Below are 144,179 nucleotides of genomic sequence, written 5' to 3'. Positions count from 1 at the left end.
ATCTACCTGCCCAGGCCTTCCTACACCTGTGGCCCTCCACCTCCAGGGCATCTATCTGCCCAGGCCTTCCTACACCTGTGGCCCTCCACCTCCAGGTCATCACCCTCTTAACGTGGGAGCCATCACCCCACATTTCTGAGCTTCTACAGATCAGCGATGGCTGAGACAAAACTAGGAGACTCTTACTGCCAGTGGTCTCAAATCGGGCTTGCTGAGGCTGATACACACCTCCTCCTGTGTTCAGGTGCTCTCTTTAGGATGCTCGAGTACCACAGTTCACCTGTCAACCTAAGTGAACTTCCTGTCCCCCTTCACACCTACTACCTGTCGGCTGGCTGGGCCGTTCTAAAGCTACCTATGAAGCACTGTCCCCAGCTTGGGTCCTGAGCAACAGGTGCTGTATTCGTGTTCTCCCAGAAAGGCCCCAGACAGTTCCCAGCCACAAGAACTGCCAGGTCACTTTGGTGTCAGATGGTGTGAGTTCAGGTCCTCCACAAGGCAGCCCTAGAAATGGGGGGTGTAGGGCCCAAAGAGTCAGAGGGCACGATGCTCTGCTTCTTAATCTAAGGGAGAAGAGGAAAAGCGGCCTTAAGAAGCCATTCACACAGGCTCAGCGGGCAGAACGTCCAGGTCACCATGTCCTTTCAGCTGCCATGTGGTGCCGCTAAGAGCCCTAGGTCCCCTTGGAGTGAGTACAGGCCCGGTGAACATGCCCAGCTCTCTCCCTAGCGTGCGGAGGAAAGGGCAGTGAGCCGAGTGCAGGTGGACCTGAGACCACCAGGGTAGCTTCAGCGGAAGGGTCCGATCAGGGGAGGGGCCTGAGAGGGGAGGGGCCAGAGGGGGCTGGAGAGACGAGGGGCCTGTGCGGGGGAGGGGGCCTGGATGGGGAAGGACCTGGATGGGGAGGGACCCAAGTGGGGAGGGGCCTGGATGGGGCGGGGCCTGAGAGGGGTGGGGCTGGAGAGAAGGGGCTTGTGGGGGGAGGGGGCCTGAGTAGGGGAGGGGCCTGGATGGGAGGGGCCAGAGTGGAGGAGGGGCCAGAGTGGAGGAGGGGCCTGAGTAGGGGAGGGACGGGACTCGGGGAGGTTCTCGCAGGGGAGGGTCTGTGAAAGGGGGAGGTCTGAGGGGAGAGGCCTGAGCAGGGGTGGATCTGAGTGGGTCCTGGGGGAGGGATGGGGCAGCTGGGGATAAGCGCGCTCTCTGCGGTAACAGCACTGGATCATGCGCCCTGCTCTGGCGCAGGTGTTTCCACTCCCTGTGAGCAGGTGCAGCCGGCGGGAAAGCGCATCCATTCAAGGGGAAGGGGCTGTGTCAGGAAGGCCCTGCTTTAGAGAAGCCAAAGCCCTTGTGACCCGAGCCCCTCACCCACCAGGCTGCCCTTTGCCAGGTGGGAGCGGCACGCAGAGAGTGAGGCTAAGCCTGGACACACCGAGGGCACCAGTGATGCGTCCGCTATTAAACCGCAAGAACCAGTGAATCTGATGTTGGTGGCACGAACAAGGGTTTATTGGGCCTATTTTCTTCGTTTACCTAAATCTGTGGGCTTTGTAACACACATGAAAATATTTTTCATAAAATTAATTTGTATTTGCGTATTAAAATTTTCTCCTTGTTCCAAAATTTACATCTGCATAATTTCTCTGCTTTTTCCATCTAACTTTCATACAGTTGCCACCAGCTAATTTATAGCATAAAACATGGGATACAATATACATATGTCTTCTGTGGCTGTTAAGTTTTATTCTCGCTGACCTCAGAGTAGCAAATACAGATGTCATTTTAATCCTGCTTGATATGATCTTTATAGGGTATAAACTGTCTCTCCCTTTGGTGTAAAACACCAGCCCAAAGTGAAAGCCAAACCACAAAGCGTTTCACTTTTCACAACACTGGGTTTTTCTTTCCGCAGCTGCAGCTGAGCAGCAATCTGAATGAACATGGTCACATGCTGGGAAAGGAAAACAGGAATATAAAAGTCGGGAAGGAAAGCTTGGTACAGGTGTGTGCCCATAATCAAACCTCTCTAACCTACCAGAAGTCTCTCAAAGCTAAATAAATGATCACATGGACAACAATCCAGTTACACTCAAACTTTTAAGAACTCTACATCCAATGAGGGACATCTGAAATAGTAAATACCAGATTGGCAGCTCTCTCTTCCAAAGGAAAATCATTATATTTACATGTCCTCTTCCCCAAACACCACAAACCAACCCTTTCCTTAGCTTACTGAGTCAAGGTGACAGTAATGATATCAGCGAGTGTTTCAGTCTCATGACTGCTCGCTTGGAATCAAATCTTTCACTAAACAGTGTCTGCTCTCTATCTAGAAATTGAGATTCTACACAGCAGGGTTTAGGACACAACATCTGTGTCCATGTTTATTGACTGACTACTTTTTTACTATACACAAAGCAACTCACTGGGCTAAAATCTAACTTCTTTCACATCCAGTATTCTTTGGGCTTGGAACAAACATCCTCAAATGTCAGAAGTGAGGTTGTCATTACTGTTAATTTACAGTTATTGACATAGTCATTTTATTAAAAATAAGTAAACAAACCCACTGCTGTCAACTCTATTCCAACTCATAGTGACTCTATAGGAAGAGTAGAACTGCCCCATAGGGTTTCCAAGGCTGTACATCGGAATATCAGAAAGACGTTTTCCTGTGTCTTATTGACTATGCAAAGGCATTTGACTGTGTGGTTCATAATAAATTATGGATAACATTACGAAGAATGGGAATTCCAGAACACTTAATCGTACTCATGAGGAACCTGTATATAGACCAAGTGGCAGTCATTTGAACAGAACAAGGAGATACCGCATGGTTTAAAGTCAGGAAAAGTGTGTGTCAGGGTTGTATCCTTTCACTACACTTATGTAATATGTACAATGAGCAAATAATCCAAGAAGTTGAACTATATGAATAAGAATGTGCCATCAGGATTGGAGGAAGACATTAACAACCTTCAATATGCAGGTGACTCAACCTTGTTTGCTGAAAGTGAAGAGAACTTGAAGCACTTACTGATGAAGATCAAAGACCACAGCCTTCAGTATGGATTACACCTCAACATAAAAGAAAACAAAAATCCTCACAACTGGACCAATAAGCAACGTCATGATAAACAGAGAAAAGATTGAAGTTGTCAAGGATTTCATTTTACTTGGATCCAGAATCAACACCCGTGGAAGCAGCAGTCAAGAAATCGAAAGACACATTGCACTGGGCAAATCTGCTGCAAAGGACCTCTTCAAAGTGTTGAAGAGCAAATATGTCACCCTGAAGACTAAGGTGGGCCTGACCCAAGCCATGGTATTTTCAATCACATCATATGCATGTGAAAGCTGGACAATGAATCGTGAAGACCGAAGAAGAGTTGACACCTTTGTATTGTGGTGTTGGCGAAGAATACTGAATACAGCATGGACTGCCAAAAGAACAAACAAATCTGTCTTGGAAGAAGTACAACCAGAATGCTCATTATAAGCAAGGATGAGGAGACTTCATCTCACATACTTTGGACATGTTATCAGGAGGGACCAGTCCCTGGAGAAGGACATCATGCTTGGTAACATATAGGGTCAGCGGAAAAGAGGAAGACCCTCAAGGAGATGGATTTACAAGTAGCTGCAATAATGGGCTCAAGCGTAACAATGATTGTGAGAATGATGCAGGATGGGCAGTGTTTCATTCTGTTGTTCATGGGGTTGCTATGAGTCGGAATGGACTTGATGGCACCTAACAACAACAACAATAAATCTTTACCAAAGCAGACTGCCACATCTTTCTCCTGCAGAGCAACTGTGGGGTTCGAACCGCCAATCTTTTGACTTCAGCTGAACTCTTTAACCACTGTGGCACCAGGGCTTCATCCATTTATTAGGTATGTGTTATATCAAGAGCCCCAACCCCACCTGTCTTGAGTGAAAATAAGCTAGTAGCGCTCACTTCCCATTAAATAGACAGCCCAACCACAGGTGAAAGAAACCAACAGGCACCTCCATGGGGATATGCCTGGTTTCCTGGCAGACAACAGGGTCCCAGAGCCCTCACATTTTGCTGAGTGATTGGGAAGAGCCAAAATATGTCCCCATAAGAAGCCCTTGAATGATGTGACTCAAAACCAAGAGTGGCTTGTGAGACAAAGGTGGGAGCCCAGACACTTCCTTGGGAGACCTGAGAGGTGTGAGGGGCAGATTAGCTCCAGGCCTCCCTCACAAGATGGCCCTGGGCGGGCTTCCATGGGCCCTATGTGGCCCTTGTCTGCCAAGAGGGGGCGCGCTCGGCCCGTCCTGAGCAGGCATGGCTGTGGACGCAGCACCCTCTGGTGGGATGAAGGTGTAACTGCAGCTTGAGTCCCTGAAATCAAAACCTCTTGCTTTGGGAAGATGGAGAGAGAGTTCGTCAGCAACGCAGCGATGAGATACAGAAAGAGTTGACTCGTGGTAAGTAAATAACCAAAGCCAGAAAAGCAAACCTGTTGCCATCGAGTCAACTCCTACTCATGGCGACCCCATGTGTATCAGAGTACAACTGTGCTCCACAGGCTTTTCAACAGCTGATTTTTCAGAAGTAGATTGCCAGGCCTTTCTTCCAAGGTGCCTCTGGGTGCACTCAAACCTCTATCCTTTTGGTTAACGGCCAAGCGCATTACCCTTTTGCACCACCCAGGGACTCCAGTTAAATCACACTACTATGTACATTTCTTCACCCCTTTCCTTGGATTATCCCTGGTGGGGTCACTGTGAATTGAAATCCACTCGACAACAGACAATAACAGTAACAATTTCACCTTATTGGCTAAAGATCTCATTAGTGAGGGTCAGAAAGGGTCATAAACACAAATAAAAGAGTAAAAAGGAATTAACTGAATGTGGAGGAGGAAGAATGGATCATGAGATCACAAAAAAATAACCCTGAAGTCAATTCCTCAATTAATTTTTAAATATTTATTGAGCTTCCATGATGCAAAAAAGCCATAGTCTATTCAACAAACATAAGACACAGTCTCTATTCTCTGGAAGTATTCTTGAGTAGCTTAGGTGTGGGAAATATAGATATAAAAGTATACTTCGTCATTTAAAGTAGTGTTTAAGTTCCAAACAAGTGGTTTAAACCACAATTGCTGTAACAGTTCTAAAGAGCAGGACTTTGTGAGCTGATATGGTCAGCAAGAATGTGAGGGCAGGGAAAAAAGACTGCAAGAGTAGGGAGCTGGGCTCACACTGAGATCCGTAGGTACTGAGGGAGGTGTGGCAGCAAGAATGCCCAGTGCCCATGGGGAGGGCGTAGGCCAGTCTGAGTGGAGTAGACAAGGGGGTCTGGGAAGCAGTGGGAAATAAGACAAGAAAGTCATGGAAGCTCCATAGACATATCCAAACTCTCTGAGGGACCAAATTACTGGGCTGAGGGCTATGGGGACCATGGGCTCAGGGAACATTTAGCTCAATTGGTATAACACAATTTATGAAGAAAATTTTCTACATTCTACTTCGGTGAGTAGCATCTAGGGTCTTAAAGGCTTGTCAGTGGCCATCTAAGAGTCTCCACTGGTCTCACCCCATCTGGAGCAAGGAAGAATGAAGAAAACCAAAGATACAGGGAAAGATTAGTCCAAAGAACTAAAGGACCGTGTCTACCAGAGCCTCCACCAGACTGAGGCCAGTACAGCTAGATGGTACCTGTCTACCACACCAACTGCTCTGACACTCTGACAGGGATCACAATACAGGGTCCCGGACAGAAATGGAGAAAAATGTAGAACAAAATTCTAACTCACAAAAAAAGAAAAAAGACCAGCCTTACTGGTCTGACAGAGACTGTAGAAACCCTGAGAGTATGGCTCCCGGGCACACTTATAGCTCAGTAATGAAGTCACTCTTCAGGTTCACCCTTCAGCCAAAGATTCGACAGGCCCATAAAACAAAACTAGACTAAATGGGCACACCAGCCCAGGAGCAAGGAGGAAACAGCAGGAGGGGACAGGAAAGTTGGTAATGGGGAACCCAAGGTCTAGAAGGGGAGAGTGTTGACATGTCATGGGGTTGACAACCAATGTCACAAAACAATGTGTATTAATTTTTTAATGAGAAATCTGTTTGCTCTGTAAAACTTGATCTAAAGTACAATGAAAAAAAAAAAAAGATTGGCAATAAATGCTTTTTTTCCTCTACCAATGTACATCTTATCTATCAGAGTCCATAGTATACCTCCCTTACATTTCAATTCAGTACAAGTCAGTGAACGTTTATGGAGTAATTGATGGCTAATTCCTTCCCATTGGACTGATGAGTCTCTAGTGAAACAAATAAGGGGTGGGCCCTGTCTAAGGAAGAAGATGAGGATGGGAAATGAAAACATTCTTCTAAAAGAAGGCCAGTTCTTCCCAGGTATGACACAGATCCTCTTTACTGCCAGGAATGATTCTCTTCAGTGATAAACCTACTCTTCATTCTTTGAAGACACAAAAAACTCAATTAATTGGTTGATTCCACTCAGAATACTCAAGACTGTATTTATTTTGCTGAAGATCATTCAAAAAGAGCTGTAGCAGTATATCGACAGGGAACTGCCAGAAATTTAAGCCCGATTCAGGAGAGGACACGGAATAAAGGATATCATTGCTGATGTCAGATGGATCCTGGCTGAAAGCAGAGAATACCAGAAGGATGTTTACCTGTGTGTTATTGACTATGCAAAGGCATTTGACTGTGTGGATCATAACAAATTATGGACAACACTGCAAAGAAGGGGAATTCCAGAACACTCAATTGTGCTCATGAGGAACTGTACATAGATCCAGAGATGGTTGTTCAAACAGAACAAGCAGATACTACATGGTTTAAAGTCAGGAAACGTGTGTGTCAGGGTTGTATCCTTTCACCATACCTATTTAATCTGTGCTGAGCAAATAATCTGAGAAGCTGGGCTATATGAAGAATGATGGGGCATCAGGATTGGAGGAAGACTCATTAACAACTTGTGTTATGCAGATGATACAACCTTACTAGCTGAAAGAGGACTTGAAGCACTTACTAATGAAGATCAAAGACCACAGCCTTCAGTGTGGATTGCACCTCAACATAAAGAAAACAAAAATCCTCACAACTGAGCAATAAGTAACATCATGATAAACAGAGAAAAGATTGAAGTTGTCAAGGATTTCATTTTACTCGGATCCAAAATCAATGCCCATGGAAGCAGCAGTGAAGAAATCAAATGACATATTTCATTGGGCAAATCTGCTGCAAAAGACCTCTTTAAAGTGTAAAAAAGCAAAGATGTCACCTTGAAGACTAAGGTGCACCTGACCCAAGCCATGGTGTTTTCAATCACCTCATATGCACACAAAAGCTGGACAATGAATAAAGAAGACTGAAGAAGATTTGATGCCTTTGAATTATGTTGGTGAAGAATATTGAATACACCATGGACTGCCAAAAGAACAAACAAATCTGTCTTGGAAGAAGTATAACCAGAATGCTCCTTAGAAGCTAGGATAGTGAGACTTCATCTCACGTAATTTAGACATGTTATTAGGAGGGACTCTTCCCTGGAGAAGGACATCATGCTTGGTAAAGCACAGGGTCAGCTAAAAAGAGGGCAACACTTGATGAGATATATTGACACAGTGGCTGCAACAAACTGTGAGGGTGGCACAGGACGAGGCAGCGTTTCATTCTATTGCACATATGGTTGTTATGAGTCGGAACTGACTCAACAGCACCTAACAACAGGGACACACCTTCAAGATCTCTTCATTAGCCCTTCCTGTGGAACACCTTCTTCCAAATTGCCAAAGACTATGGGGCACCTGAAATAAAGATTGTCTGGCTAGAGATTAGCTTCTACAGTGAAAAGAAAATACAAAGATTCAAGTCTGGGATCAAGGCAGGACTTGAACCCAAGGCTCGAGACTACCTTCAAGAACTGGACTCTTCTGAACCCTGTTGCCATTACCTTTCTCTGAAGCTACCTGGGTGTTTTCTTTGTCATCAGGCAGTTCATCAAGGGATCATGTCTTTACATGGAGGAACCTCATTATCAAGTTCAAGCTTTTCTTCTTCGTATTCTTTACTGGCCACAGAAAAGGGAAATGATTTCAACAGCTCCAGGCTCAGTACGAAAATTACAACTAACCAGCAAGAGAGAGAAAGAAGTAGTAGAAGAAACAGCATAATTAAACGTATCTTATATTTAAGATCTGCTGGCTGTACAGAGCTCTCTGCCATTCAGAGGTTTCTAATTCACCCCCAGCAGGAGTGGAAGATAGGTAGCCCTGGTGGTCCAACAGTTAAGTGCTTGGCTGCTAACCAAAAGGTTGGTGGTTAGACTCCATCTAGCAGCTCTGCAGGAGAAAAGACCTGGCAATCTGCTCCCATAAAGATTACAATCTAGAATACCTCCTGGGGCAGTTCTACTCTATCACATTGGGTCTCTATGAGTCAAAATTGACCCGGCGACAACAACAATGAATTGGAATATAGATATACAAGGAGGTGTTTTCTGTGAATGCGATGTTGACTCTAGCATTTTGGTTATTTGTAATACCTACAATAACAAAAAGATTTTGAAAATTGTATTGCTATGTTGTATATTTGAAGAGACAGAAAGAAAGCAAGCAAACTGATAAATTGAGGCCAATCATCTTAAAAAGAGACCCACTGGCAAAACTGAAACGTCTTAAAATGATTTCTGGCTGAGCCCAGGTTTGATACACAATACGATGACTACAATGTGAAACCGTAAGACTGGATCGCTATAGGCTATATCAAGCCTATCATCCAAGACAGCACCATCTGTCCAAGACCAAAACACTGCAAACCCAACATCCTGGCTGGTGGAAGAAGACCAGCCCCTGAGATCTATTTGAAGATAATATTCCAGAGAAGATGTCCCACAATGTCAGCTGGGTTTGGAACTGCTCTATTGGATAGCTGCATGCATTTACTATTTATAGCTTGAGGTTCAGTGGTGCTCCCTACAAGCCATTGGTGAGATGTATCTTCTAGTGGCCACAGAGTCAACAGGTGCAGGACGATGACCTCTGTGCCAGGGGTTCCTTTCTCTGCTGGCTATTGTACAGCCTCATGGATGATAAGTGAGAAACAGCAGAAAGTGTGCAGTATGCTCGTCTCCTTTATGTTGTCTTCAGCCAAGAGGAGAAGCAGACCCTGGAAGCTGAAAGAGGGGTGAGTCAGAGTCCCTGGGCTGGGTCCATCAGTCAGTCACTGCAGAAAAGTCTGTGTTTGTTGTGTCCCTGGCACCCGAACAGTGACCAGCACATGTGACACACCCACCCTCAGGAACGTTTTTAGCTGGTGAGTGCTTTACTAAGATCTGAAGCAAATGAGGAGTGCCCTTGGACCTCTCAACAGTAATTTCTGATGACTCGATTTTGATTTTTTAGGGAATAGCAAGAAACCTGCTTCCCGGTTCGCTCTGGGCAGCTGAAGAGCTGTAGGACACACAGCCAACGTCTTGCTGGGCACCTGAGGTGTTGGGCATGGGATGTGCTAGGTCGCAGAGCAACACTGCTCCTGCCTCCAGGTCAGAGGCAGGTCATCGCTGTCCATCTGGAAGGCTCTGTGGAGATTCACAAAGCTCTGTGATGGAGTGACTCCACGTGGCCCTGTCTGCACAGAGGGGCTTCAGAGAAGCACTGTTAGACCCCAGGCAGAGCTTCAGAGGGAAGGTTAATTGACCATGCATCAATTAACCTTCACCTGCATCTACTGAGGAATCATAAAGGACAGCAGTACTTCTCAAAAACCTCTCATGTCACCGGAGTCCTGGCACACCTGCCGTCCTGCCTCTCTGCCCCTTCCCCGGCCCTACCTCCCACATTTTCCACCCATTTTCCAGAGTCCTCAACGCACCAGAACTGACACGCTGCACAGACGCAGGGACAGCTGCCCAGGGAGGAGTAGGGTGTGGCTGGAGGGCAGAGGGCAGGTGAATACCTGCTGTCCCCATCACAAGCGAGCAGGAAACTGAGCAGGAGGATTTGGACAGGTGAAGAGTGTGTGTTGAGGGGAGGGGCTGGGAGTTTGAATTAGGGCACAGAGACCTGTGGAGAAAAGACAGGGGAGCCTTGCAGGCACCAGGTCTGGCCCTGGGGAGCAGGGCAGGGGCTGGAGGTGACCCCGCTGCACTGGAAAGGTGCTAAGGGTTCTGAGCAGGGGCTTATGGCTCTGACTTGACACTTTGAGAAGACAGTGCTGGCTCTTGTGTGGGGAACGGATGAAATGGAGTGAGGGTGGAAGCAAGGAGGGTAGCAGTCCAGGTGGGGTAAGGTCGCAGGACGCTTTGCTCTCCGAGGCTGGGTTGGCATGGAATCCACAGTTAGAAGCACTACCACTGCGCTTGTTAGTGAATTGGTTGTGAAGGGAGGCCACGGAGGCATCGGGATAAACCTGCATGGGGGTGGATGCCCTCGGCTCTCTCTCCTCATGGCACCCCCATGCACAACAGAGAGAAGCCTGCCGGGTCCTGCGCCATCTTCAGCATCGTTGGTGTGTTCCAGTCCTTTGTTGCAGCCACTGTGTATTCTGAGTGCCTTCCAACCTAGGGGCTCATCTTCCAGCACTGTATAGGACAGTGTTCTGTTGTGACTCACGGGGTTTTTTTTTTCTAAGTTTTATTATTTTTGTTGTTGAGAATATACACAGCAAAAAATACACCAATTCAACAGCTTCTACATGTACAATTGAGTGACATTGATTACATTCTTCGAGTTGTACAACCATTCTCACCCTCCTTTTCTGAATTGTTCCTTTTCATTAACATAAACTTGCTGCCCCCCAAGGTTCCTATCTAATCTTTTGAGTTGCTGTTGTCAATTTGAGCCCATATACAAAACAAAAACCAAACCCATTGCCATTGAGTCAATTCTGACTCATAGTGACCCTATAGGACAGAGTAGAGCTGCCCCATAGGAGCGCCTGGTGGATTCGAACTGCTGACCTTTTGGTTAGTATCCATAGCTCTTAACCACTACACCACCAGGGTTTCCTTGAGCCCATGTAGATAGTTCTTAGAAGAGCATGATGCTCAAATTGGGCCTTTTTTACTAGTTAAGCTAAACTATTATTCAGTTTTAAGATGAGTTCAGGGGTTAAGGATTCAAAGATTATCTCCAGGCAGACCCATAGGGTTTTCATTGGTTAATTTTTGGAAGTAGATCACCAGGCTTTTCTTCCTAGTCTGTCTTAGCCTGGAAGCTTCGTGGAAACCTGCTCACCATGGGTGACCCTGCTGGTACAGAAATACTGGTGGCAAAGCTTCCAACATCACAGCAACACACAAGCTACCACAGCAGGGGAAGCTGACAGGTGGGTCCTGGAAGCACAAAGTAGGCTTTGAAAATGAGTAAGGTAACATCCAGGAATGTTATCAGTCATGTTCATTACCTCTATTGTTGTTCCTTCCTGCCGTTTGTTCTTTCTCTGGCCATTCTCTTCTTTCTCTGAGAACTACCCCCACGGCCTCCCTTGGTCATGGCTGCCTGGTACCTGTATGGACCCATGTGCCCCATCTCTCCTTTTCCCCTTGATGATTTTAGGCACTAGCTCCCCAAGTCCTCCTCCCTTGGGTGCCTACCATTGGTGGGTGGTGTCACCTGCTCTCCCAACCATGTACTCTGGGATGCTTCCTGCTCCTGCTTCAGGAGCAGCCCCACCGGACCGTCCTGCCAGCCGAGGCATTTAATTAACTAATTACAACCTACTGACATGAACACACATCGCGTGGTGCTCAGAGGGTAGGCTTTCTCTTCCAATCTGTTTGTTCTGAGCCCTGTGCCAGCTGATAGGCTCTCCCGAGGGGATGGGGCGGTAATTGGTCCCTTCAACACCAAGTTCTCCGGCTAATCCATCAGGGCGGAGACCGAGTGTCACCATCTGTCAGTGTCTGCATTGTGCCCGCCTGCCTTTACACTCCTGGCTGCAGAAGGAGACAGCAGGCGACCTGGGGGTTCAGATGGAAGGTTGGGAGAGTGTCTTTTTGTGATGTCACCCACGCCCCAGCCCAGGAGGTAACCATCAGGAGGCAGTGGGAAGACCGCTTCTTCTAGTCACACACATGAGAATCAGCCCACTTCTTTCCACTGTCGATTACAGCGCTGCATCACACAGCTACTGACAGGCTGGTAAGGAGTCAGAAACATCACAGCCGCCTGCTCTGGTTCCAGATGAATGCTGGCTCGTAATCATAACAGAAGACACGAAAATGGCCGTGACATCATTTCTGTCAGCAACTTGAGAGACCACGGGCCTGGACCCCCTCAGGGTGTGCCTGCAGGTGGGGACCAGGGGAATGCGGTGCCTTCCAGCTGGAGTGGGCAGCTGGGAGGTAACAAACACAGCATCTAGGGCCCCGTCTCTAAGGATTCTGGTGCAGTACCTCTGGAATGGGGCCTGGGATCTGAATTTCTCATCGGCACCAAGGGATCCCAAAGCAGAGTTAGAGGACCACCAAGAGTTAGTAAAACACACTATATGCATTTCTTATTGCTCCTTAGAAGGAGGATGGCCAGACTTCGATTTGCTTGCTTTGGACACGTCATCAGGAAAGACCAATCACTAGAAAAGGGCCTGATATTTGGTAAAGTAGAGGATCAGCAAAAACGAGGGAAACCCTCAATGCAATGGACAGACACAGTAGCCACAAAAATGGACTCAAATATACCAACGATCATGAAGATGGCACAGGACTGGGCACCATTTCATTCTATTATACACGGGCCACCATGTGTCAGAGCTGACTCAGTGGCAACCGACAACAACAGAGCTGCTGTAACAAGAGACCACAAACTCAGGGACGTAAAGCCACACAGATTCACTGTCGTGTAGCTCTAGAGATCAGAAGTCTGAAGTGGGTCTCGCTGGGCAAAATCAAGGTGTTAGGAGGGCTCGATCCTTCCGGAGACTCCAGGGGAGGATCTGTTTCCTTGCCTTTTCATCTTCTAGAGGCTCCCACGTTCCTTGGCTTGTAGCTCTTTCCTCCATCTTCAAAGCCGCTATGGTGGGTCGAGCCTTCCTCACAGAGCCTCACTCCGCCTCCCTCTTCTGCACCCCACCGCGTTTAAGGACCTTGTGATTGCATCGGGCCTGCTGGTAATCCAGGGTAACATCCCTATTTTAAGGTCAGCTGGTGAGCAATCTTAATTCCATCTATCTTAATTCTTTTTTGCCATGTAATATATTATCAGGGCCTGGGGTTTAAAACATGAATGTCTTTGAGGGGCCTTTATCCTGCCTATCACATGCCCTAAGAGGACACTTCAGGTGACGGAGGTGAATGCTCTTAAAGTTGCAAAGGAAAACATTGCCTCAGTGGCGGGCAAGAATGACAGCGTCTGTCTCTGTGTGACTGATCCAAGAAATCTGTGCCTTGCACGAAGTAGTATTCCATAACATTTATTGTGTTGGAAGAATCACGACGGTCTGCAATGAGGGTAAACACTTTTTAGGTAAGTGTATGATTTATAACGAGTCAGGACATGCGTTTTTAGCTTAAATACAGTAGGCTCTTTCCAATTCATGTTATTTTCTTAATTTACGTATAGTAAATAAACCTTTTTTTTTTTGGTATAAAGTTGTATGAGTTCAGCACATGATAGATTTAGATTCACATGACCACCATGACAATTAGGATATGAATAGTTCCATTACCTCAAAAAACTCCTTCATGTTAGTCTTTGTAGTCCCATTCTCCCCACCCTGATGCCCTGGCAACCCCTGATACGTTGTCTGTCCCTACAGTTTTGCCCTTTCCAGAACGGCATATAAATTGAGTCATACAGTATGTAGCCTTTTGAGACTGTCCTCTTTCACTCATCATAATGGCTTTGAGGCTTACCAAGTTGTTGTGCATCTCAATGGTTCTTTTTTTTATATTACTATTTTATTATTTTTTATTCTGCAACCAGGATGCTCTTTAGAAGTGAGGATGATGAGACTCACTTACTTTGGGCACGTCATCAGGAAAGACTAGTCACTAGAAAAGGATACCATGTTGGTAATGTAGAGGGCTGACAAAAATGAGGGAAACTCTCTTTCAGATGGATTGACACAACAGCCACAACAATAAACTCAAACATGCCAATAATTATGGAAATGGCACAGGACTGGGCAGTGTTTCCTTCTGGTGTACAGGAGGGCGTCGCGAGTTGGAGCCAACTCGTCGGCAACCAGCAACAACAATATACCATTCTATGAATATACCAGTTTGCTTATTCATTCACCTATTAAAGAATATTGGGGTTATTTCCAGTTTTTAAGGTTATGAATAAAGCTGCTATAAACATTGGTGGACAAGCTTCTGTAGTAACACGTGTTTTCCTTTCTTTAGGGTGTATACCAGGAACCCTGGTTACGCGGTAGTTAAAGTACTCAGCTGCTAACCAAAAAGTTGATGGTTCAAACTCTCCAGTCGCTCCATGGGAGAAAGATGGGACAATCTGCTTCTGCAAAGCATCCTTGGAAACCTTATGCACCAATTCTACTCTATCCTGCAGGGTCGCTGTGAGTCGTAATTGACTCAACGGTAATGGGTTTGGTTTGGTTTTCTTAAGGTGTGGAATTAAAGTGCAATAAGTGTATGCTTAATTTTATAAGAAACTACCAAACTGTTTCTACAGTAGCTGTACCATTTTGAATTGTCACCAGCAATCAGCTTTTTTTTGTTTTCAGTCATTTGTTAGATGTGTGGTGATACCTCACTGTAGTTGTAATGATCATTTCTCTAATGGTTAGCGATGTTAAGCATCATTTCATGTGCTTAGTTTCATCCTTTTATCTTCTTTGGTGAAGTGTCTGCTCCAATGTCCTGCTCACTTTTTAAGTTGGGTTGTTTATCTTATTAGTGTTTAGACCATTTATGTTAATTTAATTATTTATATGTTTAGATTTAAGTCTACTCTTTTATTACTTGTTTTCTGTTTGACCTTCCTCCAGAGCCAACAGAGAGAAAGCTTTCTCCTGGAGCTGATGCCCTGAATATGAACTTCTAGCCTATTAAAAAAAAAAAACTATTAGGCTGTGAGAAAATAAATTTCTCTTTGTTAAAGCCATCCACTTGTATTTCTGTTATAGCAGCACTAGGTAATTAAGACACTCAGATACTTAATTTTTTGTTGCTCTTTCTTCATTCCTGAAGTTCCATATTACCTTCTGATATAATTTCCAATTTTTCCACGTGAAGAATATCCTTTAGCATTTCTTTTAGCACAAGTCTGTTGGAGATAAATCTCTTACCTTTTCTCCACTAAGAATGTCTGTATCTTACATTCATTGCTGAAAGATATGTTTGCTGGTTATAGAATTCTATGTTGACAGTTACCTTCTTTGAGTACTTTAAAACTGTTGTACCACCATGGTTTCTGGTGAGAAATCCACATTTTGGTTTCAGTAATCATTCCCCTATATGTAATGTTTTGTTTTTCTCTAGCTACTTTCAAGAATTTTTTCTTTGTTTTTAGTTTTAGTTTTGATTTTGATGTGCTTGGGTGTGGATTTCTTTGAGTTTATTGTGTTTGGGGATTGCTTTATAAATTTCACAAGTAGTTTACCCATAATTTCTTAAATGAATTGTGGTAATTTTTAATTGGGTAAAGGGAACCCTAGAGTCTTTAAGGGCTCAATATTTTCCCCTAAAGTAGCTGATCAGCAGTTCAAGAGTAATTTGCAATCCTTAAACATATGCATGCCCATTAGATATAAAAAGAAAGAAGATACGTTACTCTTTTTCCTTTTAAGGTAGAAGAAAAAAGTGGCAATCTAAGTTTTATTCCTGGCTTTTCCATATTACTTTTGCACTCTAAAATAGGGTTAATAGTAGAGCAAAAGGCCTTGTGTGATAATTAGAGGTAAGATAGTTATTGAGGGCCAATAAAGTGCCAGATAATGTATTGGGTGGGTACCTTTGCTAATCATAATAATAGCTAATATTTACTAAGCAATTGTTATATGTTGAGTACTAGAATTTTTACCTGCCTTCTCGTGTCATCATCATAACAACCCTGTAAGAAAAGTATTATTAACCTCAATTTACAGGTGAAGAAGTTGAAGCATAAGCAACATACCCAAGGGAACACAACCAATAAATCTGGAAAGCCCCATGTTCTTAAACCCTAAAACAGTGCCTATTACATTCTGAGAAAGCACAGTGCTGAGCAGGTTTAGAGCATTTGAAAGAATCACAATTTGAAATGCAAGTTCAAAAGAAATTCTCTTACATAGCGATAGCCCCACGTATTGTAATTAGGAAATATTGCTGCGTAAAATCCACCACCCACCCCAGTCTCCTCACCTCCACATGCATTTCTGCAGCTGCTGGCTAGCCCCTGATGTGTTGGTTTCACATCCCCTGGCTGGAAAATCTCTTTGCAAGTAGGCACAATTTGAGAGCTTTGGCTCCATGACCGTCTCCATTTCATTGACCTTGAATTATTGAAGCAAAACCATGCAGCCTCTAGCTGCCATGTTGGGCTTCCATCAAAATACTTTCCACTCTCCAGAAGAATGGAATCAGGGTGAGAGGATGAGGGAAAGAGGAGAGGCACCTTTTTCATTCTGTGACTACAGACAGTACCCTACCATTTGGGTAGTAAAAAGAAAAGCCATGCTTTCTGAGAATGTCCTAATACAACCATAGCTTTGGAACACCAGTCCTTTCAGCCAGCGTTTGTGGTGTGCACCCAGCCAGGAGAAGAAATCACTCCAGCTATTTGAACAGAATTTAACATAAAGAATTGTTAATATAAAGAATCGTTAGATAGAAGGTTGCTAACTGAGTGGTGCAAATGGTTAACACACTGGGCTGCTAACAGACAGGTTGGCAGTTCGATTCCTCTCAGAGGTGTCTCAAATCAAAATGACAAAGGAATAGAAAGAGGAAATCACTGACCCTGGTCTCCCCTTTTCTCTCCCTTTTCCTCTTGTATGGTGATCATGGCCACAGATAAGCCGACACACTCTGAGTAGAAGCAGTTTTAGAATTTCCATGTGTAATTAACATTTATGCCCTTCTCAACTTGTCTTTGACCAAAAAAAAAAAGGACTTAACTCAAAAGGTGTAAATTCCTCATAGAAATTGTGTTCAAGTTGCGCTGCACCAAGGCTCTGGACCAGGAGCCTGGAAGGAAGCTGCAGGCAGATGGAGACAAGAGGCAGGGACATCACCATGCAGACAGACTTCAGAGAGTGTAAGAGGGAAACCAAAGAGCAAGGAGAACCTGAGGCTAGGCTTGCGAACCAGCACTTCGGCTCAGGAAGAAAACCTCCTTCCAGTGGTACATGCAGTTTCCTCTGAACACCACAGGCCACATCAAGGGGACTGACACAAGCAAAGTCCCGAGAGCACAGTGCAGAGGAGCGTACTGGAGGAAGAGATGGTGTGACCGTGTCCCTCCTCCAGGCCATGAGTGTCTAGTCAGTCCATCAAGAGACTGATATTCTATTTATTTCTTGAAAATGTCTGACCCAATGACCCCTGGATCATCCTTGGTAGCCTTGTCTCCTGTTTGTTCATTCATGTGGTACATGGGGATGGTCAGACACAGCCGAACCCACAGCAACGGCAGGTGACACCTCACAGGAATGGAGGGGCGGTGAGCAATGCACAAAGGGAAACGGAAGCAGTGACAAAAGAAGTGTAGATAAGTGTTGAATTTTCCTAAACAAACCTGATCTCCTTTTTGCTCTTGGCAAAATAATAATAAAAACAGCAACAACAGCAATAAATTTGTTTCATTCCAAAAATGAGTCAGAATTCCTTAGGTGATTACTCAGAGCTGTGTTGGCATAGCGTGTAGGTTGCTGGCTCCTCAGACCAGCACTGGATCTAAGAAATTGCATCGAGTTTCTCGGAAAATAAGCGATCAATTTCCTGATTATATTCAAAGAAAAACAAGTTCTAAAAATTCCACTGAAAGAGTAATTACTTGGGGATTTGCAAAACACCTTTCTTCCAAAAAGCTGAAGGCCTCTTCAAACTACTGTCTTTGTTTTCATCACAGAGAAATCCAGGGGGGCTTCTTCTCTCTGGTAGAAGCCAGGTCTCTGGGTGAGCAAGCCAACTGCACTCAGCCATCACTCAGCACTTGACACTCTGGGTTTATTAATTGTCGAGATAAGCTCCAGGAAGCATTGTCACCACACACGAGTCTGTCAGCATCTCCAGAACCATGGATGGCCCACCCTACTGCCTTGTCTGACCAAACAACCTCATCACTTATTTCTAGGAGCAGAAATATGGCTTAGAGAGCTGTTCAACATTATCTTAAAAAGGTGGTGATTCAAGAAAGAAACCAACATCTTTAACCTAACATCCTCATGCCAGTTGGCCCAAATAAACACCACAGCCCATGGACATCACTAACTCATGGTGACCCCGTGTGTTACAGGTGACCCCGTGTGTTACAGGTGACCCCGTGTGTTACAGAGTAGAGCTGCCCCACAAGGTTTTGTTGGCCGTAATCTTTACAGGAGCAGATTACCAGGCCTTTCTTCCGTGGTGCCACTGGGTGTGTTTGAACCACTGACCTTTAGGTTAGTAGTCAAGTACAAACCATTTACACCACCCAGGGGTCTTAGTAAACACTATAGAAATTTTAATTTATGGTGAAACCAATTATTTAATATTTTTTCATGGGAAACCCACTGAGGGTTGCATTGTTTCAACATTTCCTACTTAAAGCTTTTTTCCATCACGTATGTCCCGTGCTGTCTCAGACTTCTTTAAGTTGATAGAATCCTATTATTTCATTATATCCCCATAGGTAATGCTTTCTTTGATTTGATTCATGTTCCATGTAAAGTACCATATTCATACAACAGCAACTTAGTTAACAAGTTCTGACAGCCAGCAGCTCTTCTTCCCTGCTGCTGGCCAGGGCTGAGTTCTGATCCCTGAGTGTGCTTGGTGCCACACATCCTGACAACCGCCAGCAGTATGCACTCAGCTTTACAGCCCACAGTATTCACGTTCACAGGCCACAGTACTCACCCTCACAGACCACAGTACTCACGCTCACAGACCACAGTACTCACATTTACAGGCCTCAGTACTCACGCTCACAGACCACAGTACTCACGTTTACAGGCCTCAGTACTCACGTTTACAGGCCTCAGCACTCACGCTCACAGACCACAGTACTCACGTTTACAGGCCTCAGCACTCACGCTCACAGATCACAGTACTCACGTTTACAGGCCTCAGTACTCACGCTCACAGGCCGCAGTAATCACGTTCACAGGACGCAGTACTCAAGTTCACAGGTCACAGTACACAGGTTCACAGGCTGCAGTACGCACATTTACAGGCCACAGTACTCAGGTTTACAGGCTGCGGTACCACTTCTATAGGCCGCAGTGCTCAGGTTTACAGGCCACAGTACTCACGTTCACAGGCCAAAGTACTCATGTCCACAGGTTGCAGTACAGAGGTTCACAGGCTGCAGTACTCAGGTTCACAGACTGTAGTACTCAGGTTCACAGGCTGCAGTACTCACTTTTACAGGCTGTAGTGCTCAGGTTTACAGGCCAAAGTACTCACATTCACAGGCCAAAGTACTCATGTTCACAGGTCACAGTACTCAGGTTCACAGGCTACAGTACTCACGTTTACAGGCTACAGTACTCACGTTTATAGGCCACAGGACTCAGGTTTATAGTCCACATTACTCATGTTTCCAGGCTGTAGTTCACATGTTTACAGGCCACAGTACTGGCTATGGCAACAGTGCCTAAGTTTTATGTTTTACAAACCTCATAATACCTTTTATTCGGTCTAAGTGATTATCTGGCAACACACAACCCAAAAGATTCCTCAGATAAAGAGCCCTACTATTTAAAGTACTTTCCCTGAGATGGAGGGGTGAGGCATTGTTTTTGTTGTTAGGTGCTGTCAAGATGGTTCTGGCTCATAGAAACCTTAGGAACAACAGAACAAAACACCGCCTGGTCCTGCACCCTCCTCACAATCATCGCTGTGTTTGAGCCTATTGTTGCAGTCCCTGTGTCAATCCTTCTCATCAAGAGTCTTCCTTTTTTTCACTGACCCTCTGCTTTACCAACTGTGATGTCCTTCGCCAGGAACTGATCCTTCCTGATAACAAATAAGGAGCCCTAATATTTAAAGTACTTTTCCTGAGATGAATGGCTGAGGCATAGGTCCAGATGTATACCGTGTGGTTTACTAAACAGCTGAGTAAATAAACCAGGAACATGCTTGTGCACAAAGGCTTGCATTTCCTAGGGAGGCTGGGGCCATGTTCATTGTCAGCTGATCCAGAGCCAGCTCTCCAAGCGCTGCCCAGGCCTTGGAACCACCCACATTCCTGACAGGCCTGGAGCCGCCACCGAGGCTTGTTCTGACCTGATGTGCCCAACATAAACCTCCAGATACAGTTCAGGTTAAAAAGTATGACCCCAGGGCTAGTTCATGCTGAGTATGACTGGAGCCAAAATCCCCATTTCTCTCATTGTGCCCTGGCACAGCAGCCTGTGTCCTGGCTGGGTCAGCCCCCTTACACACGCAGGTCACAGGAGCAAGCTGGACTGCGGGAAGTAACACACGTGGAGAGAGTGAGGTCTTCACCATCAGGAAGGGGAAATGAGAACACATACTCAGTCATCATTATCAGCAGTGATTGTTTGAGTAGTCACAGCAGCATCGCTAGACAAGGCTTCTGAACATTTACCAGTGTGTTCACGTTTTTTTTTTTTACACGTGTGTACCATGTGCTATGCTAGGCACTCAGGCGGCTTTACATGACAGGGGTGATGTTAGTGGTCTCATTAAAAAAAACCAGTTCTCCTCCAGTGGATTCCAACTCATGGTGACCCCATGTGTGTCAGAGTAGAACTGTGTGCTCTTTAGGGTTTTCAGTGGCTGATTGTTTAGAAGTAAATTGCCAGGACTTTCTTCTGAGGAACCTCTAGGTGGACTAGAACCATCAAACTTTCAGTTAGCACTGAGCATATTGCTTAATCTCCAATTTGCAGGCAAGGAACTTGAGGCTCTGGCAGGCAGTGGGGCTCACCCACTTCACATGGATGGGAAGAGGTTTGAAGCCAGATCTTTCCCTTCTGCACCTGGCTTCTTTTCTTGGAGCACAAAGGATCTAAAATCACAGAGCTCCGCCCCACTCCATAGCAAGACTCACGTTTTACAACAGTGCTGGGGCCGTTCTTGTACCGGGGTCAGGAGTGGCCGCAGAAGAAGGCATGCTTGTATCTGACTTGGTTCCCCTTAGGGGGTCTCTGAACACAGGAGGTCACCAGGTGACATTACCAGGTCTTCTCCAGCCCTGAGGGGCGTGCTGACCACCACTGTTCACAACGGGAATACCAGAGGCAGGGCAGTCCTCCCATCGGAGCCTGCGATTCCATTTAGTGGGCTCTTGACAAATTCCATTATCCCAAGGAATGCTATGTCGGCAGGCAAAGCTCAGAGAGATGCCCCAAGCCAGTCACAGGATCCATGTCCTGAGCCACAAAGCCCAACTCATCTCCCTGGCCCACCTCCAATGGTCCCCCATGCCGAGGATGGCTGGGACAATGCCACCTATTCCCTGGAGTGCCCCGGCCCTAAGGACTGGCCTCGTGCTATTGAGATTAAGACACTAATCCATGCTTCGCCTCTGGCCCTTTGAGGCCACTCTTTAAAGGTGATTCAGTACTGCCCATTTGAGGATTTAAGGATACAAAACCTTAGGCAGGAGTGACCTTTGCTCCTATTGGAGGCACAAACTAAGGCTTCCACAGGTGAGGCCCCTAAAGTGAGCCTTTTGATTCCTTCCTGACAATGCTGATTGATAACACAGAGCTAATCTCTCGCCTTTGTTCCCAGGGGCAAAGGTTCCAGCTGCCTCTTTGAATCTGGGTCTTAACTATCCAGAGAGAAAATGGAAGCAGACCTGCAGCCCTGGATTAACTCCCTCCAGGAAGCACTTCTGGAGGAAACACCACCTCTCCCAGACCCTGGAAGCTGGGGATCCTGCATAGGTCTTGTGCTCGGTATCCCATGAAAGGACAATCACAATTAGAGTTTAATTATCTGCACAGTTCACACAAATTGATGTGGACAGAGGGGAGCTATCGGGAGTCAGGTTGTGTCCACAGCTGTTTGACCAAGTTAAAAACTCTGACGTTGTCAGCTTCACTCTAGCAAACACTTAGCAGTCTAACATGGTCCCTCTCTCAGGTACAGGTGTAAAACTTGCCACAGACAAAGCCACCCTGAGATGAAACCTTCCCGTAGGCGAGGGTTTTCTCTGGAGTAGCTCACTCCCTGCCACCTCTCCTGTGTGTGTGTGTGCGCCCGCACACACACACACACAGAGTACTCAGGAACATCACGCTCCTCAGCCATCTGCACTTTCTGACCAGGTATGTGTTTTAATCCATTCTAGTTCCAGCTTGGGTATTTGGTATTTTTGCTTTACTCACCATAATCATGTTGGAATTATTTGATCAGTGATTTTCATGTGGAAAACTTAGAATCTTAATTTTACATTACTTATGTTCTCATTAGCTTTATGCTGTAGTCCACATGCTGCCTTACTGTCATAGCATCTAAAAAGATGCAGAAAAATGAAATTTTCACTATAAAATACTTCTACATTTGAAATATGGAAGAACCAGATACACTTTTCTATTCAAAATTTGCTTCTTTCAGCATTGTTCGGTTCAAAAAAAAACTGAAGTTCCAATTAACCACTTTCTCTCCTGAAATTTCAAGATGATGGTGCATGTTAGCTTTTTTAGGTCTATCTCAAGCTCTAGTGTATCACTCATTGTTATAAAATTCATTATTTGAATTTATTGAGAAAGCATTCCTAGCAAAATAAAATATTGAAATAATCTTAAAAAGAAAAATCAAGTGTTGTCAAATATTTCATTTTACTTGGATCCACAATCAAAATGATTGTAGAAATGAAGTAAAAAAGCTGAACAGAATTGGTCAATGTTTAACCATTTCAGGAGGTAACATATGATCAGGAACCAATGGTACTGAAGGAAGAAGTTCAAACCGCACTGCAGGCATTGGCGAAAAACAAGACTTCCAGAATTGATGGAATACCAATTGAGACGTTTCAACAAACAGATGCAGCACTGGAAGTGCTCACTCGTCTATGCCAAGTAATTTGGAAAACAGCTACCTGGCCAACTGACTGGAAGAGAACCATATTTATGCCTATTCCCAAGAAAGGTGGTCCAACCAAATGCAGAAATTATTAAACAGTGTCAGTAATATCACATGCCAGCAAAATTTTGCTAAAGATCATTCAAAAGTGGCTGCAGCAAAATATCAACAGGGAACTGTTCGAAATTCAAGCCGGAATTAAAAGAGGAGGTGGGACAAGGGATATTATTGCTAATGTCAGATGGATCCTGGCTGAAAGAAGAGAATACCAGGAAGATGTTTACCTCTGTTTTACTGACTATGCTAAGACCTTCAACTGTGTGGATTATAACAAATTATGGATAACATTGTGGAGAATGGGAATTCCAGAATGCTTAATTGTGCTTATGAGGAACCCGCACATGGATCAAGAGGCAGCCATTCAAAAAGAACAAGGGCATACTGAGTGGTTTAAAGTCAGAAAAGGTGTGCGTAAGGGTTGTATCCTTTCACCATACTTACTCAATCTGAATGCTAAGCAAATAATCCAAGAAGCTGGACTATATGAAGAAGAACGGGGCATCAGGATTGGAGAAAGGCTCTTTAACAACCTGCATTGTACAGATGGCACAACCTTTCTTGTTGAAAGTGAAGAGGACTTGAAGCACTTACTGATGAAGATCAAAGACCACAGCCTTCAGTATGGATTACACCTCAACATGAAGAAAACAAAAATCCTTACAACTGGACCAATAAGCAACATCATGATAAACGGAGAGGAGATTGAGGTTGTCAAGGATTTCATTTTACTTAGATCCAAAATCAACAACCATGGAAGCAACAGTCAGGAAATTAAAAGACACATTGCATTGAGCAAATCGGCTGCAAAACATCTCTTTAAAGTATAGAACAGCAAGGATGTCACTTTGAAGAATAAAGTGCATCTGACCCAAGCCGTGCTGTTTTCAATCACCTCATATGCGTGGGAAAGCTGCACAATGAATAAGGAAGACCAAAGAAGAAATGACGCTTTTGAATTGTGGTGTTCATGAAGAATATTAAATATACCATGGACTGCCAAAAGAACGAACAAATCTATCTTGGAAGAAGTACAACCAGAATGCTCCTTAGAAGCAAGGATAGCGAGACTATGTCTCACATACTTTGGACATTTTATCAGGAGGGATCAGTCCCCAGAGAAGGACATCATGCTTGGTAAAGTAGAGGGTCAGTGAAAAAGAAGAAGACCCTCAACGGGATGGAGTGACACAGTGGCTGAACAATGGGTTCAAGCATAGCAAGAATTGTGAGGATGGTGCATGACCAGGCAGTGTTTCGTTCTTTTGTGCATAGGGTTGCTATAAACTGGAACTGAACTCACGGCACCTAATTACTAACAACAAAGATCTGGAGATAGAAAACCAAAATAGAAGAACATGCTGGGCATTTCTCAAGCTGAAAGAACTGAAGAAAAAATTCAAGCCTCAAGTTGCAGTATTGAAGGATTGTACAGAGAAAATATTGAAAGATGCGGGAAGCATCAAAAGAGGATGGAAGGAATACACAGAGTCACTATGCCAAAAAAGAGTTGGTCAACATTCAACCATTTCAGGAGGTAGCATATGATCAAGAACTGATGGTATTGAAGGAAGAAGTCCAAGCTGCCCAGGCATTGGTGAAAAACAAGGCTCCAAGAATTGATGGAATGCCAGTTGAGATGTTTCAACAAATGGATACAGCACTGGAGGTACTCACTCATCCAACCCAAGAATTTTGGAAGACCGCTACCTGGCCAACATACTAGAAGAGATCCATATTTGTGCCCATTACAAAGAAAGGTGACCCAACAAAATGAGGAAATTATTGAACGATATCATTAATATTAAGCACAAGCAAAATTTCACTGAAGATCATTCAAAAGCAGCTGCAGCAGTATATTGACAGGAAACTGCCAGAAACCCAAACAATATTTAGGAGAGGATGTGGAATGAGGGATATCAATGCTGACATCAGATGGATCTTGGCTGAAAGCAGAGAGTACCAGAAAGATGTTTACCTGTGTTTTATTGACTACACAAAAGCATTTGACAGTTTGGATCATAACAAATTATGGATAACATTTCAAAAAATGGGAATTCCTGAACACCTGTGTTCATGTGCTACCTATACATAGGCCAAGAAGCAGGCATTTGAAAAGAACAAGGAGATACTGTATAGTTTAAAATTAGGAAAGGTGTTGCATCAAGGTTATATCCTTTCACCACACCAATTCAATCTGTATGCTAGGCAAATAATCTGAGAAGCTGGGCTATATGAATAAGAACGTGGCATCAGGATTGGAGGAAAACTCGTTACCAACCTGCACCATGTAGATGACACAACCTTGCTTGCTGAAAGTAAAGAGGACTTGAAACACTGGTGAAGGTCAAAGACTAAAACCTTCAGTATGGATTGCCCCTCAACATAAAGAAAACAAAAAATCCTCACAACTGGATTAATAAGCAACATCATGATAAATGGGAAAAAGACTGAAGTTGTCAAGGATTTTATTCGTTTTACTTCGATTCACAATCAATGCCCTTGGAAACAGCAGCGAAGAAATCAAACAACTTATTTCATTGGGCAAATCTGCTGCAAAAGATCTCTTTAAAGTGTTGGAAAGCAAAGATGTCACTTTGAAGACTAAGGTGCACCTGAACCAAGCCATGGTACTTTCCATCCCTTCATATGCATGTGAAAGCTGAACAATGAACAGGGAAGACTGAAGAAGAATTGATGACTTTGAATTACGGCATTAGCGAAGAATATTGAATATACCACGGACTGCCAAAATTAACAAAACTGTCTTGATAGAGTACAGTCAGAGCACTCCTTAGATGTGAGGATGGTGAGATTTCATCTCTCGTACTTCGGACATGTTATCAGGAGGGGCTATTCCCTGGAGTAGGACATCATGCTTGGTAAAGTAGAGCATCATCGAAAAAGAAGAAGGCCCTCAGCAAGATAGATTGACGCAGTGGCTGCAACAATGGGCTCAAACAGCAACTATTGTGATGGTGACGCAGGACTGGGCAATGTTTCATTCTATTGTGCGTAGTTTCCCTATGAGCTGGAACTGACTGGACAGCACCTAACAACTGTAACAACAGGCCCAGCTTGCCTAGGTTACGTTCCATGCTTTAGATAGCACTGTCCAGCAGAAATATGATGAGAGCCACATTAAAATAAAAAAAAACACGTAAATTAATTTTAATAAAGTATTTTATTAAACAAACATAACCAAAATTTTATTTAAACATGCAATTCATATAAAACAATTGTTAATGAGATATTTTACCTTTTTTGTACTCAATCTTTAAAATCTCATGTGTATTTTATGCTCCTAGCCCATCCCAATACAGACTGGCCATATTCAACAGCCACATGTGGCTCATGGCCACCCTATTGGATACAGCAGCCCTCTTCTGCTCTGTCAAAATATTCCTGTCTGGTGTACTATTCTGAAATAGCTGAGCATGCATAGAGTCAATTATACAAATGTTTATAGGTGAGGTGCTATTCTCGTTGTTAGGTGCCATCAAGCACATAGCAACCCTGCGTAAAAGAGAATGAAACACTGCCTGGTTCTGTGCCATCTTCGCAATTATTGTTATGCTTGAGCCCATTGTTGCAGCCACTGTGTCAATCCATCTCATTGAGGGTCTCCCTCTTTTTTGCTGACCTTCTACTCTACCAAGCATGATGTCCTTCTGCAGGGACTGGTCCCTCTGGATAACATGTCCGAAGTATGTAATTTGAAGTCTTGCCATCCCCACTTCTAATGACCATTCTGGCTGTACTTCCTCCAAGACAGATTTCTTTGTTCTTCTGACAGTCCATTCATTATTCTTTGCCAACACTGTAATTTAAAGGAATCAATTCTTCTTCAGTCTTCCTTATTCATTGTCCCGCTTTCACATGTATATGAGACGGTTGAAAACACCATGGCTTGCATCAGGCGCAGCTTAGTCCTTAAAGTGACATCTTTGCTTTTCAATACTTTAAAGAGATCTTTTGCAGCAGATTTACCCAATGCAATACATCATTTGATTTCTCGACTGTTGGTTCCATGGGCATTGATTGTGGGTCCAAGTAAAATGAAATCCTTGACAACCTCAATATTTTCTCCATTTGTCATAATGTTGTTTATTAATCCTTTGCATAGTCAATAAAACAGAGGTAAACATCTTTCTGGTAGTCTCTGCTTTCAGCCAGGATCCATCTAACATCCATGTCCTCTCCTGAATCCGGCTTGAATTTCTGGCAGTTCCCTGTCCATATACTGCTGCAGCTGCTTTTGAATGATCTTAAGGCATGAAATACTAAATTTATTTCTGGAAACACAAATAGGTACATGTATGTTACATAGGGTATGTTCTATATGTTTAAACTTTATACAACTATACACACACACATAAAAAAAAATCCATTGCCATTGAGATGATTCCAACTCATAGTGACCCTATAGGACAGAATAGAACTGCCATACGAGGTTTCCAGGGAGCAGCTGGTAGATTTGAACTGTCAGCCTTTTGGTTAGTAGCCAAGCTCTTAACCATTGTACCACCAGGGCATATATAACAATATGTAACAGATTCAGAATAGGGTAACATCTGGAAACAGAGGAATCAATTTGGGGAAAGAAATTCAAAGGGTATCACCATATCTATAAAGTTCTGCTCACAAAAAAAATAAAGCAAGTGTGGCAAAACATTGTTTGCTAGGTGGTAGGGATGTAGGGGTTCTTTATGTTATTCTCTGTACTTTTCTATGAGTTGTGGGTATAAAGCACAGTTTTCCTTAAGTGGGTGTTCATTTTCAGAATCTTACACTGTCTGGTCCCCCACATGTCTGTCAGTTTGTTGTACTGTGGGGCTTGCACGTTGCTGTGATGCTGGAAGCTATGCCACTGGTATTCAAATACTAGCGGGGTCACCCAAGGTAGACAGGTTTCAGCTGAGCTTCCAGACTAGGACAGGCTAGGAAGAAGGGCCTAGAGGTCTACTTCTAAAAAGAATTAGCCAGTGAAAACCTTATGAATAACAGCAGGGCACTGTCTGATATTGTGCCAGAAGATGAGCCCTCAGGTTGGAAGACAACTGGGGAAAGAGCTGCCTCCTCAAAGTAGAGTCAATCTTAATGATGTGGGTGGAGTCAAGCTTTTGGGACCTTCATTTGCTGACGTGGCACCACTCAAAATGAGAAGAAACAGCTGCAAATGTTGATTAATAATTGGAATGCGGAATGTACAAAGTATGACTCAAGAAAAATGGGAAACTGTCAAAAATGAAATGCAACACATAAACATCAATATCCTATGCATTAGTGAGCTGAAATGGACTGGCGCTGGCCATTTTGAATCAGACAATCATATAGTCTACTATGCTGGGAATAGCAAATTGAAGAGGAACAGCATTGTATTCATTGTCAAAAAGAACGTTTGAAGATCTATCCTGAAGTACAACGCTGTCAGTGATAGGATAATATCCATACGCCTACAAGGAAGACCAGTTAATATGACTATTATTCAAATTAACACATCCACCACTAAGGCCAAAGATGAAGAAATGAAGATTTTTTACCAGCTTCTGTAGCCTGAAACTGATAGAACATGCAATCAAGATGCATTGATAATTACTGGTGACTGGAATGCAAAATTTGGAGGGAAACAAGAAGGATTGGTAGTTGGAAATATGGCCTTGATGATAGAAATGATGCTGGGAATCGCATGATAGAATTTTGCAAGACCAATGATTTCATGCCTTTTTTCACCAACATAAATGGTGACTACACACTTGGACCTTGGCAGGTGCAATACACAAATCAAATCGACTACATCTGTGGAAAGAGATGATGGAAAAGCTCAAAATCATCAGTAAGAACAAGGCCAGGGGACCGACTGTGGAACAGACCATCAATTGCTCATATGCAAGTTCAAGTTGAAACTGAAGAAAATTAGAACAAGTCCATGAGAGCCAAAGTACAACCTTGAGCATATCCCACCTGAATTTAGAGACTGTCTCAAGAATAGATCTGACACGTTGAACACTAATGACTAAAGACCAGGTGAGTTGTAGAATGACATCATGAAGAAAGCAAGACGTCATTAAAAAGACCAAAAATGGATGTCAGAAGAGACCCTGAAACTTGCTTTTGAACATCAATTAGCTAACGCAAAAGGGAGAAATGATGAAGTAAAAGAGCTGAATAGAAGATTTCAAAGGATGGCTCGAGAAGACAAATTATTATAATGGCGTGTGCAAAGACCTGGAGGTAGAAAACCAAAAAGGGAGAACATGCTCGGCATATCCCAACCTGAAAGAACTGAAGGAAAAATTCCAGCCTCGAGTTGCAATATTGAAGGATTCTACACGGAAAACATTAAGAAACGCAGGAAGCATCAAAAGAAGATGGAAGGAATAAACAGTCACTAAAATAATAATAATATATATATTTTTAAATAATAATAATATATTATACCCAAAAGAATTGGTCCATGTTCAACCATTTCAGGAGGTAGCATATGATCAGGAACCAATGGTGCTGAAGGAAGAAGTCCAAGCTGCACTGAAGGCATCGGCAAAAAACAAGGCTCCAGGAATTGATGGAATATCAATTGAGATGTTTCAACAAACAGATGCAGCACTGGAAGTGCTCACTCGTCTATCCCAAGAAATTTGGAAGACAGCTACCTAGCCAAGCAACTGGAAGAGATCCATATTTATGCCTATCCCCAAGACAGGTGATCCAACCAAATGCGGAAATTATCAAACAATATCATTAACATCACACGCAAGTAAAATTTTTCTGAAGCTCATCCAAAAGCGACTGCAGCAGTATACTGAGAGGGAACTGCCAGAAATTCAAACCAGATTCAGAAGAGGACATGGAACCAGGGATATTATCGCTGATGTTAGATGGATCCTGGCTGAAAGCAGAGAATACCAGAAAGATGTTTATATGTGTTTTATGGACTATGCAAAGGCATTTGACTGTGTGGATCATAACAAATTATGGATAATGTTGAGAAGAATAGGAATTCCAGAACACTTAGTACATAGATGAAAAAGGCAGTTGTTCGAGCACAATAAGGGGATACTGAGTGGTTTAAAGTCAGGAAAGGGTGTATCAGGGATGTATCCTTTCACCATACCTATTCAATCTGTATGCTGAGCAAATAATCCAAGAAGCTAGACTATATGAAGAAGAATGGGGTGTTAGGATTGGAGGAAAACTCATTAACAACCTGCTATATGAAGATGACACAACCATGCTTGCTGAAAGCGAAAAGGACTTGAAGCACTTACTGATAAAGATCAAAGACCACAGCCTTCAGTATGGATTACACCTCAACATAAAGAAAACAAAAGTCCTCACAACTGGAGCAGTAAGCAACATCATGATAAATGGAGAAAATACTGAAGTTGTCAAGAGTTTCATTTTACTTGGATCCACAATCAACATCCATGGAAGCAACAGTCAAGAAATGAAAAGATGCATTTCATTGGGCAAATCTGCTGCAAAAGACCTCTTTAAAGTGTTGAAAAACAAAGATGTCACCTTGAAGACTAAGGTGTGCCTGACCCAAGCCATGGTGTTTTCAATTGCCTTATATGCATGCAAAAGCTGGACAATGAATAAGGAAGACCAAAGTAGAATTGATGTCTTTGAATTTGTGATGTTGGTGAAGAATATTGAATATACTATGGACTGCCAAAGGGAGGAACAAATCTATCCTGGAAGAAGTACAACCAGAATGCTTCTTAGAAGCAAGGATGGTGAGACTATGTCTCGCATACCTTGGACACGTTATCAGGAGAGACCAGTCCCTGGAGAAGGACATCACACTTGGTAAATTAGAGGATCAGGGGAAAAGAAGAAGACCCTCAACAAGATGGATTGAGACGGTGGCTGCAACAATGGGCTCAAGAATAACAACGATTGTGAGGATTGCTTAGGACCAGGCAGTGTTTTGTTATGTTGTGCATACGGCACCTAACGACAACAAAATGGGTCACAACAGAAAAGTGTCTGACTTGCTTGCTTTGGACACATCATCAGGAGGGATCAATTGCTTGAGGAAGACATCATGTTTGGTGAAGTACAGGCCAGTGAGGATGGGGGAGACATTCTGTGAGATGGTGACACATTAGCCACAGCAATGAACTCAAATATGATTGCGAGGATGACCCAGGACCAGGCAATGTTTTGCTCTGTATATAAGTCGCCATGAGTCAACTCAACTATCTATCATCTATCTGTCTGTCTGTCTGTCTATCTTCATCTATCTACAATCTATCTATCATCTATCATCCATCGATCATCTACTTATCTTTCTATCATCTGTCTGTCATCAATCGTCTATCATCTATCTGTAATCTATCTACTATCTATCTATTATCTATCTATCCAATATTATCTATCTAGCTATCTAATGTACATCTTAAGCCTCCTGCATCCCCAAGTCTGGGTCTGAGGTGGTCAATCCATCCTGTTGCCCCAGCACTTGTTATGATCAGATAATCAATAGGGAGAGGTCTGGTGTGGAAAGATTTCCTCTTCCTAGTTGGCTGAGTGGCCTGCTTCAGTAAGTTCACCCTGGGGGCAATCGGTTGGCCTGATCAGAGGGACTCAGTGTTGCTCAGGTGCTAATTAGAAAGGAGAACCTGTACGTGGAAATCCCTCCATGGCTCTGTGACTGCACAGACAAATGACCTGCTGTGGATGAGTAGACAAGTCTTAAGGTCATTTTGTGCCCAGGAAACATTGAAACCCACAAAGGCTTCCAGTTTTGTTCTGTTTTTTCTTTTTATTTATTTATGTTTAGCATTCTTAGCATTAGGGCAAACCCCTCATTTGGGGTAGGTCTATGGCTTCTCAATCTGAAGAACAGCCCCCTGCAGTGGCCTGACCAACCTGGTGTGGAAAAACCAGAGGGAGAAGGCCCAGTGGAGATCCGAGGCCCCAGGAGTCTCATGCCCACGGTGCAGACAGACACGCTTCATTCCCAAGACCACAGGGAGATGGCTGGTGGTAACCCTGGGCTCCAGAACCACAGTGACCCTTACTGATAGGACACCCTAGCCTTTGTCAGGCCCCAGGCTCTACCCCCCTACCCCAAACAGCTGGCAGTGCCCCATCTGTGCCTTCCTCTCTGTGTCCACACTTGGTTCCATGGGGCTAGGAGGGGCGTGCTACCTCCCCACCCTGCAAACTGGCTGGCTGTCCTACCCAGGGCAGAAACAAAATCAGCCATGTAGCCAGGATCCTCTGCCAACACAGCTGGGGTTCAGGCCTAGGAGAAGTGGGCCTCCTCCACATAGAAACTGCCCTCTGGACTGAATCTGGGAGCCAGCACCTCTGTGTCTTCAAGAAGCCACATCAGTGTGGTCATTGAGATTGGGTGGGTGTCCACGGCCTCCAAGGTGGGTGAGGATGGGCACAGGGGGCTGGAGCTCCAGCATGTCCCAGCCCAGGGCTCAGGCCCTGACACCCACAGGCCAGAAGACCAGGCCAGGTCCTGGGAGGGTGCTTCCTGTGGAGGGAAACCAGAATTAACTGCAGACACTCTGCCACCTTAGTTTAGCCCAGGCCTCAAAGGAAGCACAGTGGGGGCTGCAGCATTCAGACGGTCTGATTCCACCTGACGCCAAACAGACTGGGCTCTGGCCGTTGAGATAACGGCTGGTGGGCGCGGAGAGATGTGCAGGTTGAAAGCAGACAAATGATGTGGCTGATTAAAGGCCGTCTGGCCGGAACACCAGGTGAGGCTGATGGCAGGAGGCCCCGGCACACATGGGCGCGGCTCCAGGCGGCTAGTCCAGCATCTGTGTGCACAGCAGCCAGGAGAGAAACATTAACTTAATCGTGATTCCCATCGTTTGTCTTGCTGTTGCCACAGAGAGAGTTTATCTCTCTGGAGCAGGCCCACCTGTTCGCCCTGTAAAAGTTTATTCCTTTATTCAGGCTATTAAGGTGCGTTATCGATGCTGTTCAAACATTCCACGGGAGGGTTGCACAGGGGCGTGGGGAGGAGGGCAAGGAGGAGGGGCAGGGGCAGACAGGCCTTTTCCTATTTGGAAGCCCCCATGGGAGCCACAGCAGAAAGGGAATTCTAAGGTTGGAGGTCTGCACCACGAATTTCCCTCTGGCATCTTCAGGGGGAGCCTTCAGCTGCTTCCAGATGGCCCAGCCCTCTGTGGGCACAGGGCCCCGACACTGTGAGACATCCCAGTCCTTTGTGGGTACAGGGCCCCAGTACTGGGAGATACCCCAGCCCTCTGTGGATACACGGCCCCAACACTGAGATGTCTCAGCCCTCTGTGGGTACAGGGCCCCCATGCTGGGAGATGCCCTGGGCCCTCTGTGGGTACAGGGCCCCAGTGCTGGGAGATGCCCCAGTCCTCTGTGGGCACAGGGCTCCAGTACTGGGAGATACCCCAGCCCTCTGTGGATACACGGCCCCAACACTGAGATGTCTCAGCCCTCTGTGGGTACACAGCCCCAGTGCTGGGAGACGCCCCAGCTCTCTGTGGGTACAGGGCCCCAACACTGAGATGTCTCAGTCCTCTGTGGGCACAGGGCCCCAACACTGTGAGACACCCCAGTCCTTTGTGGGTACAGGGCCCCAATACTGGGAAATGCCCCAGCCCTCTGTGAGTACAGGGTCCCCATGCTGGGAGATGCCCTGGGCCCTCTATGAGTACAGGGCCCTAATGCTGGGAGATGCCCCAGCCCCCTGTGGGCACAGGGCCCTGACACTGTGAGACACCCCAGTCCTTTGTGAGTACAGGGCCCCAGTATTGGGAAATGCCCCAGCCCTCTGTGAGTACAGGGTCCCCATGCTGGGAGATGCCCTGGGCCCTCTGTGAGTACAGGTCCCCAACACTGGGACATGCCCCAGCTCTCTGTGGGTACAGGCCCCGACGCTAGGAGATGCCCTAGCCCTCTGTGGGCACAGGGCCCCAACGCCGGGAGATACCCCAGCCCTGTGTAGACAGGTGGCTGCCTGCAGTAAAGAGCAGAGGTCAGGGGACACACACCTGCCAGGGAAGCTCCTTGGCATTTCCTCTGAGTGATTTCAAACACCTTCCTTGTATGTGGAAGTGATACTCCCTCATCTCAAATGCGTGTGTGGTGCTCTGTTCTCTGCGAATGATCAGAAAGAGCATTCATGAACCCCCTGGCCCTTACCGTATATTACTCTTGCTACAAGGCACATTTAATAAACATAGATCCTCTTACTTGAATGCATACACTCTTGTCTTGGATTATCCCAACAGAAATTCAGGCCAAAGGCAGAGATGTAAATTTTGGTCCATTTTATATTCTGAAAGGAGCCCAGGTGGTGCAGTGGTTAAGCCCTTGACTGCTAACAGAAAGGTTGATGGTTTGAACCTATCAGCTGCTCCACAGGGGATAGATGTGGCAGTCTGCTTTCCAGCAGCCTTGGAAACCCAATGGGACAGTTCTGCTCTGTCGTACAGAGTCGCTATAAGCCAGAATTGACACCATGGCAGTGGAGTGGGTGGGTTTTATCCATCTTTACGGTTGTAAGGCACACAGCAGAGTCCAAGAATGGTCTTCGGTGATTTCTACTAACCTAATGCTTGCCCTCCATGAGCTGGGTGACATAGCAGCCGTAACAATGGGCTCAAACACACCAACGATCACAGGGCCATGTTTCCTTCTGTCATACATAAGGTCATCACGAGTCAGAGCTGAGTCCACGGCACCTAACAACGACAGTGCTAGTGGTGCATATAAAAGGTAAATCACATTAAAATCTCTTCTTCCAGAGTGCAGAAGATAAGGAGGCTAAATGTGGGTTAATCACAGGTAGGACACAGCACAGTGCACGCGCTGTGCCCTCCACGTGGTATCTGTGTGTGTGTCCTGCGGCCCTTCTAACAGAAAGTTGTTGTTGTCAGTTGCCATCAATTCCAACTCATGGTGACCCCGCGTGTGCAGAGTAGAACTGCTCCATAGGGCTTTCAAGGCAGCGGTGTTTCTGAAGCCGATCCCCAGGCCTGTCTTCCAAGGCACCTCTGGGTGGGTTCAAACCACCAACCTTTCAGCTAGTAGTTGAGCTTTTAACCATTTGCACAGCCTAGAGATTCCCTCCTAACAGAACTGTGAATGCTAAGCACACAGACATGTCCACACACCTTCTGTGCAGCCAGGGCAGAGCTGAGCACTCAGTATGAAGGCAGTGTACGATACTCATTCGTTAGCAGTCTATTTGAGTATCAGCCAACAAACATCCACAGACTCATACTCTTCTTTAGGGGGGTAGCAGTGGTGGTTCAGTGGTAGGAGTCTCTCCTTCCATGTGGGAGACCTTGGTTCGATTCCAAGCCAACGCACCTCCAGCAGAGCTACCACCTGTCCACCAGTGGAGGGTGTGTGTTGCTATGATGTTGAACAGGTTTTAGCAGAGCTTCCAGACAGAGACGGACTAGGAAGAAAGGCCTGGCAATCTACTACCAAAATCCGCCTACGAAAACCCTGTGGATCACAACTGTCTGATCCACAACCCATCACAAGGATGGTGCAGGACTGGGTAGCATTGCATTCTATTGTGCCTGGGTTGTCATCAGTCAGGGGCCAATTGAAAACAGCTATCAACAACAGCTCTTCTTTGCATCTGCTTGTTTTTAAACAACCTTTGAAAATTTAAGGAAGCCAGTCTCCCTTGCTGCCTCCCACCTTTGCTCAGCTGTCCCACCCCCGCTTCCCTACCTCCTTCCCTGTTGACTTAGGAGGTTTCACCCAGTTTGCCTCTCTCATACCGCGAGCATACTTGGACACAGGCATTCGGCTGAACGAAGCCCCTGTCTGCTTTTGCCATTCCTGGCAGAGCAGCACCTAGGCTTTTTCATCTCGCCACTCACTTTCAATGCGTTGCTTTCTGGCTATTCTGTTGTACAGTTTGTCCCAGGAAGACAGGCACACCTTTAAGAAACATTGAAGCATAAGGAAAGATGGAGACTCATAGAACCAGTGTATGGAGAAAGCCTGCAAGACTAGAAAGCAGGCTTCATTCACCTGGATTGTCGTTATAACATGAATTTTGTTACTCTTGCTAGTGGCAGCTTAGCCTTTTTAGCATCGAAGCTATTGATGCTAAAAACCACTGTTGCTTTAAACTAAAACAAGCTCTGGACCCAAAGACAATTGTGTGCCAGGTCGAGTCTCAGCTCCAGAGCTCCGTGCTGAGCCCCATCCCCGACCCGGGACCACCATGTCATTGGACACGTCCCCTCCGCTGTCACCAAGGAGGGTGCAGCCCGCCTAGCTGCCTGTGACAGACGGTCCAAGAGGAAAGAAAAACATCATCAACATAATGGCTTCTGACTTGATCATTTCTCTTTCTTCCCCACCTCCTAGGAGATGTATTTTTTATCAGCTTCCTGGCAGAAGGGACAAATTAATAATCCTGTGGGTGGTGTTGCAGCCCAGTTAAGGACCCTCCGAGAGACACATCACATCACTCGCTGGGTTCTGGGTGGAAAGCTGAAGCCTTTCACTTCCAGGCACTTCGGTGGCTCTCCTGGGGACCTCACTACAGTCCCCAGAGATGAGTATCATTAAAAGGCGAAAATGGCTTCCTTTTCACAGCCAACACGTGCTCCATGCCTTGGGGTTGGGGATTTTTCTACTGCTGGTTCACAGAGACCACCAACTCATGTCGTGACTCAGCAGAATTGAAGAGGGACGTTAAGTAAGTTTAGGGAGTGGTGATGTTTTAGGGAATGAAGTGGGGGTGCTGGAAAGGCCCTTTGGTGTCCTCTTCCCCCTCCTCCCTGCTATTTCCACAGAGACCAGAACTGGGCTGGACCCATGCTCATAGCACGCGTCGTGTGGATTAGAATTTCTTACTGACGTGTTTTCTTACTTATTTCTTCTTTTATTCAACAAACGGTTTGAAAAGTATACTTCGTGTTAATTTAACGTTTCCAGCTTAATTTTTACTTTTTTTTTTTTTTATCTAGCTACCTACCTCCCTTCCTGCCCATCTGGGCCATCCATGCCAGCTTTGTTTCAGAAAGAATTTAAGGTTGGCATCATGCAAATTGCTTTATTAAAAAAAATAATATGTTCTTTTTTCAAATTCATTGAAAAATGTAAGCTTTTAAATAATGCCACAAGAGCATTAGCTCTAAGCTTTTTCTGCTCCAAGTTTGTTAAATACATTCAAATGGCTGTTGAATTTCAATTGCTTAAGAAAACAGTATATCCTTATGAAAAATCGAGTTTTGAATGATACTTGCTACAGACTACAGCTAGACATAATTTCATGTCCAAGTAAAACTCAAAAACTTAAACTGGTTTCAAAAGCTGGTTATGTGCATTTTTATCTTTCCTCGGGTATCCTGTCTGTGTCACTCTGTTCGCACCACACTCCTCCCAAGTCTCTTCTCACCTCAGTTCTTACACTGAGGCTTTCCCAGGCCATGGGTCCCCTGGGTGTGCTGAGTGTAACCTTTGTGCATGCAATTCAGGACTAAAGGGCACCACGGTGAAAGAGCATTAGACCAGGAGCCAAAAGACAAGAACTGGTCCAGGATTCACCCTGTACAAGTCACACAATCTAGGTCAAATCATTTTGCCTCAATTTTCTCTTTGTGAAACAGAAATAATAACCCCAGTGCTTGAGGAAGCAGAGAAACATTGGTAAAACTTCTGGAAAACAATTTAGCAATACCAGAGACTTTAAAACAAGTGCAATACTTTAAAATAAGTACCTTATACTTTAATCGTTCCTTAAGGGACTTATTTGGTCTAGCCCTGCCAGTGGGTGCAATGTGAAATTCAACCCAAGCTTTAAAGATCAGATAATTCCAATGTTACCTAACCTGATCCAAGCAGAGAAAAACTTCCAAATACATTTTATAATATGAGTAAAATGTCAAAACCAAAGTCTTTCAAAGATTGCTCATACCCAAAAATCTATAGAGCAATCTCACTTACGAATCTCAGTGCAAAAGTCCTAAATAAAATATCACCTAATTCAAGGAGGGGAGGGTATTAGGAGATGTTTTAGGGTAGGTACAATATGACTTTAATAGGTACAATAATAAAAATAATAGAGCATCTTCACAGAAGTTGAAAAAGTGATAAAATTCAACATTAAAAAAGAAAGTAATAAAACAGAACTAGATAAATATTTTCTTAACATGGTAAGATACATCTACCTCAGCCCAAAAATCAATATCATACATTCCCTTTTAAGTCTGTAATCAAAGAAGCCCACTATTGTTACTTATTCAGTGTTGTTCTGGCAGTAGAGTACAATTAGACAAGGAAAAGTATAGCATTTGAAAAGGAAGAGGTAAAATATCGCCATTTGCATTTGAAATTACTGAATACCCAAGAGTTTGTAGTGAAAACTTTCTACAAATAAGAAAATTTAGTAAGATTGAGAAACCAGTCGCCATTGAGTCGACTCCTGGCAACCCCATGTACAGCATAAAGAAACATTGCCCAGTCCTGCACCATCTTCACGATTGTCGGTGTGTCTGAGTGCATTGTTGCAGCCACTGTGTGTTTTGACTGCCTTCCAACCTAGAGGGCTCATCTTCCTGCACTGTATCAGGCAGTACACTGCTGTGATTCACCAACACAATCTCCTCCTCCAGTGACTGATCTCTCCTGATGAGTCCAAAGCAAGCAAGTCGGACAACATTCTGTTGTGATCCATAGGGTTTCCATTAGCTGATTTTCGGAAGTAGATTGCCAGGTCCTTCTTCCTACTCTGTCTTAGTCTGGAAGCTCCACTAAACCTGTCCACCATGGGTGACTCTGCTCAAATTTGAAATACCAGTGGCATAGCTTCCTGCATCACAGCAACATGCAAGCAACCACAGTTAAACACACTGCCAGGTGGAATCCATGGCAGCCAAAGCAGTATTAATATGAAAACTATCCTTTCCACTCCATCCCTAAAGAAACTGCTTGGGAAACCAGAACATATTCTTGGCTGTGTTCTAGAAACCACAAAGGGATGGTGTGGGGATGGGAAGGTGTGGGGAGGGGAGACACAAGCTTAAACATTTTCATCTTAGATCACCTCCTGATGGCCACAGAGGAGAAGTCCTTGGGGCTCACTGGTAAACTTGTCCTCCTCTTGCCTCTAGATGCCTTGGGCTTATAGCCTATCTGCTCTGAAAGAAGTGACAGTGAGAATTTGGAAACCCTTTGCAGTGGCAAAAATCATAAAAGAATGAAGATATGACCCTCAATAGATTTAGCTTATAGGGTGATGCTAAAGAATAGCAACAACAATGTATTTCTCGTTGTTGTTGCTGTTAGGTGGCGTCAAGTTGGTTCCAACTCATAGTGACCTTATGCACAACAGAACAAAAACACTGCCCGGTCCTGAGCCATTCTTACAATCATTGTTATGCTTGAGTTTATTGTTGCAGCCACGATGTCAATCCACCTCGTTGAGGGTCTTCCTCTTTTCCGCTGACCCTGTACTTTGCCTAGTATGATGTCCTTCTCCAGGGACTGATCCCTCCTGACAACATGTCCAAAGTATGTAAGAAGTATCCTTGCTTCTAAGGTGCATTCTGGTTGCACTTCTTCCAGGACAGATTTGTTCATTTTTTTGGCAGTCCGTGGTATATTCAATATTCTTTGCCAACACCACAATTCAAAGGCGTCAATTCTTCTTTGGTCTTCCTTATTCATTGTCCAGCTTTCACGTGCATATGATGTGATTGAAAATACCATGGTTTGGGTCAGGCACACCTTAATCTTCAAGGTGACATCTTTGCTTTTCAACATTTTAAAGAGGTCCTTTGCAGCAGATTTACCCAATGCAACGTGTCCTTTGATTCCTTGACTGCTGCTTCCATGGATCCAAGTAAAACGAAATCCTTGACAACTTCAATCTTTTCTCCATTTATCATGATGTTGCTTATTGGTCCAGTTGTGAGGATTTTTGTTTTCTTTATGTTGAGGTGCAATCCATACTGAAGGCTATGGTCTCTGACCTTCCTTAGTAAGTGCTTCATGTCCTCTTCACTTTCAGCAAGCAAGGTTGTGTCATCTGCATAACGCAGATTGTTAGTCTTCCTCCAATCCTGATGCCCCATTCTTCTTCATATAGTGACACTAAAGAATAGCACCAACAACATATTTCTCATAGGTTCTTGAAATACAAGGTCTTGGATTCTTAGATGCTAGAATCTTTTGCACTTGGTAATTTGGCATTAGTAGATGGCAGAGGAAAGTGGTTGGCATAGTGCAAAGCAGGGCCTAGTACATTATGGGCCTTGAAAAGCAATGAAAGGGTGAAGAGGAAGACGCAGAGGGGCCAGCACCTAAGGGTGAGTTTTATCAAACACATGGCACTGTGGCATTGAACATCTCAGTAGCCATTTGGAGAAGAACAAGCTTTAAAGGTAGCAGAATCCCCACCATTTGCCTCTCCCTGCTGGACCTGACACCTCACAACCTGGCTGGGTCTCTGGAGAGGCCGATGCCCTCACACCTTCGGGCTGTTTTGCTTCCTTGACTCAATCACAGCAGCTCCATATGGTGTATAAACACCACACAGCAAATGGCTTCCACATCGATTCATCAGGCACCTAAACCGGCAACCTAGCCCTAAATTTCTACTTGTGGGTATGATGGGCCAGACTAAAGAAAACGTCACTGTTTACTTTTCTCCCATTTATAAGTCACTGAAGGTTAGAGAAATAACAAGAAAATGAAGTTAGCAGATATCCACGTGTTGAGATTTGTAAAGCTGAGCAGCGAGGCCTAGAGAAAATTCTACTGATTTTTTTAAAGTGAATTTATTCATGATCTGGATAGACCAAGTTAATTTTACAAACTAGGCTGTAAAAAGTTACATGGAAGGTCCTACAATACTTTCAGGGAAAAAAAAAAAATCAAACCCGTTGCCGTTGAGTTGATTCTGACTCATAGCGGCCCTATAGGACAGAGTAGAACTGTCCCATAGAGTTTCCAAGGAGTAGCTGGTGGATTCAAACTGCCGACCTTCTGGTTAGCAGCCGAGCACTTAACCATTGTGCCACCAGGGCTCCAAAATACTTTCAGAGGCCCCCTTGAATAAAACCCAAAGCACAAATGAGGTGGGTTAGAAGGCAGTGAGGTGGCTTAGCTGGGTGCCCGCACACCCACAGCTCCTTTTTTTTTCTGTTCTGACCAGCACAGGTGGGGGAGTGAGTGGACACTTTGTAATGGGGGTCCCGTGTCTCTCTGCTGTACCACTCTGGGGAGTCACAGAACCTGATTGATCTACCTTCTTTTCGTCTATAAATGGGGTTCACATTGCTCCTTCATAGGGCGGTTATGGGATTCTTTTTTTTTTTTTTTCTATCATGGTAATATTAAAAAAAACAAAATTTTCCATTTGAATAACTTTTATGTGTACACGAGTGGCATTAATAACACTCACAGTATTGTGCAACTTTTTCATCACCAAACAGAAGCCCTGTACCCGTTAAGCAGTTCCTCCCCATCCCTCCTCCCTCAGCAAGAAAAATTTGCCTCTGTTTATGTTTGAGATGGTGGTGCAGTGGTTAAGAGCTATGGCTGCTAACCAAAACATCTGCAGTTCAAATCCACCAGCCATTCCTTGGAAACTCTCTGGGGCAGTTCTACTCTGTCCTATAGTGTCACTATGAGTTGGAATCGACTCAACAGCAATGGTTTTTTTTTTTTTTTTAATAAATGGGCATAGTCAACCCATAAAGCGATTGCCATCCCTGGGTGGTGCAGACAGTTAACACACTTGGCTGCTAACCAAAAAGTTGGAGGCTTGAGTCCACCCAGAGGCCTTCGTAAGACAGGCCTGGAGATCTACTTCTGAAAGATCTGCCACTGAAAACCTTAGGGAGCACAGTTCTACTCTAACATACATGGGTCACCATGAGTTGGGGTTGACTCAACAGCAACTGGAAAGTGATTGCCATTCAATTTAGAGGCATTATCAGCTGTAGTATCAAACATGCACCGTGCAGAGCAGCAGCTAACAGCCATGAGGAGGAGGCTGTGAGCAGGAGTAAGAAGGGTGGACTAGAGCCCAAGGCGACGTTTCACCCCAGAAGACACGGGAGAGGACAAGCAGCCCCAGGGTCTCTCACTCACATGGAGGGATTGACTCCTTAGTTTTCTTGTGAATTGGTCTCCTCCCTCGTAAATGGAGTTAATGACAGTGTCCATCTCACAGGCTCTCAGATATGAACAGCTAATGACTGCCAAGCACTTTGGAATAAATGCCCTTACTGGTAATGGCGGTGAGTAATATAATAACCAGTCTGTGCCTGCTGGCTTCGGAAACCGTAATCATTGCTATGGGGTTTAGCTTTATGACTGGCTGTTTTGAACTTCACATAAAATATTCTTATTTTAAAGTAATTAAACATGTCAGAAGAACACCTTGCATTCAGCCAGAGTCTTATTTGATCTTAAGATTTGATCATTTATGTAAACAGTCCCAAATTAGCTCACATGAACTCGGTATGATTTGGGGTCTCTGGGGCATCCAGGGAAACCCTGGTGGTACAGTGGTTAAACACCAGGCTGCTAACTGAATGGTCAGTGGCTCAAACCCACCAGCCTTTCTGCAGGAGAAAGATGTGGCAGTCTGCTTCAGTAAATATTACAGCCTTGGAAACCCTATCGGGAAACTTTACTCTGTCCGATAGGGTTGTTGTGATTTGGAATCAACTCAGTGGTAATGGGTTGTCAACAGGGGATGTCCAGAGGCATCTGACTGCAGGAGTTTGATGACTGAGGTCAACCTCTTAGACCTAGAGACACTGCAAAGCTAAACAGTGACTCAGTTTTATTAAGATTTCCAAAAAGTGGTCGTAAACCACACCACAGCCACTCCCTCCTCAGCAATGTCAGGAATGTCTTCTGACAGCTGGAAAAGCCCTCGATGAGCCCTGACAAGCCCTGTGCCCACAGGTCCGCAGGCCCTGGGCAGGTTTACCATGTGGTGTGAACCCGGCTCTGCAGACTAACAAAGAGGCGTAGCTAGAAGACCATTTCCATCACAAACTTCACCCTGACATCCTCCTCTGTGGCAATCCTTACTGTTGCTTTAAATGAAAAGCTGCGCCCCCACCCCGAACCCAGGATAGGTGCTGTCGTTCCGCCGTGAGCTGTCTGTAAATATAGGACATGTTTAAACACTGTATGCGATGCAACTTTCACCCCCAAAATGGAGACAGAGACGGAGATCTCAAAGGAGAAGGCCCTCATCTCCCAGATGGAAATCTCATCCATCAGGTGTGCAGCGACGTCCTCCTTCAGGAGTCCTCTCTCCAGGGCCCCCTTTGCACCACCTGGAGAAGCCTGGTGCTATCTATTAGCTGTCAGAACGAAAGGGAGGGCACATTCCACCTGAACAGCGCTCAAGCCTGACTCACTCCGTTTAAGGAGGCTTTTACTTTAATTACAGCTGGAGAGAAAGTCCTTCATCTGCCCCACCCACTGCACCTTTAAAGACCTATGGGTAGGCGCTGTGAGGTCACTGCTTTGCCAACAGCGCCACCAAGTGTCTTTCTGGAGAAAATGCAAACACCATCCATGGATCATGCTGTGCCAGAAATTCAAAGTTCACCAGAGGAGCAACTTCCTCACAGACCCCAGGTCACACACAGGAGCAGCTTCTTCACAGACCCCAGGTCACACACAGGAGCGACTTCCTCACAGACCCCAGGTCACACACAGGAGCAGCTTCCTCACCAGACCCCAGGTCACACACAGGAGCAGCTTCCTCACCAGACCCCAGGTCACACACAGGAGCAGCTTCCTCACCAGACCCCAGGTCACACACAGGAGCAGCTTCCTCACCAGACCCCAGGTCACACACAGGAGCAGCTTCCTCACCAGACCCCAGGTCACACACAGGAGCAGCTTCCTCACCAGACCCCAGGTCACACACAGGAGCAGCTTCCTCACCAGACCCCAGGTCACACACAGGAGCAGCTTCCTCACAAGACCCCAGGTCACACACAGGAGCAGCTTCCCCACAGACCCCAGGTCACACACAGGAGTGACTTGCCCACAGACCCCAGGTCACACACAGGAGCGACTTCCTCACAGACCAAGGTCACACACAGGAGCAGCTTCCTCCCCAGACCCTAGGTCACACAGAAGAGCAACTTCCTCACAGACTCCAGGTCACACACAGGAGCAATTACCTCACAGGACCCAGGTCAAACACAGGAGCGACTTCCTCACAGACCCCAGGTCCCACACGGGAGCAACTTCCTCACAGACCCCAGCACAAACATAAGGGGTGGAAATAGGAGTGGCACCACTCACTATTACCCCTAGTGACCCACTCGTAAAATTTTCGATCCCTTGTCCCCAAGGCCCTATGTTCTGTGGGTCTAGAGGTCTTAGTTCCAAACAGAGAAATGCTCCCGCTAGGAAATACAACACTGATTCCAGTGAACTGGAAGTTAAGAATGTTACCTGGCCAATTTGGGCTTCTCACTCACTCTCTGGATCAACAGGCAAAGAAGGGAGTTACTATATCGGCTGGTGTGATTGACCCTGATTACCAAAGGGAAATCTAATTGATATTACATAATGGAGGTAAAGAAGAGTATGTATGGAATGCAGGGGTCCTTTAGGGTGTCTCTTAGTACTACCATGTCCTGCAATTAAAGTCAATAGCAAAGTATAGCAACCTATACTGACATGACTACTAATGTTCTAGACCCTTCAGGAATGAAGGTTTGGTCACCCCACCAGGCAAAGAACCACGACCAGCTGAGGTGCTTGCTGAGGGCAAAGGGAATACGGAATGAGTGGTGGAAGATAGTAGTTCTAAATACCAGTTACGACCACGTTACCAGTTGCAGAAATGAGGGCTGTAATTGTTACGTGTATTCCTTTCCTGTATGTGTGCATCAAATATCTTTGTTTTCTTCAGTTATAAAATATAAGGTGTAAATTGGACTAGTGCATTTTCGGTTGTATGTATGTTAGTTGTATCGTGTTAACTGCAAATATGACTTTGTAATTGTCTTTATTTAGAGTTTGTGTGTGGTTTAAGATGTGTACTGGTGCCAAGTTGACAAAGGGCGGGCTGTGGTGGTTAAGGTTTTGTGTCAACTTGGCTGAGCCATGATTCTCAGTGGTTTGACAATTATGTAATGATGTAGTTTGGCAGCTGTGTATTGATGTAGTTATCCCTCATTTTGTGATAGAATACAATCACTTCCATGATGTGATCAGGAAATCAGTTGTAATCAAGAGTTTCATGACGGGTACAGCCTGCATCCAATACATATGGGCATTCTGACAAAGCTTGCTGGCTTTTGATTGCTCTGAACCCTGCTTCCAGCGTATTATCATCTGACCTCCAGTTCCTGGGACTTGAGCCAGTGGCCTGCTGTATTGTCTACTGATCTTGGGGTTTGTTAGCCTCTGTAGCCTGTGGGCCAGTGGCCTGCCATCTTAACTGCTGGCCTTGGATACATCAGCCTCGGCAGCCGGTGAGCCAACAGCCTGCTGTCTGACCTGCCAATCTGGGGTTCATCAGCCCCTGTAGCTACTGAGTTGGGAGAAGCCTCCAGCCTGATCTCTGACCTATGGTCTTGCGACCTTGAGACTTTCCAGCCTCTACAACTGCATAAGCCATTTCTTCGAGATAAATCTCTTTCTGTATATATATATATATATATATATATTATATATATAATACATGTGATATATATATATATATATATAATATACATATAAAATCCCCCACGTGTCTGTCAGTTTGTCGTAGTGTGGGGGCTTGCGTGTTGCTGTGATGCTGGAAGGTATGCCACCGGTATTCAGATACCAGCAGGGTCACACATGGAGGACAGGTTTCAGCTGAGCTTCCAGACTAAGACAGACTAGGAAGAAGGACCCAGCAGTCTACTTCTGAAAAGCATTAGCCAGTGAAAACCTTATGAATAGCAGTGGAACATTGTCTGATATAGTGCTGGAAGATGAGCACCAGATGACTGGGGAAGAGCTGCCTCCTCAAAGTACAGTTGAACTTACTGATGTGGATGGACTAAAGCTTTCAGGACCTTCATTTGCTGATGTGGCACGACTTAAAATGAGAAGAAACAGCTGCAAACATCCGTTCACAACTGGAACCTGGAATGTACGAAGTATGAATCTAGGAAAATTAGAAATCATCAAAAATGAAATGGAACGCATAAACATCGATATCCTAGGCATTAGTGAACTGAAATGGACTGGTATTGGCCACTGGGCAATCATATAGTCTACTATGCTGGGAATGACAACTTGAAGAGGAATGGTGTTGCATCCATCGTGAAAAAGGACATTTCAAGATCTATCCTGAAGTACAATGCTGTCAGTGATAGGATAATATCCATACGCCTACAAGGAAGACCAGTTAATATGACTATTATTCAAATATATGCACCAACCACTAGGGCCAAAGATGAAGAAATGGAAGATTTTTATCAGCTGCTGCAGTCTGAAATTGATTAAACGTGCAATCAAGATGCATTCATAAATACTGGTGATTTTAATGTGAAAGTTGGAAACAAAGAAGAAGAATCAGTCATTGGACAATATGGCCTTGGTGATAGAAACAATGCTGGAGATCGAATGATAGAATTTTGCAAGACCAACAACTTCTTCATTGCAAATACCTTCTTTCACCAACATAAACGGCGACTGTACACATGGACCTCACCAGATGGAAACACAGAAATCAAGTCGACTACATCTGTGGAAAGAAACGATGGAAAAGCTCAATATCATCAGTCAGAACAAGGCCAGGGGCCAACTGTGGAACAGACCATCAATTGCTAATATGCAAGTTCAAGCTGAAACTGAAGAAAATCAGAGCAAGTCCACAAGAGCCAAAATATGACCTTGAGTATATCCCACCTGAATTTAGAGACCATCTCAAGAATAGATTTCATGCATTGAACACTGGTGACCAAAGACCAGACAAGTTGTGGAATGACATCAAGGACATCATACATGAAGAAAGCAAGAGGTCATTAAAAAGACAGGAAAGAGAGAAAAGACCAAGACGGATGTTGGAGGAGACTCTGAAACTTGCTTTTGAACGTCGAGCAGCAAAGCAAAAGGAAGAATTGATGAAGTAAAAGAACTGAACAGAAGATTTCAAAGGGCAGCTTGAGAAGACAAAGTAAAGTATTATAACGACATGTGCAAAGAGCTGGAAATGGAAAACCAAAAGGGAAAAACACTCTCGGTGTTTCCCAAGCTGAAAGAGCTGAAAAAATTCAAGCCTCGAGTTGCAATAGTGAATGATTCTATGGGGAAAATATTAAACGATGCAGGAAGCATCAAAAGAAGATGGAAGGAATATACAGTCATTATACCAAAAAGAATTAGTGGATGTTCAGCCATTTCAAGAAGTAGCATATGATCAGGAACTGATGGTACTGAAGGAAGAAGCCCAAGCTGCTCTGAAGGCATTGGCGAAAAACAAGCCTCCAGGAATTGATGGAATATCAACTGAGATGTTTCAACAAACAGATGCAGTGCTGGAGGTGATCACTCGTCTATGCCAAGAAATATGGAAGACAGCTTCCTGGCCAACTGACTGGAAGAGGTCCATGTTTATGCCTATTCCCAAGAAAGGCGATCCAACTGAATGTGGAAATTATAGAACAATATCATCAATATCACATGCAAGCAAAATTTTGCTGAAGATCATTCAAAAACGGCTGCAGCAGTATATCGACAGGGAACTGCCAGAAATTCAGGCCGGTTTCAGAAGAGGACATGGAACCAGGGATATAATTGCTGATGTCAGATGCATCCTGGCTGAAAGCAGAGAATACCAGAAGGATGTTTACCTGGGTTTTATTGACTATGCAAAGGCATTTGACTGTGTGGATCATAACAAATTATGGGGAACATTGTGAAGAATGGGAAATTCCAGAACACTTAATTGTGCTCATGAAGAATCTGAACACAGATCCAGAGGCTATCGTTCGGACAGAACAAGGGGATACTGAGTGGTTTAAAGTCAGAAAAGGTGTGCGCCAGGGTTGTATACTTTCACCATGCCTGTTCAAACGGTATGCTGAGCAAATAATCCGAGAATCTGGACTATATGAAGAAGAACGGGGCATCAGGATTGGAAGAAGACTCATTAACAACCTGTGTTATGCAGATGACACAACCTTGCTTGCTGAAAATGAAGAGGACTTGAAGCACTTACTAATGAAGATCAAAGACCACACCCTTCAGTATGGATTGCACCTCAACATAAAGAAAACAAAAATCCTCACAACTGGACCAATGAGCAGCATCAAGATAAAAAGAGAAAAGATTGAAGTTGTCAAGGATTTCATTTTACTTGGATCCACAATCAACAGCCACGGAAGCAGCAGTCAAGAAATCAAAAGATACATTGCATTGGGTAAATCTGCTGCAAAGGACCTCTTTAAAGTGTTGAAGAGCAAAGATGTCACCTTGAAGGCTAAGGTGCACCTGACCCAAGCCATGGTATTTTCAATAGCATTATATGCATGTGAAAGCTGGATAATGAATAAGAAAGACCGAAGAAGAATTGATGCCTTTGAATTGTGGCGTTGGTGAAGAATATTGAATATACCATGGACTGCCAGAAGAAAGAATAAATCTGTCTTGGAAGAAGTACAACCAGAATGCTCCTTAGAAGCAAGGATGGCAAAACTGCATCTTACATACTTTGGACATGGTGTCAGGAGGGATCAGTCTCTGGAGAAGGACATCATGCTTGGCAGAGTACGGGGTCAGCAGAAAAGAGGAAGACCCTCAACTAGGTGGATTGACACAGTGGCTGCAACAACGGGCTCAAGCATAACGATTGTAAGGATGGTGCATGACCAGGCAGTGTTTCGTTCTATTGTGCATGGGGTTGCTGTGAGTCGGAACCGACTCGACGGCACCTAAGAACAACAAAAAACATATATATATAAAATCCACCTACTGCCATCGAGTCAATTCCGACTTACAGCGACCCGATAGGACAGAGTAGAACTGCCCCGTAGCATTTCCAAGAAGCACCTGGCGGATTCCAACTGCCGACCTTTTGGTTAGCAGCCATAGCACTTAACCACTACGCCACCAGGGTTTCCATGTATATATATGTATATATATGTATATGCTTCACTGGTTTTGCTTCTCTAGAGAACCCAGCCTAAGACAGTGTGTCTTCCATCTCTTTCCTTCCATCAGCTCCATTCTCTTCTCTCTCAACACTTGGTGCTAATCCCACCTGACACAGCAGACCCAGCCTTTGCTTGTCCACCCTGATCTGTTAGCTACTCTGCTTCTGCTTCTTAGTTTTGTAAGCGAACAGGGGTTCTTGTCCTGTCTTATTAGCCGATTAAATAAGATGGACGCCACACCACCCCAAAAGTGGAAAGTTATCGTCTGCACAGACAAGGAGCAACGTGGGGTCTAGTGACCACAAGGCCACATTCTCCCGGTCTAAGGAGCTGGGAAGCTTTTTGTTTCCAATGGTGTCGGGGGTTGGGTTTGGTACCTGGAACCCTCTGCCCTCAGCTCTCCCATGCCCATACTTGGAGGTCTGGATATTAAATGATCTTCCGTCAGATGTGCGTGTAGTGGGACTCCTCGCTTCTAAAATGGAATTGGGTGAAATCTTGGGCTGTGAAATATCATTCTTTCCGGTGACAATTGGGTCCGGGGTGAGTTGAAGGACGTGGTCTCTTCAATCTGCGAGTGCTTCAAGGTGTAGCTTGGACTAGTTCATTGGATGAAGCCACATCCTGCTGCGACTTCCTGAAAAATGTTGCTCAAAACAAGCTTGTGGTTAGCAAGAAAAAGAAAGGGGCGGGGGGAAGGGGTGTTGATTGGGGTTTTCAGTTTCCCCATCCCAAAATCCCCAGAGAGGAACCCAGGAGGCTGCTCACCTCATCAACCAACAAATGTCTTGAGCTGTTGGCCCCAATAGACAGGCTTGCCACTAGCAGTGGCTACCGCTGGTCCAGTCAGCTGTGGCCAGAGGGCAGAGGAGCTAGGAGGGCAGAGGGGCTCACTGTCCATTGACCTGGGAAGATTTCCTGGGAGAGGACACAGGTGAGGAAGCACTCAGTGAGTTTAGAACAGATGCACGCACTAAAAAAAAAAAAAAAACTATTTACATGATAACTACTTTTCCAGGATTATTTGAGTAAAGCAGATCCAAAATGTGTATGCTTCAATTTTCTGTTTCTTTTCTCCATTTCTCTGGGTCTTGTGTCTCTGTAGAACTGACTGGAGATGGCTCTTGTCTGGTGATGCACAGATTATTTGTTTGGAGGGCCATGTATCATTTTCTTTGTACACTCAGTGGGCATAGCCCCTATTATAGAACATGCCCAAAAAGCTTTGGTCCATCGGCAATGAATTTGAGCATGTGTCATCCAACTGGATACTCTCCTGGCAGGATCCAGCGGAATGCAAGCCAGGGCCTCTTGTTAAGGCTTGCACACCTATTTTCACCACGTAGGTCCCTTGTATGTGCTTGTTAAATGTGCTGCATGGCCAAGGTTTTATTCTTGGCTTGAGGCACTGTTTAAAGTAGTAAATACAGCCAGATTTATATGGATCAGAAAGAGATAAAAACTAACGGTACTAGGGACCAATGCAGATAAGCCAGCAAATGATTTCCTCAGCCACTAACCAGGTTGTAAGTTGCATGGATTTACTGCCTATGAAGTCCAAATTAATGAATAAACTTTCTTCTGAGCTGCTGTGGACACTGCTTAGAAAACCTCCACAATGTGTGGTCTAATTTTAGCATTATGAAGCCTTCGTTTATTCCATGGATGCTGGCCAGTAGACTGTTACTGCCCTCATCCTGGGGTTAGGAGAGAAGATTCCCCCTTGGGAATCTAACACATGACTGCATTTTTCACAGGAATACTAAGGACTCTATTCTAATATGTCACAATTCCATTTTTCTACATAGATGCTGTAGCTTCTTTCCCCATGATGATATTCCAAGACAATATTTTTTGGAATTCAGTACTCAGCAGACATTTACTTATTGTCCAGGGTGGGGCAAGCCCTGTTCTAAGTGCAGGACAGGTGGCAGAAGGGAAGGAGCAGCTGTGTCTGGATGACCGGAGTGGAGGTTAGCTGTCTTCACATACGGGATTTTAAACAACTGTTTGAGAAGAAGCACCAAAATGGATCCAAATAGAGCTTCAAATACAGGTCCCTCCTGGCCCCTCATCTTGTTGCTGATGAGATGGGCAGGTGGCTGGGGGACAAAGGTCACACATCTGACACCCAGGTCTGGACTCAGGGCCAAATCTACTCCCTATAGGAAAACAAAACAGCCTGGAGCCCAGCGAGGGGATGGAAAATGGACAGCAACAAGGACACAGTGCAGGCTTGGCTACCCCATCACTTTAATTTAGAGAGGGATGGGCCTCCATGCAATTAGATAACAAGGCCATGCAGCCCAGACTCTACTGCATGTGCCCAGACTGCTCAAACCTCTCCACGTCTCCAGGACCATGGCTCACCAACACAAGAGGACACCTCACCCTGAATTCTATTCTGCATTGGTGCTTTCTGAGGACCAAACACAACTCCACAAAATAAATGTTTCACTCTCCAACATGTGTGTCAGACGAAGACTGCGTGTGGACAAGTTCGGTGTTGCTCTGGATGACACACATGTTGGGGTCCTCGTCACCTCCTCCCTCTTCCCCATAATTCAATCAGCTAACATTATTCTGCCAGTAGAGATAGAAAATGAAAAGCACATGGAAGAGAGTTTGAAATGGCCAGGCAAATATAAGATGCCTTTCTGATATCTTCAAGGTCTCCAGGTCTCTCTGTGTTTCACTGTGGATCAGTTGTTCATAAATCAACAGCAGGAATTAGTCTGTCACTGACTGTAACTCCCACAGATGAGACAAACAATGTAGTCACATACCTCAGGAAGGTGAAAATGAAAGGAGTTAGAGAGTTAAGTTATAAATTAATTCAGTTGTGAGGAGGATCAGAGCAGAGAGTGTATAATATCATTTTAAGAAAACTGCGTTTTGACCCTCGAGCTGTCATTGGTCATCTGTGGGGGGCACAAACAGTGAACACGCTTGCTTGTTAACAGAAAGGTTGGAAATGCCAGTCCATCCAGAGGCACCTCAGAAGAAAGGCTTGGTGGTCTGCTTCTGAAAATTCAGCCACTGAAAATCCCATGAAGCTCAGTTCTACTCTGACACACATGGGGTCACCATGAGTTGGGGTTGACTCAATGACAACTGTTGTCCTTTTTTTAAAACTACTGTCATAATCTCAATGTATGCACTGGCAAATTCAGTCAAGAGGAGAAATGAAGGAACTCCAAGAAGCCCATGGGTGGTGTCACCCACTGTCATGTGAGGAGATGCCCTCGCAGGAGGGTCTGGCTCCTGTGGCTGCCAAAACAAGCATCGCAGAGGCGGGGCCAAGATGGCGGACTAGACAGATGCTTCCTGCCATACCTCTTACAACAAAGACCCAAAGAAACAAGTGAATTGATTATATATGACAATCTAGGTACCCTGCTCATCAAAGACAAAGCTGAAGAATCAGACTGAGCAGCAGGTGGGAGAAGAGACAATTCAAAAGCAGCAGAGAAGCACAGATCATGAGATCGCCAGCACCCTGCTACCTGAGTCTGTGCAGTGCACACAGGCTGAGACAAGTAGCATCATTCAAAGATAAGCTCACCACATCAGGTGCAGCAAAACATCAGCAAACCTGCACACACTTCCAGAACCAAGTAGGAGTGACACCAGACCCGCAAAAGTTAAGTGCGAGCTTCTATCCTACCTCCCCCTAGCAGAATTTCACAGCAGAGAAATGCTTCCTTCCCCTCACCCACCCACCACCCTTCACTGCTCTGACACCAGTCCAGCAGTATTCAACAACTGCCACGCCCCATAAGCCAGGAACTCAGGGCTCTCAGCACCCACACCAGTCTCGTGGCCTTAAAAAAACACCACACCCCCCAGGCTGGGAAGTCAGGGCAGGTCAGAGGCCCTGCTCCTTAGCCCAGTCACTGGCATAAGGGGTCAATGGGCTTGCAGTGCCCTTCACTCCTGCTCAGATCTATGTGGGCCGATTCAACATTGCATGCCCTCATTAGCATAAAATAGCAAGGCATACATCTGAAGCTCATTTTGAACAGTGGCAGCCAAGGGGGAGCTGCAGATTAGTGATATTTTACAGCACTCTGCCCCCTAAGAAGGGGCCTCACCCACCCACACTGGGGGCCTGAGGGCTGGCAGTACCACCCACTCCATCTAGCCACCGACAACAGGGATCTGAGAATTAGTGGCACTTTCCTGCCCTGCCAACCAACAGCACTGGGTGCTCAAGGACCAGCCATGATACCCACCCACTACACGCTCTAGGCGACAGGGACAAGCCCTCCACCCAGACACCTGGGGGCAGCCATCAGCCCCCTGCCTTGCTCCATATATAACCACCCACTGCAGCCAGACACCGGTGCCTGCTCTGAACACCCTTACACAGCCCTGCCCATCTAGGACCATAGGCGACAATCTGTACCACACACTTGGCGACCAATGACCTGAACACCTGTGCTGCACCCACATAAGGAAAGGGAACAGACCCCTGGGGTCACACACCTAGTAGCTGCTCTGACCACCTGGAGACAGGATGTGAGAACTTCAAAGGCGTCAACAACCAAAGTAGCTCACATGCCCAACGTACTTGGGCATATCAAAACAAAAAGTCAGGATGCAGTAAACAACCATACAATAAATAAATATAATAACTTAGTGATGGCTCAGAGACAATAGTCAATATCAAATCACATAAAGAAACAGGTCAAGATGGCCCCAGCAAGCAACCAAAATAAAGAACCAGGAAGCCTTCCAGAGGAAGATAAGACAATGGAACTAGCGGAGAAAGAATTCAAAAGTTTAATACACAGAGCTCCCCAAGAGATCAGGAAGGAGATCAGGTAAAACTCAGACTAAGCCAAGGAACACACAGACAAAGCAATAGAGGAATTCAGGAAAACAATACAAGAACAAAACGACAAACTTAACAGGCTGCTAGAAACCACAGAGAGACAGCAACTAGAAATCCAAAAGACTAACAATAAAATTTCAGAACTAGACAACTCAACAGAAGGTCATAGGAGCAAAATTGAGACAATGGAAGTCAGAATTAGTGGGATTAAAGATTAAGCACTTGAAACCAATTTATTTGAGGAAATATCAGAAAAAATTTTTTTTTAAAAAAGAAGAAAGCCTAAGAATTATATGGGACATATCGAGAGGAAAAACCTGCGAATGATCAGAGAACAAGAACAGGGGGATAACAGAAAATAGAATTGTTGAAGATTTGCTGGCAGAAAGTTTCCCTAATATGAAAGACAAGAAAGTTTCCCTAATATCCAAGAAGCTCAATGAACCCTACACAGGGTATACCCGAAAAGAAAGTCACCAAGACATATCACAATCAAATTTGCCAAAATCAAAGACAAAGATAGAATCTTGAGAGTGGTTAGGAATAAATGAAAAGTTAGCGACAAAGGAGAACCAATAAGACTAAGCTCTGTCTTCTCAGCAGAAACCACACAGGGAAGAAGGTGTATATAAAGCCTGCAAGGAAAAAAATTGCCAGCCAAGAATTATATATCCAGCAAAACTGTCAGTCAAATACAATGGTGAAATTAGGCCATGTCCAGATAAACAGAAGTTAAGAGAGTTTGTTAAAACCAAGCCAACATTACAAGAAGTATTAAAGGGAATCCTACAGTTAGAGAACCAACAATATCAGACAACAATCCAAGACTAGGATGAAAGACAGGTCAACCAGTTATCAACCCAGAGAATTCATAAAAACAAATCAAAGCTAAAAGGCTGAAAATATGGAACCAGAGACGTCAATATTTAAAGAATGACAATATCAAAAAAAAAAAGAAGGAATAAACAGTGTAATCAAAGAACTTCCATATGGACAGGAAGTTAAGGCAATATCAAGAAATAAAAGATTGGTTTAAACTTAGAAAAATAAAGGTAAATTTCAAGGTAACCACAAAGGAAGGTAACAAAGCTACCCATCAAAATAAAAAGAAGAAAAACATAAAGATTCAGCAAACACAAAATCAACAATATTGAAAAACATTAAAAGAAAATACATAAAGAAAAAGAACTCAGCACAGAAAATTAAGTGGAACAAAGAAACTGTCAATACCACACACACACAAAAAATGACAGCAGTAAACTCATAAAAAATAGTGATCAGTAATTACACTAAATGTAAATGGCCTAAATAAATATATACACATCAAATGACAGGGCTCCAAAATACATAAAACAAACTCTAACAGCATTGAAAAGAGAAAAAGACAGCTCCACAATAATAGTAGAGACTTCAACACACCACTTTTGGTGAAGGACAGAACATCTAGAAAGAAACTCAATAAAGATACAGAAGATCTAAATGCCATGATCAATTTCCTTGACCTCGTAGACATATACACAACAGTCCACCCAACAGCAGCCAAGTATACATTCTTTTCCAACACACATGGAACATTCTGCAGAATAGACCACATTTTAGGTCATAAGACAAGCTTTAACAGAATTAAAAAACATTGAAATAATACAAAGCATCTTTTTTGATCACAATGCTATAAAAGTAGAAATCAATAACAGAAACAGCAAGGGAAAAAAAATCATATACATGAAAAATGAACAACACTTAAAAACTACTGGGTTATAGAAGAAATCAAGAATGGAATAAAGAAATTCATAGAATCAAATGAGAATGAAAACACACCTTACCAAAATCTTTGGGATACAGCAAAAGCAGTGCTTAGAGGTCAATTTATACCAATAAATGCACACATCCAAAAAGAAGAAAGGGCCAAAATCAAAACGTTAACCCCACAACTTGAACAAATAGAAAGAGAGCAGCAAAACTAGCCCTTGGGCACAAGAAGAAAGGAAATAATAAAGATTAGAGCAGAAATAAATGAAATAGAGAATAGAAAAACAATTGAAAAGAGTCAGCAAAGCCAAAAGGTGGTTCTTTGAAAAAATCAACAAAATCGATAAATCATTGGCCACATTGACAAAAGAAAACAGGAGAGGAAGTAACCCAAATAAGAAATGAGATGGGTAATATCAAAACAGACCCAACTGAAATAAAAAGGATCATAACAGAATGCTATGAAAAATTGTACTACAACAAATTTGAAAACCTACAGAAAATGGACAAATTTCTAGAAACACACTACCTACCTAAACTAACACAAACTGAGGCAGAAAAACGAAATGAGCCCATAACAAAAAAAGAGATTGAAGAGGTAGGAAAAAAAAAAAAAAAACTTCCAACAAAACAACAACAAAAGCCTGGCCTGGACAACCTCACTGGAGAATTCTATCAAACTTTCAGAGAAGAATGACACCAGTACAACAAAATGTATTTCAGGGCATGGAAAAGGAATACTCCCGAACTCATTCTATGAAGACAGCATAACCCTGATACCAACACCAGGCAAAACACCACAAAAAAAGAAAATTACAGACCAATATCCCTCATGAACATAGATGTAAAAATCCTCAACAAAATTCTAGCCAATAGAATTCAACAACATATCAAAAAAATAATATATCATGACCAAGTGGGATTCATACTAGGTATGCACGGATGGTTCAACATTAGAAAATCAACCAACATAATCCATCACAAAAATAAAACAAAAGAACCACATGATTCTATCAATCGATGCAGAAAAGGCATTTGACAAAGTTCAACACCCATTCATGACAAAAATTCTCAGCAAAAATAGGAATAGAAGGGAAATTCCTCAACATAATAAAGGGCATTTACATAAAGCCAACAGCCAACATCATTCTAAACAGAGAGAGGCTGAAAGCATTCCCTTTGAGAATGGGAATCAAACAAGGTTCCCTTTATCACCACTCTTATTCAACTTTGTGCTGGAGGTCCTAGCCACAACAATAAGACAAGAAAAAGAAATAAAGGACATCCAAATTGGTAAAGAAGAAGTAAAAGTATCCCTATTTGCAGAAGATATGATCTTATACACAGAAGACCCCAAAGAATCCACAAGAAAACTATTGGAACTAATAGAAGATTTCGGCAAAGTATCAGGATACAAGATAAACACACAAAAATCAGTTGAATGCCTCTACACCAAAAAAGAGAACTTCGAAAAGGAAATCACCAAATCAATACCATTTGCAACAGCCCCCAAGAAGATTAAGTACATAAGAATAAATCTAACCAGAGACATAAAAGACCTGCACAAAGAAAACTACAAAACACTACTGCAAGAAACCAAGAGACCTACATAAGTGCAAAAACATACCATGTTCATAGATAGGAAGACTCAACATTGTAAAAATGTCAATTCTATCCAAAGCGATCTACAGATGCAATACAATCCCGATCCGAATTCCAATGGCATTTTTTAATGAGATGGGGAAACAAATCACCAACTTTATATGGAAAGGGAAAAGGCCCCAGATAGGTAAAGCATTACAGAAGAAGAAGAACAAAGTGGGAGGCCTCACTCACCTGATTTTAGACTGTATTAAACCACCACGGTAGTCAAAATAGCCCGGTACTGGTACAACAACAGACACATGAACTGATAGGACAAAGTTGAGAACCCAGACGTAAATCCATCCACATATGAGCAGCTAGTATTTGACAAAGGCCCAAAGTCGCTAAATGGGGAAAAGATGGTCTCTTTAACAAATGGCGCTGGCATAACTGGATAACCATCTGCAAAAAAATGAAACAGGACCCATACCTCACACCACACACAAAAACTAACTCAAATGGATTAAAGACCTAAATATAAAATCTAAAATGATACATGGCATAAATAGTATAACAATCCAAAACTAACAATGCACAAACACCAGAAGAGAAACAAGATAACTGAGAACTCCTAGAAATCAAACACTTACGCTCATCAAAAGACTTCACCAAAAAAGTAAAAAGACAACCTACAGACTGCGAAAAAAAATTTAGCTACGACATATCCGATCAGGGTCTAATTTCTAAAATCTACAAGATACTGCAACACCTTAACAACAAAAAGACAAATGATCCAATTTAAAAATGGACAAAGAATATGAACAGAAAGTTCACCAAAGAAGACATTCAGGCAGCTAACAGACACATGAAGAAATACTCGGGATCATCAGCCTTTAGAGAAATGCAAATCAAAACTACGATAAGATACCATCTCACCCCAACAAGGCTGGCACTAATCCAAAAACACAAAGTAACAAATATTGGAGAGGTTGTGGGGAGATTGGAACTCTTATGCACTGCTGGTGGGAATGTAAAATGGTACAACCATTTTGGAAAACAATATGGCGCTTTCTTAAAATCTAGAAATAGAGATATCTTAAGATCCAGCAATCCCACTTCTAGGAATATACTCGAGAGAAGAGCTGTCACACAAATAAACATATGCACACCCATGTTCATTGCAGCATTATTCACAGTAGCAAAAAGATGGAAACAACCTAAATGCTCATCAACAGATGATTGGATAAACTAATGATAGTACTCACACAAGATGGAATACTATGCAATGATAAAGAACAATGATGAATCTGTGAAACATCTCAAAACATGGATGAATCTGGAAGGCATTATGCTGAGTGAAATAAGTCAGTCAGAAAAGGACAAATATTGTATGAGACCACTATTATAAGAACTCAAGAAAAGTTTTAAACACAGACAAAAGCATTCTTTGATACTTATGAGGGTGGGGAGAGAGGGGGAGGGGAAATCACTAACTAGATAGTAGGAAAGGATCAATTTAGGTGAAGGGAAAGACAACACACAATACAGGGGAAGTCAGCACAACTAGACCAAAGCAAAAGGAAAGAAGTTTCCTAGACACATCCAAATTTAACACTTTGAGGGACAGAGTAGCTGGGACTAGGGCCTAGGGGCCATAGTTAAGGGGGACATCTAGGTCAATTGGCATAACATAGTCTATAAAGAAAGTGTTCTACATCTCACTTTGGTGAGTAGCATCTGGGGTCTTAAAAGCTTGCGGGCGACCATCTATCTATTGGTCCCATCCCACTTGGAGCAAAGGAGAATGAAGAAAACCAAAGACACAAGGAAAATACTAGCCCAAAGGACTAAAGGACCAAATAAACCAGAGACTCCACCAGAGGGCAGAGTTCTTCCAGTCCACCTTCTCACTGAGGATGCGATTTTCCAAGGCTCCCCTCATCTCCCTACTTCTGTCACACAAACAACTGCTAGCCCAGTCTCCTACTGAGATCAGCAAATACGCTCTGGGCAGCCTCAGCTGCAACTTCACCTCAGAGCTCTGAATTCCAGCTCCTGCTTCAGAGGGGCTTTCTGGTCCCTCAGCCTTGCCAATGAAAAGAAGTCATGTCTGGGGATTTTGCGATGGGATGCCTTTCCAGATGTCTAGTTAACATGGCCAAAAGCAGATGTCCAAAGAAAACATTCTTAACAAAAATAACAGCTATCGTGATGGTGAATTTCATGCGTCAACTTGAGCCTACAGTTATTTATTCATCAGGAGTCTAGATGTGGCTGTGAAGGTGGTATTTTTTAGGTGTGATTAACCTTTACAATCTATTCACTCTAAGGACATATTCCTCAATAATATGGGTGGGTCTCATGTAATCATTTGATGGCCTTAAGAGCAAAAACTGAGGTTCCTCAGAGAAGGAATTCTACCTTAAGTCGGTAACACAGAAATCCTGCAAGAGTTCCCAGGCTCTACCTGCCATATGGATTCTGGACTTGCCAGCCCTCACAATCCTACAGTTGTGTGATCCAACTCCTTAATCTCTGTCTCTATATATACGTAAATATATATACATATACACACACACACATATATAACAAAAATCTTCGCAACTGGACTAAGAACCAACATCATTATAAATGGAGAAAATATTGAAGCTGTCAAGAATTTCATTTTACTTGGACCCACAATCAACACCCATGGAAGCGGCAATCAAGAAATCAAATGACATACTTCTGCATTGAGTAAATCTGCTGCAAAAGACCTTTTTCAAGTGTTAAAAAGCAAAGATGTCACTTTGAGGACTAAGGTGCCCCGGACCCAAGTCATGGTATTTTCCATCGCCTCATATGCATGTGAAAGCTAGACAATGAATAAGGAAGACCGAAGAATAGTTGCCTTTGAATTATGGTGTTGGTGAAGAATATTGAATATGCCATCGACTGCCAGAAGAATGCAGAAGTTATTGAACAATATCATTAATATCCCACACAAGCAAAATTTTGCTGAAGATCATTCAAAAGCGGCTACAGCAGTATATCAACAGAGAATTGCCAGAAATTCAGGCCTGTCTCAGAAGAGGATGTGGAACCAGGGATATCATTGCTGGTGTTAAATGGATCCTGGCTGAAAGCAGAGAATACTAGAAGGATATTTAACTGTGTTATTTATTTATTTATTTATTTTACTATGCAAAGGCATTCAACTGTGTGGATCGTAACAAACTATGGACAACATTGAGAAGAATGGGAATTCCAGAACACTTAACTGTGCTCAGTAGGAACCTGTACATGGATCAAGAGGCAGTTGTTCAGACAGAACAAAGGGATATTGATTGGTTTAAAGTCAGGAAAGGTGTGTGTCAGGATTGTATACTTTCACCATACCTACTCAATCTGTATGCTGAGCAAATAATCCAAAAAGCTGGACTATATGAAGAAGAATGGGGAATCAGAATTGGACAAAGACTCATTAACAACCTGGATATACAGGTGACACAACCTTCCTTACTGAAAGTGAAGAGGACTTGAAGCACTTACTGATGAAGATCAAAGGCCACAGCCTTCAGTATGGATGGCACCTCAACATGAAGAAAACAAAAATCCTCACGACTGGACCAATGAGCAACATCATGGTAAACGGAGAAAAGATTGAAGTTGTCAAGGGTTTCATTTTACTTGGATCCACAATCAACAGCCATGGAAGCAGCAGTCAAGAAATCAAAGGACGCATTGCATTGGGCAAATCTGCTGCAAAGACCTCTTTAAAGTGCTAAAAAGCAAAGATGTCACCTTGAAAACTAAGGTGTGCCTGACCTAAGCCATAGTATTTTCAATCACATCATGTGCATGTGAAACCTGGACAATGAATAAGGAAGACAGAAGAAGAACTGACGCCTTTGGATTGTGGTGTTGGCGGAGAATATTGAATATACCATGGACTGCCAAAAGAACGAACAAATTCTGTCTTGAAAGAAGTATAACAAGAATCCTCCTTAGAAGCAAGCATGGCGAGACTGTGTCTTACATACTTTGGACACGTTCTCAGGAGGGATCAGTCCCTGGAGAAGGACATCACGCTTGGTAAAGTACAGGGTCAGCGGAAAAGAGGAAGACCCTTAACGAGATGGATTGACACAGTGGCTACAACAATAGACTCAAGCATAACAATGATCGTAAGGATGGTGCAGGACCGGGCAGTGTTTCATTATGTGGTACATAGGGTTGCTATGAGTCAGAGCCAACACCGCAGCACCTATCAACAACAGCCAGAAGAATGAATAAATCTGTCTTGGAAGAAGTACAGCCAGAATGCTCCTTAGAAGCGAGTAAGACTTCATCTTATGTACTTTGGATATGTTATCAGGAGGGTTCAGTCCCTGGACAAGGACATCATGCTTGGTAAAGCAGAGGGTCAGTGAAAAAGAGGAAGACCCTCAAAGAGATAGATTGACACCCCACCCACTGCTGTTGAGTCAACTCTGACTCATAGCAACCCTATAGGAATAGAGTTTCCAAGGAAGATTGACACAGTGGCTTCAAAAATGGTCTAAAACATAGCAACAGTTGTGAGGATAGCGCCAGACCTGGCAGTGTTTTGTTCTGTTGTTTATGGGGTTGCTATGAGTCGGAACCAACTTGACGGCAACTAACAAAATAGTGTTGTTAGAGACTGTCAAGTCAGTCAGCTCTCTGACTTATGGTGATTTTATGTATCACAGAACAAAATGTTGCCCAGTCCTGTGCCATCTCCATAATCTTTGATATGTTTGAGCCCATTGCTGAGGTCAGGGAAGCACCTGGACCCTCAAATTTTCTGTAGTGGCTGCTGTCTTTAGGCACACACGACAGTGGGAGTGCCACCATTTAAATCAGCTACTTGATTTCGCTGGGAATGATGGAAACCAGGGATGGCAGAGGTGAAGGGAAAGCCCTTAGTTGCTTTTTAAAAAAAGTACACATGCTCATATTGTTACTGGGTCAGAGAAGCAATCAGAATGCCTTAACCTACAGAGAGCTTTGGGGTAGCTAACTGATCATGGCACCTAGGACTAACATGGGTGGGGAACCGCTAGTATCATCCTGGAGCTGTACAAGTGAAGACCTCTCTTGGCCTGTCACTACAATATAGAATCCCATCCCACCCCCAATCCAGGAACTGGGCCAGTTCACAGGCCCAGAACTTCTTGAATAAAGAGACAGCTGGGGGAGGCGGGGCCAAGATGGCAGAATAGACAGACGCTTCCAGCGAGCCCTCTTTACAACAAAGACCTGAAAAAACTAGTGAAAGGAGTATGTATGTGACAAGCTGGGAGCCCTGAGCTTCAAAGGCAAGCTTAGAAAACGAACTGAGGGGCAGGGGGAGGAAGAGATGGTTCAGAAGCGGAGAGGAGTTACAGAACCTGAATCATGGGGAACCCTCAGGCACCACTCCCGGAGCTGCGGCAGTGGCGGCGAGCTGGTACTAGCTTTCAGCAGCAATTTCCTCAGGGAGAAGCAGCCAGCCACACAGCCTACTCAAATGTCCGGAACCTGAGGAGAACCGTGCTCTCGGCAAAAGCTTATATTTTAACGTGCCCCCCACCCGCAAACCGGCTTCAGTGGCTGAATTCCCTGGGCCTGAGATAGACACTGTTCAGCACCTAGAGCCATCCTCCCAGCCTTGGGGAAGGAAAAAAATCGCATTTGGGGGAAAAGATAATTTGCTAGCTCCACTAACCAGGGGAACTCAGGACAGAAGCAGCTCCTGTCCAGGCATAAACTGTCCGTGGACTTCGAGCATCTTTCCCTCCTGCGTTGACCTGTGTGGGCCTATTTCTGGAGAATAGGCCCTTGTTGGAAGACTCCAACCATCTCAGTTGTGCAGTGGACAGGTGGGTGTTTGATGTTTGACACTGCTTTGCCTACTAAACAAGGTCCCCACCTACCCACATCAGGGACCTAAGTACTGGTAGCTCCACTCAGGTCACCCAGCCACCCATGACAGGGGTCCAAAGATAACTGGTACCTCCCAGTCCTTACAACCAAAAACTTTGGGTACCCGTGGTCCGTCTGCAGAACCCCCCACCTGCACGCTCTAGGGACAGGGATGCACTTTCCTCAGAGACACTCGGGGGTCGGTTCTCAGCCCCCTGCCTTGTTCAGAGCCGTGACCCCTTGCTGCAACCAGATGCCGGTATATATGCCAATCACCCCTGCCCCTCTAAGACTGTAGGGCAGAGCCTGTACCACACACGTGATGATCAGCTACCTGGAAACCTGAGCTGAATTCATACAAGAAAACTGAATGGACTCCTAGACTGATATACCTGATAACAGCTCTAGCCAGCTGGGGACAGGACGACAGAGCTCAAAAGGGGAAAATAATCAAGCTAGCTCACTCAAGCAACCCGTAGGGGTATATCAAAACAAAACAAAGCAATAAGCTACGACACAGTAAGCAAGCATAAACTAATACAATAACTTATTGATGGCTCTGAGACAACAGTCAATATCAAGTTGCATAAAGAAACAGACCATGATCACCTCAACAGGCTCTCAAAACAAAGAATCCAGAGATGTTCTAGATACAGAATACAAAAGTTTAATATACAGAACCCTTCAAGACATCAGGAAGGAAATGAGACAATATGCAGAACAAGTGAAGAAACACAAAGATAAAGCAATTGAAGAAATTAGATTATTCAGGAACATAATGAAAAGTTTAATAACCTGGAAAAATCCATAGACAGACAGCAATCAGAAATTCAGAAGATTAACAATAAAATTACAGAAGTTAACAACTCAATAGAAAGTCAGAGGACCAGAATTGAGCAAGTAGAAGCTAGAATTTCTGAACTTGAAGATAAATCACTTGGCACTAATATATTTGAAGAAAAATCAGATAAAAGAATTAAAAAAAAATGAAGAAACCTTAAGAATCATGTGGGACTCTATCAAGAGAAACAACCTACGAGTGATTGGAGTACCAGAATAGGGAGGGATAACAGAAAATACAGAGAGGATTGTTGAAGATTTGTTGGCAGAAAACTTCCCTGATATCATGAAAGATGAGAAGATGTCTATCCAAGATGCTCATTGAACTCCACATAAGGTAGATGTTAAAAGAAAGTCACCAAGACATATTATAATCAAACTTGCCAAAACCAAAGATAAAGAGAGAATGATAAGAACAGCGAGGGATACACGAAAAGTCACCTACAAAGGAGAGCCAGTAAGAATAAGCTTGGACTACTCGGCACAAACCATGCAGTCAAGAAGGCAAAGGGATAACATATTTAAAAAATTGAAGGAAAAAAATTGCCTGCCAAGAATCATATATCCAGCAAAACTGTCCCTTAAATATGAAGGTGAAATTAAGACATTTCCAGATAAACACAAGTTTAGGTAACTCGTAAAAACCAAACCAAAACTACAAGAAATACTAAAGGGAGTTCTTTGGTTAGATAATAAATAATATCAGGTATCAGTCCAGGACTAGAACACTGGGTAGAGTAACCAGAAGTCAACCCAGACACAGAAATCAAAAAAACAAAGCACGATTATTTAAAAAAAAAAAAAAAAAAAGCTCAAAACAGGGTCACAGTGATGTTATTATATAAAAGACAACATTAGAATAATAAAGAATGTTATTATATAAAAGACAACATTAGAATAATAAAGAGGGACTAAAAATGTAACCATACACCTTCCATACGGAGAGGAAGACACGGCGATACAAAGAAATAAAAGTTAGGTTTAAATTTAGAAAAATAGGGGTAACAATAATGTAACCACAAAGGAGACGAACTATACTATTCATCAAAATAAAATACAAGAGAAAAATAGAGACTCAGCAGAAACAAAATCAACAAAAACAAATATGAGGAAAGGACAATATATAAAGATAATCTACTCAGCACATAAAATTAAGCGGCAAAAAGAAACTCAACAACACACACACACACAAAAAAAATGATAGCACTAAATTCATACCTATCCATAATTACCATGAATGTAAATGGACTAAATGCACCAATAAAGAGACGGAGAGTGGCAGAATGGATTAAAAAACAAGATCCATCTATATGCTGCCTACAAGAGACACACTTTAGACTTAGAGACACAAACTAAAACTCAAAAGATGGAAAAAAATATATCAAGCAAACAACAATCAAAAAAGAGCAGGAGTGGCAACATTAATTTCTGACAAAATAGACTTTAAAGTCAAGTCCATCAGAAAGGATAAGGAAGGACACTATATAATGATTAAAGGGACAATATACCAAGAAGATATAACCTTATTAAATATTTATGCGCCCAATGACAGGGCTGCAAGATACATAAAACAAACTTTAACAGAATTGAAAAGTGAGATAGACAGCTCCACAATAATAGTAGGAGACTTCAACACAGCACTTTTGGTGAAGGACAGGACATTCAGAAAGAAGCTCAATGAAGACACAGAAGATCTAAATGCCACGATCAACCAACTTGACCTCGTAGACATATACAGAACACTCCACCCAACAGCAACCAAGTATACTTTCTTTTCTAGTGCACATGGAACATTCTCTAGAATAGACCACATATTAGGTCATAAAGCAAGCCTTAGCAGAATCCGAAACACTGAAATATTACAAAGGATCTTCTCTGACCATAAGGCCATAAAAGTGGAAAGCAAAAACAGGAAAAGCAGGGAAAAGAAATCAAACACTTGGAAACTGAACAATACCCTGCTCAAAAAAGACTAGATTACAGAAGACATTAAGGATGGAATAAAGAAATTCAGAGAATCCAATGAGAATGAAACACTTCCTATCAGAACCTTTGGAACACAGCAAAAGCAGTGCTCAGAGGCCAATTTACATCAATAAATGCATACATCCAAAAAGAAGAAAGTGCCAAAATCAAAGAATTATCCCTACCACTTGAACAAATAGAAAGAGAGCAACAAAAGAAACCCACAGGCACCAGAAGAAAACAATAAAAATTAGAGCTGAACAAATGAAATAGAAAACAGAAAAACAATTAAAGAATTAACAAGACCAAAAGCTGTTTTTTTAAAAAAATCTACAAAATTGATAAACCACTGGACAAACTGACAAAAGAAAAACAGGAGAGGAAGCAAATAACCCGAATAACAAATGAGATGGGGGATATTACAAGAGATCCAACTGAAATTAAAAGAATCATATCAGATTACTATGCAAAATTGTACTTTAACAAATTTGAAAACCTAGAAGAAATGGATGAATTCCTAGGAACACACTACCTACCTAAACTAACACAAACAGAAGTAGAACAACTAAATAGACCCATAACAAAAGAAGAAATTGAAAAGGTAATCAAAAAAACTCCTACCAAAAACAGCCCTGGTCCAGATGCCTTCACTGCAGAGTTCTGCCAAACTTTCAGAGAAGAGTTAACACCACTACTACTAAAGGTATTTCAGAGCATAGAAAAGGACGGAATACTACCAAACTCATTCTATGAAGCCAGCATATCCCTGATACCAAAACCAGGTAAAGACACCACAAAAAAAGAAAACTACAGGCCTATACCCCTCGCGAACATAGATGCAAAAATCCTCGACAAAATTCTAGCCAATAGAATTCAACAACATATCAAAAAAGTAATCCACCATGACCAAGTGGGATTCATACCAAGTATGCAGGGATGGTTCAATATTAGAAAAACAATTAAGGTAATCCATCACATAAATAAAACAAAAGATAAGAATAACATGATTTTATCAATTGATGCAGAAAAGGCATTTGACAAAGTGCAACACCCATTCATGATAAAAACTCTCAGCAAAATAGGAATAGAAGGAAAATTCCTGAACATAATAAAGGGCATTTATACAAAGCCAACAGCCAACATCACCCTAAATGGAGAGAGCCTGAAAGCATCCCCATTGAGATTGGGAACCAGAAAAGGATGCCCTTTATCACCACTCTTATTCAACATTGTGTTGGAGGTCCTAGCCAGAGCAATTAGGCTAGATAAAGAAATAAAGGCCATCCAGATTGGCAAGGAAGAAGTAGAATTATCTCTATTTGCAGATCACATGATCTTATACACAGAAAACCCTAAGGAATCCTCAAGAAAACTACTGAAACTAATAGAAGAGTTCAGCAGAATATCGGGATACAAGATAAACATACAAAAATCAGTTGGATTCCTCTACACCAACAAAAAGAACATCGAAGAGGAAAACCCCAAATTAATGCCTTTTACAGTAGCCCCCAAGGAGATAAAATACTTAGGAATAAATCTTAACAGAGATGTAAAAGACTTATACAAAGAAAACTACAGTACACTTCTGCAAGAAACCAAAAGAGACTTACATAAGTGGAAGAATGTATCTTGCTCATGGATAGGAAGACTTAACATTATAAAAGACTTAATATTATAAAAATGTCTATTCTACCAAAAGCGATCTATAATTTAATGCAATTCTGATCCAAATTCTAATGACATTCTTTAATGAGATGGAGAAACAAATCACCAACTTCATATGGAAGGGAAAGAGGCCCTGGATAAACAAGGCATTACTGAAAAAGAAGAACAAAGTGGGAGGCCTTACTTTACCTGATTTTAGAGCCTGTTATACCACCACAGTAGTCAAAACAGCCTTGTACTGGTACAACCACAGATACATAGACCAGTGGAACAGAACTGAGAATCCAGACATAAATCCATCCACATATGAGCAGTTGACATTTGACAAAGCCCCCAAAACAGTTAAATGGGGAAAAGACAGTCTTTTTAACAAATGGTGCTGGCATAACTGGATATCCATCTGCAAAATAATGAAAAAAGACCCATGCCTCACTCCATGCACAAAAACGAGCTCGAAATGGAACAAAGACCTAAATATAAAATCTAAAACGATAAAGATCATGGAAGAAAAAATAGAGACAACGTTAGGAGCCCTATTACATGGCATAAACAGTACACGAAACATTATTAAGAAATGAGGAAAAACTAGATAACTGGGAGCTCCTAAAAATCAAACACTTTTGCTCATCCAAAAAAAAAAAAAATTTTTTTTTTTTTTGAACACTTCACCAAAAGAGTAAAAAGACTACCTACAGACTGGGGAAAAGTTTTTAGCTATAACATTTCCAATCAGTATCTGATCTCTAAAATCTACACGATACTGCAAAATCTCAACTACAAAAAGATAAATAACCCTATTAAAAAATGGGCAAAAGGTATGAATAGACACTTCACTAAAGAAGACATTCAGGTAGCTAACAGATACATGAGGAAATGTTCACGATCATTAGCCATTAGAGAAATGCAGATCAAAACTACAATGAGATTTCATCTCACTCCAATAAGGCTGGCATTAATCCAAAAAACACAAAATAATAAATGTCAGAGAGGTTGTGGAGAGGTTGTAACACTTAGACACTGCTGGTGGGAATGTTAAATGGTACAATCACTTTGGAAATCGATTTGGCGCTTCCTTAAAAAGCTAGAAATAGAACTACCATACGATCCAGCAGTCCTACTCCTCGGAATATACCCTAGAGAAATAAGAGCCTTTACACGAACAGATATCTGCACACCCATGTTTATTGCAGCACGGTTTACAATAGCAAAAAGATGGAAGCAACCAAGGTGCCCATCAATGGATGAATGGATAAATAAATTATGGTATATTCACACAACTACACATCAATAAGGAACAGTGAGGAATCTGTGAAACATTTCATAACATGGAGGAACCTGGAAGGCATTATGCTGAGTGAAATTAGTCAGTTGCAAAAGGACAAATATTGTATAAGACCACTATTATAAGAACTTGAGAAATAGTTTAAACTGAGAAGAAAACATTCTTTTGTGGTTACGAGAGGAGGGAGGGTGGGAGGGTGGGACGGGGTATTCACTAATTATTTGGTGGATAAGAACTACTTTAGGTGAAGGGAAAGACAACACGCAATACAGGGGAGGTCAGCACAACTGGACTAAACCAAAAGCAAAGAAGTTTCCTGAATAAATTGAACACTTTGAAGGCCAGTGTAGCAAGGGCAGGGGTTTGGGGACCATGGTTTCAGGGGACATCTAAGTCAATTGGCATAATAAAATCTATTAAGAAAACATTCCACATCCCAGTTTGAAGAGTGGCGTTTGGGGTCTTAAATGCTAGCAAGCAGCCATCTAAGATACATCAATTGATCTCAACCCACCTGGATCAAAGGAGAATGAAGAACACCAAGGACACAGGGTAATTACGAGCCCAAGAGACAGAAAGGGCCACGTGAACCAGAGACTACATCATCCTGAGACCAGAAGAACTAGATGGTACCCGGCTACAACCGATGACTGCCCTGATAGGGAACACAACAGAGAACCCCCGATGGAGCAGGAGAGCAGTGAGATGCAGACCCCAAATTCTCATAAAAAGACCAGACTTCATGGTCTGGCTGAGACTAGAAGGACCCCGGTGGTCATGGCCCCCAGACCTTCTGTTGGCCCAGGACAGGAACCATTCCCGAAGCCAACTCTTCAGACAGGGCTTGGAGAGGACAGTGGGTTGGAGGGGGTGCTGGTGAGGAGTGAGCTTTTTGGATCAGGTGGACACTTGAGACTATGCTGGCATCTCCTGCCTGGAGGGGAGATGAGAGGGTAGAGGGGGCTAGAAGCAGGCGAAATGGACAAGAAAAGAGAGTGGAGGGAGGGAGCGGGCTGTCTCATTAGGGGGAGAGCAATTGGGAGTATGTAGCAAGGTGTTTATAAGTTTTTATGTGAGAGACTGACTTGATCTGTAAACTTTCACTTAAAGCACAATAAAAATTATAAAAAAAAAAAGAAAAAAGAGAGGCAGCCGGGAATCCTTGAGGAAGGATTCAATAGTGCCACAAATACAATCATCTTCCTTTTCGTCTTCCTCAAAAGGAACTGTAATTATTTACCACGGTTACTGTGAACTGGGGAAAGGGAAACACTCAGATTTTTCAGGAATTACTGGAAACTAGCTCTGAACTGATGCTAATTCCTGGGCACCCAAAATGTACCTGAGTAGCAGGTTAGGGAGGTCGGGTGGGAAATAAAGTTGGGCCCAGTCAGCTTCCCAGTTGGCCTAGTGAGTCACCACACCATTCCCTCTGTTCCTGGACACACAGTTGAAATAGACATCCTTGGTAACCGGTGGGATTCCCACTGGTTTCCTGATCCTTCAAGCAAGGTCTAGTGTGGTGGAGTGATGAATATAAACCCCCAGAATTGCTTCTCTTCTCCAAAACAGTGAGACCAAAAGCAATACTGCGTTACTGGAAGAATTTCAGGGATTGGTGTCCCGTGACCTGTGTCTACCTGGCCTGTGCAGAAGACAGGTGGTCTTGGTGAATCACTGGATTGTCACAAACTTAATCAGATAACAACTTCAGTTGCAGATGCTGTTCCAGATATGGTTTCTTTATTGGAACAAATCAACACAGCCTTTCATCTCTGGTCTGCAGCTATTGATCTGGCAAGTGATTTTTCTTTACGCTTGCTGCGAAAATTACGAGGAACCATTTTCAACTGGCCAGAATAGAAGTACAGCTTCACAGTCCTGTGTCAGGGCTATGCTACATCTTCAGCTCTCTCTCATAACCCAGCACTCAGGACATCATGATGGTCTACCACACTGATGGCATAGTGCTGGCTGGACCAGCTGAGCAGGAAAAAAAAGGTACCCTAAATGTCTTGGTAAAACATGAATGCAAGAGGATGGGAGCTGAACCCCACAGAAGTGCAAGGGCTGCCACTTGAATTCTCTAGGGTCCCTCCAAGGTGAAGGATGAGTTGCTGCATCTTACATCCACTACCATGAAGAAGAGGCAAGATACGCAGTGAGCCTCTCTGGATTCTGGAAGCAACATTCACCACATCTGCTAATGCTGTTCTGACCATTTACCAATCAACCCGTAAAATGCCAGCTGTCTGTGAGATCTAGAGGAGGCTCTTGGCAGGTCCAGGTCGATGTAGATGTGCTGGCCCTCAGGCACTGGTACCAGTAAGATCCAGTGGTGCACCAAGTGTCTGTGGGCGGCTGGGATGCTACAGAGCCCACAGCACAGCCCCTGAGGGTTCTGGGCCATCACCCCCTTCTGCAGGTGCTTATTATCCTCCTAAGAGTCAGCACTTGGCTGGCCTTCTGGGCCCTGGTGTAGACTCAAATGCTGCATTTGACCATGGACTCCCAGTGACCATGTGCATTAAGTTGGCCATCATACACTGTCGTCTGAACCGCCTGGTTGTTGCTAAGGAAATAGCAGCACCTCTCTGGTAAACTGAAGAACATATACACACGATTGGCCTTGAGCTTATCTGGAAGACACAATTCCCATAAGCTAACACTTCAGATTCTCATGGCACCCACAGCATTGCACTGCCATCTCTCTGTCCTCTTGTTCCCATGATCTCATGGAGTTTCCTGCAACAAGCTGCCTTAAGTAAAGGTGAAAGAAAGGTAGCAGCTTGACAGCCCACTCAATGATGGCCCTAGAGACAGTGGGGAGAGACACCCCACCAGGTGGCATATCTTCAAGTACCACAACCGGTTGTTCACTTTGCCTGGAAGGAGAGATGGCCACAGGTATGGACAATGGGTAACAGTTAGTTTGGCTGGGTTGTCAGGGTCTTGGAAGCAACACAAAAGGAAAATTGGCCACAAATGGTATCTTAATTGTTGACAAAGACAAGGAAGAGGGAAGGGTTAGACCTCTTGAATGAGCAGATTGTGAGGATATTTGTATCCCAGTGAATGCTCCATTGGCAAACACTGCAGAGAATGTTGTCAATAATCAGGTGGGTGTCAGCCTCTCTCCAGCCACCCCAGCCCTTGCTCAAGTCTCATAAGCAAAGTAGCCATGGCAGCAGGAAAGGAGGTCATAATGGCTTCAACAATACGGCTTTCCTCTCACCAAGCCTGATCTGGCTATGGCCCACAGTTAAATGTCCAGTCTGCTAACAGCAGAGACCAATAGGGTTCCTAGGATGGAAAAATTATCCAGAAAAAACAGCCAGCCACCTGGTGTCAGGCTGATTACATTGAACTTCTTCCATTATAGACGGTGCAGTGATTTTTCCTCACTGAAACAGACCCTCACTCCGAAAATAGTTTTGTCTTCTTTGCCCACTATGCTTCTGCCAGCACCACTGTCAATGGACTTGGAGAAGGCCTTACTCACTGTAATGGCTACTCACAGCATCGCTTCTAGGGGGTTCATTTTACAGCAGCAGTACAGCCATGAAGTCCATGGCAGATATTGGTCTTAGTATGTACTCCATTACTTGAGAGCAGCTAGCTTGGTAATATGGTGGTATGGCCTCCCGAAGATTTATGATCTCAACTGGTAACACCTCGTGGGGTTAGGGTGCTATCCAATAAAGTGCCTCAGGGTCTGAACATCAGCCAACACGTGTTAAAGCTTTTCCCATGGTCAGAACACACAGGTCAAGCAGCACGTGAAGTGGGAATGCTTCCCCTCACTACACTCTCATGATCCACTAGCAACACTCTGTATTCTCGTCTCAGTTTGGACTCTGCCGGTTTAGATGTCTTCATTCCCAAATACAGGATGCTTCCACAAAGGTGTTCCACTGACCTGCAAGCTAAGCCTGCCACCTGGCTACTTGGGACTCCTCGTGTCAGTGACCAACAGACAAGGAAGTTTGCTGTGCTTGGGGTGACTGCTCCTGATTCTCTTGGGGAAACAGTGCTGCTACCACAAAAGGGGGGACCTCTCAGTATTCCCTCGTCCAGTGATAAGTCGGTGCTGCTACCACAAAAGGAGGAACCTCTCAGTATTCCCCCATCCAGTGATAAGGCCGCACTGCTACCACAAAATGGGGGAACCTCTCGGTATTCCCTCGTCCAGTGATAAGTCAGTACTGCTACCACAGAAGGGGGAAACCTCTCAGTATTCCCTTGTCCAGTGGTATGTCAACGGAGAACTACAGTTAACCCAAAACAAGACTTCTAATGAGAAAGACCTTGCAAGCATGAGGTTTGGGTCAACCTACCACGTGAAGAACCACAACCAACAGAGCTAAGTGGCTGAGGACAAAATAACATGGAATGGGTAGAAGAAGAATTCTTAAATACCAACTTCTGCCAAATCATTAGGTGCAAAAACAAGGTATATAGTAGTTCTGCATGTTTTTCATTGATTGATGAATATATAAAAAGTCAATTCTTTTTTTCCCTTCCTGTGGCACCATGGTTAAGAGCTTGGCTGCTAACTAAAAGGTTGGCAGTTCAAATCCACCAGCCACTCCTTGGAAACCCCACAGTGCAGTTCTACTCTGTCCTATAAGGTCACTATGAGTTGGTATTGACTCAATGACAATGTTTTTTTTTTTTTTGTATGTTTGTTTTTTAGCGTGGAGTACCTCAGAGGGAGATTGGACTGTGCCATAAAAGGAAAGAACATTCCTCAGAGATGGGTACACTGGTATGGGGGGTGTGGGGACCTCGTGCCTCCACTTCTGGGGAGAGGACGAGCACACCTTCAACTGCAGGAGAGGAAGTGCATCACGTTAGGCAGAGCACGATGTTGTTATTGCCTTTGCCCAGTTTAGTTTAAAAAAGAAAAGTGGGGTGGGGAGTGCTGGGCTGACAGAGGGGAGACGGACTGTGAGATGCTACCGTTACGTGCCACCCCCCAGGTCTCCTCTACATGGACCTCTGGCGGCAGAGAAGCCAGAGATACACACCTCAGGTTATATTCCTTGTCCAGTGCAGATCAGAGATGTGGGAGGTGGGAGAGAAGAGAGGCCATCCTCCACTGAGGGCAGCTGCAGCCAAACGCACAGGCAGGTGTGAGGTTCACACAGCTTCCCGAGATTTCACCAGGAGAACCTGCTTTACTGCAGCTGCCAACTCAAACAAGTAGTGGGAGCTTCCAGGTATTGTAGAGAGTTCTAGTGGCTTCCCAGTAGCTCCTGAGGACCCCCGGCTTTGATTCTTGCAGCTGAAATTATGAATGGTGGCTTCCCTGGTACTCACCCCTCCACTCTGCCAGTTCCTATATTGAGCTCTTCCAACCCAGAATACGTCCACCACTTGTCTGTCAGCTTGTTGTACTGTGGTGGCCTGTGCATTGTTCTGGGGCTGGAAGCTACGCCACCAGTATTTTAAATACCAGCAGAGTCGCTCGCGGCGAACAGGTCTCAGTTGAGCTTCCAGACTAGGAAGAAAGACCTGGTGACCTACTTCCAAAAATCAGCCAGTGGAAATCTCACAGCAGAGCACTGTCCGACCCGCTTGCTTTGGGTATGTCACCAGGATGGATCAGCTGCAGGGGAAAACACGTCTGGCAGAGCAGAGAGCCACCAAGGGAGAAGGAGACTCAGGATGGATCAACTGCAGGGGGAAAACACGTCTGGCAGAGTAGAGAGCCACCAAGGGAGAAGGAGACTCAGTGAAATGGATCACACGATAGATGCTATGACGAATTTGAACATGCCAGCGACCTTGAGGACGACACCAGACCAGGTAACATTTCGTTCTGTTGTACATAAAACCGTCTTGAGTCAAACTCGACTCAATGGCAGCTCTCTATCCATCCATCCATTCATCCAGCTACCCACCCACCTATTCGTCGTCCATCCATCCATCCATCCAAAACACAGAGAATGGCTTCTGCTCTCTCAGCAAAACCCTGGCTGTTGGACAAGCCCAGCCGCTTCCACAATCCACCCAACCCTGCCATTCCTATTTCCCTCTCCCTACCTCCTGCCCCTGAGATTTGCACTGTTGACCCTATCCTCAGCTCCAGGGATGAGCAGAGATTGGCCTAAGCCAGGGGCACAGGCCCTCTCCTTGCCACAATGACTGGTTCAACAGAGCGGCAGGAGTGCAGACTCAGGGAGGAGGGTCACCTGGAACAATGCAGCTAGGCAGTATCCTGGGTACAGAGGTTTTTGTTTTTTCTCAAGAGTGAGCACATGGCCAGTTAAGGGTATAGCCACATATTTCTGAGTAGGACGCACTTTCTTCCTCTGGACAGTATGTCACCACGGAGGAAAGCGGCCTGAGGCTCACTCAGGTCAGCAACCAAGGAAGGGCAATTCAAAAATGTCACAGGAACAGACTTGAACCCTGGAACACACCCTGCCTAAGTTTACATGCTGTGGAAGTCTATCTAAGGGGGGTTTTCTGTTATAACCAAAAGCACTTTGACTTACACATGTTTTCAGAAGACTACTTTATTTGTGGATTTCTCGGCTAAATGTATTAACATTTGTTTCTTCTCACTAAAAGTCCAAATTTTCAATAATGCTCCATGAGTAAGGCTGATGGTTTCATTCCATTTGTTTTTCTCCCGGCTGGTGTAAGTTGCCAGGTTCTCAGTGTACTGCAAGACTGACTTTAAGAACCTGTTTGAAGAGAAAAAATAAATTAATTTCTCTCCTCATTCCACTACAAAATGCAGCGATGATGCTAATGCCCTCTGTTCGGTATTGGAATTACTCCTGAAGAAAACTCCACGTAATTTTTGTCTGACGATTCAAGAAAAAGAAACCAACACAAAATGGAAATAAGATAATACAAAAAAAAAGAAACACAAAAAAACTAAACTGTAAATGCCTTCAGAGACCTGAGTGCCCATTGAAAGGCAGCTGTTGTTAGCTGCCCTTGAGTCAGCCCGACCTGTAGCAACTCCATGCACAATGGAACAAAACACTACCTAGTCCTACACCATCACCATGATGGGTTGTGGGTCAGACTGCTGTGATGAGAGGGTATGGGCTGTGGGTCAGACTGCTGTGATGAGAGGGTACAGGCTGTGGGTCAGAGTACTATGATCGATAGACTATGGGTTGTGGGTCAGAGTGCTATGATCGATTGGGTACGGGCCGTAGGTCAGACTGCTGTGATCAATAGGGTACGGGCTGTGGGTCAGACTGCTGTGATGATAGGGTATGGGCTGTGGGTCAGACAATGAGAGGGTACGGGCTGTGGGTCAGACTGCTGTGATGATAGGGTACGGGCTGTGTGTCAGACTGCTGTGATAGATAGGGTATGGGCCGTGGGTCAGACTGCTATGATCGATTGGGTACGGGCCATGGGTCAGACTGCTGTGATCAATAGGGTACAGGCTATGGGTCAGATTGCTGTGATCGATAGGGTGTGGGCTGTGGGTCAGACTGCTGTGATGAGAGGGTACGGGCTGTGGGTCAGACAATGACAAGGTACGGGCTGTGGGTCAGACTGCTGTGATAATAGGGTACGACCTGCGGGTCAGATTGCTGTGATGAGAGGGTACAGGCTCTAGGTCAGACTGCTGAGCTGAGAGGGTACGGGCTGTTGGTCAAACTGCTGTGATGAGAGAGTATGGGTTGTGGGTCAGACTGCTGTGATGATAGGGTATGGGCTGTGGGTCGGACTGCTGTGATGATAGGGTACCGGGTGTGGGTTAGACAGTGATAGGGTATGGGCTGTGGGTCAGATGATGACAGGGTACGGGCTGTGGGTCAGACTGCTGTGATCGATAGGGTATGGGCTGTCGGTCAGACTGCTGTGATCAATAAGGTATGGGCTGTGGGTCAGACTGCTGTGATGAGAGGGTACGGGCAGTGGGTCAGACTGCTGTGATGATAGGATACGGGCTGTGGGTAAGACTGCTGTGATGATAGGATACGGGCTGTGGGTCAGATTGCTGTGATGAGAGGGTACGGGCTGTGGGTCAGACTGCTGTGATGAGAGAGTATGGGCTGTGGGTCAGACTGCTGTGATGATACGGTACAGGCTGTGGATCAGACTGCTGTGATGAGAGGGTACGGGCTGTGGGTCAGACTGCTGTGATGAGAGGGTACGGGCTGTGGGTCAGACTGCTGTGATGAGAGGGTACGGGCTGTGGGTCAGACTGCTGTGATGAGAGGGTATGGGCTGTGGGTCAGACAGTTGTGATGACAGGGTATGGGCTGTGGGTCAGACGATGATAGGGTATGGGCTGTGGGTCAGATTGCTGTGATGATAGGGTACGGGCTGTGGGTTGGACTGCTGTGATGATAGGGTACGGGCTGTGGGTCAGACTGCTGTGATGATAGGATATGGGCTGTGGGTAAGACTGCTGTGATGATAGGATACGGGCTGTGGGTCAGATTGCTGTGATGAGAGGGTACGGGCTGTGGGTCAGACTGCTGTGATGAGAGAGTATGGGCTGTGGGTCAGACTGCTGTGATGATACGGTACAGGCTGTGGATCAGACTGCTGTGATGAGAGGGTACGGGCTGTGGGTCAGACTGCTGTGATGAGAGGGTACGGGCTGTGGGTCAGACTGCTGTGATGAGAGGGTACGGGCTGTGGGTCAGACTGCTGTGATGAGAGGGTATGGGCTGTGGGTCAGACAGTTGTGATGACAGGGTATGGGCTGTGGGTCAGACGATGATAGGGTATGGGCTGTGGGTCAGATTGCTGTGATGATAGGGTACGGGCTGTGGGTTGGACTGCTGTGATGATAGGGTACGGGCTGTGGGTCAGACTGCTGTGATGATAGGGTATGGGCTGTGGGTCAGACTGCTGTGACGATAGGGTACGGGCTGTGAGTCAGACTGCTGTGATGAGAGGGTACGGGCTGTGGGTCGGACTGCTGTGATGATAGGGTATGGGCTGTGGGTCAGACTGCTGTGATGATAGGGTATGGGCTGTGGGTCAGACTGCTGTGATGATAGGGTGCTGGCTGTGGGTCAGACTGCTGTGATGATAGGGTATGGGCTGTGGGTCAGACTGCTGTGATGAGAGGGTATGGGCTGTGGGTCAGACTGCTGTGATGATAGGGTATGGGCTGTGGGTCAGACTGCTGTGATGATAGGGTATGGGCTGTGGGTCAGACTGCTGTGATGATAGGGTATGGGCTGTGGGTCAGACTGCTGTGATGATAGGGTATGGGCTGTGGGTCAGATTGCTGTGATGATAGGGTACGGGCTGTGGGTTGGACTGCTGTGATGATAGGGTACGGGCTGTGGGTCAGACTGCTGTGACGATAGGGTACGGGCTGTGAGTCAGACTGCTGTGATGAGAGGGTACGGGCTGTGGGTCGGACTGCTGTGATGATAGGGTTCAGGCTGTGGGTGGGACTGCTGTGATGATAAGGTACCGGGTGTGGGTTAGACAGTGATAGGGTATGGGCTGTGGGTCAGATGATGATAGTGTACCAGCTGTGGGTCAGACTGCTGTGATGATAGGGTGCTGGCTGTGGGTCAGACTGCTGTGATGATAGGGTTCGGGCTGTGGGTCAGACTCCTGTGATGATAGGGTACGGGCTGTGAGTCAGACTGCTTTGATGACAGGGTTCTCAATGGCTGACTGTCAGAAGCAGACTGCCAGGCCTCTTCCTAGTCCACCCGAGACAGGAACATCTGCTGAAACCTGTTCCGCATTACAGCAACACACACAGCTCCACTGACAGACAGGTGGTGGGTGGGTGTGAGGTGCACTGGGCAGGAATCGAACTCAGATCTCCTGCATGGGAGGTGCATGGTCCCAACCCAAGCTGACAAAATCCAAATGCCTCTTACACACATTCTCATAATCCAGACACAATTTTTCTAGGTCACAGAGCTTAATTTCAGACAGGGTTTAGAGGCCACCTCGATCCAACAGGCGTGCAGGGCCTCATACATTTGAGGAACAAACAACCTTACCCCACCTAGGGTCCTGTGGACAGTGCACCTCCATGTCCTCTGAGCACACCTGGCTTCTCCCCCTTGTGATGGAGAGCTATCTCCGTGTCCTCTGAACATACGTGGCTTCTCCCCTTGTGATGGAGAGCTATCTCCGTGTCCTCTGAACATACGTGGCTTCTCCCCTTGTGATGGAGAGCTATCTCCATGTCCTCTGAACACACCTGGCTTCTCCCCTTGTGATGGAGAGCTATCTCCGTGTCCTCTGAACATACGTGGCTTCTCCCCTTGTGATGGAGAGCTATCTCCATGTCCTCTGAACACACCTGGCTTCTCCCCTTGTGATGGAGAGCTATCTCCGTGTCCTCTGAACATACGTGGCTTCTCCCCTTGTGATGGAGAGCTATCTCCATGTCCTCTGAACACACCTGGCTTCTCCCCTTGTGATGGAGAGCTATCTCCGTGTCCTCTGAACATACGTGGCTTCTCCCCTTGTGATGGAGAGCTATCTCCATGTCCTCTGAACACACCTGGCTTCTCCCCTTGTGATGGAGAGCTATCTCCGTGTCCTCTGAACATACGTGGCTTCTCCCCTTGTGATGGAGAGCTATCTCCATGTCCTCTGAACACACCTGGCTTCTCCCCTTGTGATGGAGAGCTATCTCCGTGTCCTCTGAACATACGTGGCTTCTCCCCCTTGTGATGGAGAGCTATCTCCGTGTCCTCTGAACATACGTGGCTTCTCCCCTTGTGATGGAGAGCTATCTCCATGTCCTCTGAACACACCTGGCTTCTCCCCTTGTGATGGAGAGCTATCTCCGTGTCCTCTGAACATACGTGGCTTCTCCCCTTGTGATGGAGAGCTATCTCCATGTCCTCTGAACACACCTGGCTTCTCCCCTTGTGATGGAGAGCTATCTCCATGTCCTCTGAACACACCTGGCTTCTCCCCCTTGTGATGGAGAGCTATCTCCGTGTCCTCTGAACATACGTGGCTTCTCCCCTTGTGATGGAGAGCTATCTCCGTGTCCTCTGAACACACCTGGCTTCTCCCCTTGTGATGGAGAGCTATCTCCGTGTCCTCTGAACATACGTGGCTTCTCCCCTTGTGATGGAGAGCTATCTCCATGTCCTCTGAACACACCTGGCTTCTCCCCTTGTGATGGAGAGCTATCTCCATGTCCTCTGAACACACCTGGCTTCTCCCCTTGTGATGGAGAGCTATCTCCATGTCCTCTGAACACACCTGGCTTCTCCCCCTTGTGATGGAGAGCTATCTCCGTGTCCTCTGAACATACGTGGCTTCTCCCCTTGTGATGGAGAGCTATCTCCATGTCCTCTGAAAACACCTGGCTTCTCCCCTTGTGATGGAGAGCTATCTCCATGTCCTCTGAACACACCTATCTTCTCCCCTTGTGATGGAGAGCTATCTCCATGTCCTCTGAACACACCTGTCTTCTCTCCTTGTGATGGAGAGCTATCTCCATGTCCTCTGAACACACCTGGCTTCTTGTGATAGACAGCTATCTCCATGTCCTCTGAGCACACCTGGCTTCTCCCCCTTGTTATGGAGAGCTATCTCCATGTCCTCTGAACACACCTGGCTTCTCGCCTTGTGATGGAGAGCTATCATTTTGTAGGACACACAGTCCACTTCGGGGCCACTACTGCTTGTTAGTCTTTCCTTGAGGATCTTCACCAAAATGTTATGAGGGGTTACTGAGACCGATGGGGATACACGCAACTTTTACTTTTTCCATGTTCTCCCCAAAGTTTCCCATATAGATCACAATTAGTCCCCAACTTTTTTATTTTGAAAAATTTCAGACCTAGAGAGAATTTTAAAGACTAACACAATAAAACCACCACAGATGCTCCATCTAGACCAGGTTCTCAATTGGGGGCCATTTCTTCCTCCAGAGGACACCTGGCAATGTCTGCGTCATTTCTGAATGTCAGTGTTCTACAGTGCACAACACAGCTCCTCACGGGGAACAGTTCGGCCCCAAATGTTCACAATGCCAAGGGTGAGAATGCCTCCGGAGCCAACGTTTGCACCTGCAGCCTGCTTTGCTGCTCTCGTCTGAGCGCCACAGTCCTTTCCATAACACGCCAGCATCAGATTTCCACCTATTCTGTCAAGCTTTGAAACACCCGCTGCGGGCAAAACACTGCTGGAAACCAACTCAAACACCTAGGATTTCACGGAAGTCGTGGCAGCAAACCCCCTGAAGTGAGGGGCAGCTGCCCTCCCACACGAAGCTCCACGGAGCACCCCACACAGCCGACCATCCTGTATACCGTCCATTTGAAACCAGTGTCATACAGCTCCCACACCTGGATCCAGGTGGTCAGAAAAGGCAAATGTCCTGAATCTGAAAATGGTCATGAAAAGCAAGTTTGGTCTTAAACCCTTTCAACATGGAGGCTTCCGAATTGTCCTAGTGGGCTTGACAGCAAAGGGAAGCAGCACAACCTGAGATGGCCAGGAGATTACACTGGACACACCTGGCATTGAAAGTGAAGGTGGAGACACACCCTGGTATGGCTGGGAGATTACACCTGGACACACCTGGACTTGAAGCTGAAACTGCAACACAGCCGTAGACGGCCAGGAGATTACTCCTGGACACACCTGGACTTGAAGGTGAAGGTGTACCACAGCCTGAAATGGCCAGGAGATTACTCCTGGACACACCTGGACTTGAAGGCAAAGACACAGCACAGCCTGAGACGGCCAGGAGATTACACCTGGACACCACTGACCATCGGACAGAATCCTCAGGCTAGCAAAGCAATTCCACACAAAATCCAAATCCGATCTGCAGCTCTGTGTTATCATTACACAAAGGAGGAGGAATTCTGGGAGGAGTCGTGTTTAAGCCAGACTTAGTTTTCTGAAATGTGACTGTACTGCTGTCAGTGTTAAACATTTACAAACTTACTGGCCACTGATATGGTGGGAGAGGACACTGAAGGGCCAATCCAGGCCTGGGGGTTAAAAAGTCGCCTGAGGAAATGACCAGCAGGGGTTAAAAGGATGTAAAATCACCAAAACAGGTCTCATTTTCTGTAAAGCATGGCATACTTACTTCAAATACTGCTGATATTCACCGGCAGTTTTTCCTTGAACAGCATGAACGTTGACCAATTCCAGTGCAAGGAACAATAAAATCAGGTAAAGGACAGGGGACAGAAGTTTAATGCTGAAAAGAGATAAACAAAAACTCTGTAAGCATAAATATTTCCCCTTCTCATGAGGAAAACAATGTCCTACCTAGCCAGCAGAATTTTCCAACTTTCTCAGAGGGGTGTGGCACACACACGGCATTTTCTGACCACGCTAGCCCCAGGTCTGCCTCCCCCACCAGCAGGCCACTCTTAGGGAGTGAAGGTGGTTGTGCTTCATCACCCTGAGGACACGGGTTTTCTCACTCACCTTACGGGGTGCCTTCCTACCACTACAGGTACCTGGGTGTCCCTCAGTCTCAGCCACCCCACACTGGCTCCGCATCCACGTGTCTGACCCACCTTTCTCTGTTTGTCATGTTCACTGGCTCTGTGTCCACGTGTCTGACCCATCCTTCTCCGTCTGTCAGGTTCTCAGCACCTCACACTGGATCTGTGTCCAAATGTCTGACCTGTCCTTCTCCCTCTGTGTCATGTTCTCAGTGCCCCACACTGGCTCTGTGTTCAACTGTCTGACCTATCCTTCTCCATCTCTGTCATGTTCTCAGTTATCCCACACTGGCTCTGTGTCCACGTGTCTGACTCACCCTTCTCCATCCCACTCCTGACTCTTCTTCCTTCCCAGTTACCTGCTGTGAGCAGGCCAAAGATCTACAGCTCCGTTCTCTGCTCTTGTCTCCATGTTTTTAAAACCTCTGGAAAGACCTCTCTGTGCTATCTCATACGACAGCTGTCCAGCCATTCCCCTTGGCATCCTTTGTTCCCACACACCCTCTGTTCCCAAGGCCCTTCAGTTGTCACCTGGTGTGGTTTCTGGACCTTTTCTGATCAGTACTCTCTCAGATGTCCACTCATAGGTGGACATCATCCATCCTACAATCTGACACCCAGCACAGGGCATTCACAAGAAGCGGAATTCAAATGGCTTAAACGTGAAAGTGGGCCCAACATTGCCAGGAGCCAAAGTAACGCCAAAGTAAGATATCCTTCCCAGGAAACTAGCAGAGACCTAAAAATACACCCTGTCTCAGGAAGGGCATCACAAGCTGCTGGTGAGCATGCAGACCGGGCACAGTCTTGGTGGGAGGCAAGCAGGAGCGCCTACTAGCAGCTTAGAAACACAGACACCACTCGGCACACAAATCCTAGAAATTTGTAAAAAATGGTCATTTCTTAGGGATGCAGCACATTCACAAACACACTGTAAGCTAAAAACCCACCAAAAGCCAACCCAGCCCAGTGCATCAAGTCAACTCCAATTCACAGGGACCCTATAGGACAGAGTAGAACTGCCCCATAGGGTTCCCAAGGAGCGCCTGGCAGATTCAAACTGCCAACCGTTTGGTCGGCAGCCAAACTCAGCCACTACGCCACTAGGGTTTCTGCCATGCTCACACACTGACGTTAATCTGCTGCTATATTTTAAACGTAATATTCACTTGTGTGGCTAGATCTGTATTTTATTCTCATATACCAGAGCCGCAAGCATGATTTTAAAATACAGGTAGTTCCCGACTCACGACGGTTCCATTCCGAAGACTCTGTCGTTCAGTTGGTTTAAGTTTTCATTATTGTTGCTTTTATGATCAGTGTATTTATAAATCCAATCTTTGGCATCTGCAACTGAACGTCTGAGAATGGTAACATCAGTAAATCATAGTCTGTGACTTTGTACGTTGTGCACACTAACAGTAAGATACACCAAAAAAAAAAAAAAATTGCAAATTTGGTTGTTGTATTCAGGTTACAACAAGTTGTAAGTCAAGGACTACCCGTACAGTAAAACCTGTGAGAGCCAGAGCTCGACAGGACTGCCTTGTTTTTCCAGGTCTCGTGAGTTTTCCACCTTTGTCAGGGTGCAGTCTTCCCACTTTTCTATCACTCTCTATAAGTGGAAAATATTTGAGTTTTCTGTCTCCGACAGGTTCCGACTTTCGCAGGTTTTACTATAATAGGTACCATAACTTCCCCTCAAGATCAGTATCTCCTGGGGTAAGAATTTTAAAAACCTGCCTCGCTAAGTAACTTCCTGTCCCAGAGGGCTTCCCCAAAACACGGACTCCACACCTCTTCAACATGCGCAGGTAGTTCTGCCTCTGCCGAGACCGCAGGGTCCTCTCCATCCAGTGCTGGTGCCGCAGCTCCGCGGAGGAGACGACCTGGTCGGACACTTGCTGGCACCGTGCGCTGACTTTTCGGAGCACAGCAACCACTTCAAGAACAACTCGGGGGCAGTACAAAGTGGGCACAGATGTGCCGCAGAGTGCCCTGAGCACCTGGGACCACCTGCAGATTACACAGTGACTCTGAGCATCTTTGACAACCAACATGTGTATTATTATACTTAGGTCTGCTGGAACACCTGTCACACAGGCAGGTATTAATCACATGCATGCTAACTGCACCCAACGAACCGTGTTCGGTGTGTTTCTCTAGATACCAAGGCACACCAAATATTATCAAAGCTTACCTACTGGTACATATAACAATAATTCTTCTTAGGGGCAGTAACAGTGGAATTCCAATGCTACTACCAAATAATACAATTGAAAAAACAGAAAATGGCTATGTTTACGTTCCTAATTTGGTTAATCAATACTTTCACAACTCTCAAAACATCCTGAGACTTACTTCTCGGTAGGAAGACAATCCAAGTTATCAAAATCACTGTGACACCCAGGTATGTGAGGGCACAGCTCAGACATAATTTTTATAATTAAAGAGCTGCAGGCATTTGTTTCAAATTGACCTTCTGACCTGAAACATAGAAAATATTTAAAGATAAATAACAAAAATTAATATGTCCATATCAGGCCAATGAAAAATAGTGTTAATTTTAATGGTTCACTGAGCAAAGCACTTCATCTGCAATTTAGTTTCCCCAAATGTAAAATGAGAGGTGCCATCACAGACCCCAAATGTGAGATAAGACCCATCACAGACCCCAAATGTAAGACGAGATGCCACCACAGAAGCAGTGGTAAAAACAACAGGCATATCTGCTGAAAGCAGTGGACTCTGTTGGTAAGAGATAAGGCAGGAGCCTCCTAAGCTGAGTCCACAGGGGCTCTAGGCCTCGCTGGTTTCTTTCCTCACTGCTCTTCTGAGCCAGGCCCATCTTCCCCACAAACGGGCCTCTCCTCCTGTGCTGTGCCTGAGATGGACAGTCAGACAGCCCTTCACTTCCTGCCCCTCCCACCATCCACCCCAGTCTGCAGCTTCTCAAGTCCACCTCAGCATTCTGCCTCTGGCAGGCTGGTCACAGGAGAAACTGTAAAGTTAACTGTTCCTGACAGCACCCTCTCACACCAGCCTCAGGTGGAACACACCTGGCTGCTTCCGGAACACATTCTTCCAGCACCGGAAGTGCAGGCCAGCTGTGGACGCTTTCCTCACAGTTCAGCACCTGAGAAGGAGGCATTTCGCTATTTTTAAAGATTTTACAATTAACCTTCCAGAATACACAACTTTAAATTGGTACAGATGTGTCTAAAAAGCCCCCTAGGAAATTGCCTTTTTAAAACAGGATTTCGAACAGGGACGGAACCAAAAATGAAAAACCTCAAAAATTTCGCCAGTAAAACCGACACCTGAATTGAAAAAAATGCTTTTCTGAACCAGAACTGAAATAGCTTTATTATTTTTTTTTTCAGCTCTGCTATTCTTGGATCAACAATATTTTAAGTTGTAAGCAAGACCACCGGACCGCTCTTTGATTTGCATCTGGCGCCGTGTACACGAGATGCTTCTCTGGCACACGGCTGGCAAGGACGTGTACGGCTGTGACGAGAGACGACCCACAGGCCAGAGGTCACGACTTCTGCTCCCTGCTCGACCTCTCAGGGCAACGGGAGCTGTGCCTACCACAGACGTAAGAAGCACTTGACGGCTGGGAACACTCATGGTCAGAAATCTCAAAGAGCAGGTTAACCTGCATCAAGTTCTGAACAGAGTTTTGTGTGAATGGAAATCTGTCAGGTATAAATACTTTAAACCTACACTGTTCACGTTTTATAAGTGTGATATTTAAACTCAAGAAATAGAAAAGGATATAATTTTCTAAAATTAAAGTGTTTAATGAACAAAAATAAGAATGCTACCTCAATGTTCTTTATGTGAATTAAATCTTTACAAGGAAACTAGTTTTTTTTTTTTTTAGTTTCTCATTCAAAAATGTACACAGTTGTCTTACGACATTGGCTGCAATCCCAGCTTTGTGTTTGCTCTTTTCCTCTTTCCTTTCTACCCCAAGTTCCCTAAGTCCACTCACCTAGTTTTCCTGTCCATTCCTGCCTTCTTGTCTTTACTTCTTGGCAGGTACTACCCACCTGATCTCATATGCTCAGTTGATCTAAGCAGCATGTTCCTCACGTGTTATTGTTTTGTATGTCTGTCTAATCTTTGGCTGAAAGGTGGACTTTGAGAGTGGCTTCAGTTCTGAGATAGCCGTGTGTTGGGTGCCAAAATCTCGGGGGGTTCCTCCAGTCTTTGTCAGACCCGTAAGTCTGATCTTTTTCTGTGAATTTGAATTTTGTTCTACATTCTTCTTCCGTGTCCGGAAGCCTCCATTATGATCCCTGTCAGAATGGTTGGTGGTGGTACCCAGGCACCATCTAGTTCTTTTGGTCTCAGGCTGTTGGAGGCTGTGGTTTATGTGATCCACTAGTACTTTGGACTAATATTTTCCCTGTCTTTGGTTTTCTTCATTCTTCTTTGTTCTAGACAGGCTGGGACCAATACATGTACTTAAACGGCACTCGCAAGCTTTTAAGACCCCAGACACGACTTACCGAAGTAGGATGGGGAACATTTTCTTTATGAACTATGTTACACCAATTGACCTAGATGTCCCCTGAGACTATGGTCCCCAGCCCTGAGCCCCAAAAACTCGGTCCCTCAAGGTGTTTGGATGTGTCTAGGAAGCTTCTATAACTCTGCCTTGGTCAACCTGTGCAAACTTCACCTACACTGTGTGCTGTCTTTTCCTCTGCCAAACTTAACACTTGGCACATTGGTTAAGAGCTCGGCTGCTAGCCAAAATACCTGCCACTCCTTGGATATCTTATGGGGTAGTTCTACTCTGTCCTATAGGGACTCTGTGAGTTGGAACTGACTTGAATGCAATGGGTTACTATCTAGCTAATGACTTACCCTTCCCACAGCATATAAATTTTTGATGATTCCATTCTTACATTCAATCTCAATTTAAATGTACTATCGCACATTGTTTGTACTTACATGTTTAAATTTCACATATACCTCACAAACTGAAATGTTACCAAACACAAGGAACTTGATGTTCTTGTTAGATGCTGTCAAGTCAGTTCCAACTATTAGCTACCCCATGTATGAAAGAGTGAAACACTGCCCAGTCCTGCACCGTCCTCACAATCGTTACCATGTTTGAGCCCACTACTGCAGACACTGTGTCAATCCATCCTCTTCAGAGTCTTCCTCATTTTCACTGACTCTCTACATTACCAAGTATGATGTCCTTCTCCAGGGACTGATCCCTCCTGACAACATGTCCAAAGTATGTGAGACGAAATCTCACCATCTTTGCTTGTAATTGCATTCTGGCTGTGCTTCTGCCAAGACAGATCTGTTCATTCTTCTGGCAGTCCATGGTATATTCGGTATTTTTCATCAACACCATGATTAAAATGGATTATTTCTTCTTCGGTCTTTCTTATTCATTATCCACTTTCACATACATATGAGCAAGTGAAAATACCACGGCTTAGGTCAGGCACACCTTAGTTCTCAAAGTGATATCTTTGCTTTTTAACACCTGAAAGAGATCTTTTGCAGATCTTCCTAAAGAAATATGTCGTTTGATTTCTTGACTGCCGCTTCCACGGATGTTGATTGTGGATCCAAGTAAAATGAAACCCTTGATAACTTCAATCTTTTCTCCGTTTATCATGATGTTGCTCATTGGTCCAGTTGTGAGGACTTTTGTTTTCTTTATGTTGGGGTGCAATCCATACTGAAGGCTATGGTCTTTGATCTTCATTAGTAAGTGCTTCAAGTCCTCTTCACTTTCAGCAAGCAAGGTTGTGTCATCTGCATAACGCAGGTTGCTAATGAGTCTTCCTCCAATCCTGATGCCCCATTCTTCATATAGTCCAGATTCTTGTATTACTTGCTCAGCATACAGACTAAGTATGGTGAGAAGATACAACGCTCATGCACACTTTTCCTGATTTTAAACCATGCAGTGTTCCCTTGTTCTGTTTGAGTATCTCTTGTTCTATGTACAGGTTGTGTCATCTGCATATCGAAGGCTGTTAATGTGTCTTCCTCCAATCCTCATGCTGGGTTCTTCTTCTTGTAGCCTAGCTTTTCGGATTGTTTGATCAGCATCCAGACTGAGTTACTGAGAGGACACAGCCCTGATGCACACCTTTCCTGATTTTAAACCATGTGGTATCCTCTTGATCTGTCTGAACAATTGCCTCTTGGTGAATGTGCAGGTTCAGCATGAGCACAATGGTGGGTTCTGGAATATCAATCTTCACAATGTTGTCCATAATTTGTTACGGTCCACACACGTGAATGCCTTTGTGTTGTCACTGAAACACAGGTAAACACCTTTCTGCTATTTTCTGCTTTCAGCCAAGATCCATCTGACATCGGCAACGATAATTTCTCATTCCACGTCCTCTTCTGAATCCAGTTTGGCTTCCTGGTAGTTCCCTGTCAATGTACTGCTCCAATCATTTTTAAATTATCTTCCAAAAAATTTTACTTGAGTGTGATATTAATAATATTGCTTTACAATTACTGGGTTTTGTTGGATGTCCTCTCCTTGGAATGGGTACATATGTGGATCTCTTCCAGACAGTTGGGGCATCAGGATCGGAGGAAGACTCCTTAACAACGTGCGTTATGCAGATGACACAACCTTGCTTGCTGAAAGTGAAGAGGACGTGAAGCACTTACTAATGAAGATCAAAGACCATAGCCTTCAGTACGGATTGCACCCCAACATAAAGAAAACAAAAATCCTCACAACTGGACCAATGAGCAACATCATGATAAACAGAGAAAAGATTTAAGTTGTCAAGGGTTTCGTTTTACTTGGATCCACAATCGACAGCCATGGAAGCAGCAGTCAGGAAATCAAACAACGTATTTCCTTAGGAAAATCTGCTGCAAAAGATCTCTTTCAGGTGTTATAAAGCAAAGATGTCACTTTTAGAACTAAGGTGTGCCTGACCCAAACCATGGTATTTTCAATTGCATCATATAGCATGCAAAAGCTGGACAATGAATAAGGAAGACAGAAGAAGAATCAATGCCTTTGAATTGTGGTGTTGGCGAAGAATATTGAATATACCATGGACTGCCAAAAGAATGAACAAACCTGTCTTCGAAAAAGTAAAACCAGAATGCTCCTTAGAAGCAAGGATGGTGAGACTACGTCTTACATACTCCGGACATATTGTCAGGACAGATCGGTCCCTGGAGAAGGACATCACGCTCGGTAAAGTAGAGGGTCAGCAAAAAAGAGAAAGACCCTCAACAAGATGGACTGACACAGTGGCTGCAACAACGGGCTCAAGCATAACAATTGTGGGGATGGCGCAGGACCGGGCAGTGTTTTGTTTTGTTGTAAACAGGGTCACTATGAGTCACAACTGTCTCGACGGCACCTAAACAAGAACGACTTCCAGTCAGTTGGCCAGGAAGCTGTCTTCCAAATTTTTTGACACCTCCAGTGCTGCATCCCTTTGTTGAAATATCTTAACTGGTATTCTGTTAATTCCTGAAGCCTTGTTTTTTGCCAATGCCTTCAGTGCAGCTTGTACCTCTTCCTTCAGTACCACTGGTTCCTGATCAAATGCTACCTCCTGAGATGGCTGAATGTCAATCTATTGTTTTTGGCACAGTGATTCTGTATATTCCATCTTATTTTGATGCTTTTTTGAAACACAGAATATTTCAATACTGCAACTTGAGGCTTGAATTTTTTTTCTTTAGTTCTTTCAGTTTGAGAAATGTTAAGTGTGCTCTTCCTTTTTGATTTCCTAACTTCAGGTCTTTGCACATTTCATTATAATAGCTTGTCTTCTCAACCCACCCTTTGAAATCTTCTGTTCAGCTCTCTCACTTCATCACTTCTTCCACTCACTTTAGCTATTCTATCTTCAAAAGCAAGTTTCAGAGTCTCTTCTGACATCCATTTTGGTCTTTTCTTTCTTTCCTGTCTTTTTAATGACCGCTCGCTTCATGTATGATGTCCTTGATGTCATTCCACAGCTCATATGGTCTTCTGTCATTAGTGTTCGACACATCAAATCTATCATTGAGATGGTCTCTAAATTTAGGTGGGGTATACTCAAGGTTGTATTTTGGCTCTCATGGACTTGTTTTAATTTTCTTCAGCTTTATCTTGAACTTGCAAATGAGCAGTTGACGGTCTGTTCCACAGCTGGCCCCCGGCCTTGTTATGACTGATGATATTGAGCTTCTCCACGGTCTCTTTCCACAGACGTAGTTGATTTGATTATGTAGTCCATCCAGCAAGGTCCACGTATATACTCGCCATTTATGTAATTGGAAAAAAGGTATTCGCAATAAAGAAGTTATTGGTCTTGTAAAATTCTGTCATGTGGTCTCTGACATCAAGGCCATATTTTCCAACTACTGATCCTTCTTCTTTGTTTACAACGTTCTTTGTTTACAACTTTTGAATTCTAATCACCAGTACTTACCAATGCATCTTTACTGCATGTTTGATCAATTTTATACTGCGAAAGTTGATAAAAATCTTCAATTTCTTCATCTTTGCCATTAGTGGCTGGTGTGTAAATTTGAATAACAGTCACATTAACTGGTCTTCCTTGTAGGCATATGGATAGTATCCACTGACAGAGCTGTACTTCAGGATAGATCTTGAAATGTCGTTTTGAACATGAATGTGATGCCATTCCTCTTCAATCTGTCATTCCTGGCACTGTATACTATATGATTGTCTGCTTCAAAATGGTCAATATCAGTTCATTTCTGCACACTAATGCCTAGAACACATCTTTGTGTTCCGTTTTGTTTTTGACTTCTAATCTTCCTAGATTCATACTTCACAGATTCCATATGTTCCAATTATTAATGGATGTTTGCAGCTGTTTCTCCTCATTTTGAGTTTTGCCACATCAGCAAATGAAAGTCCCAAAAGCTTGACTCCACCCACGTCATTATGGTCAACTCTTTCCCGGTCTTATTTTGAGTGCTTTCCAACCTGAGGGGCTCATCTTCCTGCACTATACCAGACAGTGTTCTGCTGCTATTCATAAAGTTTTCACAGCCCAATTTTTTTAGAAGTAGACCACCAGGTCCTTCTTCCCAGTCTGTCTTAGTCTGGAAGCTCTGCTGAAACCTGTCCACCATGGGTGACCCTGCTGGTATTTGTAATACCAGTGGCATATCTTCCAGCATCATAACAACTAGCAGGAAGAAAATTAATATTTCAATTGCAATACACCATTATTTCACTGAAAACAACTTGATGGCATCACTATGAAATGAAACTTTTCTTCAAAAAGGTGCTGGATAAATGTACGAGAATGTTGTAAAGTGGGACTTCAAATGGAAGAAATCAGCAAACACTGTGAATTTAAAATCAAAGTTATTCTGGTTTTTATAATATGCTGATAACATGTGGCTAGAAGCATTTGAATACATACTAGCTCTAATTCATTTCTACAAATGTATTTACGTATTGTATTATCTTTATGTTACCAAAATGTAAGACTTGTTTTTACTGCAATATACTAAAAAAAAAAATCCATTGCTGTTGAGTTGATCTCGACTCGTAGCGACTCAAAAGGACAGCGCAGAATTGCGCCATAGGTTTCGAAGAAATGACTGGTGGATTTGAACCGCCAAACTGCAGAACTGCCGACCTTTGGGTTAGCAGCCTGAGCTCTTAGCCACTGTGCCACCAGTGCTCCCTATGCCCTAATGTCAATATTAGAGCTCTGGTGTCACAGTGGTCTAAGAGCTTGGCTGCTAACCGAAAGGTTGGAGGTTCAAGTCTGCCCAGCGGCACCTCAGAAGAAAGGCCTGCTGATGCACTTCCAAAAAACCAGCCATTGAAAACCTTACAGAGTATAGTTCTGCTCTGACACCCATCAGGGCACTGTGAGCCAACTTGACAGCAAGAGGTAAGCCCTGGCTAGCTGGGAGTATGACAACAGCAGGTGTCGACCAGGTAATACGTCCATTTAATACTAGTAATGCACTAGGAAGCAAATACTGTCATCGCTTTTAACCTCAAGACGTGAGCCCCATGCCCAGCAAGGCTGAGTCCCTAGCCCAGGTGACACAACTCAGCAGCAAGCCAGACGTGCTGACTGAGCAAAAGCCCAACAGTGTGGATTCACCTCTGGCCGACCACCACCACCAGAGATGCTCAGCTTCACACCTCTGCCCAGCCCTCTCCCGGGTCCTCTCATGGATCCTCTCCAGACCTTCTCCCAACCTTCTCCTCAGCCCTCTCCTGGGTCCTCTCCTGGATCCTCTCCAGACCCTCTCCCGACCCTCTCCTGGATCCTCTCCAGACCCTCTCCCGGGTCCTCTCTAGGCCCTCTTGTGGATCCTCTCCAGACCCTCTCCCAACCCTCTCCTGGCCCTCTCATGGATCCTCTCCAGACGCTCTCCCAAACCCTCTCCAGAACTTCTCTCAACCCTCTCCAGACCCTCTCCTGACCCGTTCCCAACCCTCTCCCAGACCCTCTCCAGACCCTCTCCTCTTTCCAACCCTCTCCCAGACCCCCTCCGGACCCTCTCCAGATCCTCTCCCGGAACCCCTCCGGACCTTCTCCAGACCCTCTCCCTGACCCCGACTCCTGCACACCTGCTTTTTTAGCTGAGAAGCTGGATGAAAGCGAGAACTATAGCCTTCTGTGATGCTCATCAATGGTTTTATTGCTGCTTTTTCCTAGTTTAGAAAAAAAGAGAAATGAGTTTAGTTATTGTGACTTTTGGCTAGGTTTCTAGTTTTCTTCTGTTGAATTACAAGCCATTTAAGAGTCTCAATTCCCTTGATCTCCTTCAAAGAGCTCTATTTGGCTGTAACAAGTAAGTCTATTCTATGCGGCTATAACAAGGCAGGGCACTTCAGTACAGTAGGTTTGGCATGGTAGTCAATCATAACCAGCAAAATGGCTTTCAAATGAAGCTAGTTAAAAACGATAAGTTACAAAGACCACTCTGTCCTCTTCCCACATTAACTGTTCTACATTAATTTTTCTATGTTGCTTAACTTTTAGACAATTTTTATAACAGTTGTTATATGTAAACCTGAAAAAAGCTAAAATGTCAATAACAAAAATTCCAAACAAAATTACTTATTTTAAAAGAAAACAACTACAGTTTATTGGTAGATGCAAATACCCAACCCACAACAATTTAAAAGACATTTTAAAAATTTATCTAGTATTTGGTTAATCCTATTTTATAATTTATTATTTGATTCTCAATACCCTGGCACAAAGGTAGATGCATTCTTAAGAACTGGGTTAAGCCATTTCAGACGAGCTTAAGGAACACGTACTGCATTGTTATGGACCGTGAGCAGGTGAGTACAATTAATCGACCCAGTTACTGCTTCTGATGGTGAGACTGCGGCTCAGGTGAATTAATGCAGAAGTGGATGAAGGGTGAGTTACATCTGAAAACGCACAGCTAAGAGGGGGAAGACATGACCCCTCCCTTCCCCGTACTGACCTTAAACTCTGACACTACATCTCCACTGGTGAACCTGAGTAAAAGCACAGTGGAAAATGCAAGCAACTGCTTTGCTGTTTCTTCTGGAAATTCATTTAAGTTGACCTCCCCGTGGCTTAAACGGTCTCTTATACGGGGACCTTCCTGATGGTTCAAGAAGTCCCAGAGAAATTCCTTCAGACAGTGAACAAGAAAACATTTTGTTAGCAGGAGTCACAGAACAACTTCACATCTTACTTTCTGGTGCTTCATGCTCATTATTGTATTCACTGTCATGAAATTAACAACTCTGCGCGGTGTAACTGTCCACTCAATGGCCCTGAGTGTTTACTGGGCACACACTACACACCAAGGCTGTCGTAGGTGACGGGAGAAAGCAGGTCGCTGCCTCATGGAGTGGATCTACAGTGGGGTGCACACAGACAGAGATACCGTCAGGAAGTGGTAGGGCTATGGAAACAAAAAAAGAACGAACAAGGGGCTTGAAAATGACAAGAAAGGTGTTTTTGGGAACATTTGTCAGAGCAGGCATCCCGGAGGAGCAGACAGACTGAAGCACACGAACTTGGGGGGAAGGGGTGGGAATTCCTGGCAGCAGGAACAGCAGGTATCTTGGCTGGAATCAGGCCTCCCTGAAGCTGTGCTCTTTCTGACTTGAGTGGCCACCTTGGCAGGACTGACAGGGAACTGGGAAGGTTCTGAGGACCAGCCACAAAGGGTGAAAGGACCACGGGGTGGGGCTGGTTGTCCTTCACATCTTCCTCCACAGAGAATGAGGCTGACCACAGGTGCAAACCAACTCTTCTCATGTGAACACAAAAAAACCAAACCAAACCAGCTGCCATGGAGTCGATTCCAACTTACAGCAACCCTATAAAGACAGAGTAGAATGCCCCACAGGGTTTCCAAGTGGCTGATGGATTTGAACTGCTGACCTTTTGGTTAGCGGCCCTCGCAATTCCCGTCTCCTGGATACTCTCTCTGAATGTGCCCTTTTTGGTCTGACTTTCACCATCTGAAGCCCGATGACAAGTGCTCTCCCTTCCAACAACCATCCCAGACACCCGAACACAGGCGGCAGAGAGAAGGCTCAGACCCTGCTGGATGGCAAGTGGCCAGTGGACGGTGAGCTAGAGATTCGAGGTGGGAAGGAGCAAGGATGAGCGTCTTATTTTAGGAATGCAGACAGGACGCCTAGGGAGCTCAGGGAAGCGAGGAATGTCACAGAGCAGAACGGGAACCAGATCCTCCAGCTCTGTTCAGTCAGCTCCTTCCACAGCCCTGAATTCTGATGCCACCTCCTACTCTACGGACATCCAGAAGATGGGAAAAGTCGGCAACTAGCGGTAATTAAAAAAAAAAAAAAGTGTAGGCCTTTTCTCTAAAGTCCACAGAGTGCTTTTTAAATGGTTATTAGAAAAACACAAATCCAACAGAAGATCCTAAAAATAAAAAAAGGAAGCAAAAGCCAAACTTAAAAGATTTCTTTACATGTAAGTGATAAGCAGAGGAGTGGTTCAGAAGTATTTTCCTGAGCATATGACAAAGCCAAAATTAGCTTCCCTGTGGAGAGGTGCTAATGTCCCCACAGATGGAAAAATACCAGACTGGAAGATATCTAATACTTTACCATGGTAGGCTCCCCAAGGAGAAGTGGAAGTTGATTCATTTTACCATCGTTTAACTCTTTTGCCAAGATCTAAAACACCAAGAATAAATGAACTGATTAATTAGTACACACGCACATGCACATGCGCACAGACACACAGAGAACTCGGGATACCACACCTCTGGTGTAACATGTCCCGTAAGCCTGAGAAAATTAGATAAATGGGCAGTCTTAAAAACACAGCAAACACCTAGCCAGGAAAACTTTTCTTAACCAGTATAATGACTAAGAAACATACTTAAAACTTGTAAAATTTCTATGAGAGAAGAGCAGTGCTAAATTTCACATCTGGATTTTACTATTCTGTGTAACAAACACAAACGTGATTATAAACACATACACAGGTACACACATAGGCCATACGTACATAATTTACATATATACATACAGATATACACCAGGACATACCAGAGTCACTTCCTAAGTCACTTAACTCACCACGGACTTTAGGACCAACCACCCTGACCCGCCCCCTATAGATGTGACCACACTAAACACACTGACTTACCCCTCCCAGCACAAAGTCCAAGTTTTATTCATGTAACAGCAGACCGCTGCCGACAAGCAGGCTCCTTCTTTAATTCACCCCCACCTGCCCAGTTACCTTACAGGAACAACGATCCAGTGCCCAGACACCTACGTAAGGACTTTCCCTTCATTTCTTCCCAGAGGCTAGGTCTTTGGTGTCATGCTTTAGGGCACACAGGATCACTCCCCAGGATTACACATACAAGGCCTGTACCCGCAGTGGGTGATTACCAGTATTTTGAACAGTAATTCCCTGAAGTGATGACTTGATCACCCGCGTTCACAGATTAAATGCATCAGTGTATACCATATACTCACAGCAAAGTCGTTGATGTACATTTCACCTGCAAAAAGTAGGGCCAACCCAAAATCTAAAATGTAAGCCTCTAAATATTTATAGCCAGTGATGTTAGTACGTCTTGGCATTTTCCAACTTTGAGCTTCTATAGCTTTAGAAACTAGATGAATAATGTCTCAAAATTAGCCTGAAAACTATACCTAACTCTATAATAAGCTCTTTTGTTTTTGTTTTATATTGCTATCAACATTTTCCTGTAAGCTTATGAATAATGGCTGGCCTTTAATTTTGTGTTTTAGTTCATATTTTAAAAGAACAGAACATTTTCTGTGTTTCGAGATACCTTACAAGTTTAGCTACTCACCTCATCAAAGGTGGTATAAAGAACTGTTGACTTCGGAATTGGAGAGAAAAGGAAAGAAACAATTAAAACAAAATACAAATAGAGTAACATTATTCAAGTTAGAAAAAAATTCTAGTATGTGGCCACAAATTTGAAACCTCCTTTTGAAAATAAACCATCTATCATCACTTTGGGAAGAATGTAACTGACAAAATAAACATGGAATAGAAGGCATGAAAATGTCGTAAACCTGATAATTGAGCCGTGTGAAATATGCCCACACAACTGCTTCAGCTCAGATGTTTCCAGAATTTATGACCCTACAACTTCTTACACAACAGAACGTTCCTACCAACAACTGGCATCTGTGTGGACGGCGCAGGCATCAGCATTTTCTCTAGCTAAGGGCCTCTGCTCTACATGCTCCTCGATGGAATTGGCAGGGTTTGAAAACGCAGGCCCTGGGGTCAGGCTGCCTCAAATTCTAATCTCAACTTTAACACTTTCTACAAGTGAAACCCAGAGCAACTTGTTTTAACTCAAAAAGCCTCTGAAACAGCCCACATCAAAAGTGGGTGACAGAGTGGATGTGGAGGACGAAGTGCAGGGAGAAGGAAAAATTGGTGCCAGAGTGACAAGAGGGCGATGGTAAGAAAAAGAAGATTAGAGAGGAGGTCTGTAGGAGGAAAACATGCTGTTTTGAAGGAAAGCAAATTTGAGATGTTTTGCTGGGGTGGGGAGATGCATATGAAGACACTGGGCAAAGGTGTACACCTAGCCCTGGAGATGAGAACATTGGTGGGAGGCAAGGACGGGAGTCACCAGACCAAGGCCACGGGTGGGAGGTGAGGCCGGGAGTCACTGGACCAAGGCCACAGGTGGGAGGTGAGGCTGGAGGTCGCTGGACCAAGGCCATGGGTGGGAGGTGAGGCCACGAGTCGCTGGACCAAGGCCACGGATGAGAGGTGAGGCCGGGAGTCACCAGACCAAGGCCGCGGTGGGGAGATGAGGCCTGGAGTCACCAGACCAAGGCCATGGGTGGGAGGCGAGGCTAGGAGTCACAAGACCAAGGCCACAGGTGGGAGATGAGGTTGGGAGTCGCCAGACCAAGGCCACAGGTGGGAGGTGAGGCCGGGAGTCACTGAACCAAGGCCACGGGTGGGAGGTGAGGCCTGGAGTCACTGGACCAAGGCCATGGGTGGGAGATGAGGCCAGGAGCCGCCGGACCAAGGCCACAGGTGGGAGATGAGGTTCCGAGTCACCAGACCAAGGCCACGGGTGGGAGAAGAGGCTGGGAGTCACTGGACCAAGGCCACAGGTGAGAGATGAGGTTGGGAGTCGCCGGACCAAGGCCACAGGTGGGAGATGAGGCCGGGAGTCATCGGACCAAGGCCACGGGTGGGAGATGAGGCTGGGAGTCACCAGACCAAGGCCACAGGTGGGAGATGAGATTGGGAGTTGCTGGACCAAGGCCATGGGTGGGATATGAGGCCAGGAATTGCTGGACCAAGGCCCTGGGCTGCCCTCATCGCACTGCCTCCAGCTGCGTCCCTCCACTCCTGATGTGCTGGGCTTCCACTGTCATTAGATTCAAAATACTTTCTAGTTGTTAGTGTACCCACAGAGGTGACAATTTAAGGCACAGGATCATGTGAGATCTCCCAGGAAGAAAATATAAAGAAAGAACAGGGTTAAGAACAGAATTCTGAAGAATACCTATATATGGTAAAAAGATGAAGCTGAACGAGTGAAGGAAATGAGATGCAGGGTGGGGTGTGCACTTTTCCTTTTCTCTTCCTGCTGGTCTGGAACGCAGATGTGATAGCTGGAGCGGTCAGCATAAGCCATGAGGGACAAGACATCTTTTGAAGAGGGAAGGCCACGGAGGGGAAGGGGCCTGAGAGCCTGGTGGCTGGAGCGGCCATCTCAGCTCTGGACTACTCAGGTTATGTCTTACATGTGTCACGGGTACGCTGGGCTTCTGTCACCAACCATGACTGTTACAGAGGGACAGAGCAAGGGGCTATGGAAGCCGAGAAGTGTGGAGAAGCAGGGGATAGGGGACAGTGTCCAGAGGCCTGAGAAGGTAGCAGGGTGGAAACCGGCTGAGAGTATTAGCTCTGACACCACCACTAGGAGCTCACTCATAACCCCTGAAACAGCAGTGGGGGAATAAAGTTGAAGAAACGTGACCATGAAACGGCCACCACTGTCTACTGTACAGCAGGCACTGCACCAGGTGTTTTATACGAACTATCTGTAAATCCTACAACTCTCGTGGAAAGTGTTACTACCCCATTTCTAAGAGGAGTAAACCAAAACTCAGAGCATTTAATTACTTTTTCAATGCCAAGCGCAGCACAAGGGGCAGAGCTAGGAGTCAGCCCAGGTCTCCCGAGGCTCTAGAGCCAGGGTCGTTCTCTGTGTCACGCTGCCCCACATGTAACGGAGAGACAGGGTCACACGCTCACAGGCAGAAAGCGGTACTTTTGTTCCCAAACACCTAATGCTGCAGACTACGAATAGTCTCACTTGGTTAAAATGATACACCACTAATTATGGCTAAAAAGAAAAATAAGTGCTTTTATGACATTATTAACTTTAAAAGACTACTAGAAGATATTATACAACTATCAAAAGCAAACACAGACATAAAACCCCCATAAAATAAATACAACAGGAAGTCACAAAAAAAGTCAAGCCTTCTAAAGAAAGTTCTTAGCTAAAAAAAAATTCAGTCTAACTGTAAACAAACAAAACACATAAACTTTTAATTAGCCACAGCAAACCAGCAATCCCATGACAAAACTCCCCACCAGACAGAAGCGTGTGTACCTCGGCCGTCAGGAGTCTCTGTGGACACTTGTTGACTGTGGCAAAAGCTCCTCTAAGTCCAGCTTCTAGTTGTGTCAACAACAGTATAACACAGTCTGCAAACCTGAGAAATTGCAGCACAAATAGGCAAAACTCCACATTTAAAAATAAATACTGGCATCAGATTCTCAGTAACTAGACTGCAAACCAGATATTTGCTGTTGTTGCTAGTTGTCATCCAGTCGGTCCCCAAACTCATGGCAGCCCCACAATGGGATCGGACCACTATGATCTACGAAGTTCTCATTGGCTGATTTTCGGAAATAGACTATCAGGCCTTTCTTCCTTGTCTGTTTTAATCTGGAAGCTCTGCTGAGGTTTGTTCAGCATCACGGCAACGTGCAAGCCTCCAACGACAGACGGTGGTGGAGTCTGTGAACAATGTGCACTGACCAGCAATCCAAACTGGATCTGCATGGCAGGTAAGAACTCTACCACCTGAGCTACCATGGCCCCTTAGACCAGATGTTACTAATATGAGATTAAAAATAAGGAGATGCTACATTACTTGCTTATACAAGATTCAAAATAAAAACAGAATCTCATTAGACAAGCGGTTTTAAAACTATAGTCCATCGTGCATTTCAATGTTGGATAAGCCGTTTTAAAGCAGCTCTGGTAGAATAAAATGTCATCAAAGATCTGCTTAATTTGTTTCACCAAATCAAATAACGTTGTTTCTATGTGCCATCAAGTCAGTTCTGACGCATAGTGACCCTGTGTGCAACAGAATGAAACACTGCCGGGCCCTGCACCATCCTCACAATCTTTGCTATGTTTGAGCCTACTGTTGCAGCTACTGTGTCAATCCACCTCATTGAAGGTCGTCTTCTTTTTCGCTGATCTTCTACTTTACAAACCATGATGTCCTTCTCCAGGGACTGATCTCTCCCGACAGTATGTCCAAAGTATGTGAGACGAGGTCTTGCCGTCCTTGCTTCTGAGAAGGATTCTGGTTGCATGTCTTCCAAAGCAGATCTGCTCATTCTTCTGGCAGTCCATGGTATATTCGATATTCTTTCCCAACACAGTTCAAAGGCGTGAGTCCTTCTTTGGTCTTCCTTATTCACTGTCCAGCTTTCACATGCATATGATGAGATTGAAAGCGCCATGGCTTGCGTCAGGTGCACCTTAGTCTTCAAGGTGACATCTTTGCTTTTTAACACTTTAAAGAAGTATTTTGCAGCAGATTTGCCCAATGCAATATGTCCTTTGATTTCCTGACTGCAGCTTCCATGGGTGTTGACTGCGGATTTAAATAAAATGAAGTCCTTGACAACGTCTATCTTTTCTCTGTTTATCATGATGTTGCTTATTGGTCCAGTTGTAAGGATTTTTCTTTTATTTTGAGGTGTAATCCACACTGAAGGCTGTGGTCTTTCATCTTCGTCAGTAAGTGCTTCAAGTCTTCTTTCAGCAAGCATGGTTGTCTCATCTGCATAATGCAGGTTGTTAATGAGCATTCCTCCAATCCTGACGTCCCGTTCTTCATACAGTCCACTTTCTCGGATTACTTGCTCAGCATACAGATTGAATGAAAGGATACAACCTTGATGCACGCCTTTCCTGACTTTAAACCACTCAGTATCCCCTTGTTCTACTGGAACGATTGCCTCTTGATCTATGCACAGGTTCCTCCTAAGTGCTATTAAGTGTTCTGGAATTCCTATTTTTTGCAATGTTATCCATAATTTGTTATGATCCACACTGTGGAATGCCTTTGCATAGTCAATAAAACACAGATAAACACCCTTCTGGTAGTCTCTGCTTTCAGCCATGATTCATCTGACCTCAGCAACGATACCCCTGGTTCTATATCATCTTCTGAATCCGGCCTGAATTTCTGGCAGCTCCCTGTCAATATACTGCTGCAACCATTTTTGAACTATCTTCAGCATAATTTTACTTGTATGTGATATTAATGATACTGTTTGGTAATTTCTGCACTCTGTTGGATCACCTTTCTTGGGAATGAGCACAAATATGGGTCTCTTCCAATCAGTTGGCTACCAAGTAGCTGTCTTCCAAATTTCTTGGCACAGATGAATGAGAGCTTCCAGCATTGCATCCAGTTGTTGAAACATCTCAACTGGTATTCTGGCAATTTCTGGAGCCTTGTTTTTCACAAGTATCTTCAGTGCAGCTTGGACTTCTTCCTTCAGCACCATCAATTCATCATATGCTGCCCCCTGAAACGGTTGAATGTCAACCAATTCTTTTCTGTATAGTGACTCTCTGTATTCCTTCCATCTGTTTTTGATGCTTCCTGCACTGTTCAATTTTTTGCCCACAGAATCCTTCAATATTGCAACTCTGGGCTTGAATTTTCTCTTCAGTTCTTTCAGTTTGAGAAACGTTCAGCATGTTCTTCCCTTTTGGTTTTCTGACTCCAAGTCTTTCCGTGTTTCATTATGATACGTTACTTTGTCTTCTGGAACCACCCTTTGAAATCTTCTGGTCAGCTCTTTTACTTCGTCATTTCTTCCTTTTGCTTTAGCTACTCTACATTTAACCAGCAAGTTTCAGAGTCTTAAATCAGATAATAAGTACAAAAAAGTACTCAAATACCAGGGATTCAGTGGTTTTCAAAGAATAAAACAAATGCATCCAAAAAAATGTAACCTCAAAGGAATTACAAACAATGCATTAGACTCACTGGGGTCTATAATAGGTGTGTTTGTTTTGCTTTTGAGGGAACATAATTCCATAAAGACAAACATGACTTTGTTTTTGAATTCTTAACAATGGACACAATGTTCCACTTATGGTTAAGAACGTAAAAAAAAAAAAAAAGTTGATTCTCAAAAATAATTACATATATTCACCATACTGACAAGTTGACATGTATATGGAACACTTAAATCACAATTTCAAGACTTTTTTATTGACTATTTGACGCCTTCTCATGCTCTTGCTGATTCCTGAGTCATCCCCACTGCTATTCCAATAGCAAAAAAATCTGGGTTGTCAAGGGCTTCAAGGAGGACTGGCTCTGACGGCAACAACGCTGTGCAATGGCACCCTTCCGTTACCTGTGGGACCTGAACTTGAAGACTGCAACCTCCCAGTACGGTAGCATTGATTTTAATATAAAAGTGGATTTCTTCATCGCTTCTTCCAATACTGACAGTGCCTCCTCAGTAACACCTGCAGAACAGCAAAGCACCTTTATAAGCGATGGCACAGAGCTGAGAGATCTGCACACCCTGGGACGACACTGTCACCGACTGACTCTGTAGAGGTGAACGGCAGCCCATCCTGTCTGACGCCCACACGAGGTGCCATAAGGGGAAGGCTGCTCTGAGCTAGAATCAGCTTGGGGGACCTTGGGGAAGTGAACAAGGGGATGAGGATAACTGCATCTCTTCAGTGACCGAGGCTGCAACAATTCTGACTAGGAGCATTCCAGGTCAACCAGTTGAGCACACGAACCAGTCAGAGCACCATATCTTTTCAGAAAATATAGAAGATTCTTTAAACTAGAGGCACTTTTGGCCACAAGTACGAAGTTCCAAGAGGTGAAACGAGAAGGGAAAGCACATTATAAGACGGTCCTGAACCACTGTCCACGTCAGCACATCTGAGGGACAAAGAAACTCTACCACTAGCATCAGTTCAGAGCGTGACTCTCAACAACTCCCACATCCCTGGGAATTTGGAGGAAGAGGTAAGGCTCCATGTGGTCACATTTAAAAAGATCTTCAGCCAATTTCCAAACCACCTCTCCACTTGAGAATACTTTATTCCAACTCAGGAGTTCAAGTCTTAATGCTACTTAGTGAGTTTACAAATTCAGTTAGGAAGCTCTATGAGCTGGTAAAACGTGAAATGAGGGACTTGCCAGGAAAAACGATCAAATCCTCTGAGTTTGTGAGAGTCACGAAAGACCGATGTGACAATGTGCGTTTTGTTTGTTGGATGAAACTTTTCAGGAGCTGACCCAATCCTGCTGTCAACAATACCGTCATTGAACAGTACCTAGAGGAAAGTACAGCAGAGGTCTGTTATAAAAACAAACTCAGCCATGCATATAAAAAGCTTCACTTTAAAACACCATTAAATTGTGGAACTCATCTACCCCCGATGTAGGAATTAAGCCTGTCAGTGGTTGGGAGGACCACAGAATCTCAGTTAACTCTGGAGCTGAAGCCTGCTTCTCTTCCTCTCACCCATGGCCCTTGAACATCACCGCTTCCTTCTGAAGGGTCTTTGTGGGTCAGCCAGTAAAGCCACAGCCCATCACTACCCCATTCACTCTGCCATTGACATTCAATTTTATCTGCAAAGCCCTGTCTCAAAACTCTCACCTTCTTCAGAATACACCTTTCTGTTGTGAAATTCAAGATAAGCAAACTCCTCTGTAAATCAAAAAAAGGAAAATTACTTCACTGGCAGCTTACTTTGGAGGAATCTCCTGAGGGGCTGCAAACCCATGCCACAAGACATTGCGCAGGTTGAGTCCAGACGGAGAGCCGACGAATACTTTCAGTACATTCATCTGATTGGTTAAAGGTGACAAATTATTAAACAATTACTAAGTATTGACTGAACAAACCAATGTAACGCTAAGGTAAGATTTTCATCCTGCTTTAGAACTAACAGAACTAATAGTTTTGGCTCGTACGTAAAAATAATAAAACTGACCCGTACTGAGCATTCAACAGCAGCCAGACACATTTAACATGCGTTCAGTGACTCATTTATCCTCAAAACAACCTATACAGAAGACACTATCGTTTCCACTGCGTAGTTGAGCAAATTCTGAGTGAGCATAGGGAACCCCAGTCAGGGAGCTGACAGAAGGGAGATGGATCTGGCCTGGCAGCACTGCTTCAACGCCACACATCCAACGTGCCTGACGTCCAAATACAATGCAACAGAAACGATAAACAGAAACTCAGCATGAAGCAGTGTGTGCTTGTGAGCTAAGATCGAGGACAGCAGGGCTCACAGGTGCTCGGGCCATGGTCCTGGGCTGGCCCTAGATCAGCTTATGCACAGCAGTAACTGCCTCTACAACGAGGAGAACACACCTATTACAGGGACCCTCCGGCATGGGCTGCAATAACCAGACTGGTCCCTGGGAGCTACTTCCAGGCTCTGAGCACCATTATACACTAAAAAAAACTGGCAGCTATGCAGAGACTAAGAAAATTCAAGACTGTCACTTGAGGAAGACCAGCAGGGCCTCCAGGAGACTCAGGGAAGGAAACAAAACCTGCCTTCAGGTATGAAAGACTGCTTCTGAGAAGAGGAAACAGAGGTGTTCTGAGCTTCCCTCAAAGGGCAGGTCCAGCAGGCAGAAATCAGAGCAACGTTTCCTCTCAACTTAAGAAGGCCTAACATCAGTTCTGCAATGCCATCTCAGAAGCATTTTCTCCCACGTTACTCTAATACACTTTGTTCATGCCATCTGGACAATCAGAAACACAGGTGCCAGTGGCCAAGTAAAACCACTGGGGACTAAAAAGTGGCTACAGACAGGAAAAAAGGTTAATCGCAAACAGCAGACAGCAAAGAACAAACCAAATCTGCTTAAGAATTCAGTGTCCCGACAAAAACTTTGTACCTTACCTTCATGCCATGTTCTCTGTGAAAGAAAACTACCTTCCAAGTGACCAGAGGTGAGAAGCCACAATGAAAAGTGGGCAAGCATCACCGAAAGCAGACTTCTCACTGAAAAATAACGAGCCCAGCACTGACTGGCCTGACCAGCTCAGCCTTCTGAGAGACCACTGTAGGCCTCTTCTCTGACTTGCCCAGCCTCACTCCGAAACTAGACGTCACTCAGGAGTCTCAGACTTGCTCGATCCTATGCCTTCTAGAAGGTTCTGATAAAGTATGGACCTCCCTGCATGTTTTTAATCGGTACCTAATTTTTTTTTATTCACCCTAAGTTTAAACATTTGCAAAGGACATCATTTCCCTCATGTTAAAAATATTGCTATTTCAGAATAAAACTGTAATATCAGTCTGTTGAAGTGTTGAAAATTTTATTCTCGACCAAGTTAGTGTTCTAATTATTACCATATAATTGGTCAAAGCAACGTGTGTCAAAGTGTCCCCTTCGGGTACATAATGCGCCTCAACCTAAGATTTGGGAACGGTGAGAGGCGGCCAAAAGAGGGACATTTTCACATGGGCAAGTGGCAGAGGAGAATTATTTGAATCACCGATACAATTATATTTTTCCTACGGCCGCGCTGATGTTGGAGCAACAAGAGTACAGATAATTTCAATTGTTTTGTGTTGCTCTTCAAAGACCAAACTCACTACCATCGAGTCAATTCCAACTCATAGCGACCCACAGGACAGAGTAGAACCACCCCATAGGGTTTCCAAGGCTGTAATCTTTACAGATGCAGACTGCCACCTCTTTCTTCCACAGAGCGGCTGGTGGGTTTGAACCATTGACCTTTTGGTTAGATGCTGAGTGCTTGAACCACTGCACCACCAGGGCCCGTGTTGCTTTCGCTCAATAAGTTTTTGATGAACAGGCTTACCACAGGCTGCCCAAAGACTTGGGCAAGTTCACTGGATGCGAGTAGATCTCTCAGGAGAAAGGGGCATTCCTTCCCAACCAGCAGGAACACCTAAAATTCAATCGAAATTGTTACAACAGTTGCATTATAATGAGCCAATTAACTTAAGAAGGAGCCTTATCCATAAAGCAACTGTTTGTGTCAGAGCGGGAGGGGGAAGACTTAGGTGCCAATGTTTTGATTTCAAAGTCATCCAAAAACAAATACATTAAAATTCTGTGTCAAATGGTTGTATTTTGTAGGAAAACAATAGTTAAAATCAAGAAACCTAAGTGTGCCTGCAAAACATTTTAGCATTAATTCAAATAACTGAACGGAGCAAACCAAAGGCGTTCTAACACTTACATCACCCAAAGCTCGTTCCAGACATGACGTGAGCTTCGTCAGGCTGAGAGAAATAGCAGTAGACTGCAGACTTTCCAAGGCGTCAAATATTTCGGGAAATAACTGTTCAGAATAAGGTATATGTTAGATTTTGTGCTACAAAGACACATTTCTCAAACTAACAATAGTATTAAATGAAATCCAAACCTCTAAAGGTTTCAACTGGCACATTTGATTTTTTTAGTTTGGCGTAGGTAAACACTTTCTATATAAATAAAACATTACCTAAAAGATCAAAAAAAAAAAAAAAAAAGAAAAAATTAAGCTCTAAGGAGTTCTTTGAAATTTAAATATTTATTGAAATCAATAAATCTGGCATAAATGTAAATTAAAAAGTCAAATATCCTGATGTAAATTTTATTTCCCATTTTGATGCAGAATAGTTCTTAAAATTAGATAAACATAAAGCAGGTAAACCACCACTTCAAAGAGCTATGCAAAGGGAGGTACTATGGTCCCTCCACTCCAAAAGGGGAAATTCAATGTGTTTTAGAATTAGACTCAGTATAGTTACCGTTCTATTTGCTTACTTAGTGTGCCAGACGAAATGGTGAAAAACCAACCAATGAGCAAAGCAAGCCAAGATTTAGGCTTGGCCCAAATTACTCCCTTCAATCCACCCTTAACAAGCCAAGAATCCCCACCCCTGGTCTCCTAGGCCCACTTCGCAAGAAAACCTTACTCTCTCCCCAGAAAGTCTGCTATATGCTGGAGTGGTCGATTTTTCTCCTGTCCCTGGGTAAGCACCTGTGTACCAAGACTACCTCCCAGCCCCTAAACCTACAATGTTGCTGTTGGGTGCCGTCAAGTACGTTCCAACTGATAGCAACCCCATGTGAAAGAGAAGAACTGCCCCATAGGGTTTCCGAGGCTGTAATCTTTATGGGAGCAGATTGCCAGGTCTTTTCTCCCTCAGAGCTGCTGCGTGGGCTTAAACTGCCAACCTTTCAGTTAGCAGCTGAGTGATTAACTGTTGCCCCACCAGGGCATCAAAATGCCTTTTGTTCAAAGCTGGGGTTTCTTGGCCCAGGCTTTGGGAACTCTGGATAACAGCTGAAGCCTCTCTTGCAACCCTCAAGACTTCATGGTTTTAAGGCCCAGGGGAGGGAGGCAGTCCCTTTAAAACCAGTGACTAGTAAGGGCTCCTTATCCTTGATTCCTAAAGAACGTTCAAAGCCACACCTCTGGGAAGTTTGTCCACTGGAACCACGATGCATAGCGAATTTCAAACTCTGCCTTGGTCAGAGATGAAAAGTGCAGATGGATGGCTTCACACAGGGGACCCAGCTGTCGCACACTTCCCCGGTAATCCAGGTTTTTGTCTTATAGGATGAAAAAACAACTTTTAGGACTCAGCTATTATCATATGATGAAAAAATACCTATACCATCAAAGAAAAAGTGTTTTAATACATAATTGTAAAATTTCCACAAAACCAATAATCAGCTGATAGTTGAACATGCAATATGTAACAAATATACTACTGAACTTTTGGAAATAATTTTCAAAACCCTTAAGTGATTATAAAAGAAAAATGTACTATATCTGTAGAGAGTCTGGAAAATACACAAAGGTTCAAATGTGAATTTTCTTTAATTTCTTTCCCTGTGTATAAGCTTAATCAAGTTTATATTGTATACTTCATATCGTAACCTGATTTTTTTTTTTACTTAACGTTATTAGACAGTAAGACTTCTAATGACATTATTTTAGAGCATGTTAATCATATTAATATATTTTCTTGATTAATTTTCTACAAGGTTGGGCGTAAGAATTCACATGGTTCATAATCAAGAAATACAAAAGGTGGAAGTCTCCCTCTCAGCCACAGGAATCTCCTTCCTATTGCAACTACTACTATTAATATCTTGAGTGTATTTTGAAACACTTATATATAAAACCAAAATGAAACCCATTGCCATCAAGGCGATTCTGACTCATAGTGACCCTATAGGACAGAGCAGAACTGCTTTCCAAGGAGCACCTGGTGATTTGAATGGCCCGCCTTGTGATTACCAACCATAGCTCTTAACCAGTGTGCCACCAGGGTTTCCATTTATATATATACATGAGGAGATACGAATACATAATGCCCCTCCTATTTTTCACTTAATATAGCTTAGAGATATTTCTGTATCAGAAAGATGAACTTCCTCGTTGTTTTTTTAACCAATGTACAGTATTCCACGTATGAACTGATCATTATTTAACTGATCCTACTGCATAAGCCCTGGTGGCACAGTGATTAAAGTGCTCAGCTGCTAACCAAAAGGTCAGTGGTTCGAACCCACCAGCCGTTCCACAGGAGAAAGGGGTGGCAGTCTGTTTCCATAAAGATTACAGCCTTGGAAACTCTATGGGGCAGTTCTACTCTGTTCTGTAGGGTTGCTATGAGTAGGAATCAACTCAACAGCAGTGGGTTTAGGTCGGTGAATCCTACTGCTAGGTATTTCATTGTTTCCTAATTTTTTTCTTTTTTGCTACTATAAACAACGCTGCAATGCACCATCACCACTTTGATATGTGCAAGAATATCTGTCTTATAAATTCCTAAAGTCTGTTCATTTGTAATTTTTCTATTATTAAATTTCCCAATCCCTATCCCTGCTCCAAAAAATGTATACGTGTGCCTGGAAGACATGTAAAATGATTGTACGACATGCTACTGTTCATGTTATGCCCTTAATTCATATGACTCCTATTTTCTTCTTCCCTCTCTTTCCTGTCTCCGTCTGGACAACCGGCCTGGAGAACCGTCTCTAGGCCCTGAGACAGGCGGCACGGACATGTCCATTGGCCCCTCACCACCTCCTCACCCTGCTTCTCATGCGAAGGTTTTCTAAGCCTAGCTTCCGATTAACGTTTTTTTAAAAAACTGTTGTGATAAATATTATTGACATATGAGCCCATTCACAATACATTAATCTTTTTTTCTAACTCTCCACTCCTCTGGTAACTGCCAATCTCAGTGGATTTGCCTTTTCTAGATATTTCACAGGTGTGGGTTCCCACGAACTCTTGTGTGCCCCTCTGGACTCACTCCCCCTCTTTGCACGCTGACTCCCCGTCTTAGTCATCTAGTGCTGCTGTAACAGAAATATCATAAATGGTTGGCTTTAACAAACAGAAATTTATTTTCTCACAGTTTAGGAAGCCAGAAGTCCAAATTCAGAATGCCGGCTCTAGGGGAAGGCTTTCTCTCTGTTGGCCCTGGGGGAAGGTCCTTGCCTCTTCTGAGTTTCTCCTCCTGGGTGATCTTCATGTGGCTTGGCATCTCTCTTTCCCCATTTCTGCTCTGCTCACTTGTTTAATCTCTTTTATATCTCAAAAGAGATTGACTCACAGTATACTCTATACTAATCCTCCCTTGTCAACATAACAAAGAAAACCCATTCCCAAATGGAATTATAACCACAGCATAGAGGTTAGGATTTACAACAGGTATTTTGGGAGACAAAATTTAATCGGTAACACTCCCTTTCTCTTTTGAGCTAGGCCTACATTAAAACAGCCTCTAACAAAAAGAAGTAATGGTCAAAATGGGCATTTTGCATGTACTGACTGATGTTTGGGGCACAAAGAAAGTACCAACCTGATTCTGTATAACTCAGACATTCTGTGATTGTTTTCCAGCAAACTTCGCCATTTTCAGTTACAATGCTATTGATATCACGATTTTCTATGACTTCAAACCCAAGTTTACAGATCATATCATACACGGAGGGAGAAAGACAAGTAGTAATAGCATCCCCTGTTAACATCTGAAATATGAGACATAAAAGACACGATTTACCAGGAAAGAAAAACAAAGCAATATTAACTATATATTTAAGTCACAAAAAAATTCTTTTTTAAATACAGAATGTACCCAGGAACAGCCAATGTTAACACCCCTTCTGGATATCACAAGAGCTATGCAAGTGAAGATAAAATTTACACAAATATTTTCAAATAAAAGATAAACGTTTAAAAATTTAAAATTATTTTACTGATCATAACACTTAAAACATGAGTTCACAAAAGCTCAACGAGTCTTAAGAATAGACATTATTCCTTTCAGTATTCCTTTACTGCTCCAGAGTTATCAAAATCATCAACATTTCACGAGGAGTGGGAGAGCAGAAAGGAGCCCTCATGGTACAGTGGTTCAAGTGCTGGGCTGCTACCAAAAGGCTGGCAGTTCAAACCCACCGGCCACTTTCTCTGTGGGAGAAAGATGTGGCAGTCTCCTTCCATAAAGACTGCTGTTGCTGTTGGGTGCTGTCAAGTTGGTTCCAACACACAGCAACCCTATGTACAGCAGAATGGAACGCTGCCCAATCCATAAAGATTACAGCCTTGGAAACCTTATGGGGCAGTGCTACTCTGTCCAATAGGGTCACTGTGAGTCAGAATCTACTAAATGGATTTGGTTTTTCTTTTATGGGGGGAGGGAAGAACAGGAAATCAAGCGCAATGAATTAAAAACCAGACAAAAAGCATACCTATGACTCCCTGTATGATGTAAAGAGCAGCAAACCACATTGCTTTTCCATGAAGAATCAAATAAAATCCAAATTCTTATAATTATCCCCACAATACACTAAAATTATCTTATAAACCTGCAAAAAAGTAATTTTCTGGGTCAAAAAAATCAGAACTAGGGGCTCTTATTTTGATGTACCAAGTTAAGGGGCTATGAACATTTCAATGTGAATCCTTCCTTCTTGCTTTGAAAAAGTTACTTAACATGTTGGAGCCTCAGTTTTCTCAACCGTAAAATAGTGCAAAATATTGCCACCTTCCAGGAGTGTTGCAATTGTAGATAATACTTGAAAAGCATCTAGCACATAGCCAAAAAAAAAAACCAAACCCAGTGTTGTCGAGTCGATTCCGACTCATAGCAACCCTATAGGACAGAGTAGAACTGCCCCGTAGAGTTTCCAAGGAGCACCTGGCAGATTCGAACTGCTGACCTTTTGGTTAGCAGCCATAGCACTTAACCATTATGCCATCAGAGTTTCCATCTAGCACACAGAACTCAAAAAATAGTAGCTATTGTTACCATTGATTATACATGTCTGATAGTGTCACTATGATTTGGAATTGACTCGATGGAAAGTTTTTTTTTAAGGGAGGAAACGAATACAATCTTTATCATAAGGCAACCCTATAGAACCAATCTAGTCATACAATCAATGAGATCCTTGTGATTTAGCTTTATACTGTTACTGAAACATGCTAAAATGTCTAATACAATCTTAATTTGCAAGTGTGAACTGTAGAGATAGTTCTTGTTAAACAGCACTTCACATATTGCTGAGTATACTACATAGATAAAACATCCTTTAAGGGAGGAAGGCCACAGTCAGAACAAGCAGTAAAAGTAGTAGCCATCATCTAGGATACTCCAATGGTCTCATCCCTTCAGGAGCAAGGGAGAATGAAGAAAACTAAAGACACAAGGGTAAGATTAGTCCAAAGAACTAATGGACCACAACTACTATGCCTTCTACCAGACTGAGTCCAGTACAGCTAGATGGTGCCCAGCTACCACCACTGACCGCTCTGACAGGGATCACAACGGAGCTCCCCAACAGAGCTTGGGAAAAATGTAGAAAATTTTAACTCACAAAAAAAAAACCAGACTTACTGACCTGACAGACTGGAGAAACCCCAAGAGTGTGGCCCCCAGACACCCTTTTAGCTCAGTCATGAAGTCACTCCTGAGGTTCACCCTTCAGCCAAAGATTAGACAGGCATGTAAAACAAAATGAGACCAAAGGGGCACACCAGCCCAGGGGCAAGGACTAGAAGGCAGGAAGGGACAGGAAAGCTGGTAATAGGGAACTCAAGGTCCAGAAGGGGGAGTGCTGACATGTCGTGGGGTTGTTAACCAGTGTCATAAAATAACGTGTACCAACTGTTTAACGAGAAGTTTGTTCTGTAAACCTTCATTTAAAGCACAATTTAAAAAAAAAAGCAGCCGTTTTTGTTTGCACGATTCTGGCTGAGCTTAACAGCTCTAAAACCAAAAGCCTCAACTCATGGCGATTCTACACGGCAGAGCAGATCTGGCCCATTCGGTTTCCAAGGCTGTAAATCTTTGCAGAAGCTGACTGCCACATCTTTCTCCCATGGGGCTTCTGAGTAGGTTCCAACTGCTGACCTTTCAATTGGCAGGCAAGCGCTTAACCACTGCGCCACAAATACCTGGCTGTTACAGCTTTATTGCCTGCACGTCTCCATACAAATGTAAAGAGTATTCTTAAAACTATTTACTCACAAATTTCACTTGAGAACCTGGGTGATGGAGATGGTCACGAATTCGACCACTCGATCTGCAGGGAGACCGCTAAAGGAGAGGGGGTCTTGGGGATATGTTCAAAAGTCACAAAGCCAGGCGCCAAATCATCCCTGAATTCGTCTAAGTAAGGCTGTCTCCGCAGCCTTACTTTGGCCCGTGAATGGCTCATGCACAGAAAAACGAACAAAATACTCCGCCTTTGCATAGCAGAAGGCCTCAGGCTCTTCCCTTCTGGCTTCCGTTAGAAACACGACGGCGTCTACCCCCGAGGCGTACTCCTAGAGCTCAGAAAGGAGCAGCTGGGATACACTCTACGTGAACAGTCACTAGCTACCAACGACGATATATTCCCTCCTTGCGTTAATACTGGGCGCCCACCATCGCGGGAGCACTGCTGTAGTGGCCGAGAATAGAGAAGGGAAGAGAAGAGTACAGGTACTATGCTAATGGGACCCCATAAGCCGCTCTACCTCCATCACCTCGGGATCCAAGCCGCCGGCGCGGATGGATGACGCAGACCCCACTCGCCCCGCCCGCGCAGCGCTTCCCCGCCTAGCCGGCGCCGTTGGATGACGCAAGCCGGTCCGCTTCTCCTTCCTGGCCGCCCAACGCTTCCGGGCCTCGGCGTCGCAGGTAGATGACACTCTGGTTCCTCACTTCCGCCCGGTCTCCTTTCTGCGCGCGAGGGCACTTCCGCTCTCAGGGGCGGCTGGCGGCGTTTGGGACGGGCCGGCGGCCGAGAGCAGATCGGCGGCGGTAGAGCAGCGCAGGATGGAGAAGCGAGGCCGCCTCGGAAAGCCGACCTCTAGCCAGAGTCCTCAGGCGTCACAGGCGACGCCTCGGAAAGAGAGGAGGCCGAGCATGTTCGAGAAGGAGGCAGTGAGTGCGGAGACTGCCCGGGCCCGAAGCAGCCTCTTCGGCTCAGCCCCGGTGACGGCCTCGAACCAGAGGATTTACCCTGGGGACCGAGCCCGAGGCCTGGCGCGATCGGCAGCCCCGTAGGCGGGTGCTGGGATTCGTTTCGGCCGAGGCCGTAGAACCCTCCGTTAGCTGAGTTTCTACCAGCACCTTCGGTTCTGCTCAGACTTGCTCACCTTGCGGGTTTTCTAAGAGTCCTGTTGTTCTTTACAGAAATAGGAGAGATTAGTGTATTTAGCGGCGTCATACAGACCAGAGGCAGTTTTAATAGCCAAAAAGACTATTTTTTAAAAATCTGACAAATCAAGCAGAACATACATTTTTACAGACAGTAACAGGCTCATTATTTGAAGAATATACAGGAGAAAAAATTAAATTGAAAATATTCTGCCTATTGTCATATTTTCTGAAATTGATGGAAAGTGTTATTCTTCAATTTTATTGGTGTTACAAAAAAACAAAAACCAAACCCATTGTAGTCGAGTCCATTCCAACTCATAGCGATCCAGTAGACTCTACTGGTGGTATGTTGTTTTTAGTGGTACAGCACTGGTGTTTCTGTATGATCACAATTTGAAAACCAGGTAATGTAATCAAGACCCCATCTGTTCTTAGACTCTGGAAGATAACGTAACTTGTCCAAGAATGCCCAACTGTGTAATGATAAAACAGACTAGAACCTATGTCCTGAGACTACTGGTCCACTTAGTTGTAGGGGTTTCTTTTCATGAGTATGTCCTGAGACAGTAATCGGTAGAATGGAGGCAGTGATAACAAGCAGAACACCAATTTTTGAAGGTCCTAAAACATTTCAGCTTCACTCCCAACATTTTTGTGGGAGTTATTTTTGATTAGCATTACCTTTATGTTGTTTCTGTTTGCTATTGGTAGTTTTGGGAGAATCAGAGCATTCTGAGTGTATTAAAATCTGATAAGGTTCGTTTTATCCAAGTTGATAATGAACTTTTCAGTGCATTTGCATTGAAGTGATTAAGGGAAAATAAGTCTGAGGCAAGAAAGAGAAGGCAACTGGGATCCAAGCAGGATGATCAGCTTACATCAGGAGACTAGGAAACATGGGATCATAATGTGGACTGTAACAAATATCATTTATCAAGTGTCAGCATCTTGGCTGAGAAACTTGTATACAGGTAGTCCCCAACTTACAGCGGGGTTCTTTCTGACAGCTCTATCATAAGTCAGTTCTGACATAAGTCGAACACTTCATTTTTTTTAGTGTTAGTCATTGCCTTTTATTATCTATATCTTTATAAACCTGGCAGTGTTTGGACAGATAATCACAAATTGAACATCTGCGAGTGGACATCTGAGAATGAGAACATCAGCAAATTATATGCCAGAACACATTACTAATGATAAGATGTACACAGAAAAAAGACAATCATAAGTGCAATTTGCTGTAACCCGAGTAAGTTAGGAACTACCAGTACATTATCTGAATCTAAAGACAGCATTTAGGTGTCTACATTTTACAGAAGGAAGGATGAACTAGAGGAAAAAAAAAAAACACAGGTCAAATTCACACAACTAAGGAAAAGAGCAGAGCAAGGCTAGACACCTAAATCTGTTGGAATTCAAATTTCATGCTCCTGAAGACTATACTGTATTACCTGGTGATAAGTGGGTAACAGACAGATTGCCAGTAATAATGAAAATTCTGTATTTTCAGGCAGATGAGCTCGCCTTTTATAACCTTGGTTCAGTGGTAGAATTCTTGCCTGTAATACGGAAGACCTGGGTTCCATTGCTGGCCAGTGCATCTCATGCGCAGCCACCACCTGTCTGTCAGCAGAGGCTTGCATGTTGCCATGATGCTGAACAGGTTTCAGTGGAACTTCCAGATGAAGATGGACTAAGGAGGAAGGCCTGGTGACCTGTGTCCAAAAGTCAGCTCTTGCAAACCCTGTGGATCACAGTAGTCCAGTCCACAAATTATCATGGGGATGGTGCAGTACCAGGCAGTGTCTCATTCCATTGTGCTTGGGGTTGCCATGAGTCAGGGGCCAACTTGATGGCAACTAACAATAGCAAGAAAGCTTGAAGCAGTCTTGAAAAATGTGCCCAAAGAAAGAGATATGTAAGTACACTTGGTATGTTGACTGAAATCTGGGAGTGAGTGGACATGGACCAAGGCAGTTCTTGCTTATTTGTTGTGAATCGTGATCAATCATAGCTATTTTTAAACTCTAGTCTTCTAGAGCTGTGAAATCTGAAAAGACCAAAAAATTAGGAGGGAACAGAAAGGTATCCATAAACTCTCACTCAATGAGGTAAATTGACACGGTAGCTGCAACAATGGGCTCAGACAGCAGTGATTTTGAGGATGGTGCAGGACTGGGCAGTGTTTTGTTCTGTTGTACATAGGGTCACTATGTGTCAGAAGCGACTTGACAACAAACTCTTACTAAACATGTCTGGGTACACTAGGTGTACTAATGAATTATTTCCAGCTCTCAGGTAGCTGATAATTTCCATGTTCCTGAGTATAGGAAGAAATGAGACAAAGAAATCACTGATGGGTACGTGTTGATTTTGTCTGTCCTGTACCTATTTATTTGTCTTCTAGCAATAACATCTCCATTTACATTTGGAGAACTAATTTGTCCCTCAGGATAGAGTTTTGGAAGGACGGCCAGTCATTTTTGTTTGTGGTGAGAATGAGACCCAAACCACGCTAATGAAATGAACTCTTCTGGAGTGTTAAAAAGAAAATGGTTGAGGTTTGTTCAAATTGAGGATACGTGCTAAAGTGTACCATGAGTTCCTGTCTTTCTGAACCTGGTGATTTCATTTTCTCTTCAATTCTGGGAGCTACCCTGTATCTTCCCAATAAAGTAGATTTTTTGCTTAAGTTAACAAGAATCAATGTTGATTGCAACCAAAGATCCCAAAACCTTAAGCAGATTATAAAAAATCAAAACTTTGAATAATATCACTTGTGAACATACATTGAAAATCTTAAACACTAGCAAATAGCACTTAGAAACATGTGAATAAAAATATCTCATGACCAAGTTTAATTTGTTGTAGGAATATCAGTTGGCTTAATGTAAGGAAATACCGTATCAATAGGTTAAGTATTAAACTGGTTGTTTTAATAGATACCAAAAAATTTATCATTTAAAACCTATTCCTAATTTTTAAAAACTATTACATAGAGTCTTCCTTAATAAAGGAAATACTAAATCAGGAGGCCAGTATTATCTGTTAGGAAGAAATGGTATGGATGTGATTTTTCAGCATATTAGAATCTCTTGGGATTAATTCCAAACCACAAATGCATATCCCACCTGCCAAGAGAATCATTGCAGTTGGGAGCCACTGTTAATGCTACAAGTAGTTGTATCTCTCTAGTGTTCTGGGGGCATAGGGGAGGAGATGCAGTCATTACCCTAGAGAATCATTGTGTTAAGAACAGAATATATTTTGTCTGTATGAGGTTTAGGCAACTAATAGCATCTCTCTTCCCCTGCCCAAGTTCAGAACCAATTAAAAGATAGCCATAGATGTCTGAAAGATGATCAAAACAGACTCACTTCTTGCAGCCAAGATGGAGTAACTCCTATGGGAGACTACTACACTTACACACATACACCATACATGACACCATTGTTTTTATTGGCTGGATGCCACACACCACAAAATAGGGATCCCATAGAGAGGAGAAACAGGCAGCGTTAGCCCTAAGATTGCCTCATCTTAGCCCTTGTGACGGTCTCCAGGCCACAACACAGGGAGAAGTCTGCCTTTGTGGAGAAGGGGCTAGGAATCTGGGAGGTTGAGGTGGCATGAATCTGCAGGACAGTACTGGAGAGGAGAGAGCTATAGCAACAGCTCCAGAGATCAAAAGTTCTCCCTGAAGTCTTCAGTATTTCTTAGTGCATCTGCTGAGAAAACCATTGGAGGTCAGGGAAAGAACCACCCAGAGGGAGCAGAAAAAATTCTTAGACTCACACAAAATAGTTTGTGTTCCTAACAATAAAAGAGGAAAACCATGTAAGTCGTAGGGCATTGGTTAGATTCCTATCAAATGCGTTAGCTCCGTAATGGGGACTTAAAGGCTACTCCGATCTCGCCTATCAAAGCTGAAAAAACAAGCCTCTGAAGGATTAAACCGGTTCCCGGTAACCACATCACAATAGAAATCTCAAGAATTACCAAGGTAAAATTTCAGTGTCTGGTGTCCAATTAATTACACATGATCAGATCGACAAAGAAGCAGGAAAATGCAACCCGAAAAGAGAAGAAATTATAAAAACAGGCCCAGAAATGACACAAAATTAAAACAAAAGAACATTAAAGTAGTTATAAAGCAGTTACACTGCTTTTCATGAAATTAGTTATGTTACTTCTAAAGCACTTATTGTCGTTAGGTGCCATTGACTCGGTTCTGACTCAGTGACCATGTGCACGACAGAACAAAACACTGCCCCGTCCTGCACCATCCTTACAATTGTTATGCTTGAGCTTGTTGTAGCCACTGCGTCAATGCACTTCGTTGAGGTCTTCCTCTTCCGCCGACTTGGTACTCTGCCAAGCATGATGTCCTCCAGGGACTGATCCCTCTTGACAAGACACATCCAAAGTATGTAAGACACAGTCTTGCCATCCTTGCTTCTAAGGAGCATTCTGGTTGCACTTCTTACAAGACAGATTTGTTCATTCTTTTGGCAGTCCGTGATACATTCAATATTCTTCATCAACACCAAAATTCAAAGGCATCAATTCTTTGGTTTTCCTTATTAATTTGTCCAGCTTTCACATGCATATGATGCAAATGAAGGTCCCGAAAGCTTGACTACATCATTAAGGTCGACCCTACTTTGAGGAGGCAGCTCTTGCCCAGTCATCTTTTGAGTGCCTTCCAACCTGGGGGGGCTCATCTTCCAGCACTGTATCAGACAATGTTCCTCTGCTATTCATAAGGTTTTCACTGGCTAATGCTTTTCAGAAGTAGACTGCTGGGTCCTTCTTCCTGGTCTGTCTTAGTCTGGAAGCTCAGCTGAAATCTGTCCTCCATGGGTGACCCTGCTGGTATCTGAATACCAATGTCATAGCCTCCAGCATCACAGCAACACGCAAGCCCCCGCAGTACGACAAACTGACAGACGTGGGGGATTATAATAATTACATTCCATATATTCAAGAATATAGATGAAAGATTGAGCATGTTAAGGTCCAAACCAAACTTTGGCACATGAAAAATACAGTCATAGATGAAAAATACACTGCATTGGATTAACAGCATCGTAGATAGTGCAGAAGAAAGGGAATTTAGAGACGTACAATAGAAAAAAACACCTGAAAAATATCAGGAGACATCAGTAAGCAGTGGGACGACTTTAAGTTGCTAGCTGAAATCCTCAAATGAGGAGAGAGGGCAGACGAAAAATATTTGAGGAAATGATGAAAACTATAAACTCACAAATTCAAGAATCTCAAGGACCCCCAGGCACAAGAAACATGAAAAGTATACCAAGACATCATCCGAGTGCTTAAAGCCAATAAAGCAAAAAACTCAAATGTAGAGAAAAAAGGACACGTACAAATGAACAAAGATAAGAATAATGGAGACTTCTCATCAGAAACGATATAAGCCAGAAAACAGGCATCATCTTTTAAAATACTGAAAGAAACCTAGAATTCTGTAACCATAGCTATAACCCGTTGCCATCGAGTTGATTCTGACTCAGCGGTCCTACAGGACAGAGTGGAACTGCCCCATGGAGTTTCTAAGGAGCACCTGGTGGATTCAAACTGCCGACATTTCATTTAGTAGCCATAGCACTTAACCATTACGCCACCAGGGTTTCCAGAATTCTATACTCAGTGAAAATATCTTTCAAAATAATAATACTTTTGAAAAGTGTTTTTGAAAATAATATCTTTGGAACTATCTTTCGAAAACAAAGACTTGTTCATATGTAAGAAAGCTAAAAGAATCCATCATCACCAGAGCCACCCTACAAGAAATGTTAAAACAAGTCCTTCAAGCAAAAGTAAAAGAACATCTTAATCTGTATCAACACAACGGAATAGAAAGCCCTGAGAGTGGTAAATATATGGATGAATAGAAAATACATTTTTATTTTTAAGCCTCTTTAAAGACAATTGTTTAAAGCCAAAATAGTAATGTGGTGTGTATATCATTTATAAAGAATATATGGCAATACTAGCACAAAGGCCAGAAGGGAGAAGAGGAAGTTTAGCATTGTAAGGCTCTTATGCTTTATGTGATTGCTGTTCTTATTAGTTGCCATTGAGTCGGTTCCAACTCATGGTGACCCCATGCGTGCAAAGCAGAACTGCTTCATAGTGTTTTCAAGACTGTGACCTTTCAAAAGCAGATCTCCAGGCCTCTATCCCGAGGTGCCCCTGGGTGAGTTCAAACTCCACTCTTGCAGTTAGTGGTCACGTGCTTAAATGATACAATATTTGAAAGTGTTGTTGTTACTAGGTGCTGTTGAGTCCATTGTGACTCAGCGACCCTGTGTACAACAGAACGAAACACTGTCCTGTCCTGCGCCGTCCTTACAATTGTTATGCTTGCGTCCATTGATACAGCCACTGTGTCAGTCCATCTCATTGAGGATCTCCTCTTTTTCACTGACCCCCTACTTTGCCAGGCATGTTCTTTTCTAGGGACTGGTCCCTCCTGGTAATATGTCCAAAGTACGCGAGACAAAGTCTCGTCATCCTTACTTCTACGGAGCATTCTGGCTCTACTTCTTCCAAGATAGATTCGTTTGTTCTTCTGGGAATCCATGGTATATTCAATATTCTTCACCAACACCATAATTCAAAGGCATCAATTCTTCTTCAGTCTTCCTTATTCAGTGTCCACCTTTCACATGCATATGAGGCGATTGAAAACGCCATGGCTTTGGTCAGGTGCATCTTAGTCCTTAAAGTGATACCTTCACTTTTAACACTTTAAAGAAGCCTTTTGCAGCAGATTTGCCCAGTGCAATATGTCATTTGTTTTCTTAACTGCTGCTTCCGTGGATGATTGCGGATCCAGGTAAAATGAAATCCTTGACAACTTCAGTCTTTTCTCCGTTTTTCATGATGTTGGTCATTGGTCCAGTTGCGAGGATTTTTGTTTACTTCATGTTGGGCTGCAATCCATACTGAAGGCTGTGGTCTTTGATCTTCATTGGTAAGTGCTTCAAGTCCTCTTCATTTTCATCAAGCAAGGTTGTATCATCTGCATATCACGGGTGGTTAATGAGTCTTCTTCCAATCCTGATGCTCCATTCTTCATATAGTCCGGCTTCTTGGATTATTTGCTCAGTATAGAGATCGAGTAAGTATGGTGACATCATATATACCTTTCTCGACTTTAAACCACGCAGCATCCCCTGGTTGTGCCCTAGTGACTGCCTCTTGGTCTATGTACAGGTTCCTCATGAGCACAATTAAATGTCTGGAATTCCCATTCTTCTCAATGTTATCCATAATTTGTTATGATCCACAAAGTCTAATGCATTTGCATCACCAATAAAACACAAGTAAGCATCTTTATGGTATTCTCTGCTTTCAGCTAAGATCCATCTGACATCAGCAACGATATCTCTTTTTTCAGGTCCTGTTCTGAATCTGGCTTCAATTTCTGTTATTTCCCTTTCGATGTACTGTTCCAACTGTTTTTGAATTATCTTTAGCAAAATTTTATTTGGGTGTCATATTAATGATATTGTTTGATACTTTGGAATGGCTACAAATATGGATCTCTTATAGTCGTTTTGCCAGGTAGCTGTCTTCCAAATTTCTTGGCATAGATGAGTGAGCACCGCCAGTGCTGCATCTGTTTGTTGGTGTATCTCAATTTGTATTCCGTCAGTTCCTGGAGCCTTGTTTTTCGCCAGTGCCTTCAGTGCTGCTTGGGACTTCTTCCTTCAGTACCATTCGTTTCTGATCGTATGTTTCCTCCTCAAATGGTTGAATGTCAACCAATTCTTTTTGGTACAGTGACTGTGTATTCCTTCCATCTTCTTTTGATGTTTCCTGTGTTATTCAATTTTTTGCTCATAGAGTCCTTCAATATTGCTATTCAAGGCTTGAATTATTTCTACAGCTCTTTCAGCTTGAGAAATGCTGAGCATGTTCTTCCTTTTTGGTTTTCTAATTCCAGGTCCTTGCACATTTTACTATAATACTTTGTCTTCTCAAGCTGCCCTTTGAAATCTTCTGTTCAGCTCTTTTATTTCATCGTTTCTTCCTTTTACTTTAGCTACTCTACGTTCAAGAGCAACTTTCAGAGTTTCTTCTGACATCCATTTTGGTCTTTTCTTTCTTTCCTGTCTTTTTAATGACCTTTTTATTTCTTCAGTTATGATGTCCTTGATGTCATTCCATAACTCCTCTGTTCTTCAGTCATTAGAGTTCAGTGCATCAAATCTGTTCCTGAGATTGTCTCTAAATTCAGGCGAGATATACTCAAGGTCGTACTTTGGCTCTTGTGAAGTCGTTCAAATTTTCTTCATCTTCACCTTGAACTTGCATATTAGCAATCGATGGCCTGTTCTGCAGTCGGCCCTTGGCCTTGTTCTGACTCATGATATTGAGCTTTGCCATTGTCTGTTTGCACAGATGTAGTTTATTTGATTCCTGTGTATTCCATCTGGTGAGGTCCACATGTGTAGTTGCTGTTTATTTTGTTGAAAAAAAAGATATTTGCAAGGAAGAAGTCCTTGATCTTACAAAATTCTATCATGCAATCTCCAATGTTGTTTCTATCACCAAGGCCTTATTTTCACACTACCGATCCTTCTTCATTTCCAACTTTTGCATTGCAGTCAGCAATGATTATCAATGAGTCTTTATGTTTGATCAATTTCAGACTGCAGAAGTTGGTAAAAAATCTTCAATTTCTTCATCTTTGGCCTTAGTGGTTGGTGTGCAAATTTGAATAATGGTCATATTAACTGGTCTTCCTGGTAGGCCTATGAATATTATCCTATCACTGACAGTGTTGTACTTCAGGACAGATCTTGAAATGTTCTTTTTGATGATGAAGGTGACACAATTCCTCTTCAATTTGTCATTCCTGGCATAGACCATAAGATCGTCTGATTCAAAGTGGCCAGTATCAGCTTATTAATGCCTAGGATACTGATCTTTATGCATTCCATTTCATTTTTGGTGACTTCCAGTTTTTCTAGATTGATACTTTGTACCTTTCCAAGATCCAATTATTAATGGATGTTTGCAGCTGTTTCTTCTCGTTTAGAGTCGTGCCACATCAGCAAATGACGGTTCCAAAAGCTGGACTCCATCCACATCATTAAGGTCGACTCTACTTTGAGGGGGCGGCTCTTCCTGAGTCGTATTTTGAGTGCATTCCAACCTGAGGGGCTCACCTTTCAGCACTATATCGGACAGTCTTCAGCTGCTATTTGTAAGGTTTTCACTGGCTAATATTTTCAGTAGTTGGCAGCCAAGTTCCTTCTTCCTAGCCTGTCTTAGTTTGGAAAATCTGCTGAAACCTGTCCACCCTGGGTGACCCTGCTGGTATTTGAAATACTGGTGGCAGAGCTTCCAGTATCACAGCAACATGCAAGCCACCACAGTACGACAAACTGACAGGCCTGTGGTGGTATCTGAAGGTAGACTGTGAAAAATTAAAGATATGTTCAGTGAGCCCTAAAACCACCTTCGGGAAAGAATAAAGCTAATAGGCCAACAAAGGACATGGAATCATTTTTTTAAAAAAGGGGAGGGGGGATCCAAAAGAAAAAAAGAAAGGGCAAACAACAGATGAGACAAACAGGAAACAACTTACAATATGAGAAAAAAAGTTAGTTAAATACAATCGTATCAGTAATCATGGAACACTGGTGGCATAGTGGTTAAGAGCTACAGGTGCTAACCAAAAGATTGAGAGTTCGAATCCACCAGCTGCCCCTTGGCAACCCTGTGGGGCAGTTCTACTCTGTCCTATAGGATCACTATGAGTCAGAGTCAGCTTGCTGGCAATGAGTTTTAATTCATGAATTGTGGTGTTGGTGAAAAATATTGAATATACCATGGACTGACAAAAGAATGAACAAACCTGTCTTGGAAGAAGTACAACCAGAATGCTCCTTAGAGGCAAGGATGGCAAGACTATGTCTTATATACTTAGGACATGTTGTCAGGAGGGATCAGTCCCTAGAGAAGGACATCATGCTTGGCAAAGTACAGGGTCAGCAGAGAAAGGAAGACCCTCAAAGAGGTGGATTGACACAATGGCTGCAACAGTGGGCTCAAGCATAACAACAATTGTGGGCATGGCACAGGACCAGGCAGTGTTTCACTCTGTTGTGCGTAGGGTCGCTATGAGTCAGAACCAACTTGACGGCACCTAACAACAACGACATCACTGGTAATGTTAACCTTGATCACTTGACTAAACAGCTCTACTGTCAAGTAACTCTTTTTTTCTAGTCTGTTCTTTTAGAGGAAACCCTGGTGGCATAGTGGTTAAGTGCTACGACTGCTAACCAAAGGGTCAGCAGTTCAGATTCACCAGGCGCTCCTTGGAAACTCTATGGTGCAGTTCTACTCTCTCCTATGGGGTCGCTATGAGTTGGAATTGACTCGATGGCACTGGGTTTGGTTTGGTTCTTTTAGAGGAGGTCTGGTGGTGCAGTGGTTAAGAGCTCAGCTGCCAAAAGATCAGCAGTTCAGATCCACCAGCCACACCTTGGAAATCCTAAGGGGATCCGTCCATACTCAAGGGAAGGGGAATTAAGCTCCACTTCTTAGAGGACAGAGTATTAAAGAATTTGTGGACATGTTAAAACCTCCAATGTAATTAATAATTTGAGAGAAACACTTTGATGCTATGCAGACAACCTATTTCACCCACTGATTTTAGCATCTATCTGTGGCTCATCTTGTACTTTCCCTGCCGAAGTCCTACATCAGCCATGTGTTCAAGGAGCCCTAGTTCGTTTTACTGGAGAAGGGAATTAGAAACCAAGATCCAGGTGCTAAATGTGCTAGCTGCTACTGGAGTGTTGTTCCTTCTAGGCCCCCTCGGTGGATGATCTAGGAAATATACGTGTATACTAATCCATGTACACACATATCTCTACTTGCTCTGTACCTGTTTGTCTGTATGATTCTTAACGTGAATTCATACTGATGTCTCCCACTCTAACCTGGCATCACAGGGTTCTTACCTTTCCTGCGTGCTCATCTGTAACCTCATTCTCTGATAGTGAGAAATGTGGTGCTCACTGTCTAAAAATTAACATTTAAATGTCGACGTTAGTAGACCTGTGAAATAGTTTTAGGATAGTTAACTAGTACTACAGTTTGGTGTTCAGTCCTTGTTCTCTTTAACTCTGTAGTATCTAGTCAGTATATGGTTTTCCAGACCAACTGAGGTCACTTCCTTTTTCCTCGCCCCTTTCAGTGAGGTGATGAGATTAATTTTTTTAAAACAAAAACAGTATCATGTCATTTCCCTGAACAAAGCCCTTCAATGACTTCCTGTGATTCTTGAAATCTAAAACCCTTCCCTTGACCTGAAATTCCTTATGCTCTGTCCTCTAGTTGGTTCTCTGGCCTCTCTTCCTCCCCTCCTTCCCTTCCACTCTAGCCATATGGGCTTCCTGGATCTTCCTGGAATGTACACACTCATGGCCTGCCTCCCCCTGGGCCTCAGCACTTGTCAGCTCACTGTGCCTAAATGTACTCTTCACTTAGGTATTCAGGTGCCTCATCCCCTCACATCTCTCACGCGTGTCCTCTAGTTCACCTTCTCAGAGAACGTCCTTGACCGGCTTGTCTGAAATGGCATCCTCAGCCCTCTTCTCCGTATCCTGCTTCCATTTTCTTTAGGGGACTATGGTGAAATGAGTTGCTTTATGTGGCCTTTGGCCTTGGTTCTTTGGAGAAACAGCTTGAGAGATTTTTCTTCTAAGCCCTGAGAAGTTACCTTTACCCTAGTTTTCTACCACAGAGGATGTGTTACTTTTGTCCAGGTTGGTTGACATTTCCTGGGTAAGCTGTAAACAAGGATAGTTTGATACTTTGTGCTTAGTCCTGGGCTGAGCCTGCCCTGCGATTGGTCTGTTTTATGCACCTTGCAGGGATTGGTCAATATACTTACGCTAATGAAGTGTCTGTGGTGTGCTGAGAGGAGATTAGTTAGTTCATGGCCCTGGTGGAAGGCCATGCCTTAAAATTGACTAGCAGTCTGCTTATATATGCAGCCACCCCCACAGAGGTTGGCAGACAGAGAAGAATGAAAGGCGCAGAAAGGAGAAAAGGCAAGAGAGGCAAGAAGAGAGAAGTACCAGAGAGAGAGGAGATGAGGAAGCTCCTAAAAGAGCTGTAACACGGGTCAAGGACTGTGACGCTGAAGACAGTGATAGGCCCAGAAGGGGCCCAGCGGCAGGGCCAGTGGTGATGGCAGAAACCCTCTGATAGCAGTGCATCTAGGAGAGTGGAACAAAGCTGCTATCCTGGCTATGAGCTGGGTCAGTTAGCAGTGGAAAGGCTGATGGCAGGAGGCTGAAGGCAGGGAGGCCTGTCCTGAGGGGGCCAAGAGAAAGCCTGTCCTCAGGGGACTGAGAAGCAGCCTGTCTTCAGGAAGCTGAGAGGAGGCCTGCATGGTTGAGGGAAGGGCCTACTTGCATTCTCAGCCAAGAGGAGCTGAGAGAGCTGTCATGCACTGAAGAAGGGGGCAGGGGGGATGTGCTCTCCACTTTGGGGGAGCCTTCCAAATTTTGCCTCCATGCTTCTTGATCCGCATTCTGAGTTGTAACCTGTTGATCCTGATCCCAAGTTGTACCCTGTTACGTCCTTAATAAACCACTTGAATGTAAGTATGGTCTGTGAGCTCTTTGTGGCCATTGCAACAGATTATTGAGCCCAGCAGAGGAGAGAGTGTGGAAGGGATGGCTGATTTCATAATGGGTGAAAAGGTTGGAGAGTGGAAGTGTGTCTGGCCTACACGTCACAGGATTGACTTGTGCTGATGGTGAAGCTCACTATCCCCATGAAGGTAGGCAAGGTCTGACATTACTGTTGCCATTTTACAGGTACGCATCACTGGCTCATATCATGTTACATTTCTGTTTGTTTATTGTTTTTCTCCTCTGTAGGTTATAAGGTTCATGAGGCCAGGGGTTTTTATCTGTCTTCTTCATGGCCATATCTGTAGTATCTGGAACTGTGCCTGGCACACAGAATGAATGAATGATTCTGTACCTTTATTCATTCTTTAATTTATTTCACACTGAGTCCTCCATGTGCCAAACATTGAGCTCAATATGCAGAATATGAACGTAAGTCCTCCCCCCTCCAGCTGCACAGTGTGTGATTATTTCCTGCTTTCTGTAGTTTTTATGTGCCTACGTCATGTCCCAACTAAGAGCTCTGTCTCTCACTAGCTGTGTGAGCCAAGCTATCTGCCTCAGTTTTCTTGTTGATTGGGGACGGTAGAACAGGGTGGTTTGATGATTAAATCAAATAACACACATAAAGCTTGTAGAAGATGAGAGCCTGGCACACATTACGCCCTCAGCAGATGTTAGCTATCATTTTACATTTTAGATGTTCAGTAAATACTTGTTGAATAAGGAACATTCCCACTCAGAACCTACTTCTTGCATAACGAAATACTTTTGTATACCCACCACAGAACCTAGAGCTGTGTTTTAATAAATGCTGTAAATAACTGAAAACAGCTTATCTTGCCCAGATTTAGCTTACTGAAGGCCAGTCATGCCCTCAAGCATAGCAACCACGTGGTCATAGTCTGTCAACGGATTTCCAGCTCTGTGTCAGCCCTATCCCGCTGCACCAGAGTACTTTAACCTGACATTTCTTTCTCAGTACACACAGATCCTGCGGGAAAGACTGAGAGAATCGATCCATGACGTTCAGTATGTGGAGCCTCCGTTTGATGACTCAATTGCTGATATAGGTAAAGAGTGGAAGAGTGCCCTGGCAAAATTAAAGTTTGCTAATTCGTATAGAATGGAACCACTGAAGAAATTCCAAGCTCATACGGTAGAAATTAAAGTCCAGCAGATATTAACGGTAGGTTGATAGATATCTTCTGAAATATATGATAGCAATATCTTGGCTGTGGGGGTTTGATCAACTATATTAAGATTTGTGGCAGTATATGTTCCGCCATTTATTTTTGGTAGTATTGATCTCTGAAAATCTCAAAGTACACCATAGTCATAATTCAGTAATCTTCACATCGATGCTAGGAGCTAGATTAAATGGAATTTCTTTTGTTACTTCACTCTTAATTATAAGCTATTTATTCATAAGTTTCCCCGTTTCTCCCATATTTGGAGGAATGAGTTTAAAAAAAAAAATAGAACATTGAATATATGGATATGTGTGAAAAAGGGGCTGCTGGCTACATTAAAAAAATCTTAAAAACAGATAGTCTCCCATTTATACATAGGTGGTTTTCTTCTTTAAACTGACTAGAATCTTAAGTTCATTTAAAACAGTTGTTTTAAACTCAGACACGTATTTCCAGGCTAGCCCCCCAAAACTTTAGTTTTGCAGAACTAATACTATAATACTAATATTAATAGTATTTATGCTAGGTTTGTTATCTGAAGGCTACGTTGTTTAGGTGGAAAGAGTCCTCTCACCATATTTCTTAACAAAGGATCAAATTAAACTTTTTAAATTATAGGAAATATACTTGGGGACCTCCTTTTCTGAACCCCCTTTCACTTATGGTTCCGAGTTCTGCATGCACCCAGAAGTTACCAGATCATGAAATTTCCTTTGTGGGTTTCCAACAGCCTGATCCCACCCTAGAGGGGTTCATTGTTTTAAAATTACCCTCCACCCACTTAAAAGATGTGTTCCTTCAGTAACAGCTCTAAGCTAGTTATTGGGAAGAAAGTATATGTTTAATTTATTTTGTATAAATGACTGAAAATCAAAACAAATCCATTGGCCCAATACCCTTTTAATCATATCGAAACTAATCCTGTTACTGGAACATTAATGAAATTATATTCCTACTGGTATAAAATAAGCTGGTATGAAGTGAGTGAAATCTAGGAGAATCAAGGGATGTCAGGCTGGGACTTGGCAGTTAGGCAGACGTCAGTACTGCCTGGGAAGTTTCCCTCACTTGACTGTCACAGTGGTTCCTGTTCTCACAGCCCTTCTATCATTCTGAATCTGTAGATTCAGGTACGAGTCAGCTGGGGAACTGGCTAGGAGGAGGGGTAGGGGTGAGAGAGATGGCCATCTGCTGGCCATATCTGCTAGGTTGAGATTGCCTGCACACAGTTTTTGAAGTATCTCTGCTCTGGTGTTCTTTGTTTCTATCCATTGCTGCTCCAGATATTCACTGACTAATACCAGGGACAATGGAAACTTGTCTAAGACCCCACTTGTCTGATACGTCAATTAAGGTGGCATTATGAAAATCTGATGAGCATAAAACTGGCTGCAAAAGTGCCCATGAATATAACACGTGTTGGGTTAGATCCTGGTGTAGACAAGCTGGAAAAAAAAAAAAAAAAACGTTTTTATGAGTTATTCTTGGGACGCCTGGGGAAATTTGGATACGGGTGTGAATGCTACTAGATATTAATGATTTTATGGGATCATTGTTAATTTTCTTGGGGTGATTATGTATCACGATTTTGTAGGAGATTGCCCCTATTAGGGAAGTATGCTCAAGTATTTAAGAGGGAGGTGTTAATGATACAACTTTTTCTCAAATGGTACACCAAAAAATATGTGTATGTACGTACAGATAAAGCAAAATAGTCATAATTGTTGAATTTAAGTGGAGGGTATCCATGTATTCATTGGACCATTCTTTCTACTTTTCTGTATTTTTGAAATTTTTCATAATAAAAAGCTGGGGAAAAGTAAAATACACAGCAGTTTTTTGCTGAAGGAAGCTTAAGTGTTGACTGTATCTGATCACTTAAATGCACTCTCTCCCGGTGTTAAATTGTGAACACGGTCTTTACTAGATGGTTAAGGTACAGGGACAGAAGACTGCTGGCGGGCTTACCTTCCAGCCTCCCACCACCACAGACATGGTGCATATCTAAACCAAACTTATTGTCAGGTGATTTTTGCCAAAGATCACAAACTCTTCTGAGCCTCCATCACAGCAGGGCAGGGAAAGAAATGCTCTTCTCTATCTCTTAAGCCTCATGACTTAAGGAAATAAAAAATTTCAACCCAATTTAATATAATGTATTATCGATTTATTTTTAATTATCGATTACCAGCTTCTCTGCTCTAAACACTAATAGCAAGTGTTTGGGATGTGAGAATATTCATTTTGGTGTGTCTCAGCCCTGCTACCCACACTGACATCAAATTTATTAACTATAAGTAGAATTTCAAGTTATATTTATGTATAATAGTTATGGAATTACACTCAGCCTGATAGGACCTGGAACAGCTTGGTGGCTATGTAGTTGGGTGGCCCGGGTCTTAAAAGGGCCAGGAATCTTCCCCTGGGCTCAGGGAGCAGTGAGCATGGTTCTAGACACAGAAATGATGGGGCAGGTAGATGTCTTCCTGTAGCAGGTGTGCTTGTGTATTCAGAATGGGCGCTCAGGTAGATGAAGCCTGAAGTATCAGTAATGAAAAACAAATAAAAAGCAAACATCAAAATAAAGTTTCTTCAAAACTGTTACTGAAGTAGGGGGGTGGGGCCAAGATGGCGGACTAGGTGGACGCTGCCGCGGATCCCTCTTGCAACAAAGACTCGGAAAAACAAGGGAATCGATCACATACATAACAATCTACGAACTCTGAACAACAAGCACAGACTCAGAGACGGAAAACGAACAAATACAGGCAGACAGCGACCGTTTTCAGAACTAGGAGCCAGCGTACCAGCTGATTACCTGGAAAATCTAGTTTCCCAGTGATGGCTCAGAGACAGCAGTCCATATCAAACCACATAAAGAAACAGACCATGACAGCTTCTCCAACCCCCCAAACAAAAGAATCAAAATCCTTCCCAAATGAAGATACAATCCTGGAATTATCAGACACAGAATATAAAAAACTAATTTACAGAATGCTTAAAGATATCACAAATGAAATTAGGATAAATGCAGAAAAAGCCAAGGAACACACTGATAAAACTGTTGAAGAACTTAAAAAGATTATTCAAGAACATAGTGGAAAAATTAATAAGTTGCAAGAATCCATAGAGAGACAGCATTCAGAAATCCAAAAGATTAACAATAAAATTATAGAATTTGACAACGCAATAGAAAGTCAGAGGAGCAGACTCGAGCAATTAGAATGTAGACTGGGACTACTGGAGGACCAGGGAATCAACACCAACATAGCTGAAAAAAAATCAGATAAAAGAATTAAAAAAAATGAAGAAACCCTAAGAATCATGTGGGACTCTATCAAGAAGGATAACTTGCGAGTGATTGGAGTCCCAGAACAGGGAGGGGGGACAGAAAACACAGAGAAAATAGTTGAAGAACTCCTGACACAAAACTTCCCTGACATCATGAAAGACGAAAGGATATCTATCCAAGATGCTCATCGAACCCCATTTAAGATTGATCCAAAAAGAAAAACACCAAGACATATTATCATCAAACTTGCCAAAACCAAAGATAAACAGAAAATTTTAAAAGCAGCCAGGGAGAAAAGAAAGGTATCCTTCAAGGGAGAATCAATAAGAATAAGTTCAGACTACTCAGCAGAAACCATGCAGGCAAGAAGGGAATGGGACGACGTATACAGAGCACTGAACGAGAAAAACTGCCAACCAAGGATTATATATCCAGCAAAACTCTCTATGAAATATGAGGGAGAAATTAAGATATTTACAGATAAACACAAGTTTAGAGAATTTGCAAAAACTAAACCAAGACTGCAAGAAGTGCTAAATGAGATTGTTTGGCCTGATGACCTATAATATCAGGTACCAGCACAATACAAGGTCACAAAACAGAACGTCCTGATATCAACGCAACTCAAATAGGGAAAGCACAAAAACAAACAAATTAAGACTAATTCTAAAAAATAAATAAACAAAATAATACACATAAGAGGAAATCATGGAAATCAATAGATAAACGATCACAATAATCAAAAAGAAGGACTAAATATAGGAGGCATTGAACTGCCAGATGGAGAGGGATACAAGGCGATATAGAAGGATACAAGTTAGGTTTTTAATTAGAAAAATAGGGGTAAATAATCAGGTAACCACAAAAATGAATATCAATTCCATAACTCAAGAAAAAAGCCAAGAAAAACGTAATGACTCAACAAACACAAAGTTAAACATTATGAAAATGAGGATCTCACAAGCTACTAAGAAAAACATCTCTGCACAAATAAGCATGTGGAAAAATGAAATGGCCAACAACACACATGAAAAGGCATCAAAATGACAGCACTAAAAACTTATTTATCTATAATTACGCTGAATGTAAATGGACTAAATGCACCAATAAAGAGACAAAGAGTCACGGACTGGATAAAGAAACACGATCCATCTATATGCTGCCTACAAGAGACACACCTTAGACTTAGAGACGCAAACAAACTAAAACTCAAAGGATGGAAAAAAATATATCAAGCAAACAATAAGCAAAAAAGAAGAGGAGTAGCAATATTAATTTCTGACAAAATAGACTTTAGACTTAAATCCTCCACAAAAGATAAAGAAGGACACTATATAATGATAAAAGGGACAATTGATCAGGAAGACATAACCATATTAAATAATTACGCATATTTACGCATATTACGCACCCAATGACAGGGCTGCAAGATACATAAATCAAATTTTAACAGAATTGAAAAGTGAGATAGACACCTCCACATTTATAGTAGGAGATTTCAACCCACCACTTTCAGAGAAGGACAGGACATCCAGTAAGAAGCTCAATAGAGACACAGAAGACCTACTTACAACAATCAACCAACTTGACCTCATTGACTTATACAGAACTCTCCACCCAACTGCTGCAAAATATACTTTTTTTTCTAGTGCACATGGAACATTCTCTAGAATAGACCACATATTAGGTCATAAAACAAACCTTTGCAGAATCCAAAACATCGAAATATTACAAAGCATCTTCTCAGACCACAAGGCAATGAAGCTAGAAATCAATAACAGAAAAACTAGGGAAAAGAAATCAAATACTTGGAAAATGAACAATACCCTCCTGAAAAAAAGACTGGGTTATAGAAGACATCAAGGAGGGAATAAGGAAATTCTTAGAAAGCAACGAGAATGAAAATACTTCCTATCAAAACCTCTGGGACACAGCAAAAACAGTGCTGAGAGGCCAATTTATATCGATGAATGCACACATACAAAAAGAAGAAAGAACCAAAATCAGAGAACTGTCCCAACAACTTGAACAAATAGAAAGTGAGCAACAAAAGAACCCATCAGGCACCAGAAGAAAACAAATAATAAAAATTAGAGCTAAACTAAATGAATTAGAGAACAGAAAAACAATGGAAAGAATTAACAAAGCCAAAAGCTGGTTCTTTGAAAAAATTAACAAAATTGATAAACCATTGGCTAGACTGACTAAAGAAAAACAGGAAAGGAAACAAATAACCCAAATAAGAAACGAGAAGGACCACATCACAACGGAACCAAATGAAATTAAAAGAATCATTTCAGATTACTACGTAAAATTGTACTCTAACAAATTTGAAAACCTAGAAGAAATGGATAAATTCTTGGAACAATACTACCTACCTAAACTAACACATTCAGAAGTAGAACAACTAAATAGACCCATAACAAAAAAAGAGATTGAAATGGTAATCAAAAAACCTCCAACAAAAAAAAGTCCTGGCCCAGACGGCTACACTGCAGAGTTCTACCAAACCTTCAGAGAAGACTTAACACCATTACTATTGAAGGTATTTCAAAGCATAGAAAAAGACGGAATACTACCCAACTCATTCTATGAAGCTACCATCTCCCTGATACCAAAACCAGGTAAAGATATTACAAAAAAAGAAAATTTTAGACCTATATCCCTCATGAACATAGATGCAAAAATCCTCAACAAAATTCTAGCCAATAGAATCCAACAACACATCAAAAAAATAATTCACCCTGATCAAGTGGGATTTATACCAGGTATGCAAGGCTGGTTTAATATCAGAAAAACCATTAATGTAATCCATCACATAAATAAAACAAAAGATAAAAACCACATGATCTTATCAATAGATGCAGAAAAGGCATTTGACAAAGTTCAACACCCATTTATGATAAAAACTCTTACCAAAATAGGAATAGAAGGAAAATTCCTCAACATAATAAAGGGCATCTATGCAAAGCCAACAGCCAATATCACTCTAAATGGAGAGAACCTGAAAGCATTTCCCTTGAGAACGGGAACCAGACAAGGATGCCCTTTATCACCGCTCTTATTCAACATCGTACTTGAAGTCCTAGCCAGGGCAATTAGGCTAGACAAAGAAATAAAGGGTATCCAGATTGGTAAGGAGGAAGTAAAGCTATCACTATTTGCAGATGACATGATCGTATACATGGAAAACCCTAAGGAATCCTCCAGAAAACTACTGAAACTAATAGAAGAGTTTGGAAGTGTCTCAGGATATAAAATAAACATACAAAAATCACTTGGATTCCTCTACATCAACAAAAAGAATACCGAAGAGGAAATAACCAAATCAATACCATTCACAGTAGCCCCCAAGAAGATAAAATACTTAGGAATAAATCTTACCAAGGATGTAAAAGACCTATACAAAGAAAACTATAAAACTCTGCTACAAGAAATTCAAAAGGACATACTTAATTGGAAGAACATACCCTGCTCATGGATAGGAAGACTTAACATAGTAAAAATGTCTATTCTACCAAAAGCCATCTATACATATAACGCACTTCCAATCCAAATACCAATGTCATACTTTAAGGGGATAGAGAAACAAATCACTAATTTCATATGGAAGGGAAAGAACCCCCGGATAAGCAAAACATTACTGAAAAAGAAGAAGAAAGTGGGAGGCCTCACTCTACCTGATTTCAGAACCTATTATACAGCTACAGTAGTCAAAACAGCCTGGTACTGGTACAACAACAGGCACATAGACCAATGGAACAGAATTGAGAACCCAGATATAAATCCATCCACGTATGAGCAGCTGATATTTGACAAAGGACCAGTGTCAGTCAATTGGGGAAATGATAGTCTTTTTAACAAATGGTGCTGGCATACCTGGATATCCATTTGCAAAAGAATGAAACAGGACCCATACCTCACACCATGCACAAAAACTAACTCCAAGTGGATCAAAGACCGAAACATAAAGGCTAAAACGATAAAGATCATGGAAGAAAAAATAGGATCAACGCTAGGAGCCCTAATACAGGGCATAAACAGAATACAAAACATTACCAAAAATGATGAAGAGAAACCAGATAACTGGGAGCTCCTAAAAATCAAACACCTATGCTCATCTAAAGACTTCACCAAAAGAGTAGAAAGACCACCTACAGACTGGGAAAGAATATTCAGCTATGACATCTCCGACCAGTGCCTGATCTCTAAAATCTACATGATTCTGTCAAAACTCAACCACAAAAAGACAAACAACCCAATCAAGAAGTGGGCAAAGGAGATGAACACACATTTCACTAAAGAAGATATTCAGGCAGCCAACAGATACATGAGAAAATGCTCCTGATCATTAGCCATTAGAGAAATGCAAATTAAAACTACGATGAGATTCCATCTCACACCAGCTAGACTGGCATTAATCCAAAAAACACAAAATAATAAATGTTGGAGAGGCTGCGGAGAGATTGGAACTCTCATACACTGCTGGTGGGAATGTCAAATGGTACAACCACTTTGGAAATCCATCTGGCGTTATCTTAAACAGTTAGAAATAGAACTACCATACAGCCCAGAAATCCCACTCCTCGGAATATACCCTAGAGATACAAGAGCCTTCACACAAACAGATATATGCACACCCATGTTTATTGCAGCTCTGTTTACAATAGCAAAAAGCTGGAAGCAACCAAGATGTCCGTCAACGGATGAATGGGTAAATAAATTGTGGTATATTCACACAATGGAATACTACGCATCGATAAAGAACAGTGACGAATCTCTGAAACATTTCATAACATGGAGGAAGCTGGAAGGCATTATGCTGAGCGAAATGAGTCAGTGGCAAGAGGACAAATATTGTATAAGACCACTATTATAAGATCTTGAGAAATAGAAAAAATGGAGAATACATACTTTTGTGGTTACAAAGGGGGGAGGGAGGGAGGGAGGGAGGGAGGGAGGGAGGAGAGGGCTTTTTATTGATCAATCTGTAGATAAGAACTGCTTTGGGTGGAGGGAAAGACAACACTCAATACAAGGAAGGTCAGCCTAATTGGACTGGACTAAAAGCAAAGAGGTTTCCGGGATAAAATGAAAGCTTCAGAGGTCAGCGGAGCAGGGGCTGGGGTCTGGGGAACTTGGTTTGAGGGGACTTCTAAGTCAATGGGCAAAATAATTCTATTATGAAAACATTCTGCATCCCACCTTGAATTGTGGCGCCTGGGGTCCTAAATGCCAACAAGCGGCCATCTAAGATACATCAATTGGTCTCAACCCACCTGGAGCAAAGGCAAAGGAAGAACACCAAGGTCACACGACAACTAAGAACCCAAGAGACAGAAAGGGCCACATGAACCAAAGACCTACATTATCCTGAGACCAGAAGAACTAGTTGGTGCCCGGCCACAATCGATGTCTGCCCTGTCAGGAAACACAACAGAGAACTCCTGAGGGAGCAGGAGACCAATGGGATACAGACCCCAAATTCTCATGAAAAGAACATACCTAATGGTATGATTGAGACTAGAGGAATCCCAGAGACAATGCTCCCCAGAACGTCTGATACCACAGAACAGGAACCATCCCCGAAGACAAATCATCAGGCATGAAAAGGACTGGTCAGTGGGGGGGAGAGAGATGCCGATGAAGAGAGAGCTAATTAAATCAGGTGGGCACTGGAGAGTGTGTTGGCAACTCTTGACTGGAGGGGGGATGGGAAGATAGAGAGAGAGGGAAGATGGCAAAATTGGCACGAAACGAGAGACTGTAAGGGCTGACTCAATAGGGGGAGAGCAAGTGGGAGAAGGGAGTAAGATGTATGTAAACCTACATGTGACAGACTGATTGGAATGGTAAATGTTCACTTGAAGCTTAATAAAAATTAATTAAAAAAAAAAAAAAAACGAAAGGGAAGCAAGCAGAGAGTTGGGGACCTCATACTACCAAGAAAGCAGCACCAGGAGCAGAGTGCGTCCTTTAGACACAGGGTCCCTGTGCCTGAGAAGCTCCTCGACCAAGGGAAGTTTGAGGACAAGGAATCTTCCTCCAGAGCCAAGAGAGAGAGCCTTACCCTGGAACCGACACCCTGAATTTGGACTTGTAGCCTACCAGACTGTGAGAAAATAAATTTCTCTTTGTTAAAGACAAAAAAAAAAAAAAAAAAAACTGTTACTGAAGTAAACTGTCAAGTATAAAATTCATTAAATATTATTTGGTTAGAAATATGTGCATTTTGTAAATAAGTTATATGTATCATTTAGACACATATTCTTGAATTTCTATATACAAAATATTTTACTTGAAAATTAAATATTTTTCTTAAAATTTTTTAAAGGAAAGTCTTACAGATGTGCAATATGATCAAAAGGTCTTCTCTCATTTGTCACTTGAATTGGCAGACCGCATATTGTTAGCAGTCAAGGAATTTGGGTACCACCGTTATAAGTTCATTATAAAAATATTATTTATTCAAAAGACTGGCCAGGCAATAAACGTAAGTATCTACTGATCCAGCGTCTTTCACTTAGAACTATAAGATAGCTTCTCCCCAGTGAGTTGATGTTTATTGTGGTGACTCCAGGGAATTTCAGGATGCAGAGGTAGCTTTTGAATGAAAGGATAATTTTGTTAGATATATTTTATTTAATTATAAATTGTAAAGTACTAAACTAGAAATGGCAATTTTCTAATAAAATTTATTAAATTGCATGGATATCCTATTTCTTGATCATACTAGTTTTGACAATTTAATGTCATTTAATAATTAACCAGTACCTTTATTTTCCACCACCCATCTGTCAGTGTGTCATACTGTAGTGGCTTGCATGTTGCCATATTATTGGAAGCTGTGCCACTGGTATTTCAAATATTAGCAGGGTTACCCATGGTGGACAGGTTTCAACAGAGCTTCCACACTAAGATTAGGAAGAAAGGCCTGGCAATCTAATTCTGAAAATTGCCAAAGAAAACCTTATGGACTTAACAGAACAGTGTCTGCTATAGGACCAGGCAGCATTTTGTTCTGTTGTACATGGGGTCATGATCAGTCAGAGCAGACACGATGGTCACTAACAATAACAACAACATATTTATTTGGGGCACTAATGAGCATTAGCCATGTAGCTGTCTTCCAAATTTCTTGGCATGGGTGAGTGAGCGCTTCTAGCCCTGCATCCATTTGTTGAAACATCTCAGTTGGTATTCTGTCAAATCCTGGAGCCTTGTTTTTCATCAGTGCCTTCAGTACAGCTTGGAGCTCCTTCTTCAGTACCATCCATTCTTGATAATATGCTACCTCCTGAGATGGTTGAATATCAACCAGTTCTTTTTGGTACAGTGACTGTATTCCTTCCATCTTCTTTTGATGCTTCTTCCTGCGTTGTTTAATATTTTCCCCGCAGAAGCCTTCACTTTTTCAACTCGAGGCTTGAATTTATTCTTCAGTTCTTTCAGCTGGAGAAATGCTGAGTGTTTTCTTCCCTTTTGCTTTTTTATCTCCAGGTCTTTGCACATGTCATTATAATGTTTACTTTGTCTTCTCGAGCTCCCCTTGAAATCTTCTGTTCAGCTCTTTTACTCCATCATTTCTTCCTTTCACTTTAGCTACTCTACATTCAGCAGCAACTTGCAGAGTCTGTTCTGACACCCATTTTGGTCTTTTCTTTCTATCCTGTCTTTTTAAAGACCTCTTGCTTTCTTCAAGTATGATGTCCTTAATATCATTCCACAACTTGTCTGGTCTTTGGTCATTAGTGTTCAATGCATCAAATCTATTCTTTAGATAGTCTCTAAACTCAGGTGAAATATACTCAAGGTTGTACTGTGGCTCTTGTGGACTTGTTTTAATTTTCTTCAGCTTTAACTTGAACTTGCATATGAGTAATTGATGGTCTATTTCACAGACCATATTTGTGTCCATTTGAAAGAAAGGTGACCCAACAAATGTGGAAATTATCAAACAATATCATTAATACCATACACAAGGAAAATTTTGCTGAAGATCATTCAAAAGCAGTTGCAGCAGTATATCAACAGATAACTGCCAGAAATATGGGCCAGATTCAGAAAAGGACATGGAACCAGGGATATCATTGCTGATGTCAGATGGATCTTGGGTGAAAGCAGAGAATGCCAAAAAGATGTTTACCTGTGTTTTATTGACTATACAAAGGCATTCGACTGTGTGGATCGTAACAAATTATGGATAATATTGCGAAAAATGGGAATTCCAGAACACTTAATTGTGCTCTTGAGGCACCTGTACTTAGACCAAGAGGCAGTTGTTCAGACAGAACAAGGGGATACTGAGTGGTTTAAAGTCAGAAAAGGTGTGCGTCAGAGTTGTATCCTTTCACCATACTTAATCAATTTGTATGCTGAGCAAAGACTCCAAGAAGCTGGACTGTATGAAGAAGAATGTGGCATCAGGATCGAAGGAATACTCATTAGCTACCTGTGATATGCAGATGACACAACCTTGCTTGCTGAAAGTGAAGAGGACTTGGAGCATTTACTGGTGAAGATCAAAGACCACAGCCTTCAGGGTAAGGGTGCGTTCTAGTGGAGAAGAGAATGACTGCACACAGGTATGTGACAGGAAACATCTCAGATGGTGACAAGGGCTGTGTGTTGGTGATGTGACAAGGTGACATGAGCTGCCTGGAGACCGGGAAGGACCTCTGATGTCTAAGTGACAAGAATGGACCAGCTGGACAGCAGATCAGAGAAAGACATTGCAAACAGAGAAAAAGTCCTGCGCAAAGATCCTAGGGCAGGAAACAACTCGTGTTTGGTTAATAAGTGTCATTGGGGTGTATTAGCTAGTGGAGTGTGGTGGTGTATGGAGTGGGGGGTGTATCAGCTGTTATTATGGCAAAGCACCCCTCCCCCCAAATTTAGTAGCTTAAACTGACAGCCATTTACTTGTTCACCATTCTGTGGGTCTGTGTTAGCCTTGACCAGCTGCATGGCTTTCCTATTGGTCTCACTCCTGCCATCTGGGGACCCAACTGGGGCTGGAGGTCCAAGATGGCCTGGCTTACCGGTCTGATACTGTCTGGCAGTCAGCTGGGGCACGTGGATGCTTCTGCAGATGACTGGTCATCCTCCGGTAGACGAAATAGGCTTTGCATCGTGTCTCAGGACAGCTTCCAAGAGGCCAGAGCGGAAGCTGCACAGTGTCACTTTCTGTTGGTCAGAGCAAGTCCCAGGCCAGCTCATATGCAGGGGCTAGGAAAACAGACTCAACTTCTTGATGGGAGAAGGTGCAAAGGATTTGTGCCCAGGCTAAATCCACCAGAGAGAGAGAGGTTTAGTCAGATCAGTATGGCTTTGTAAGCCCAGCAGAAGAGTTAGAATTTTTTCTATGCTTAATGTCATTTCTTCATTTCAAGTTAAGGTTCTAATAAACTTTCATTTGAAAGGATTTTAAGGGTAGGAAGAATAATTCCTAGTCATCAAGTATAACACAGTAGTGTAGTTAATATGTGGAGTTGACCGGTTGCCTTCAAGGCAATTCCAGGTGACCCCTGTGTGCACAGTAGAACTGCTCCTAGGGTTTTCAAGGCTGTGACCTTTCAGAAGCAGATGGCCAGCCCTGTCTTTCCAGGTGCCTCTGGGTGTGTTCAAACTACCAGCCTTTTGGCTAATAGCCGAGTACTTAACCATTTGTGCCACCCAGGAGTCCTCATGCAGAGGTTTTACACCCATGTTACAGACAGCCTATAGCCCTCCCGCTGGCTATTCTCTGCCTGGAGCCTCTGTGTTAGATAGCTACCATCCTCCAGACACAAGAGAAGGATTGACTGGCCGAGGAGAATCACTAGATACTCTTGCCGTGAAAGGGAAAATTGGACCAATTACTTGTTAAATACATCTTTCTAAGATACCGATACATCTCTGTCTTTTTTTTAAATATCAAAATTATTTAGATTTAACAATTACTTCTTAAAATGCTCAATCTGAAGTTGGTCTTTTTCCAATTTCTCCTACAGGTTTCCAGCAGAGGGATCTGGGATGTTGCATGGGACAGCTGGGTTGCAGCTAAACATGAAACAGAAAGTTATGTTGCACTGGCCTTGGTATTTGCTCTTTACTGTGAATAGCTTGTTACATGTGCTAAAGAGGGGTTACTCCCAAACTTTTCAAAAATACACAGAATTTACAGATGTGTGAACTTCTTAGTAGTTTTGATTGTCTACATTTTCATCTCCAATTGGATAAACACTTCTTATTCTTTTTAACAGCTAACAGGTATGAACTCTTCTGCATACTCTCGAGGTTCTGTTGCTGCTGTTCGGTGCCATCCAGTCGGTTCCGACCCAGCAACCCTACGTGCCACAGAGCAAGACGCTGCCCAGTCGTAAGCCATCCTCACAATCATCGTTACGCCTGAGCCCACTGTTGCTGCCACTGTGTCAGTCCATCTCGTTGAGGGTCTTCCTCTCTTCCGCTGACCCTGTACTTTACCAAGCATAATGTCCTTCTCCAGGGACTGATCCCTCCTGACAACATGTCCAAAGTAGGTAAGACACAGTATCCGCATCCTTGTATCCAAGGAGTATTCTGGCTCTAGACCCTACATAATGTGTGTGACACTGTCTGCAAGGGGATACTGATTGGTTTAAAGTCAGGAAAGGCGTGCATCAGGGTAGTATCCTTTCACCATACCTATTCAATCTGTATGCTGAGCCAAATAATCTGAGAGACTGGACTATACAAAGAACGGGGCATCAGGACTGGAGGAAGGCTCATCAACAACCTGCATTATGCAGATGACACAACCTTGCTTGCTGAAAGTGAAGAGGACTTGAAGCACTTACTAATGAAGCTCAGAGACCACGGCCTTCAGTAGGGATTACACCTCAACATAAAACAGAAATCCTCACAACTGGACCAATAAGCAACATCATGATAAACGGAGAAAAGATTGAAGTTGTCAAGGATTTTATTTTACTTGGATCCATAATCAACAGCCATGGAAGCAGCAGTCAAGAAATAAAATGATGCCTTGCACTGGGTAAATCTGCTGCAAAGGACCTCTTTAAAGTCTTAAAAAGCAAAGCCGTCGCCTTGAAGACTAAGATGTGCCTGACCCAAGCCATAGTATTTTCAATCGCATCATATGCATGTGAAAGCTGGACAATGAATAAGGAAGACCGAAGAACTGATGCCTTTGAATTGTGGTGTTGGTGAAGAATATTGAATATACCACGGACTGCCAAAAGAACGAACAAATCTGTCTTGGAAGAAGTACAACCAGAATGCTCCTTAGAAGCAAGGATGGCGAGCCTGTGCCTTACATACTTTGGACACGTTGTCAGGAGGGATCAGTCCCTGGAGAAGAACGTCATGCTTGGCAGAGTACAGGGTCAGCAGGAAAAAGGAAGACCCTCAACGAGGCGGATTGACACAGTGGCTGCAACAATGAGTTCAAGCATAACAATGATTTTAAGGATGGCGCAGGACGGGGCAGTGTTGCGTTCTGTTGTGCATAGGGTTGCTATGAGTCGGAACCAACTTGACGGCACCTGACAACCTGACAACAATGACTGTCTGCCATTTTCTGAGGTTGATGGATTCCAGGACGTTATAAATATCTGTAATTCTAGCAACAACTGTCATCCCACCTCCCGCAGGGGCTGCTTTGGACCCTCCTCCCTCACATAAAGACATGACCATCGTCATCACCCCTTCCCACCTCTTCTTCCCTGTAAGCTGTGTTGAGGCTGTGCCAAGAAAACATTTGCCCTGCTATCATATGTAACTTTCCCCACTCCACGTGGGCAGCCACTTCACAGTGATCCTAGAAAAGGGTGCAGTCACCCTGAAGCTACCTCACCACCCTGTTAAATATCCAGGGCCACAACTTCTGAATTGCATGCCTACCGACTTTAAGGAACCATAACTAATCACAATAAATGTCACCTGAGTGTTCACTTTAATTACTGTCCTCCAATCTGACTCCCTGCTTCTCAGATTTTTACGGTGGTTTCTGGAACTTTCTTTTACATGGGTCCACAAAGTCCCCTGTATTCCCAACCCTCCTCCAGATGTATTTTGAGGCTCTTTCCTTATAAACAAGCTGACTCGCCATAAGGAAGAGGTCCACTGCAGCCCTCTGAGATGAAAGCTGTATTTTTTTTCTCTCCCTAATGCCGTAGAGTCTTTGTTGTTAAAACTCTCTAGCTCCTTGGCATTTATGGCCTGTGGATACATAATCCTTTGCCTCCATTTGCTGCAATTGCCTGTAGTCCCCTGGCTTATTCCTTCTCATTACTTGAAGACTTGTGTTACTGGATCACAATCTTCTTTACCCAACTCCTGCCACCATTCTTAGTGACTTAAGTATCCACATAGAAGACCCATTTAATAAGGCAGTACTTGCTTTTCAGTGTTCTGATATGCATAAATTTTAGTTACCACCATTTAGCTAAATAACACTAGTCCCCCAACAACATGGCCCAAATCTCAGTTGCCATGGTGTATTAACTGTGAGAAACTGCATAAGGTAAACTTCACAGCTGGCTCTTTGATCCACAGATCACATATGGAGATAACAGATGTGTGTCATGCTCCTCTTTTGAAGTCCGTCAGGTTGGTCGCTGCGTGTCTGCACTCAGGGCTTCAGTTTGCACAAACAGTAGAGTGTGTAGTTATGCTGCCTCCTCGTCTCCCAGTGATATACCCACTTGATGTTTTATTAAAAATGGGTAATCCAAAGGGGGAACTGGCCAAAAAGGTCAAAATGTACAGCAAAGAAACAAAAAGTGATAAAGTTGGAAGGGAAATTTGGATGTGATTAGGAGATTTCAAAATGAGGACAGCAAAGCAAAGACAGGGTGAGATCTAGGCCTGTGTGAAGGTAATGTAGGAACATTGGGAAAAAGTGCAGTGAATATAAAAAACAAGGTAACGTTGCTTCGGTATTTTTTAGCTTAATTGCACTAGGAACAGAA

At 43.5% G+C, this 144,179-nt stretch overlaps 2 protein-coding genes across 7 annotated transcripts; one reads left to right on the top strand and one right to left on the bottom strand.

Annotated features, from left to right (window-relative positions):
* Positions 1 to 75,664: 75,664 nt before the first annotated feature.
* On the bottom strand, positions 75,665 to 113,586 carry ERMARD (ER membrane associated RNA degradation). Of its 5 annotated transcripts, none has more exons than XM_064293422.1 (18): positions 113,428 to 113,586; positions 110,255 to 110,423; positions 107,845 to 107,984; positions 106,624 to 106,725; positions 106,240 to 106,329; positions 104,137 to 104,234; positions 103,578 to 103,714; positions 102,769 to 102,883; positions 99,698 to 99,800; positions 96,884 to 96,913; positions 95,655 to 95,723; positions 94,025 to 94,198; positions 93,153 to 93,236; positions 85,621 to 85,697; positions 84,923 to 85,048; positions 84,359 to 84,577; positions 82,195 to 82,308; positions 75,665 to 75,853 (listed from the first exon to the last, which is right to left on the bottom strand). In XM_064293422.1, the coding sequence occupies exons 2-18, from the start codon at positions 110,421 to 110,423 to the stop codon at positions 75,670 to 75,672; spliced, it is 2,031 nt and encodes a 676-aa protein (XP_064149492.1). In that variant the 5' UTR covers positions 113,428 to 113,586; the 3' UTR covers positions 75,665 to 75,669. The 5 variants fall into 5 exon arrangements, with proteins under 5 accessions (XP_064149492.1, XP_064149469.1, XP_064149458.1 ...); XM_064293399.1 differs by having other exon boundaries at positions 112,928 to 113,469; XM_064293388.1 differs by having other exon boundaries at positions 113,419 to 113,461.
* On the top strand, positions 113,504 to 143,325 carry DYNLT2 (dynein light chain Tctex-type 2). 2 transcript variants are annotated; one of them, XM_064293426.1, is made up of 4 exons: positions 113,504 to 113,827; positions 127,721 to 127,927; positions 137,558 to 137,716; positions 141,216 to 143,325. In XM_064293426.1, the coding sequence occupies exons 1-4, from the start codon at positions 113,720 to 113,722 to the stop codon at positions 141,324 to 141,326; spliced, it is 585 nt and encodes a 194-aa protein (XP_064149496.1). In that variant the 5' UTR covers positions 113,504 to 113,719; the 3' UTR covers positions 141,327 to 143,325. The 2 variants fall into 2 exon arrangements, 1 of the variants encoding a protein (XP_064149496.1); XR_010323289.1 differs by lacking the exon at positions 137,558 to 137,716 and having other exon boundaries at positions 113,701 to 127,927; positions 141,216 to 141,298.
* Positions 143,326 to 144,179: the final 854 nt, after the last annotated feature.

This window comes from Loxodonta africana, chromosome 1 (genome assembly GCF_030014295.1).
Source record: "Loxodonta africana isolate mLoxAfr1 chromosome 1, mLoxAfr1.hap2, whole genome shotgun sequence".
Taxonomy (NCBI): Eukaryota; Metazoa; Chordata; class Mammalia; order Proboscidea; family Elephantidae; genus Loxodonta; species Loxodonta africana.
This window is presented reverse-complemented; position numbering and strand designations above follow the sequence as displayed.

Bases quoted from the DNA above. Each gene is read 5' to 3' on its own strand.
- ERMARD (XM_064293388.1), bottom strand. The intron at 106,330-106,623 runs GTAAGTGTTAGA...ATTGAATTTTAG, and splicing joins TGGAACGAGCTTTGGGTGAT to GTGTTCCTGCTGGTTGGGAA. The intron at 75,854-82,194 runs GTAAGTATGCCA...CTCTTCAAACAG, and splicing joins GAATATCAGCAGTATTTGAA to GTTCTTAAAGTCAGTCTTGC.
- DYNLT2 (XM_064293426.1), top strand. From the start codon at position 113,720: ATGGAGAAGCGAGGCCGCCTCGGAAAGCCGACCTCTAGCCAGAGTCCT. The intron at 113,828-127,720 runs GTGAGTGCGGAG...TTTCTTTCTCAG, and splicing joins GCATGTTCGAGAAGGAGGCA to TACACACAGATCCTGCGGGA. The intron at 137,717-141,215 runs GTAAGTATCTAC...TTTCTCCTACAG, and splicing joins AGACTGGCCAGGCAATAAAC to GTTTCCAGCAGAGGGATCTG.